The 133,414-nt window shown below is 40.0% G+C and overlaps 3 protein-coding genes across 7 annotated transcripts in view; 2 read left to right on the top strand and 1 right to left on the bottom strand.

Annotated features, from left to right (window-relative positions):
* The window catches only part of LOC307029986 (myocyte-specific enhancer factor 2A-like), a 64,989-nt gene extending 34,008 nt beyond the window's left edge, over positions 1-30,981 (top strand). For 3 of the 4 annotated variants that reach the window (XM_079666205.1, XM_079666206.1, XM_079666207.1), the window contains 9 exons: positions 3,705-3,892; positions 8,787-8,990; positions 19,325-19,459; positions 24,543-24,783; positions 25,225-25,257; positions 26,071-26,210; positions 27,619-27,730; positions 27,887-27,989; positions 29,202-30,981. In XM_079666205.1, coding sequence (XP_079522331.1) covers positions 3,839-3,892; positions 8,787-8,990; positions 19,325-19,459; positions 24,543-24,783; positions 25,225-25,257; positions 26,071-26,210; positions 27,619-27,730; positions 27,887-27,989; positions 29,202-29,523 — 1,344 coding nt within the window. In that variant the 5' untranslated portion in view covers positions 3,705-3,838 and the 3' untranslated portion in view covers positions 29,524-30,981. The remainder of the gene's footprint in view (positions 1-3,704; positions 3,893-8,786; positions 8,991-19,324; positions 19,460-24,542; positions 24,784-25,224; positions 25,258-26,070; positions 26,211-27,618; positions 27,731-27,886; positions 27,990-29,201) is intronic. The other variant, XM_079666208.1, reaches the window with a different exon arrangement.
* Positions 30,982-41,546: 10,565 nt separating this feature from the next.
* mctp2b (multiple C2 domains, transmembrane 2b) lies at positions 41,547-106,765 on the top strand. Of its 2 annotated transcripts, XM_079663977.1 has the most exons (23): positions 41,547-41,715; positions 66,352-66,912; positions 70,502-70,546; positions 72,322-72,439; positions 76,282-76,424; positions 76,534-76,610; positions 77,472-77,586; positions 77,739-77,771; positions 80,334-80,504; positions 84,377-84,507; positions 85,863-86,049; positions 87,206-87,299; positions 87,788-87,890; positions 88,033-88,135; positions 88,327-88,428; positions 88,526-88,600; positions 90,610-90,729; positions 93,902-94,015; positions 100,805-100,846; positions 102,477-102,586; positions 102,806-102,915; positions 103,315-103,412; positions 105,387-106,765. In XM_079663977.1, exons 2-23 carry the CDS (start codon positions 66,400-66,402, stop codon positions 105,432-105,434), a joined length of 2,652 nt encoding a protein of 883 aa, XP_079520103.1. In that variant the 5' UTR covers positions 41,547-41,715; positions 66,352-66,399; the 3' UTR covers positions 105,435-106,765. The 2 variants fall into 2 exon arrangements, with proteins under 2 accessions (XP_079520103.1, XP_079520104.1); XM_079663978.1 differs by lacking the exon at positions 77,739-77,771.
* An 11,601-nt stretch (positions 106,766-118,366) lies between these two features.
* Positions 118,367-119,062, bottom strand: LOC307027899 (high choriolytic enzyme 1-like; the record flags this gene model as incomplete). Its single annotated transcript, XM_079662593.1, has 1 exon — positions 118,367-119,062. The coding sequence occupies one exon, from the start codon at positions 119,060-119,062 to the stop codon at positions 118,367-118,369; it is 696 nt and encodes a 231-aa protein (XP_079518719.1).
* Between the last annotated feature and the right edge of the window lie 14,352 nt (positions 119,063-133,414).

Below are 133,414 nucleotides of genomic sequence, written 5' to 3'. Positions count from 1 at the left end.
ATCCAATCACAGAGCTTGAAGATTAATCACGGGGTTTGTCAACGGGACTGTAGTCCCAAACGATAGCTGGGGATTGTGGGTAGTGTAGTGTCTTCGGCTATCCTAAACTCAGATTTTTTTACCGGATGTAATATCGCATTAACACCATATCCCAACGTGCATTGCGGCAAACACATCCAATCAGCGAGCTGAGGATCTTTCCTACGTCTGTTTCCGGTATTGTTCCTTTAATGAGAGTTCACGTTTATGCTACATTGAAGGGTGGAATTGACTACACATCTTCAGAAACATAATTTGCTTCAGATATAACTCATAGCAAATAGAGTATAAAAATATAAGTAATAAAAAGATAAAACACTGGCATGTAATTTACGTTAGAATAAATAGAATGATTTTGAATAATAGATGAGGGTAAAATCTACGTCACTTTACAGCCCCGCCCACTTTTGGGGAAACCAACGCTGTCATTTGAACGGCGATCAAGCCTGAAGCCACAGAGATCTGCTTTTACTGTCCTTTCTTCTTAGAGGAAGTACAGAAACACGTACTCTGGATCTGTTTTAATGTTTGAGGTGACACAGCAGCTTTTGGCATGTTAAAACTATTATTTCTGCCTCAGAGTAACAGCTGGCGAAATTACAGCCTCGCCTAATGATTTTAATTTAACCATATATCGAGCCCGATTCTCGATTTCAAATGTGTGCTCTAAAATGATATTTATAAATGATTATTATAAGCAAGACAATAAATGGCAAAGATATGTAGAAAATAAACGTATTTAAGATACGTTCATAACACACGTAACGTGTGAGAAAATATGTTTCTAGAAGATATGTAGAAAATAAACGTATTTGAGATACGTTCATAACTAACGTAACGTGGGACAAAATACGTTTCTAGCTAAACGTAATTGAGAATGCAGTTTAGTTCTGTGGGAACGTAATTGTTAGACATGGTTGCATATGATCGTAGAGGAAAATTAGAAATTTGATTTTGGGATTTAAAATTGTCGGATAATCCGTAGTAGCTGTCTTTTTTAACACTGGCATTGGACGCAGTAGTGTCTGTCCCAGTTTCAGTTTTTCAATCCTGGCAGACAAGAGATTAGTTAAAAGAAGTTTAGGTAACACTTTATATTAAGGTACACAAATTCACCATGAACTAGTTGTTAATTAACATGCATATTAGCAGTATATTGGTTCTTTATTAGTCATTATAAAACACTTGTTAATGCTTCATTCTACATGACCATATTCTATAAGTAATAAGCCATTAGTTGAGAGTTTTCCCTCAATAACCCTCTAATTAGTGCTTATTCATTGCAAGTAAGGAAGTTGTTGTACATGAGTTTTGGTCTTAATCTGCTCTGCTCAATATGGGACTAATAAGGCAGTAGTACCACAAGAATAGTAATTCTCCCATAATAAAATTTAACAAATATGATCTATTCCTATTTATTTCATAAGACATGAAACTATAAGTGTTAATTGTGTCTGAATAACCAACCCAGTCTCACGGCATTTCGTGTTATAGTCACCAAATTAATTTAATCTATTGATTCGTGTTCACCAACACGATTTTCGCATTTTTTTTTGTGTCACACAGAACAGAGGAAAAACTCTCAACTAATGGCTTATTACTTTTAGAATATGGTCATGTAGAATAAGGCATTAATAGTGTTTTATAATAATTACCGAAGTTTAATAACTGTAATTCAAAATTGTCTCTAACCAATTACTGCTGAAGCCAGTGCATTGTGTCTTATGCAGATCAACACATGACAAATATAAACCAATTATTACATTCCTGTGTATGTTACAGAAGTCCTAGAAACCCCTCTGCTTTTCAAGTATTCTTCTAGAGCCCTTTGGAGTAACGTAACAGTGCTACAAAAATATTACTGAATCCGTACCTGTAACTGTAACAACGTGCTAAAATAAAAGTCTCTTTTTTCATGGAACAGCAGCACAGGTGAGATGAGATAAGACCTTTTTTTATTTATTTTTTACGTTTGTGTATTGCCATCAAATCATCTTGATTGTCAAAAAAGATCGTGAACGCTGTGATCAGCCGTTTTAGCGCAGTTCTCCAGCGAAGGGGGGGGGGAGTCTCCCTCCGCAGCCGGTTGTCGTAGTTTTGGCACAATTCCGTTGTACAAACCGACGTTAACAGCAGCTCTGTCTGTGCACACGGAGACCAACTCTGTCGTCCGGTGATCTAACCGCCTTCTGGAAAAGCTTCACAAGTGACGGTACGCATTTCAGATTGTTGCCGCGCATGCGTACCTGCGTACCTGTTATGTGCACCCCTGGTTATAGGAGAGCGTGCATCTCATTGTAAACCAATTGCCATTATATAAAACCTAGCTCCTAAATGTTTGAGGACAGAAATATATGAAATTCAATAGTGACTGAAAAAGCAATCACTAAAATGTAGAAGACCACAATACCATAAAACCACTAGATGTTAAATGCATTTCAAATCAACATAGGATTTTCTATTTCATCTTATTCCTTCTCATTTATCCATTGTATGGGGCATTGATTAAGGAGACTCGCACTTCATTTGTATTAGATTTGAGCAAAGATGTCATTTGAATCAGTAAGTAATCACAAGTACATTTCCACTGGCGAATGACAAATGTATTTCTCCCAGCCCTATGAACTGGGTGTGCAGTGTGGGGTGATGGTGGCTCAGCTCTGGGATTCACAGGCTGCAGTAATCCAGAGAGGGTTAGGATAAAGCCTGGCTTCGCCTCACTCTCTGCCTCCTCCCAGATCAGATGAGATTAGAAGAAGAGCGAAGGAACTCTGGGGGAGGGCAGGGCTCAGAAAGGAGGGCTGAGGCTGAGGAGAAGAAGGGAGACAGGGAGGCAGGTGGCCACTCCTGCAGGAGGAGAGCAGGGGTGAGTTCACTCAAGACCTCTGGGCTGAATTGTCACGTTGGTGCAAGTGAAGGACTGCAGCGGTGAAAGGGAGTTTGGTGCCAGCTAAACAAGGTGTGTGATGAAGATTTATCAGTTACTTGAGTCCTTCTTGGTGTGTGTATTGTTCATCCATTGGTCATAGATTAAATTCCAAAGCAAAAGTCTTCTGAGATAAATGACTTTGGGAAAGATGTTGGAGGACGAAATAGCTTTCTCGTTGTGACAGAAATGCTGGTTTAGTCACCGGTACCATTGTCTTTGTCCTGGTTAGGAGTTTGAAGGTGCGAGTGATCATGTCCTTGTCACTAGACTAGCTAGTTCCTCTGGATGGTAGTGGGTCTTCGTGCACCTCTGGTGATACTCATTGATGTTCATCCTTCCAGGAACCCACATTATGAAAGGAAAGCCTGAAGACTCATTGCAAGAATGATCATTGTGGTTGTGCCAAGTTGACACATACAGACTGTGTTAGAGGTGGTTGGTTGAATGGTAAAATTTGTATAGAATTGTTCAAAACTAGAGTGAGTGAGTAAATACTGTATAGATGTATTTCTTAATCCGTCATATAAGGTACATATTATCTGATGCCAAGACCATCCCAGTGTTCAATGATGGTCTGCCAACTTGGATTTTTTGATTTTGCCTTCTGTCTTGGTGCAAGGAATCTATGACGTTTTGTAAAGTAATGCTCTTGTAAACATTCAATCTTTGTTTTATGCAATACATTAAATGTATATTTACTGATTGTTGACCCTGTCTTTATCTTGGTACTTTTCAGTAAGCCATGCCAAACTGATACTGGAGTAACCCAGCTGCCAGTGGAACTATGTGTTGAGGACTGCCTGTTGAAGTCTTAACTACCTGGAGCCCTCTGATATTCTTCTTTGGCTGTTTGAGGAATTCGTTTTGACAATGGGGAGGAGGAAGATCCAGATTGCCCGGATCGTGGATGAAAGGAACAGACAGGTCAGTGTCCTCTGCCTTTGTTGTCTCATTTCAAATCTTTAACCATTTAATTGTATACTTATTCGAAGCCCTTTACTGTACAGCATAACTTGAGAAGTACTGTTGAATTGCTATACCATTGTAATGGCTAAAGAGGGAGTCATTTGAGGTTGCTTTATTTTTTAACCTCCAAAAACGTAATTTTTTCCTTATTTTTATGTTTAAGTTATTAATAGGGACACATTTTATTGAAATTGCTCAAGTATTTAACGAGAGCAAGACAGCTGGTCAACCCTTTATTTACACACAGATGCACATCCAATAAAAGTGCTTGTCTTTAAATCTGACATTCTCTGATGAGTATCATAAGTGAATGGGGCCCAACAGAAATATGGGCTTCTGCAGTACTTGACTCATTTCAAAAAGTGTTGTCCTCATTTGTAACTTAGACACAAAAACATGGAAACAAGGTAAACAAATAAGCATTTTAAGGAGGGCGGTCACCAAATAAAAGTGCATCCTCTATAGAAGAATGTTGCCTTTTTTGTTTTTGGCAACAAAAACCTGAGGGTAACAGACGTTGTTTACACATAAACATCTATAATCTGTAGGCTCCTTCTTTTGGAGACTACTCTGTCTAACATAAAATCTTCTGTATCACAACAAACATCCATACTGAAACACAGGGTATATTTATGCTTTGGTAAACATTATGTAGAAGTAGCTTTGGTTTGCTTTCATGGGATGTGATGTGTTGATGTGCTGCTCTGAATCATGCCAAAATCCCACTCTCCAAAAAATGGAGCTACATTTTAAAATATCCAAACGTTTACATATTAAATTAAGCCCCATTGAGTTTATATTGAAGTAACACATTTTAAATGCATGTGAAAGTATTGACAGCTTCATTAACATTTCTCAAAGGGATCCCTCAAGGTACGTTCTTTGGGTCCCATTCGGTTTCAATCGAAAGAGCAATCAAAGATCCCTGTAAGGAGTTTCTGCTTATGGAGAGTGCAGCGGTCACAGCTGGTGGCGAGGGCAGTAATTTGGGGTTAGCTGGGTCCGGACAGCACCCTGTCATTAGCAGGGTGGGTCAGGGTTAGGGACACACAGTGGCCTTCTCTCCTCACCGTCTCCTCGCGCAGCCACACTGCTGCCCACTGGAATCTCTTTCTGTCTGTCTCCTCTATATATATCACCCCCAACAGCACAACACATACCGGCCTGTCTGGAGGCAAAGCGCAGGCTCTGGAAATAGGGATGTGGCTGGAAAATAAATATCTGGGATGATGTGTATATTTGATGTTTGGATGTCTTGGCAAGAGCCTTTTTAGATAGACACTGCTTTAGCTGTCGAGTGTGCATCGCTGGAGACTTCTATATATTTAGCTTCTTCTACTCTATTTTTGGGAAGTTGGCTTATGTGTCTCGTTTTATCTTGCAAGAGCATCAAGGGCTTCAAGCTGGTTTTCCTCTTTTTTTTCAAACGATCACACCATTACACAACATGCTGAATAGATAATGATAACAGTAAGAAGATGAACCAGCGATACACCAACCATCAGCAGTTATACGTAGATCCTAAAAGAGGAACAAAGTACTTCTTTGTTATCTCTTTTCATAGAAATCTGTTTGCAAGTCATGCTCAAGTAATAACCATTATCATCTAACATTGTTTAACATCAGGAAAAAAATACAACTTGAACTGCCTTTGGAATCATCAGAGAACTTTAGCGTCCATTTGACAACATTATCTAATCTAATTTACTTTAATGAGATGCAGCATTTATTCAGTCATTACTAATGATGCAAATGCTTCTGGCATTGGTGCAAATGTTCAGCTTGTTGAACATGAGCTTGGTTGGCCATCTGATGAAGTCAGAACATTAAACTGCACAGGAGACTAATATGACATTATATCACCCAATAGGGAAAATGTTTAAAGAAAATATACTTTTACGACCCAATAGAAGACTACATCACTTATCAGCGGCACATTCCTTTCTGTATGTGGCTTCCTCTGCTATAAAATATAAAAAAGCCACAGTGCTTTCATGCATATAATGGTACTCCCCTCAGTTCCCTGATTAAAAGCCTCCAAGTTAGACTGGAAGTGGAGAGCTATAAGTCACCAGGTTCCCCACATTTAACCCAATCTACTGACTCATTAAGGTTTCAGTTTCCACTCTGTCAAGGTCGAATTAATTCTTACAAGTAGGGCAGCGCTCAGGAGTTACAGCAGGTTGACAGGATATTTGTGGACGAGGGAATTCCCAGTGAAGGTGAGGAGGTGCAATGGAAATTGATACGATGTAAAATGCAATATAGAGAAATGTGTCTCTGGTTTTTAAAGGATGTGAGAGGAGGAGAACAGTGTTGGAGAGGTTTAGTAGTTATTCTAAACATATTCAATATCTCTGCTTGAAACGCCACTGCAAATGTCAGTTTGAAGAGATCCCATTGTCTTCTGTGGAGGGTTTTCCAAATGAAGCCTAACCTAACCCTAGCCCTAAACATTTTTAGTAAATCCTACATTTTAATGAAAGGATCCTTTTTTATTAAGTACACTCCCTTTAATGAATATCATTATTCAGTGTCGCCTCACTTTTGTGTGCAGCAATCAGGATGGCATTGTTTTTTTACCATTGTGAAAGTGTTGTTTTTGAAAGGCTGAAGCCCACACATTTGGTTTGACAAAAAATATATATTTTTGCATGTCACTTGGACTTCGAATGCTGTAGAGCAATCGTTGAATGTTTTGAACAAATGAAAGCCCTCAATCCTACAGCCACCACTGAATCTAATTCTACAAAATGATCTGCAATTGTACAGGAATACTGGGTTAAAACAGATTAAATTATCAAACAGGAAACTGAAACGCCACCTGAAACCTTTGGGGATATTGAAAGTTTAAGGCAGGGGTGTCAAACTCAATTTCATCGCTGGCCACATTAACATTATGGTTGCATTCAAAGGGCCGGTTGTAACTTTAAGACTATATAAAAATACATATATAAATATTTAATATATATAAAATAACGTATTATATTACATTATTGCCTCTGCATTGGATTATTTTCGGATAGGGTAATAACTTCCTAATTAACTACGTCTGAAAGAAGAAGTCTAGGGCAAATAATTGCAAGTCTTTTCAGGGAGAATGTCACAAAATGATTTAAAAAGAAAAGCCAAATTCTGGAAAAAAAAGTAACATTTTGAAAAGAACGCAAATTCTGAGAAAAAAGTAAAATTTGAGATGCATTGTGGGACATGTAGTTTATGGACAACGTGCTTCTGTAAATCAGCATGTAACCATATAATAAACATATTATATTCTTTGCAAGCTCTTGTGGGGCCACATGAAATGAAGTCGCGGGCCCCGGGCCTTGCGCTTGACACCCCTGGTTTAAGGGTACCCTTGAAGCTTTTTATCAATTAACTGTAGTTAGAGTTTAAGTCTGATTAGAACCCAAATGACTGTGCTCTGATCCATTTGTCAGTGCTAAAGTTTCATTGTATTTGACTGTTTGTATTTATATTTCTTGCTGGTAATATTAAAGAAGCAGGACTCTTCTTCATCAACAGTTTCAAGTGCCTGAACTATTTAAGGCTGTAGTAAAGCTGCTCAACAACTAAGGTCAGCTGTGTTGTGAATGGCCAAAATCCAGGAGCAGCAATGACCAATACACCTGATACTTTGCATGGTTGGAGATGTTGAGGTGTGGAGGCAGCTTCTAGATATGTGATGACATGTTGTCATACTCACAGAGGCCATGATGGAAGGAAGACAAACACAGATAAACACAGTTGACTCAATGCAGGCAGTGAGCTGATATGTTCGACAGACGTCACTGAACACGACATGTGACTACATCAACAGAGCTTGGGAGAAAAGAGCTAGGTGATATTTGGAAGATTAGACAAACTAAAATGTTAAAAACCATACTTAAATAGTTGCAATTTCATTTGACTAAATTAGATAAAACTAAAACGGCCACACTTATAGACTAATATGAATCTTTACTGAAAATCAGGTTGAAGTTTTCTGCGTCTAATTGCAAAATAAAATGACAGTGGACATTGCAAAAGGATAAAATAAAAATAATAGTGTTAAAATTAACACTATAAAAAAGAGATTAAATGATTATCAAAACAATCCTTTATGCCTAACTGAGGAGTTGGACTTAAGTAAATATGATAAGATAAAGGCTGAACACTTAATCATTACAGAATGGGACACATGACTCAGTTGCTGTCCCCACCCACTCAATCAGTGGCATTCCAGTAAAAGCCAGATTTGAGGTTATTGCCACCCTTTTTTAGTCAACTCCTCCTCCTCCTCCTCCTCCTCCTCCTCCTCCTCCTCCTGTGACAAAGAGACATTTTGACTCACTTTTATCTCTCTACAATACAAGGTTATGTCATTTACTGACTTTGTATTTTGGCGTCTTCTGCTAATAGTGTGTTAGCTCATTATCAGTTTGTCTTGGTTAGAGCAGCTTTCGAATGTGGGGAATGTTTACTGTGATTGAGGGTATGCATTGACACTTGTGACAAAAAATTACTTATAAATACATATGAAATGGAAAAAATAACCATGAGAATAAGATATCAAGTTAATATCTTTGATTATAGATTGGAAAAATATGTGACGTATACAAACCAAAATATAATAAATTACAATCTGGTTAGATATGATAATTAAGGTTCTTAAGAGGGTTGATGTATCTATTTTCTCTTAACTTATTTATTTATTTATTTTTAACCTTAACCTAACACAGAGTTCCTTAAGATAAAATACAAATGCATTTAAAGAAGACAAAACGTTTATCAAAAAAATGGGATTGAGTGTGTGTGGAGAGTGGATTTTGGATAAACAAAATAGGTTGATCCTTGATTTGTATCCTTCCAGGTGACTTTCATGAAGAGGAAGTTTGGTCTGATGAAGAAGGCCTATGAGCTGAGCGTTCTGTGTGACTGCGAAATCGCCCTCATTATCTTCAACAGCTCCAACAAGCTGTTCCAGTATGCCAGCACCGACATGGACAAGGTCCTGCTGAAATACACCGAGTACAACGAGCCCCACGAGAGCAGAACCAACTGCGACATTGTAGAGGTGAGCGCCAGTGGCCTTTAGTTCAAAAGGTTTTCTCCATCTCATGTCATAATGCCAGTGCTCGTGTTGCCATTGGAGAGCGTGGACCTGAAAAAAGCCCCCCCCCCCCTTTACAGTGCTATTTATGTTAAGTCCGTGTTTGGAGAGAAAATGTGAACTTTCCATTTCCACTTCGCTGTGATCTATTTAACCCTTTATGCTGTTACAGTCAGTTAAAGAAGTGTTTTGAGTGCCAGATCAGTTCCTAATCCCAAATATTCATCACATGTTCTGCATTAATACTCAAGAAATTGAAAGATATTTGACTGATTTATAATTGGGGAATTGAGACCCCAGACCCCCAGAGGAGAAAAAGAGAAGAGAAAACAGTACTTTTGTTTGCATTTTCTTAATTCAAGGAAACACATTCATGCTTAATTATATTCGAAACAAAACACTCCAAGAGTAGCTTTAACATTGAAGAAGCAGAAGAGACAAAACAGGAATGTCTCTGGAACAACTGAAGCCATGAAGTCATTTCATGCCGACTTACATGGTACCGAACATAAGGACCTCATGAGACAATGAAGACTTAATGTAGTAATACGGATTGAATCCCTGTGGGACAATTTAGTCCTTATATTGTATAAAGGCAATTACAAACTAGAAAGGCACTGGGAGAGCACAGACCTCCACCAAGGGAAAGATAATGCTTGTATCCGCCCCGGGACTTTTGATCTGTTCCCTTGGCCTTTGCTTAAACCTTCGAAAACATTGAAAAACAAGCCGAAACTTCAATGGAGGTCAGTAGAACATACCAAATGTTAAAAATAGAATACATATTAATACAAATTGGCAAATCCTTTTTTATATATATATATATATAGTTGTATTTTTCCATAACGACATGATGAACATGTAAAAAGCATACAGTGAACAGGAAACATTTTGTCGTTAAAATCCTATGGATTACACATACTGGCAATGTTGGTTTCATATTGTAAGAATTATTCACAAGATGGAAACATTACCTACACGTAACCAAGGGTAGCGTAAAGAAAAAGGTCGTTTTGTGTATTGTGTGCATGTTTACACTTTTGAAACGTTTGAGTCTGTTAAAGAGGATTTTTTTGCCACAAGTTGTAAAGGAGTAAAAGGGAATGTATATCAACTGTCAGAATGTAGGATTTGTTCTCTTTAAAGGCCGAGCATGGCCGACCTGAGTGGGTGAAAAGAAAGGAGAAACCACTATAATGGCGGAACACCTGCCTTGCCAGATTGTCATTGCGTCTTGATTTATTTACTCAGGAATTGACGCACAGTAAGATTTTGCGCTCAATCAATAATGAAGACTGAGATTATTCCACAATGAATTTGCTGGAAATATTTAATATGCTAATTATTTGTGAGACTTGTAACGTACACAAGTCGTAAACTGGTCTACTGGCTGCATACTAGATGTTTTTAAGGATAAGATAAGACCCAGCTGCTCGACCGCTCGGTGGGGCCCTCCTGTTGCATCATGGTCCCTGAGCAGCGCTGTCACAGCACATACTCGTTGCGGCTGCCATTAAAAGTGAATGGCCATCGTGACTCACGTTCTGGCTGTTTATGTAAGCTTCTAATGCGTGTTTGCCTTGCTGAGGGCATGCATTTACTGTGAAAACACACACACACACACACACACACACACACACACACACACACACACACACACACACACACACACACACACACACACACACACACACACACACACACACACACACACACACACACACACACACAACTACCCGCTGTAGAGGAAACTAAACTTCCCAAACAGACTGTGCTTATTAAATAAGTGCTAACACCTTCGTGAAAAGCGGGGAGTTTAAGGAGAGTTCAAGCTTTCCAACTGCTCTCCGTCTTCACTTTGTGTCTTTCTACGTTGCCAGGCATACACATTTTACACTCAGTAAATGAAACATTGATTTTCAAGGAAAATAAGACAGTTATAGAACCACAAATAAAGTAAAATAAGCAATAACAAAATGAAAAAATACTGTCAAAAGTTAAAAACTCTTAAAAGTAAAAGTCCTTCATGGCCAATATTAAATTACGGGATTGTGATTATCTATGGATTAATTTGTTCATCACAGCTGGTCATGGTTGAGATATAGCACATTTGAATGAATGTGTATACTGCTAATGGATATCTTAATCTATAATTAAATGTTTATTGATTTATTTTTTGTTTAATGTATTATATCAATATATAGTAACATATATGTCTGTCAAATAAATGTAGTGGAGTAAAACTAACAAAAAACTAACACTACAATATTGACTTCCAAAATGTAGAAGTATAAAGATTCCAGGTTTTTAAGATACAAATCCTGTGGTAGCATAATGTAGAAACACTCAAAATGGTACCTACTGTAGGCAGAGCATTTGAGTAAATGTACTTCATAACATTTCACCACTGAGTAGAGGTTGTTATAATGCATGATTAATATTGCCCATAATGATTCTAAACAGCATGATAATGTTTGTTCTGCTGCTGTAAACCACAAACATACACCTGTGTGAGCCAGTAGCCGGGCATGTTTTTCCTGCTTTGAGTCCTTATTTGCCTTTTCCTGTGTCTGTCACGCAGATAGCCGGCTAGTTAAAACAATGCTTGGAAACTGAGAGGTTGGTGTTTTACATATTGGTCAGTCCATTTGCAACATGAAGCAAGACATTTGCCTATGTGTAAAGGTAATACCTCACTGGCTGCTACAGACTTCTCGTGTTGCGACGAAAGCTTGTTTGGATTCATTGTTGTGTGTTGGAACGTGATGTTTGCTGATGATTATCTCTTTGCCACAAACAGCTTGCAAGTTTCATTTTCACACACAAAGAGCATACTCCAGAGCTCTTTACTTTGTTTGGTATTGTCTTTTAAAGTCTAATTCAAATGTGTTATCTCCTCACTTAGTTAGAAAGCAGCGATTAGCAGGGTTTTTCATTCATTTTCAAAGGAGAAAGAAATCATTGTTGGGAGTATCTATGGAATAAATGGATGCATGTATTTAATGAAACATCTTTCTTAGCTGTTGACTCTGCTGTTGTGATGGGTTACTTACTTTGTTTGGCTTGATTGTTGCTAGAATACTTTTTTTAACACGCCCACCTTAGTCAGCCAATCACCATTATGGTGCCACAGATCTAAGAAATGAATTTACAATAAGGCCCACGCTTTGCACCATGAATTCCCCCTTATTTTGCCTGTCTCAAGGTCCGATTCGATACAAATAAAAACTGCGCTAATTATATTAAATTAGATATTTTCATTTTTTGCAGAGGTAGAAGAAATAAATACTGTTTATAAAACACACTTATTTTTCTTTTTTCATAGAGCTTTTTATGCCTCTTTTAGAGATGTTTTGGCTTTCTTCAACAAAGCGCATAGCGACAAATCTTGTGACTTTACTCATCAATAGTAAACGGTAAAGAGCCTGCTTTTATGTATTGCTTCTCTAGTCTTTGAGTCTCAAAACGCTTTGACAACGGAAGTCAGCATTAAAACCCATTCATACACTGCTCATCATGAACCTGATGATCGAACAATCAACTGCATTGTTTGTATGGAAAATCGTCAGGCGGATAAGCAAACGCTCTCCTTTGTTTTCGTTCTGAATTATGACTTTTGAAGTGTTTTTTTTACACAGTGTTTCCAAAAGTGGGTGTTTTCCACTTTCTGGGTCTTTTCTATTGTCATGATATCTCAGTTCAACCCATTATGATAAAGGTTCAATGATTTTTGGGTAGATATGGATGCTTTTTGATGAGATGATAGCAGAAATATATGAGGATGGATGTGTAATGATTTATAGTCAAAGCTGAATTGTAATACTTTACTTTAAGCAATAACATTCAAACCTATCTCCATACAGAGGAAATAAAAGTCAACCTAATATGAAGTTGGATGCCAAGAAGACTCTTTTTCGGTTAAATTATGAGGGTCTGCCAGCTAAAACAACTACAAAGCCAGTCCACTGGTCAGCTAATCTCACTGACAGATTACTTGTGTCATAATAATGAGACAGGTTTGTGTGTAGCAGAGTTGAGTTTCAGCAACAACAGAACGGCCGTCCAAGGTATGCAATGATGTATGCACCCCAGATAAATGAGAACCATCACAGAAAGTGAAAAAACTACAACCCACTAAAACCTGACACTTTGGCATACAGCAGAGCAAGACTCTTCATGAAAAAAATCAATCTTCAGAAAGTGCTTGGAAGTGTCGAATCCCATCTCCAAACAATACTTGGCCTTCTCTAGTCGTAGCCTAAAGGGCAACCACCCAACTGGAAAGACTTTGTTAGGGGGAAAGAGGGGGGTTTCTTTTTATCTTTGATGCAGCCCCAACAGCAACAAGACATCACCATCACATGTTAAGATGCTTAACGTTGCAGCTCGTGCCTCGGCAAAGATCCACATGCCTCTGGAGATCCACAAAAGCCCACTTTGACATTTGAGATGATAAGGAGACACACACTCTCACAGTGTCTAAGATAGCCGTCAGTGCTCAGACATGATGTAGTGGTTTAAACCAGCATCTGTGGAGCCACATATAGTTCAGCGAGGTGTTGGACCAAATCCCACTAGACCCTTCTCTCATTGGACTTCCCTGTGTCCTTCTGTGCCCTCATGCTGTCCATTCTCCAAAGAAAACAACCTTTCCCATAAGAGTTGTCCCGCCCCCATGTTTTAAGATGAACTGTAAAGCTACCTGAGCATGGTGTAAAACATTAAAAGAGTTATCACATTATTAGAAACAGCTGTCCCTTTCCCTCCCTTTTGTAGTGAAGAGGTCAGGCAGAGTTCACACCTGAGTCAGAGAGAATGAATGTAGAGTAACAAACTCCTGATGCTGAGCAAACACAGAACTTTCCATTTGTTGTGATTTGGCTCATTTCGCCTCACGTCATTAATAAATGATTGCCAAGTCATTATGCGTTAAATATATAATTGTTGGAATGTGTCAACTTACAGCGCATTCCAGCATCCCATTTACATCCCATTTACAATGTTCTTTCAGATATTTACAATGTTGTGATTGCAATCCCACAGCCAGATTTTGATCAGTTTCTGGTCTTAATAATTCCTGTCTCTGTAAATATGTCAGTTTTAGCAGAATCTCTACAAAGGTTTATTTTCACAGGACAGACATTGGTGAATATGTAATCGCACTACAGGCTTTCCTATTTAGACAAGCACATTCCAGTGTTAGCAGACTTTAATGTGAGGATCAATGCAGGCTATGTACTTCCCTGCAATGAGCTGGGAACTGACATTACAAACGGTAGTGCTTTAATGTAGCAGGAGCAGGTCCAGTAAACCACTGGAGGGAATACATATGCAATGTTATACAGTACAACCTAACTATCTCTGCCAAGGAGGTGATGTTTTCAGTTTGTTTTTATTTGTCTGAAGGATTATGGGAGAACCAATTGTCAGGAAACTTGGTGGAAGCGTTTAGCATTGGCAAACGAAGAACCCATTACATTTTGGAGTGGATTCAAATGACTAGGGTTAGGGTTAACTTTCCGATTGCTCTTCTGGTTTTCCTCTGTGTTTATTTTGTGTTCGTCTGCAGGAAAAGCTACGGATCTGATTGTAATAATACTTTGTGCCAAGGAAGAACTACAACTATTCCAGAGCAAAAACATAGAACAAGGCTGATACATCCATATCGTTTTGACATAACAGAAAAATTGCACATAAACTTTCTCTCAAAATGCTTTTCTAGTTGATACATTGGAACACTCAACTTGTCTGTCTCTATTGATTTACCATTGGCATTTGATGTCTGCAAAGAATCCAGAAAGAGTATTATATCTTTGTGAAATAGTCATTGCTGATCGAGTTTTGGCACTTCTGCAAGAGTTTAGAAACCAGTTGAGCATTACTTTTCCATACAAATACAGGAGTCGATTTTTTCTTAACCATATGTATCAGTGCAATAGTATCTATGTTGTACAGATTTAGTTTAAAGCAAGGTAAAAAAAAATCTTTGGCACCTGTCATTTTGACTACGCAAACAAATTGCTGCCACTGCTACACGCCAACTCACATAATGTACACTCCCATGATTAGACAACATGCCATAATTGTCAGAAAAAGGATCCACCAAACAAACGGTTCTCCTAAGTTGACCAAGCCAAACATTACGTGTGCCCCAATTCAAACCAGCCAGCTTGATGTTTACTAGTGTGGAAATCAGCAGTTGTTGAACTGAGCAGGCCTTGAGCGTGAGACTTCTGTGGTCGTCAGTTGTTAAAATGTAGTTTAAGGCCTGTGGTGAAAATAGACATGCAAGTGTATGTTTAAAGCTCCTAACAACTACCAGTGTCTGGGAATGCAGAGGACATATGGTGGACAGACAGACAGTCAGCTGGCTGGTGTGTCGGTCTGTCCTTTTCACGCTAAGACGTGTAATGTAACAAGGAGCAGAGATGAGATCAGAGGAGTGATGTCATCTCTCGGGCTTGCATGTTGCCCGTATGATTTTATTCTTTTACAGTGACGGCTGTATCGAAGTCAAGGTGCTGTAAATTACCAAACATCAATTCACTTGTCTATGTTCTGAACCAAGGTGGTGAGGGATGACAACCCTAAAATGGCAAGGGCTCTCTTGACTGAAAGCTAATGTGCTAAAGTTTTTTTTACAGCAGAAACATTTCCGCATATTGACACCACTTTGTTGAAGTGTAAATGCAATCGGCAGAATCAATAGCCATCAATTGGCTATAAAAGAACTACATGGTTGTTGCATGACTTCACTTCACAATCACTAAGCAAAAGGCAGACTTGTAATGGACTCGAGAAGATGACGTTTAGTGGTCTCATCTAGTCTAGCAATCGCCATTGTTATGATACTTAAAGGCTCCAGACATTTACGAGTGGGGTATTTACTGAAGATTTGATGTTGTAGAAACTAAATGTCATAATCATTTATTTCACACATTTGACCAAAAACACGTTAAAATGGCTGACTTTGAGACAAGGGAACTGCCAAAATGCTAACTCATTTCTGGGTTTTAGGACTCGTTCCTGCACCCCTCCACCACCTAATCTTTCTAAAACCCCTAAACAAAGTCAAGTCCAAGAAGTCAGTGTGATCAAATAGTGGTTATGGTAAATGTATGTTGTAGTATATTACAACAGGATAAAAAGTGACTGTGGCTGTTTCACATCAAAGCCAGTGTGGTTTCAAGTTCCAGATGGCCTTATATACTGAGAGGTTTCAGTTACATATGCCATTTTACAAAAGTCTTTGCATATATCTGGTGGTTTGTGTGTCCATGGCTTATCTCTGACCATCCTGAACCAACCTGCCTCGTATTATTTGTGCACATTATTGTGTGTTGCGGTGATTCACATTGTGTTATTGACTGCTGACTTCTCACTTTTCGTCACAGGCAGGTCAGCAAGTGTTTAACCATGCTGTAATAGCAAAATACATTTCCGGTAAGCCTTACCTTGTCTGTCAGGCAACACTTAAACAAACCTTTGTCGTAGCTCAAACTGACATCGATAAAAAAGAATTGGAAAGCATCTGCAGATAAATTTCATACCCAATTACGATCCACTAAAGTAAGGCATAATACAAGATGAATAAATGTTCTGGTAAATTCAACATCATCTGATTTTAAGATCCGGTGCTTCTCACATTGTTTTCGCCTCTCTGCAGCGCTGTGGATATTTGTCCCAGCTGTGCTGCTGACAGTCAGTCGATCCTCTACAGATTTGGTTCTGCTAATGAATCTCATCTGCTAATGAGACGCATCACCAACCAGCGTGTTTGCCTCTTATTTCCCTGTCTCTCCACCCTACTACACCACTATAAACAGCCAACCAAACCCACAGTTGTTTCAGGCTGTTTGTAAAAAAGATCTGCTTACTCCGGTGTTAAAGAGGCGGCTAGATGAGCAGGTCTGTGATGTGGAGCAGCGTCTCTAGGGGAACACTTCTGTTATCACTCCTCAGACCAGCTTTGTGTCTGCTTCAGAGCTCATCAAGGCAAACAAACTGTTAGACACTCCAGGGAAGAAGAATATATGCTCTGTATACGCAGATTGTATTTGGCATTTTTAAAGAAGACACCAATTGTATATTGAATTTGTAAGTTTAGGCTATTATTATTATTATTATTATTATTATTATTGTCATGATGTCCTGAGATCAGTAACTCACAGAGAAAAATCAATAAGGTCTTCAGTGTCTTGCGTAGGAGCATTTATCCATTTGACCTTATTCAAATCATTCTTATTGAGTGTCACATCCTCTGTAGATCAACGTCTCTATTTTAGTGTGATTGTGCAGAAAGTAGAGAGGAGATTAGTTCCTCATTGCAGAAATGGTAAGAAGATCTACACAAAAAAAGGTTCCCTAATATTATACACACACACACACACACACACACACACACACACACACACACACACACACACACACACACATACACACACCATGTATACATTACTTCAGGGGACATTACATTGACTTACATGCATTTCCTGGAGACTTATCCTAACCTTAACCATAAACTACACATGCCTAACCCTAACAAAGTCTTCACCCTAAAATTAATGATTCCCCTTATGGGGACCTCCATTTTTTCCCCATAAGGGAAGCCAGTCCCCACACGTGACTGTGTAAACAGATTTAGGTCCCCACAAGGACAGTAATGCTAGGCCACACACGCACACACACACACACACACACACACACACACACACACACACACACACACACACACACACACACACACACACATATTATAGACCCTTTATATTTTCAGAAATAGGATAGTCAGTCCTTCACTGAATAAGTTAAAATAGTAAATACTCCATTACACGTAAAAGTCCTCAATTAAACATATTACTAAGGTAGAAGTACAGTATACAAGGGTTACAGTACAAATATTATCAGCAAAATGTCATTCAAATATCAAAGGTACACTGTAGGCAGAAAGCCTCTTTCAAGGTAGTATAGTGTTAAAGAATTCATGTCATGTGATATCATTTTTTATGTTGAAGTTTGTCATTTTTGAGGCAATTATAGCTTGTTTAAGCTTAAACACTGTTTATCAATCAATCAATTATTAAATCAATCAAAATACTTTATTAATCCCAGGGGAAAATAATATTTTGCCACAGTTGCACCATATACGAATGAAATAAATCATATTAATAAAGATAAGTTGAAGTGAAAATGTGAAGGAAAAGTCCTTGTAGCCACAGAGTCTTTGGACATATGAACAACTATGCTTTTAGATAAATGCTAAAGTCAGTATGCTAACATGCTCACAGCTACTTTTTTATATGAGTTGATAGTTAATTCAAGTTGCTAGTATGAAATGTTTAAATGTGATTCCAAGGTGATTAAAGCATTAGAGGCTTCTTTCCCAAAGGGTGAAAAGGTTCCTTCTTCTGGACTGTGTTTAGAATCACAGTAAATAAACTTCATTTGAAGACATTCAGAAATACTAACTTGGCCTCAGTGTTTGGGAAGTAAACTTGACCGTAATCTCGAGAGGTTTAGATCTGGTTTCTAATTGTGTCAGTGGTTGGTTGTCCTTCCTGCTCTTTAACCACATGTTAGATAGGAGCAACCTGAACCGTACATCCTGTGTTCTGCAGTTTCTCTGCTTTAGACTTAAACACATGTTTTTGTTTTGTGATGCTGAATAACAAAATAAATGTTAAGTATAAACTGATCAGCTTGTCTATTTGATTACATTTATCTGTTTGAGTTCTGTGAAAGAGAAACACTTAACCCGTGGTTTGTAATGCTGTTTAAATTATCTTGTATTTGAAACATCTTTGTCTGTAATGCAGGACTTTTCCACCAGGAAGAATTCAACTAAATATGTAAATAATTCTTAACAAACTGGATTTGGATTCATGAAGCTTTCTCTGCTCTCAGTAGTCAGCTCACCACTCTCTCTGTGGAAAATGTGGCTTTAAATGAATGTATTACATGGCTTAGTTGAATACTCTATTCTGATTCAAGAAATTCAATTCAGAACACGTGACACGTTGTTAATCCAGAACAGACAGACCGCTGTCAAGCACTTATTGAACGTTGTTAAGGACGATCACATCTGCACAAAGAAGTCCATTCGATTTAAATGGGTCGGGATCCTGATCTGCCTGTCGAGTGTTCTTTTATCCATAATGACCGCCTCGCTGCACATTATCCCTTACGTCAACTACGGCCACTGTAAGCTGAGCCAAAGGACTATTGATGTTAGCGCTATTTCTCATTAAAACCATACAATAATTATGAATACATTTTTGTTTTGTCTATCCCACCTCCAGGCCCTGAACAAGAAGGAGCACAGAGGCTGCGACAGCCCTGACGCTGACGCCACTTACGTCCTTACGCCCCATACTGAGGAGAAGTACAAAAAGATTAATGAAGAGTTTGACAACATGATGAAGTGTCATAAACTTGTAAGTTGCGCTGTGATTTATTGTGTTCATCCAGTACCACCTTGCTAAATAAAATATGTTAAAGGGATCATTTTGGATTTGTTTAAGTGATGTTGTATGAGTAAATGATGATCTATGTTCCCTCAGTAAGGAGAATAATCTCACAATCACTCAAACAAGCTAATGTATCGTGTTGGGGGGTTTTATACAATCACCAAGTTCCTAGGCCTCTTAGACTTCAAGGATATCTTTGTTCTTAAAGGTTTAGCGACAGTCTATTCAAAGCGTAGCACCATGTCAGGTGATTTCCATTCAAATTATATCTCGCCCCGTCCATCTCTTATGCTGGGTTCAGACCGGACGCGATGCGATGTTTGGGGTTGGCGCGATTACATGTAAAGGCCCTGACACACCAGGCCGAAATCGTCCGTTTTCGTTAGTCGGACGACGAAGCGAGCCCTGTCGCCCAAACTCAATTTGGTGTGTCCCGCACCGTCGACCGTGACACGCCTTATTTGGCCGGATTCAACATGTTGGATCGGCCGTGCGTCGGCCACAGGCAGTCGGACAAAGAAATCACTCTGATTGGCTGTTCAGCTAGCGAATCAGTGCATGAGAAGCAAAACGGTTGCTTGAGAATGTCTTCCACAAGCAACACTCAATGGCTGATGGCTCCAGTACCGCACGAAACGTGTTTTCGATGGACGATAGTGAAAATGGAACGCACACTCTATTTGTTGTTTGTTTATATCACGTAGTCTGTTCTTCTTCTCTGTCTTCCGGTTGTTGCCTCTTTTGAATGACGAATACACACTACCGCCGCCTGCCGGTAAGGAGAGTTATTGCCACTCACGCATGCGCAGTTCGTACGTGCTCGGCTGAAGTCTTTGCGGTGTGTTCCAGTGCGACACATGGCCAAGACGCAGGAGAACACGCCGACGCAACAGTCGGCGTCTGCATCGGAGAGTTCTCTGGTGACTGCTTGGTGTGTCAGGGCCTTTAAGTCAATGCAGAGACAGGACAGACTCGAATTCGCTCCAACGGCGAGTATGAAGCGGTGGACGCGGCGCGAATCACTCGATTGAACTGTGCCGCGACAAACGCGAGAGTTCAATTTTTTCAACTAAGCCTGCCGTTACTGACGTTCAACCAGAAAACATCAGCCATTAGCTGTTAGCAGTTAGCACTCAGAGCTCACAGCTCCTCATATCTGTTCAGAAACTGTGCAAAAGTTAAACAAGTACAAACCACAGACTGTCTGTGTCATGGTGAATACAGTCACTGGTTTATTTATGTCTGTAGGCCGTTGTTATGCGTGTGGAGTGAGCATATACAACGTTAGCTTAGCCTGGTCGACCCAATCTCCATTCAGACAAAGGTTTTTCGCCTGCTGTCTTGTCTGCAGACTTGTCAAGCATTAATTCATGATTTTTACTAACCGGTATCAGTATGTTGTTACGTCGGCATCATTTAGAAACGTGCATTACAATTTAATCACGGTAAAATATGTTCATTTTGTTGTAGTTGTAGCTCCCGAGCCAGCGCGTCTAAACACAGCTGGCAGCCGCGGTGAAATTCGAGCGATTAGAGCGAAGCGAATATTCGCATCGCGTCCGGTGTGAGCGCAGCATTATGCTGCGTTCAGACCGGACGCGATTCAATGTTTTGGGGCGGTGCGATTACATGTAAAGTCAATGCAGAGACTCGGACAGACGCAAATTCGCTCCGACGGCGAGCATGAAGCGGTGGACGCGGCGCGAATCACGCGATTGAACTGTGCCGCGTCAAACGCGAGAGTTCAATTTGTTCAACTCGAGCATCAAATACACGTGACGCGTTCTTGCGGAAGCCAATCAGCGAAGGATCTCAGCCTGCCGTCACTGACGTTCAACCACAAAACATCAGCCATTAGCTGTTAGCAGTTAGCACAAAGAGATCACAGCTCCTCATATCTATTCAGAAACTGTACAAAAGTTAAACAAGTACAAACCAAAGACTGTCTGTGTCATGGCGAATACAGTCGCTGGTTTATTTATGTCTGTAGGCCGTTGTTATGAGTGTGGACGGAGCATATACAACGTTAGCTTAGCCTGGTCGACCCAATCTCCATTCAGAAAACAAGCATTTTAAAAGGTTTTTCGCCTGCCGTCTTGTCTGCAGACTTGTCAAGCATTAATTCATGGTTTTTACTAACCGGTATCAGTATGTTGTTACGTCGGCATCATTTAGAAACGTGTATTACAATTTAATCACGGTAAAATATGTTCATTTTGTTGTAGTTGTAGCTCCCGAGCCAGCGCGTCTTGTTTGAATGATGCGAGTAAACACAGCTGGCAGCCGCGGTGAATTTCGAGCGATTAGAGCGATGCGATAGGAGCGTGTATTCGCATCGCGTCCTGTGTGAACGCAGCATTACTTCATCATTTGTGATACTGCAGTAACTAACTAAAAACGGTTACACAATTACATAATAATGCGATTCTACATAGTCAAAAACTTGAGATCCACGCTTGGACTTCCAGCATCGTAGTCAAACTCTTTTGCGTACTGAAAGCTGCGCTATGACACTATCACCTATCGTAGATCATAACAGAAACATAACCTTAGCATAGTCCATCTATATATATATATATATATATATCCCTTTAAGAGATTGTACCCCATTCCAACTGGCACTAAAATCGTATTGGTTTTTCCGTTTTACATTATATTACAATTAGCTGACACTTTTATCAAAAGCAACTTACACACACGTACGTACCGTAGACAAGACTGTGGGAGCTGTCTGAAGAGGCCCTATCGTGCTTTTTTGGTGTTTTCCCTTTCCTGAAGTATTTTATATAGGTTTTTGTGCATGTAAAGGTTACAATCCCAAAGTTCCCTCCAAAGTGGAGTTTTTCTACCACTGCCCCCCCTGCCTGAAACACCTCCATTGGACTCCTTGGTTTACTTCCGTATCATAGTGACATCACTATGTAACAATGGCGCTTCCATTGGCTAATGCCCCAACACATTGTACATTATATGCTAATCACAACACCGCCGGCCAGCTAACCAATCAGAGCATACTGGGCTCTGGTTTCAGACAGAGGGTGAAAAGAGGTGCTGCAGCACAGGCAGTATGAGAAAATAACTAAAAAGAGCTTTTTGAACATTAAAGCATTGAGACACGTAGCAGTAGAGACACAACATACACATATGAACCTGGGAATGAGCATAATAGGGCCATGTTAAGTATCTTTCCCAAAGACAATTAGTTGATTGCAGGGCTGGGGTTCAAAACACTGACCCTCCAATTGGCCCATTAGTCCCCTGATCCACAGCCACTTATTCTGTGTGTCTACAGACCAGATTAGTCAGTTCAATCATCTGATGATGATATTGTTGATCCCTTCAGTTTGGTTGCTTATAATACAAACACAAGACATACAGGACTGTCTCAGAAAATTAGAATATTGTGATAAAGTTCTTTATTTTCTGTAATGCAATTAAAAAAACAAAAATGTCATACATTCTGGATTCATTACAAATCAACTGAAATATTGCAAGCCTTTTATTATTTTAATATTGCTGATTATGGCATACAGCTTAAGAAAACTCAAAAATCCTATCTCAAAAAATTAGAATAGTTCCTCAGACCAAGTAAAAAAAAAAGATTTATAACAGCAAAACACAATCAAACATTTGAAAATGTCCATTAATGCACTCAGTACTTGGTTGGGAATCCTTTTGCACGGATTACTGCATCAATGCGGCGTGGCATGGAGGCAATCAGCCTGTGGCATTGCTGAGGTGTTATGGATGCCCAGGATGCTTCAATAGCGGCCTTTAGCTCATTAGCATTGTTGGGTCTGGTGTCTTTCAGCTTCTTCTTCACAATACCCCACATATTCTCTATGGGGTTCAGGTCAGGGGAATTTGCAGGCCAATCGAGGACAGTAATGCCATGGTCAGTACACCAGTTACTGGTGGTTTTGGCACTGTGGGCAGGTGCCAGATCATGCTGGAAAATGAATTCCTCATCTCCATAGAGCTTTTCAGCAGACGGAAGCATGTAGTGCTCTAAAATCTCTTGGTACACAGCTGCATTTACTCTGGGCTTGATGAAACACAGTGGACCAACACCAGCAGCTGACATGGCTCCCCAAACCATCGCTGACTGTGGGAACTTCACGCTGGATTTCAAGCAACTTGGATTTTGCTCCTCTCCAGCCTTTCTCCAGACTCTGGCGCCTTGACTTCCAAATGAAATACAAAACTTGCTTTCGTCTGAAAAGAGGACTTTGGACCACTGTGCAACTGTCCAGTGCTTCTTTTCCTTAGCCCAAGTCAGACGCCTCTTCCGTTGTCTTGAGTTCAGAAGTGGCTTGACCATGGGAATACGGCTATTGTAGCCCATTTCCCGGACACGTCTGTGAACAGTGACTTTTGATACCTGTACTCCAGCTTCAGTCCACTGTCTTTGAAGCTCCCCCAAATTCTGGAAGCGACTCTTCTTCACAATGCTGTTAAGGCTGCGGTCATCTCTCTTGGTTGTGCAGCGTTTCCTGCCACATTTCCCCCTTCCAACAGACTTTTTGTGGATGTGCTTTGAAACTGCACTCTGTGAACAGCTTGCTCTTTGAGAAATTTCTTTTTGTGTCTTACCCTCCTGATGGAGGGTGTCAATGACGGTCCTCTGGACAGCAGTCAGATCAGCAGTCTTCCCCATACTTGTGATTTAGTTTACTGAACCAAGCTGAGTGTTTTTCAAGGCTCAGGAAACCCTTGCAGGTGTTTCGAGTTAATTAGACGATTCAAGTGATTCGTTGAACACCCTACTAGTATACTTTTTCATGATATTCTAATATTTAGAGATAGGATATTTGAGTTTTCTTAAGCTGTATGCCATAATCAGCAATATTAAAATAATAAAAGGCTTGCAATATTTCAGTTGATTTGTAATGAATCCAGAATGTATGACATTTTTGTTTTTTAATTGCATTACAGAAAATAAAGAACTTTATCACAATATTCTAATTTTCTGAGACAGTCCTGTATAAACAAGTATTGTGTTTTTGTATTGATTATGTTGACATGTCTCTGTTGGTCACTTCCTCTCCAGACCACCAACCTTCCACAGCAGAACTTCCTGCATGGCAGTATGGTGTACAGCCCTGGTGCAGGAGGAGGAGGAGGAGGAGGAGGAGGAGGAGGAGGAGGAGGAGGAGGAGGAGGAGCGACCTCCCAGGCTCTCGCTGCAGCCACAGCAGCTCTGGCTGACAGTGGGATCCTCTCCTCACCTCACACACACCTCCACAGAAACATTAACCCCTCACAGAGACCTCCCAGCACTGGAAACACAGGTGTGTGTGTGTGTGTGTGTGTGTGTGTGTGTGTGTGTGTGTGTGTGTGTGTGTGTGTGTGTGTGTGTGTGTGTGTGTGTGTGTGTGTGTGTGTGTGTGTGTGTGTGTGTGTGTGTGTGTGTGTGTGTGTGTGTGTGTGTGTGTGTGTGTGTGTGTGTGTGTGTGTGTGTGTGTGTGTGTGTGTCAATGGAAACAATACAAAGTTATGCATATTACATTTTACTTTTCATCTGGATGGGATGTAAAATGATGGGAATACCAACAACTATGGGGAAAAAAACAGCGGGCAAAACGTATTAGTTCCCAGAGAAGGGGGGGGGGAATGACACATGAATGATCACTGATGAGCACATCCGATAGAAAAAAATCACCACCCTGCTCTAGAAGATTAAACTGAATCTTAAAGAGGCTAATGTCTACATGCATTGATGTGCTCCTCAGGTGATATGGCTCTACAAAATGGATCTGGGTCTGGTATGTATCCAAACACACACAATGACAAAACTTTTCCCATAAGCCTCACAGTCACCTACACGAGTACATATAGCTGTAGCTCAACTCATTTTACACCAAGGAAGTACTTAACATATACATTTTCTACTACTACCTCAAAGGATTTCATCCCGAAAGTTTAGTTAATTATTCTTTACATTTGAAGTCTCCCTGTAAAAGACTCAACATCTTTGTCATCTCCTCTCCCACTCTCTCAACATAACCTCGCCACTTTGTTTACCCAGCATCCTTCGTGATCAGACTTTACCTGCTGTAGAGTGCTACAGTTGTGACGTATTTGTGTGGGCCAACCCAGAAGTGAGAATCTCAAGGGAACTAAAATCAATAGGATTTGTCATTATTGCAGGAAATAAGTTCTGTGGCAAGCAAATACTATTTTTCTTCCTGGTTTATGTCATCTGTGTTCCTCTATAATGTTGTGGTCGTCAGCCCTGGTCACAAACTGTCCTCTCTGCAAGCTGTCCCGCCTGTGGTGTACTGCTCTCCCTCCCAGAACAGCATGTCTCATAAGAACACTGCCATTATGTAATGTCAAGAGCAAGGCAATATCAATTATTCAATATTATCTACTGTATAATATATAGCTGTACTTTCTCCATTCAGAGCATAGTGGAAGACAGGTTTATTTAATGGATCCAACACGTGGGACTGTAACCTCCCCCTGGTTTTTAAAACAACATTTAGGTGCATTGTGCTTTTATACTAAGGCTCTAAAAATCTAATCAATATCCTTACCATCACTTCCTAAATGTCTTTCTCCATTTCTGTGTTCAGTAAACGGTTTTGTGGGCTCCCCTGGTGGAGGCAGCTTGGGGAAGATCCTACAACCCAAATCTCCTCCTCTTCCACACAATAGCCGCAAAACGGACCTCCGAATGGTCGTCCCTCAGTCCAAAGGAATGATGCACACACTCGTAAGTCGGACAAATATGCCTTTTTGAAGCGGTTTGATAAAAAAATAAAAAACTGCATTATTTTGTTAGTGGTCACTAGGGGACAGCCATAAAACCAAACTGACAGATGGACACCGCCCCCTTTAAAGGGACCTATTATGCTCATTTTCAGGTTCATATTTGTATTTTCTGCCTCTACTGTGACATGTCTCCATGCTTTAATGTTCAAAAAGCTCTTTATTTTGTGTGTGTGTGTGTGTGTGTGTGTGTGTGTGTGTGTGTGTGTGTGTGTGTGTGTGTGTGTGTGTGTGTGTGTGTGTGTGTGTGTGTGTGTGTGTGTGTGTGTGTGTGTGTGTGTGTGTGTGTGTGTGTGTGTGTGTGTGTGTGTGTGTGTGTGTGTGTGTGTGTGTGTGTGTGTGTGTGTGTGTGTGTGACCTCATTCAGAGTGAAGTCATTGCAGACATTATCAGTTCGGAGCGGCTACAGCCCACAGAGAAACAACAGTAACTTGTAATGACTGTTAGAAATGTGTAGTAAAAGTTTAAAGAGCAGCTTTAACAGCGGGGTTTAAAGTGTGCCAAACCAATGTATCTTAATTTCTGACTGTGAGTAATCAGGAATGAATTGCCCACTAGTATTTAGTGTGTTTTTAATGAATTGTTAGAGCACTCCATCAAGTGAATTCACACAGAGGTTGAAGCAGGACCTGATTACATTCCCTAATGAGACCGCTACCAGTTCCAATGCAAAATGCTTTGTCACGTAAAATAGCTCAAATGTTAATAATTAACTATTAATTGCTTTATTGATATTTTCAACCTCCATTTGACTCCTTTGAAGACAAAGGTGAACAAATATATATGAACATTATTAGCACAGAACAACGCATGGATGACAAAAACAGTGAATACAGGAAATCAAAATGTTGTTTATATTGATAACAAAATATGTTTTTTTTAATTAAAAATAAATAAACAAATACATAATAATTATCAATGTTATTATTATTATTGTACATGTTAATATTTTAGATTTCTGACTTTTTGGGTCATCTCTATAAACATGGTGTACTATTATTATTATTATTATTTAATAGGACTAAGTAATTAAGGGGATCAAATGGCATTTTATCAAAGAAACTAGGCCCTGTATTTGTTGTAATAATGACTAGCCTTGATGGATTAGCAAAGTTTAAAAATGAGGTGAAGAAACTGGCAGGTTGGTAAATGTCCAGTTTGACTTTTAGTAATTAAAAACATTCAGCATCCATTGACAACCCTGTGTTCTGTCCAACGTATGAACATACAGTTTTACTGACACCATGGGGTTGAAATGGGGCATCGCAAGCCGTGTCCAGCTGCATCCTTTGAACCACTACACAGGATAAATGCAATAAATGAATAAACATTTGGGTTTTCTGTATTTCCAGGGTACCCAGAGGCTGAGTGGCAGTCTGTCCACCCCGGTGGTCTCCATCTCCACACCCAGTCTGTCCCACCAGAGTCTGGTCTACTCCAGCATCGGCTCTCCGTACAACAACGGTACCTGATGATGATTATTGTATTAGTGCTGTATTGCATTAACAGCACAAATACAATGTCTGATACTAAGACTGATACTGAAGCTGTATTAATTAAGATTGACTGGATGTACCGCTGTGTGTGCTATCTATCTTACATGAGGTCTCTCTCTGTCAGATTACTCTCTGAACAGTCCCGAGCTGTCGGGCTACTCCCCCACTGCAGGACTCTCTTTGGGCTCCTTGACGGCGTGGCAGCAGCACCAGCTGAGCTCACTGGGGTAAGAAATCTCTCTCTATTAGATCAGTTGGCATAGTTTATTTACACTAAGACATAAACAGTGTACTGAACAGGCACATGTACAGGAGGTGACAAAGATGTGAACTGGCTCAGGAATGGAGAGAGAGGACCACTAAATGATCTAATCGTTGTAATGAAGCTATTAATACTCACTTTAAAGACGTATGGTCACGCCAGATGACGAATCCTGAAGGTATTGAATCGAGCAAGGATGTGTTTTCATTCTTATGAGTTCAACTTTCAAAAGGTACAAATGTATTTGTTAGACTGAATGAAATCCAGTGTTAAACGCTCTACATGCAAATGAATGTAATCCTGAAATTGTATTATTATTATACATTAAAATATTAGATTATTCTTTGCTAAAAAATAAAATGTTCAAAGCATTTTATTTATTTATTGTTTGTGGTAGATGAAGAGATTAGGGGTAATATAACCAATGTCTATATACTTAATATATAACAATATTTTGTATTGTCATAATAGAAAATACTTTATACGCTCATTTTATAAGACATTAGTACTTTCAACTCAATATATTTAGTAAGAGTACATATATTTATACATTTACTAATATAATAATCTGAATAATTCTTCTGTTTCTTCAACACAGATGTCACCTTCACATGTAAATGTTAAATAAGACCAATCAGTTTTATATTCCAGATTTTGTATTAGTTTGCCAAGAAAAATGTATGCGGCGGGTGGGGATTCTCATTCTTATTTTTTTTATATAAATAGCAACATATTTACCTCTTTTATTGCAGTGAAATGGAATGGGTTATGTGTAAATTACCCCAGATTTGTAGTTAAAGGGAGATTTTGGCTTCTTGACGTGCTTTTGATGCACTTGACCATACTGTACTGTGTACACACAACTGTGGTTGTGTGATTAGGACAGTTGATTTTGGTTAACATGCCCCTTATTTGGAGAGCCAGACAGAGTAACAGCACAAAAGTTAACCATGTACTGCTGTTGATGGGGGAAGCTACAAATTGTATTGTTGCCCCTTTAAAATTCATTATCGGTTCAAGTGTCGGCTATATTTCCCTTCTGTCAAACTGCCACAGGACAACAGTGTGAGCCAACCTTTCCTGTTCACAGGCCTTTAGTCAGTTTCTCCACTAGGTGTCGCCATCACTCCACAGCCATAGCCTTCAAACATCCTCTTCCTCTCTCCCTCCCATACAGGTCTGGGAGCTCCAGTCTCTCCATCAACACCGACCACGACATCAACATCAAAGCTGAACCGACCTCCCCGCCCCGCAACCACCTCAGCCAATCAGGGTACATGACCCAGGCTCACGGCCCTCCTCATCCTCACGCCTCCAGCAGAGCAGAGATGGGGAGGTCTCCCGCAGACAGCATCAGCTCCTCCTGCAGCTCCCACGAGGGCGGAGGCAGCGACCGGGAGGAGCAGCTGAGGCGGGACTTCCTCCCTGTGAGCCACTCAGAGGGCATGGAGGGTCCAGCGACGGTCAAACGAATGCGAATGGACAGCTGGGTGACATAAAGCCTGCAGTCACATGATGTCACAACAGCAGGGCGAACACAGGAAGGACACTGTTATGCAAATGTATTTTATTGATGTGTTCTGTTGTGTTATTAAGTTTTCATTTATTTTGTGGTCAGATTTTCAGTCAGACTGCATATTCTGGATCCGTCCAAATTCTCTCATGAACTTTCAGAGAATCTCAAAAGGAAAACTTCACCAACCAAATGGTCATATGTACATCAAATCCTCACTCCGTGTTACTTTGGATTCTTGAAGAACAATGCGTTTCCCTCGCATGCCTCAACATCGAATCAATAATATAAGAAAAAATAATAACCAACATCTAATTATTTTTTACATTTTATGCATTAACAATCACAGGCTTGTAATGCTTTGCAAGTTGTTAGTAAATAGTCATTTTAAGAATCAGAATCAGTAAATTGTATTTATCCCGGGGGAAAATTGACAATATTAGAATGATATAAAATAAAATAGAATAAAATATTTACTTTAACGTAAGGCGTTAAGGTAAGAATGTGCAATAAAAAAATACAATAAAATACATATATTTATTTAAATTGGAGAAGTAAAATGTCTAATAAACATTGAATTAAAGAAGAAAAAAAATTGTATAGACATAAAATGTTCACATTGTACTACAATATATGTATTACAATATTGACACAATTGTATTAGTATTCATAATTTATCAATGCGGAACAACACACAGGTTTAGCTGCTATTAGTGTCCTACTATTGGCTGAAAGTGTATACAGTATGGAGAGTAAGGAGAATACAGTGTGTGAAATTGTTTGAAATGTTTGATAGCGCGGCTCCTATTTGAATCAATTGATGATGAATTTTTTCCAATTTTTGGATGGAGAAAGGCATACGAGAAAAAAAAATTCACTTCAAGAAATCACGCTAACACGGGGTAAATCCTTGATTTAGAAATTATAATTTGGGGGTTAATTATTCCCTCTAAACATATCATGGCATCCTCTAAAAATATAAATAATTGAAGCATCACAAGCTGATTATGTGGGTCCAATTGCAGAACAATCTGTCTATTTCGTATCCAGCGGTATACAATACTGTACACAAAAAAATCCAAAAAGGAGAGATTTATTGTTGATTTTGGTGGTAAAGCAGTGAAATGCTTCCGGATGCCTCCCACTGGGTGTCACCAGATTCATTTCTGATCTTCTCAGGGTTTGAAACATTGAACGAGTCCAACATGAAAGCAATACCACCTCCTATTTTTTTTACAAATAATACTTATTTATATCAGCCAAAGCAGTATGCTGTTTTTATGTTGTTTGTGTGAGTTTTTATATTGTGCTCAGAATAAGATAATACTTCAATCAGATTTCAAACTGAAAGCCATGGACACTTGTTCTGTATGTACTTCCAAAAAAGGTTGTAATTGTTTTGTATATACTATCTTTAATATATATCACTTTTGGTGTAACTCTATTTTGTTCATCTGTCTATTTTTTCTTCCTAGGACTTATAAGACCTCCATCACATTTGACAGAAGTATGTTTTTGTGGAGGATTTCCACATTCTATTTTTAAGAAGCCCTATTGTGCTTTTGGGGTGGTCCATTACCTGTAATGTGTTATATAGCTTTTTGTGCTTGTAAATGGTCTGCAAAGGCTAAAATCCCAAAGTTCCCTCCAGAGGGAGTTTCTCTCTCATATTCTAATCTGGACGTATCTGAAGGAAGAAAGACCGAAGACTCTGAGGCAGGGAGATTTCCTGCATCAAATTACCAAAACCTCTTGTAGCGTGCACAATTTGAGAAACTACTTCTATTGGCTAGTACTCCAACACATTGTACGTGATATGCTGAGGGGCAGGACATCTCTAAATGGTTGACCAATCACAACAGAGCCTGCCAGCTAACCAATAAGAGCAGACTTGGCTCTGGTTTCAGACAGAGGGTGAAAAGAGGTGGTGCAGCACAGGCAGTATGAGAAAAATAAAGAGCTTTTTTAGACATTAAAGCAGTAAACCAGTCACAGTAGAGGCTCAAAATATGAACCTGAAAATGAGCATAATAGGGCCCCTTTAAACAATTGTGTTGAATCAACAATGTAAACAAATGAAGTATTTCAGAAATTGTTCCACAAAAGACACAATGTATAAAATCCAAAGAGGCCAATAGAAAATAACTAAATGTTCAGATTATGTCCATTAACCAATGCAGAGGCTTATATCAGACAAGAAGAACATCTACTTTATTGTTCAAAAGAGGAATTGACAAGAGGTGTTGACCACTGACAACCACAGAAACACAACAGTAGGTCATCTGGGTTTGTACATGAAGTAACTTCCTTCAGTGTATTTAAAAACGCAATGAAGGAACTAATCTGATGCAATTTGTGCAAATGTTCATACAGTGATGAACATATAGTTTAAATGTATAACTGCTGAGGGATAAATTACATTTCCTGAGGTTCTAGGTGATGGGAATTGTACGTGTGATTGAGAAGTTAAGGATTAAGGCAGAGAAACTGCAACATCTGAGTTAGTAGGAGGCAGCACATGTGGTGAAGAGTGCAAAAGCTGCAAGAAACCACAGAATGAGGGTGGATGGGAAGCATATCAGTCACATGCAAAGGTGACCCTATTTTGAAAATATGGCAACAAAAAAATCCCAGCTGTGAAGGTTGGTGCTTGGTTAATTGTAATAGAAGGATAAGACAAAAAAGAAGGGGGAAATCATAAAAAAGTCAATTTTGCTGTTGAGAATACAGGAAGGACTATTCATAGCATCAGTATGAATTAGATTGGATTGTTAAAAGTACAATAGCCTGCTTGCACAGAGAGGAACTATGTCCATCACTGAGGATGTACTGTAAGTCATAATGTCTGTGGAACAGGATTATAGTATGTGAAAAGAAAAACATGATGGCCTCGCAGTACTCTGACATGGAGAATTGAAGGGTGGAGGATTACAAATGCCAAGGTTAATGGGAATCATGAGGCCAAACAGCTGTTTGTGAAAAGGATTAGTTTTACGTGAGCCACAAAAGACTGCTCTGGAATAAATCTGAAACAATGTTTGGAATGATCAAGTGGACTTACTGTATATGATTCAGCTTTCCATGGAAATATCTCAGGGTTTATGTAACCTGACAGAATACAGTTGCATTATTACAGTTTTTCAACTTTTACATTTTTAATTTAAAGTTTCTATAGTTTGAATATACAAAATACAGTACACTACTACCATTATGTTATATTAATATTTGATATTTGATTCTTAAGGAACAGGCTGTTAAACTGCCAACACGGCCTGGGTATCTTTTAGCATATTAGCTTCAAATATAAACATATTGTTTACAATAATAATTTCAGGTATTTTATATATACACCTTTATATATACTGCTGATAGGTATCTTAACGTATTATATGTCGATATGTTTATACATTACTTGCTTTATGTTTTGGGTTAGTTAGCTAATAATCTCAGTCTGTAAAAAAGTCAATTACAATTATATTAGCTTCGAAAAAGTAGTCGAGTGGAAGGAATATAAAGTAGCACAACATTAATACACTCAGGTCAAGTTTAAGTAGCCCTAGGTCTACCTTAACATTAAAGTATTGCTTAAGTTAATGTAATTTATTAACCCAGTCCTTATAGTCAGGTTCGCTATATACTTTTGTGGGATTTTTGTGGGGATTTGCAATATTATACAATTTTGGAAAGGATATTGTATAAGGATTCAGAAAATCCATGTTTCCATTTGCCCAGGTGTTTATATGGTTTATTATAGGTTTTGTAATATCTTGACTTTGAAATAAGCTAGAACATTGATTTGAGCTGCTAAACCCACATTTTCAGGATCAAGGAATCCAATCCAACAATAATTAGGTAGAACTCACTAAATTCCATGTTAACATAACTTGTATTGAGGACACCACATGTTAAAAGTTTTTTTTTTCGCGACACTGTGTCTCAGGGGATCTTAATATTTAAGAACCTATTAATGTGTTATACCAGATTAACGGAAATAATCTCAGCTAACTGACGATACAAACCATTTTTACCAAAACAAAACACAAGTCTCATAAGAAGCATCTAAATGACCCCTTAGCGAAAAATACTAACGGACATTGGCACAGAACTCAAGATAAAAGTACCCTTATTACTTATCGTAGCTGCACATACAAGATATCCGATTAAAGCTGAGGTTCCACAGATTATTTAGGTATATAGTATCATCACTGAGTGATCCGAACTCGCGACAGGGGAAGCAAACACAGACATCACAACACGTACCTTTACGGAGCTTCTCGGGAGATCGTCTCACCGTAGCTGTCAATCTGATCAAAAGACGTGTTCAATGGCATTAAAACGAGAAGAACGCGGCTGAATCGGTTAATCCATAGGTTTTTAACGTCTCTGTATAAAAAAATTATTTCTTTTATAATCCATAATTCCATTTTTATGTAAAAATCGCAGAGCAAAAGCATCTAAATCTAAACATCTATATTTATTCTGACTTTTCTACATCCAACTCACAGGTTTATCATTACTTTGAGAAAAAAGATTATTAATTTAACCCTTTTAGAAGGGAAGATATGGTCATTTGTTCTGGGAATGTCATTTTCGAACCTGAAACCTGAAAAACAGGCTCGAGGTTTAACAGGTTAACAGATAATTGCCATTAACTGATTAAACTGAGTTTAAAAATGTGCACTTCAGTATCATCATGACATGCACATTTTGTGACCACAGAAAAGAAGCAACCTTCTTCATTAGACATCTAAATGTATACACATCTATGCATCATCATCACTATCATCATCAACACTTTCATCCATCACAGCATGGAAATCATCGTCGTTCTGGCACTGGCTACTGCACTGACACATATCAGTACAGGCTAAGTCATTAGCTCTGCAGGAACATCTTCCAGAAGGACAGTTAGATCTGCATTGGACCATCTCAATGATGGCCTTTGGGGCTGGGAGGACCTCTGTGGTTGTTGGTTTCATGCCATCCGAGTCTCTGAAGTACCCATTGTGCAAGGGGTCCAGCTGCGGATCCTGCAGAGCAATGGCTGCCTGTGCCCATACCCTGGTTTGGACATGGACCCTCAAGATATGCTGCTTCAGAGCTCCAAGTGTTGGAGGGAGCTTGTCACTCTCTGCCCTGCGTTTGCAGAAGAGATACCATAGTTCAGGGATTGTCTTTATGTTGATACCCTCGGGTGAGTAGGCTGCGCATACAAAGGAAGACAGTGTGGACAGCATTCCTTCCGTCACTTTTGCTTCATCGAAAAGCATATGCAGAGCATTGATAATATCTTCATCTGCTTTTAAATAGATCTGCAGCCAGGTTGCCTTGCCTATACGGGAGAACCTGCCTGTGTTGTCGGCCCCAGTGAATGCATGGAAAGCTGGCAATGCCTTTGCTCTTTCTTTACCTAGAGCTCGCCACAGTGGTTCAATCTGCACAACACCAGAGGCCATCGAAATCGATGTGTTCTTCAGCAAGAGATCATAGCTTGCTGTGACTAGCACTAGAATGTCTGTATCTGGTGAAAAGAACATCAACTGTGCATCAGCTGGGTTTTGGTGTGATGCCAACACAGCCTGGTGGATCAGCAGCGTGTCTGCTTCTTCGTGGTTATTTTCTTCAAAGAGCAGGTGTTTGTTGCTCCTAGTTTTCCCAGAAGCTTACGTGATGATCAGCTTGGAGGATCCCCTGTTGTATTCTAGTATTTTGGCTGCAAGATAGTCAGTCAGATCGGCCTTCGTCTGGTCATGAGAGAGGAACCTCCTCAATGGGATGTGTTTGATGTTGGTGTCATCTCTGACTTGGTACTGGATAGCTTTTCCTTGTCTTCATTTATCTCTGGTTGCACTCATTAGAGAATCTGTCCTGTATGTGTCGAACACAAGGATGATTTCATCATAATCTCTTGTTAGTGACATCAGTCTGTCATTGAAGCAGCCACTCAGATCCTTGACTGTCAATACAGTGGCTGGTTTTTTGCTCAGCCTCTGCACAAGCACCATGCCGTCCACCAGTTCTATCTTTCGACTTGGCTGATCAGTAGATGTGGTGTCTGTGAATCCTGTATCCATTGCATCTTGGTGGGTAGTACTTCCAGCTTGAGGCAGCTGATGGTCTTCATGGGGCACATCTTCTCTTGTCAGCTTCTCAAGGAGATTGATTAACTTGGACTTGGCATGGCAGGATTGTTCCATTTTAGTGAACAGTGCCCTTGGTGTTAGAGTACATTCATAGTTTCCTTCGGCCTCTTTCTGGTTGATGTTTCAGTTTGACCTGGCAAGTACCATCAGCCTTGCAAACAGGTCCTTGGTCTCCTTCAGATCCACAGTATTGTCACTGAGTTTCACTGTAATCTTCTTCTTTATTGTTCACTTTCTTCACAGGGGCCCAGAGGCTGACATCTCCATTTATACAACATCTGGCCAGTGACATCAGCATTCGAGATCTGTGGTACGTACTCATCTGGGATGTAGACAAGTGTGATTACATTGTACAGCTTGTCACCTTCAGTTGTAAAGGGGTTTCCATGACTGAGTATTGCTGCCTTGACCTTGTCGATTGTACCATGTGCCCTCTTGACTGCACTTGGCCCAAGCTCATGGTGCTCTGTGGTTCTGTCAGCTTCCATGTCAAATTGACTCTTGAACTCTTTCGACAGACGTGAAAGTTCTGGTGTGACCATGAAAAATCTCTGTCTGGCATTGGCATTGTTAGAGATACCAATAATCCCGGAGTGAATCTTCATCAGCTTGTTCAGATGTTCGCATGTGTAGTCTGCCCCAACAGACACAAAGGGAATGACACTCTTGGTGACAGATATATTACCTGCGTGTACTTCCTCCCAGGTCTGAGGGTGATTGATCCTCAAGTCATGCATGTCTGCGATGTCTCTTGGCCAGAGTCTCTTAAACTTAATGCGATCCATGGCAAAGAACAGCTTGCTCAGTGCTTCTCCAGCCTGCAGATGGAGTTCAAGTTCAGCATTCCGAGTTGCTGCTACGAAGAACAGGATTGTTTCCACCCGATGTAGGTAGCTCATCATGGCCTTGAACATCGGGATTTTTGGTTCCTTCCATTCTTGGAATGCTGTGATGACTTCAGCAGTGGCTTCCAGGAGGGTCCTGTTGACTTGCTTCAAAGATTCAGCCTTGATGTCTTTACCCTCCGAGCAGGCAGCTTCTACTCCCTCTGTTGCCTTCAGGCCCACATATTTCAGTTCTGGGTTGTCCTTGAAGAACTCCTCCAGAGCCATTTCATAGAGTGCTACATACGAGTAGATGTGGGCATGGAGAGCTCGCTTGTAGTGCGTGCATTTCAGGATTTACCTTGTTGTGGCAGGACCATACACATCTCAATCAATCAATCAATCAATGTTTATTTATATAGCCCAATATCACAAATGTTACATTTGTCTCAGTGGACTTCACAGTTTGTACAGAATATCAGTATGACAATACGACACCCTCTGTCCTTAGACCCTCACATCGTACAAGGAAAAACTTCCAGAGAAAACCCACAGTTTAAAGGGAAAAATGGGAGAAACCTCAGGGAGAGCAACAGAGGAGGGATCCCTCTCCCAGGACGGACAGACATGCAATAGATGCCGTGTATAAATTGAATACATTTGCAACATAGGTAGTCCAAATGTTTGGAAATGCATGTGTGTATAATAGGAAGATGAATCCACGAGTATATCCATCCAGGACTTATGATCCAGGACCACAGCCACGACTCAAGATCCAGGACTCGCAATCCATGACACAGGACCGCAGGATCATCCATGACTCCGGATCCCGGCGTATATAGACACCAAAAAGAAAGAAATTTGGGGAAGCTGGGTTAATCGGAACATGAGAGTACACAGGTATAGACAGAGAGAAGGAAGAAGTAAGATGTCCCCCGACAAACTAAGCCTATATCAGCAAAACTAGGGGCTGAATCTAATCAGCCCTAACTATAAGCTTTATCAAAAAGGAAGGTCTTAAGCGCACTCTTAAAAACGGATAGGGTGTCTGCCGTCCGAACACAAACTGGAAGCTGATTCCACAAAAGTGGAGCTTGATAAGAAAAGGCTCTGGCTCCCATTGTATTTTTAGAGACTCTAGGAACAACCAACAACCCTGCATTCTTGGAACGCAATGCCCTAGTAGGACAATAGGGTATAATGAGTTCTTTAAGGTAAGATGGCGCCTGCCCATTAAGGGCTTTGTAGGCGAGAAGAAGAATTTTAAATTCTATCCTGTGTTCTATAGGGAGCCAGTCTAAGGAAGCCAGAACAGGAGTAATGTGGTCCCTTTTCCTAACTCTGGTTAGTACACGAGCTGCAGCATTTTGAATCAGCTGAAGCGACTTGACTGACTTCTTGGTACACCCTGATAATAAGGAGTTACAATAATCCAGCCTTGAAGTAACAAATGCATGGACTAGTTTCTCTGCATCGTTTTGAGGCAAGATATGCCTGATTTTTGCAATGTTACGTAGATGGAAGTAGGCGGTCCTTGAAATTGATTTTATGTGGGTGTTAAAGGATAAATCCTGATCAAATATAACACCAAGATTCCTTACAGTCTCACTGGAGGCCAAATTAATGCCATCCATAGTTAATATATCTTTAGATAATTTGTTTCGTAGATTCTTCGGGCCAAGTACAATAACTTCAGTTTTGGTCGTGTTTAACATCAAAAAATGTAAGGTCATCCACGTTTTTAAGTCCTTGAGGCAGTCTTGAATTTTATTTAGATGATTAATTTCATCAGGCTTGATTGATAAATATAGTTGAGTATCATCCGCATAACAATGAAAGTTTACAGAATGATTCCTTATAATATTGCCTAACGGAAGCATATATAGGGTGAACAAAATAGGTCCAAGCACTGAGCCCTGTGGCACTCCATGGCTAACTTTGGTTTGCATGGAAGATTCATCGTTGACACGTACAAACTGAGAGCGTTCAGATGGATAGGACCTAAACCAGCCTAAAGCAGTTCCCTGTATGCCAACTAAGTGCTCTAGTCTTTGCAATAGGATATCATGGTCGATAGTATCAAATGCAGCACTAAGATCGAGCAAGACAAGAATAGAGACAAGTCCCTTGTCAGAGGCTATTAGAATGTCATTTGTGACTTTAACCAGAGCTGTCTCTGTGCTATGTTGTGTTCTAAAGCCAGACTGAAAATCTTCAAATAAATCATAGTTTTTTAAGTAATCACACAGCTGTTTTGCGACTGCTTTCTCAAGAATCTTTGAGAGGAACGGAAGATTAGAAATAGGTCTATAGTTGGCTAAAACCTCTGGATCGAGGTTGTGCTTTTTAAGAAGCGGTTTTATCACTGCTACTTTGAATGATTGTGGAACATAGCCTGATAATAAAGACATATTCATAATATTTAATAAAGAAGTGCTAATTAATGGAAAAACTTATTTTAACAGCTTAGTTGGAATCGGGTCTAAGATACACGTTGATGGTTTAGAAGAGAGAATCATTGAATTTAATTGTTCAAGGTTTATGGCTGAAAAGCATTCTAGTTTACTATCTAGTGTAATATTAGAAATTATGTTTCCGGGAGCTGTTGATAACACTATACTGGTCAAAGGCAAGAGGTCATTGATTTTGTTTCTAAGAGTAACAATTTTATCGTTAAAAAAGCACATAAAATCATTACTACTGAGTGCTATGGGAATAGAAGGCTCAGTCGAGCTGTGGCTCTCTGTCAGCCTGGCTACAGTGCTGAAAAGAAATCTTGCATTATTCTTATTCTCATCTATTAATGAAGAGTAGTATGCTGCTCTCGCTTTACGCAGTGCTTTCTTATATTCATTGAGAGTAATATGCCAAATTAAACGAGATTCTTCAAGTTTAGTGGAACGCCATATCCTTTCAAGTTGTCTCGATCATCTGCTTCCATCCAGGCATCACCTATACCTGAGTTCTCCATGGAGGCACCAAGAGCTCTGAGGGCAGCCATGACGACATGCAGCTCACCCAGTCTTGGAAAAACCATCTGTTTCAGGTCAGGTCTGGTATCTAGGAGCTGCACCACCTTCTCATAGAGGGCCATGTCAAAGGTAATGACTCTGGGGTGATCTTCCCCAACTGCCAACTTCCTCAGCTGATTTGCTTGCATGATCACAGTCAACAGAGTTGACCATTGGATTCATTGACCCTGAAAATGTAGGTTTCAAAGTTAAAATCAATGTTCCAGCTTATTTAGAAGCCGAGATATTACAAAACCTACATTTTACGGCAGCCATTTTGGAAATTCCAATATGGCCGCCATATAGACATTTGAGCAAATGGAAACATGGATTTTCTGAATCCTTATACAATACCTTTTCCAAAAATGTATAGTTTAGCAAATCCCCACAAAAATCCCACGAAAGTTAAAATCAAGTTATAATGAACCTGACTATTAGCATTGGTCCTTAGCATTGGCGTTATAGATGTTCGCCTAGGGCGCCAGATCTGGGGGGGCGCTGCGCTGGTAGCTCTGGGAGGGAAAAAAACATTTTTGACCGTTGGTGTTCATCTTAATTTTCGGCCTTGATGTAACAACATTCATAGTTAAGTAAATGTAACACCTTTTCACCCCGGTTACACTTTTCATTTGCCCTGTACGATGGGCGCTGTAAGTGATGAAAGTGGGGGATGTTGGCTTATCTGGCGCCCGCAGCTCACAGCCAAAGTGCGAGTGAGCGTTGGAGCAGGCAAGAGAGAGAGAGAGGGCGCACCGCCCGGTACCGGCGTTGTTGTTATTAGCATCTGGTGCTAGCTGCCCTAACGGATATAAGAAGAATATGTTTCTACAATAATGTGGATGGAGAGCTCTCTCCTGTCAGACTGAGAGGCTGATAACTACAGCTCAGTGAGGTAAAGGACTCTGAGTGTTAGATAGTTCACTTTTGTCTAAGTTATCTCGGTGGGTCTCAAACGTTTTGATCACAATTTATGTAAACAAATATTTCCAAGGCACTCCTTTATGATTATTGGGATAAATAAAAACAGGTTTGAAATAATTTCAATGTAGGCCTATACTATAGGACAGTAAACCAAAAATATCGTTTAAAACTGGAGAGATGAAAAAATATGCATTAATAAATAAATGTTAATTAGGTAAAATAAGATATGAACATATGAACAACAAAAATAAAATAAGTTACATTTATTTGTTATTGGATATGGTAGGTAGGTTATTGGTTATGCTCACATACTTATTTGATTATTAAAATGTAAACCGATCTTTTTCATAAGGGTGTTTAAAGTTATACCCCCTAGTAATTCTGCTCAAAGTGCACCAGTTTGAAGCATTTTACTTGAACCTGTTAAACCCCCTCCCTGTTTTTCAGGTCTCAGGCTTGAAAATGACATTTCCAGAACAAATTACCATATCTTCCCTTCCAAAAGGGGAAAATTAATAATCTTTTTTCTCAAAGTAATGATAAACCTGTGAGTTGGATGTAGAAAAGTCAGAATCAATATAGATGTTTTTTATTTTACATGGATATAAAACATTCATAGTTTATTAAATATTAAGAAGCCTTCAGACGCTGTTTCCTGCAGATGATGCATTTTTCCGCCCGGGGGCGGGTTGATGGGGTTCAACAGCTTAAAATGTTAAAACATTTCTTCCCGGGGGGGCATACCCCCGGACCCCCATAGAGGGTGTGATGTCCACCCCCCAATTCAAACATGTTCATACAATACTGAATACTTTTGAAGCCTTTTTGATGTACATTACCTAGGCCTATGTCAATACGTTTCAGTTTTTGTAGTGTACTTGTCTTTTGTAGAGATTTTTCATTTATTCTTTATATTTCTTTTGTGTATTCCTTGGATACTCTATTGATATTTATCTTTTCTACTGTACGATTCTCTGGAGGGGGGGGGGGCAGTTAAAATCTCGCCTAGGGCAGCCAATTGTCTAGAGCCGGCCCTGTATTAACCTACATTTCAACACTGCCTCTTTTTGCACGAGCTCGTGGGCAGGGCTTTTATTTTGAAAGTCTTTGTGTAAATAGGTTGCGCGAGCCTTCTGAAGCTCACACACCGGGAGGAGGAAGTCCGCTCGACCAGGGTTACGGTCGCTGTTGTGAGAGGGCGCTTCGCTTTTCTGACCCCAATGTTTGGCAGTGAGGTGAATGAGAAACACTCGTCTGAGGTTTTGAACGGCGTAAAAAGGTAAGTGTTTACTGTTGACTGTCTTTTCTCGGGGAAAAGGGAGAAGTTGTGTTCGCTAGACTACCTGTTGGGGTCTGTGAGGGATGGTCAGGTGGACCTCATTCATGCCCGGAAGCATGTCGTCTGGCGGGCAGGTGAGCAGTCTCAGCGGCCTCCCTTCCAACTTTTCTTTGTTACCTGGCAATCCTCCATGTATACTTTTTAAATCTGTATGTAAAGAAGAGTCACTCTTCAGGGACTCATTTTTTTGCAATTCAAAACTTATCTTGTCCAACAAAATTTTTAAAAAGTGTTCATGTCCACATGAGTCGGTCGGCATTGATATCAAACAAACACACCTCGTTTCACACCTCCACCTCTGGAAGCTGGGACAGAAGTTGCCACTGTAAAGTTTGTGAACGTGTTGTGTAATGTCTGCTACATGCCTAATGAAAGAGCAACTCCCTTTGACTCACTTTTATTTTTTAGATGCAATATTGCTAATATTTCCCGACACGCAGTATCGTATTATGTGCGTGTTCTTTTTTTTAAATGGAGTTAGGTCTGGTGATGCACGTCACATTTAAGCTGTTTTATTGCAGTGAGTTGCTTTTTCAGGTACCGTCTACAAAGTACACATTTTTGGAGAAATAACCTTCTGTTATAGTTAGTGTAAGTTTAATAGTACACGTTCACTTACTCTGGATACAGTTGAAACGTTTTGGGGGATCTTATTACTTTAAAACGGTATTTCCCCACACAAATTGCAGCATGTTGCAAACCCACAGGTATTGTTTATGTGGCTACAGCCTGCACACGCTTGAACACTAAACTGGCATCCAACAGTTTGAAGACCACTGCAACTGTAGATATGTAGCATAATTGATGCATGCATTACTTTTTATATGATTTTGTTCTCCTCTAAGCCTTAGTCTTGCATCAAACTGAAGAAACCGCAACTGTGAAATAGTTTCAGGAAATAGCTTCTTGTTCTGACAAGACAGGGCTGTGGGGTAACTCGTCCCACTGACTGAAGAAAAACAACATAAGCCATAAAACGTTTTTATGACTGTTTTTATGATCTGTTTATTTTCACATGATTATTTAGCATTTTAGTCTTGGAAGGGTGCTTTTTATTATCCATCTATTTTCTGCAGACAAATCATTTCTTGTTCATCATTACTAAAATACGAAGACTTTTAGTAATTACTAAAATATCATTACTAAAATACGAAGAATCCGGTCAGAGATGAAATAAGTATTCAGATGCTAGACCACAGTCTAAAAATACTCTATTGTACGGTAAAGTCCAATAATTTACTTAAGGTAACACAAATAAAAGTACGCATTGTAAGAATTGCTTTTTCAAAACTGTTGTTTATTATACTATATTATATGTTTCCGTTTCTTTATTTTTTAAATAATTGAATTTGTCAATGTGGGGCACATATGTACTGGAAGACCTGGAACATAAATATATATCCACAGATCATGTTATTCATGTAAAAAGTTACTAGTAACTGTAGATCATTCTCATATGATTAAGTTTGTCCTTTGCAGGCCACCGTAGCTGGTGCGTCACCCGGTGACGTGTTAAGATAATAGGCATTCAGTTGTTGGTCGGCATGCAACGTACATGTTCACTGTTCATGCTGTGGTCATAAATAAAGCCACCACTTGCCTATGCATTGTGTATTCCTTGTACATACACACGTGCATGTATTAAGAAGTATCGACAACTTCTACATGGTGTCAGAAGACGGCACGAGCCTCTCCTCTCGTCTGGATAATTTGTTTTCCACGGACCGTGCTAACGCTAACTAGCTGGCTGAAGCTAGCCCCAGCTACAATGGCGGATGGATTTCGCCGTCCGGAACCTGTTATGTTTGAAGGAAACGTCGCGGAGAGCTGGCGGATCTTTGAGAGGGAATATGAAATCTTCATCGCCGCAGCGCACCCAGACAAGGCTGCCAGGACTAAGGCTTACATCCTCCTCAATCTTGCTGGACCAGAAGCCATTGAACGTGAACGATCCTTTGTGTATGCAGCTGAAGTGCGCGCGCCAGGCCCCGACAGTGCAGTGATCTCCCCAGCTGAATCAAGGGAGGACCCGGACTGTTTGATACGGAAATTCAGAGAAATATGCAACCCTCGACATAACAAAATAATGGAAAGGCACAGGTTTCATTCAAGAAATCAGAAGCAAGGTGAGAGCATTGAGTCATTCATCAGTGATCTGAAGATAAAAGCTAAAAGTTGCCATTGTGGAGACTTAGCTGAGGAACTAATCTGTGACAGAATAGTATGTGGCATAATCAATGACTCTTTAAGAAAAACTCTGTTGAGAGACAGTGAACTGACACTTGCTAAAGCTGTTTCAGTCTGCCGTATACACAAAATGACAGAGGAAAGCAGCAGGACGTTAGCCGTTCAAGCTACCAGTGTTGATGCAGTGAGACCTGTTTCTAGCAGAAGATATCAGCCAAAGCCACAGTCACTCGCTCACTCCCAGAGCATCTCTAACTGTAATAATTGCGGAGGCAGCCATGCAGCTATGCGAGAAAAGTGTCCAGCTTTCGGGCAAAAGTGCCATAACTGTGAAAAAGTGAATCACTACAAAAAATGCTGCAAGTCTAAACCACGCAGCTACAGTCATTCAAATAGAAATAATTTTAACCAGTCTGTACATGAAGTAACAGTGAAAGAGCCCACAACACACAGAGAAGACACGTTCTACGTGGATGGCGTAGATATCGAAAGACATGTTGATAGTGTTAATCCTCAAGCTAAAGACAAAGAAGAATGATTTGTTACAATTCACATTAATGGCATACCAACTGAAATGAAAGTTGACACAGGAGCTAAATGCAATGTGTTGTCTCAAGAAACGTTCACACAAGTGACCAATGGCGAGCAACTTGTGAAGCAAGAGACTGCTATAAACCTTGTTGCTTATGGAGGAAGCAGGATTGAGACCAAAGGCCTGGCCACAATGCCTTGCTGCTTAAAGGAGCAGCACCATTCGTTGCCTTTCTTCATAGTGAACAAAGATGTGCAGCCACTACTGGGATTTCGGGCATGCGTGGACATGGGAATTGTCACATTGAGCAAAGATGTCCACCAGATCACTACGGAAAGCAACACGGATTTCACCACACAGACACTCATGCAGTACAAAGACCTGTTTGATGATGAACTTGGAGAACTACCAATCACTTACTCCATGACAGTTGATCCTAGTGTACAACCTGTGGTTAGACCTGCCCACCGCATTCCTATTGCAATGCAAGACAGAGTTAAAGCTGAACTTAACCGCATGCAAAACATAGGTGTCATTATACCAGCTACTGAGCCCACAGACTGGGTCTCATCTATGGTGGCAGCACACAAAAAAGACAAGCAGGAAATAAGACTGTGTATCAATCCACAAGACCTCAACACAGCGCTGAAAAGACCACATCACCCTATCGGAACGTAGAAGAAGTTGCAGCACAGATGTCAGGAGCAAAAGTGTTTTCTGTGCTAGATGCTAAAAGCTCCTTCTGGCAGATACGTCTCGACAAGAAATCCTCCATGTTGACAACCTTCAGTACTCCATTTGGGCGGTACAGATTCCTAAGGATGCCCTTCGGCATTAGCTCTGCTAGTGAGGTATTTCAACGCTCGATGGAACAGCTATTTGCAGGTTACCCATGTTCTGTCATCGTTGACGACATCATCATTGGTGGCCGCGGAGTTGCAGAGCATGATGCCAACCTCAAGAAGGTGCTGGAACGAGTGAGAGAAGTCAACCTAAAGCTGAATCCAGCCAAGTGCAAGTTTCGCCTGGATCATGTAGGATATGTAAGTCACATTTTCACAAGTGAAGGCCTAAAGGCAGACCCTTCTAAGACAGATGCAATCACTAACATGCCAGTCCCCACAGACGTTGTCTCACTACAGCGTTTCCTCGGTATGGTTAACTACCTCGGCAAGTTCATCCCGAACTTCAGCGACATCGCAGCACCACTGAGAAAACTCATCCACAAGGACACTGCATGGTGTTGGTTCCAGCAGCATCAGGATGCATTTGACCTTCTTAGATCATGCTTATCAAGTCCACCTGTCCTGTCATACTATGATGTCAGAAGACCAGTCACGCTCACCTGTGATGCGTCATGCTACGGACTTGGAGCAGCGTGCATGCAAGATGGCAGGCCAGTAGCGTTTGCATCACGCACCCTCACTGACACAGAGACAAGGTATGCACAAATTGAAAAAGAACTGCTAGCTGTCGTGTTTGCCTGTACAAAATTCAAATACTATGTGTATGGAAAGCCTGTAGTGGTGGAGACTGACCACCAACCTTTAGTGACTATCTTAAAGAAGCCCATCCACACAGCCCCTGCCCGTCTGCAGAGAATGTTGCTCCGGCTGCAGAGCTACGACATCAGTTTGGTGTACAAAAAGGGCAAGTATATGTATGTAGCAGACACACTTTCACGTGCCCCAACCACACAAACATCTCAAAGCCCTGCTGAAAATGATGCTTATGAAGTTATGTCTGTGAGCTACATCTCCACAGCCCGCTTGGAAGAACTCAGAAAGCACACAGCAGAGGACGAAGATCTGCAAGCCCTCAGTGCAATCATTAATAGAGGATGGCCCATCCGACAGAATCAGCTCCAACCTGCTGTCCGTCTCTTCTTTCCCTACAGAGATGAAATGAAAGTAGAAGAGGGAATTGTCATGAAAGGCCACAAAACTGTCATTCCTCAGTCCCTGCACAGAGAGTACATCAAAATAGTGCACAGAGGGCACCCCGGCATTGAAGCAACCACACGCAGAGCAAGAAGCATCATTTTTTGGCCAGAAATGTCTAGAGACATCACTGAGGAGTTGCTTTCATGTCTGGTGTGCAACAGCACCAGATCCCATCAGCAAAAGGAGCCCCTCCAGCTTCATCCTGTGCCAGATCTCCCATGGTCCACATTGGCAACAGACATCTTCGAGTGGCATGGAAAACGGTATCAGGTGCTGGTTGACTCATACTCTGGCTGGTTTGAAATCAACCTTCTCCGGGATGTGACCTCATCAACTGTGATAACTAAATTGAAGAGACATTTCTCCGTTTTCGGCACACCACACACACTCATCTCTGATAATGCTGGACAGTACGCCAGTCAGCATTTCAAGGACTTTGCAAAACAGTGGGACTTTGTTCACATCACCAGCAGTCCTGAATACCCACAGTCAAACGGACTAGCAGGGAGAGAAGTTCGCAGTGCAAAACAGCGGATGGAACGTTCACACAGAGATGGCACAGATGTCTTCCTCAACCTGGTAAATCTCAGAAATATTCTCCGTGATCTGACGTTAGGCTCTCCTGCTGAACGCCTGATGTCGCGACAAACACGTGCAGCCATCCCTGTGAGCACCAAACTGTTACAGCCAAACCCAAAAGATGCACAACTAATCAGAACACAACTCCTCAACAAGCGGCTCATCCTAAAGCGCCACTATGACATCTCAAGTTCTCCTCTAAAAACCCTGGCAGAGGGACAAGTGATCAGGATGCAGACCCCAAAAGGATACGATCGGCTTGGCGTTGTCAAGGACGTGAGCGAGAAACCACGCTCTTACATAATCCAAGCCAACGGGACTTCATACAGACTGAATCGTCGTCACATCATTCCTGTTCTCGAGTCGTTGCCCCAGGAACAGCAGCCTCAAGATTTCGACCCTCAAAACACCGACCCCTCTATGATGGACTGTGTACCCCACACACCACAAACACCTGAGAGAAACAGCAGGCTGGCTCAGAACAGTTCCCCTTCACTACCAAGACACACATCACATTTCCCTTGCAACAACATTGACACACCATACATAACACGATCAGGTCGCACATGCAAACCAAACCCTAAATATGTGCAGTAACACTGTTGGACAATCTTGTTAAAGTAATATGTTTAGTCATTTCCTTTTCCTGTTACCTGGTAAGGTATTTAGTAATGGTTTATTGTTTGTCACCAAATGCTAAAGGAATGTTCAATATCCTCTGCCTTAAATGTTATTTACTTTCAGATAGAAACATCAGCTAAAGAGAAGGGATGTAGATCATTCTCATATGATTAAGTTTGTCCTTTGCAGGCCACCGTAGCTGGTGCGCCACCCGGTGACGTGTTAAGATAATAGGCATTCAGTTGTTGGTCGGCATGCAACGTACATGTTCACTGTTCATGCTGTGGTCATAAATAAAGCCACCACTTGCCTATGCATTGTGTATTCCTTGTACATACACACGTGCATGTATTAAGAAGTATCGACAACTTCTACAGTAACCACTATCAAAAGGACAAGAATTTCATGCGAAATATAGTGGAATAGAAGTTCAGGTACCTCAAAATTAAACTCAATTACATTAACTGACTCATGTACTTTGTTACTTTCCAATGGATCCAGGCTGCAAAACTGTTGTCATAATTTGAAAATGCTACCATCAGGTATTTGTATGTCTGGTATTTTGGAAAACCTGTGTCTTTTTGTTTATTCAAAATGGGCTGATGTCATTGGGGAATGAAAGAAGAAATACAGTCATCTGTATCTGGCATAGTTTACCTGCTGTACTGTACATGTGTCAGCCTGCAGCCAACCTGTAATAAGCTCTCAACTTTTTCCAGCCCTAGCCTACTTATTTGTGGCAGTACCATCCCAAATGTATTTTTTTCCAGTACGTGTTTCAGTGTACACGTGCAGGATTCATTATTACACAGCTCTAACACTACTTTGCTGTTTAGGCTCATGCACAATACAATTGTCTTTCCTGTGAGATATGTATCATTGTAGGCACTTTTATCACATGCGCATTTGTCATCAGTATTAGTCCTATAAGTGACTTGTGAATTATGATGTGATGAATGTCGTACTGTATTATTTTATTTAGACCATACATTGCAGACAAAAAAAATATTCTCCTTTTAATCAAACAGTCCAATTAAAGATTCTGGGCTAAAGAAAAACATTAAAAAAATGTTGTGCAACAAAAAACAGAACAATAATAAAAACAGGGGAAATACACCCAACACATACTTGGAAATCAATTAAACTTGACATGAATGTAAATAATAACATCTTGCATTTACTGTGACAGTAATTATTGTTATTTGTTGTTGTAACATTTCAGAATCCTTTACCATATTCACCTTTATGTCTTCCGTTAAATATCGTTTGTTGTAAATAATACCATAGTTTACCTGGTATTTTGTGTCACTTTGCTTTTTTTTCATGCAATTTTTACTTTTTTGTTTTGCAGCCTGCTTATTCAAAGTTGTACATGCACTGTTGGTTTCTTTCTTTATTCTGGCCATCTCACTGAATTTCTACTTGCGTAAAAGAGGCATATCGGTCACTCAAATGTGTGAGGTTAGCGAGAGGGGGGTTTCTGGACGAGGTTGTGTGTAGAAAGGAAGGATGCTCCAGCTCGGTCCCCTTGAACTGTCTGGCCCTGCTTCGCAGCCTTCACATGGCCAAGGCTGGCAGTAAGGATGTTCTCTGAGATGGACTTAAATTGCCAAGTAAAACAGGATCATATTTTCAAACAAGATTTGATGGGATTGTAGATCTCTACATTCAGAAATTGTATTGTAGCAGATTTGAAACGCTATAAAGAGGCCATTGATTGTAGGAAATATGAAATACCATCCCTCTAACATCGCATGATTACATTGTATTGCTGAACAATGATTCTTGAGTTAATCAATTCAATCCTCTGAAATGGGTGCCTTTCACTGGATTAACAGCAGACAAAAAGATCCATTTCACACATTAAATATCCCCACGCACTCTATTAATCAATGATTATCTTTCCTTCTTGACACATTTATCTCAGAACTATTTATCGCACCTGTAGACAATGCTGGAGGAGAAACACTAGAGGCTTTTAAAGGGCTGTTATATCCTTCTTGTAACATTTGATTGCAGATATATCCACACCTTTTTATATGGAAAATGATTACTTGAGGACTATGCAGCATCTTGGTGTACTAAAATGAAATGTTGCAAATACTGATCAGCAGTTAAAATGAATGTTATGAAACCACTCAGCTGTGTCCTCCTTGATGTATCAGTTAGAAGACTATACTGTTTCACAGGAGTGGACTGTTAATGTTTAATCTTTAGTCATGTTACAGTCAAATCCAGGATCCAATGTTGCTAAAGGAAACTGTAGTAGCACTGTACACGGGGTTATTGTGGTCATTTTGTCTGTTGAGGTTAATGTGGCTATTTAGAGACTTTATTAATGTGGTGGGTCTTTGTTGAAAGACCGAGCAGTGTTTCCATGAGCAGACCTGTTTGTGTCATAAAGGTCTGGATCTGGCTAGCTCTTGCATTTGTTTTTAAAGGAAGTGATAGGAAGATGTGACCAATATTTTAAATTGTTTCCCTTTTTAAACAAAGCTGTTTGCAGGCTAATACATAAACGTTGCTACTGTAGAGCCACCAACGTAAATGCAGTGTATAGATGTAAAACCTAGACTTGTATTTCATTATTAAAATGCACACTTTTCACCAAGGAGCTCAATTTGATTTTTTTCTAATCCCTCACATGACCAGCCAAAGTTGTTATTTGAACGTGCTGACTGTCCCTTTTTAAGATGTGTTTTGTTATTTTTCTCTGTTCTGATCCTGTCCAATCGACATTGATGAGGTTGGCTGGAACTGACTGAAGCAGGCTGACAGATAGTAAATGCTTCCAAAATAATTAAAGCCTTTTTCAAATATTTGTTGTTTTCGGAATGTTAACATGATCATTGAGGGGTCATGGAGCCATTGACATTTGACCTCATTTCTGTTTCTCGGTTGATGAAGTTATTGATTGTATAGAATCTAATTTGATTGTAAGATGCTCTGACATGAGTGTTGAGAAGTGAAACAGCTAAGCCTATATAATGAGGACAAATATGTTGGTATTTTAGACACTCACGCTGGTTAACTGGTTTGTCTAGTGTAGGTTATTAACAATGGTGGATAAATCACATTCCAGTTTCAAACAGGAACCACAGACTGGTGCTCCCTTCAGGGCTCCTTTTCTTCAATGAAAGGTAACTGTGGAAATGGGCGGTACTTAATATGCAAGTGAGTCATGCTTTCAGTTTAACATTTATTTAGAGAATCTGGAATGATACAGTAAATGGTATGGAAAAAGCTTGAACAATAATTGTGATTGCCGTATAAAGGTGTCTTAATCTAATGAAAGGGTTCAACAGGACATGACTCTGGATTCAATTGAATACAAGAGGATGTTGATTATAGCAGCTTGTGCTTTAAGGTCCTTACAAACCAAGTCGATTTTCGGTGTCGATAGATGTCGGGCCGTCGATGAGCATTGTGTCGCCCTACTCAGATTGGTGTGTCTTGGTGTGTACTGCACCGTTGTGTCTTTTCGGCCGTGCCGACACCTTCCGCCGCCGATTCGACATGTTGAATCGGGAGGCTGTCGGCCAAAGAAATCACTCTGATTGGCTGTTCATCTAGCGAATCAGCGCATGAGAAGCGAAACAGAAGTGAGGGACCCAAACAAACTATTAAGAAGGCAAATCTGAGATTTTATTTAACTCCAGCTCTCGACACAGGTTCGGGAAATCCCCATGAGCTTCTCGCTATAGAGTGAAAATGGAACGCACACGCTATTTGTTGTTTGTTTATATCACGCAGTCTGTTCTTCTTCTCTCGGTTATCACGCAGTCTGTCTTCCGGTTGTTGCCTCTTGTCGTGCAACTTGGCCGTCGGCTGAATTCTTTGCGGTGTGTTCCAGTGCGAAACATGGCCAAGAGACGTGAGGTGACGTTCCGTCGGGACATGCTCTTTGGTGTTCTTTGGTGTCAGTTTGGTGTGTAAGGACCTTTTTAGAGGCAATGAAGGTGTTGATGTTAGAGGGGGGGGGGGACTTTGGGATTTTAGCCTTTGCAGACTATTTACATGCACACAAACCTGTATAACACACTACAGGAAAGAGAAACCCCAATAACCATAAGGCCCCTTTTTTAAAAAAGACTATGTGGCCGGTTGGCTTTATTTTACTGTAAACACCTCCCTAACTTGTTGTTAAATCAATAGGTCGAGGAGGAAATAGGAGAAATTCATAAAAAAAGATTGCAAACCATGATCTTGGGAAATGTAAAAAAAGTGTTATCAAGTTAAATCCAGTACACACCTCAAACTGATAGATGTCTATGCCTGCTGCCGACAAGCTGCAGTTTTTATAACATGGATTGGGTTACCCAATGTTGTAATCCCATTGGATTGAATACATTTATGTAACCGTCCACTAGTTCCAGATAAATCTGTTTTGCAGTTAGGAAAAAGAGGGATTTTAAAATGCTCCAAAAATATTTTTGCGGCAAATTTAACATTTAACTAATGACTGTTAAAACAGGGACAGAGTGGGAACATATCTGGCTTTAAACATGTAGTTAACTCCAACTAAAACATTACATAAGGATTTCAAACCAACACTTCTTTTAAAACCATAGTGGACCTTTAGATCATGACACAATTGTGTACTTTAGATAGTCCTTCCAGTCAACTGGTACTTCAGGAGATCATCAGTCAGTTGCTCTTTCCACTATCTAATACTCATACTTGGGTCCTGCCTCCATTGGTTTCTGAATCTAGATTATCAGAGTATTAGATTACTAATTCTCTCCAAACTGGATGGGTGGTTGTAGACTTAACCCTTGAAAAACCCTTTTATCCCTCCTCTAGCTATAGCTCAAATCTATTTGGGGACAAATATGTTGGTGAAAACATAGTTAGCCTTCTGTTGTGGGTCATGTTGTATTTGCGATTACATGTCATGTTTTATAAAGATTTTAATCTCATTTATATCCAAGCTGTGTTTTCAACTTCACTTTTTACTTCACTTCTATCTCTGCAGGCTTTGTAAACATTGATTATTGTCTTGTTCCTCGCTCTTTGACCCAACTATATGGATTAAAATAAGGAATGTATTTATTTGTATCAACACTTTCATGGACAACATAATTGGGGCGTAGGAAGATATCAATATATTTATTTTTGATGATACTTTATAGATTGACTTCTAATAAATGGTGACATGCAAATATGTGTTTATTGTAAGTACTCTGATAAATTGCATATAAAGTACTATTTACCAGTATTCGACAATGATATTTAAAAAAAATGTATATTTTTAGAAATCAAAGCTTTATATCTCCTTATTTACAGTATTGTCATATATCGCTATATACAGAAGGCGGCTGGTGGACTTTTTTCTAGGTAGGGCTGTGCCACATGCAATCAATTTCAGAAAACATCCCAGTATGACTTAATGCAAAAAGAAACAGGAGTTTTCCGTGTTAATTTACCAGTCTTAAATTGTAATGGCTCCATAAACAATTTAAGCATTTGAGACTGAGGACTATAGAAGAAGATTGAAGATTCAACTTATTGTCATTACGTAGTTCAGGTACTATGTAACAAAACGGTTTCTCTGCATTTCACCCATCCTATTGTTAGGAGCAGTGGGCTGCCATTATGAATGGCGCCCGGGTACTATGTACAACAACTAAAAGTAGAGAAGCACCTCTCAGATTCAGCTGTTGTCATGGGTATGGTGATGAGGATCCTGAGAAGACTGACAGTCTCTGTGAAAGTGCTCTGAAGGTTGTTCTCCATGAAAAACTGGTACAGCTTTGAACTCGCTGTTATTATAAATGAGGGACAGTTCCGTTTTGAGCTTGGCCTTATTCAATATGGGGTACGCCTGCACTGTCGTTTCAAGTGCTGCATCAGGGAACTTCACACTGTTGTTGGAACAACTCTCCATGCTGATGAGGTGCTGGGTGAAGGAGAACCGCTCCTTGGCGTGCATCAGGATGGTATCACATACCTGTAAAAGATATATCATTATCTAAAATTGAAATAAAGCTGTGAAAGTGATGCTGAACACATATTTCCAAGTTAAGTATATGACGACTAAGGTTTTAACACCATTATTCCTAATTGTACTTCACAGCATGTTTCCTTCTCCTAATCTTTAACTCTATTGCTTTCCACAACAAAACAAGGTTTACAGTGGCATTTCAATAAATAAACCACATATTTTCTGTTACATGTGAGGATGCCTTATCCCTTTTGTGACTGCTCTGACATAAACCTGGAATCTACAAAATAATAAACAAAAATATGAATGCCAATATATAAATTGCAGACTGCCTGCTGCATCATTCGACCATTGTGGCAATATGCTATCCTGTGCGCAGTGTCGGTTTAGGTTTTAATTTGGCTACATACCACAAGCATACCACAAGGACTATATATATATATATAGGTTACATTTTTTGCCCGATATATATATATATATCTATATATAGTGTATATATATATCTATATATATATATATACACACACACACACACACAGTGGGGCAAAAAAGTATTTAGTCAGCCACCAATTGTGCAAGTTCTCCCACTTAAAAAGATGAGGCCTGTAACTTTCATCCTAGGTATACCTCAACTATGAGAGACAGAATGAAGAACCACACACACATTGTCTGATTTTTAAAGAATTTATTTGCAAATTATGGTGGAAAATAAGTATTTGGTCAATAACAAAAGTTCATCTCAATACTTTGTTATATACCCTTTGTTGGCAATGACACAGGAGAGCAGTGATGTTTTGGCACTGACGCTGGGCAACACGGACTTTCAACTCCCTCCAAAGATTTTCTATGGGGTCGAAATCTGGTGACTGGCTAGGCCACTCCAGGACCTTGAAATGCTTCTTACGAAGCTACTCCTTCGTTGCCCGGGCGGTGTGTTTGGGATCATTTTCATGCTGAAAAACCCAGCCACGTTTTATCTTCAATGCCCTTGCTGATGGAAGGAGGTTGTCACTCAAAATCTCACGATACATGGCCCCATTCATTCTTTCCTTTACACGGATCAGTCGTCCTGGTCCCTTTGCAGAAAAACAGCCCCAAAGCATGATGTTTCCACCCCCATGTTTCACAGTAGGTATGGTGTTCTTTGGATGCAACTCAGCATTCTTTCTCCTCCAAACACGTCTAGTTGAGTTTTTACCAAAAAGTTCTATTTTGGTTTCATCTGACCATATGACATTCTCCCAATCCTCTTCTGGATCATCTAAATGCTCTCTAGCAAACTTCAGACGGGCCTGAACATGTACTGGCTTAAGCAGGGGGACACGTCTGGCACTGCAGGATTTGAGTCCCTGGCGGCGTAGTGTGTTACTGATGGTAGCCTTTGTTACTTTGGTCCCAGCTCTCTGCAGGTCATTGACTAGGTCCCCCCGTGTGGTTCTGGGATTTTTGCTCACCGTTCTTGTGATCATTTTGACCCCACGGGGTGAGATCTTGCGTGGAGCCCCAGATCGAGGGAGATTATCAGTGGTCTTGTATGTCTTCCATTTTCTAATAATTGCTCCCACAGTTGATTTCTTCACACCAAGCTGCTTACCTATTGCAGATTCATTCTTCCCAGCCTGGTGCAGGTCTACAATTTTGTTTCTGGTGTCCTTTGACAGCTCTTTGGTCTTGGCCGTAGTGGAGTTTGGAGTGTGACTGTTTGAGGTTGTGGACAGGTGTCTTTTATACTGATAACGAGTTCAAACGGGTGCCATTAATACAGTTAACGAGTGGAGGCCAGAGGAGGCTCTTAAAGAAGATGTTACAGGTCTGTGAGAGCCAGAAATCTTGTTTGTTTGTAGGTGACCAAATACTTATTTTCCACCATAATTTGCAAATAAATTCTTTAAAAATCAGACAATGTGATTTTCTGGATTTCTTTTTCTCATTTTGTCTCTCATAGTTGAGGTATACCTAGGATGAAAATTACAGGCCTATCTCATCTTTTTAAGTGGGAGGACTTTCACAATTGGTGGCTGACTAAATACTTGTTTTCCCCACTGTATATAGGGCAAAACACTGACTGTAGCCAGCCTCTGTTGTTCTGCTGCTCCCAGCATCCTCCGTCTCTTGATGGGCTCCTGCGGCTGGTCAGATGCACTGTCCACACTCAGAGGAAATGGTGGCCCTGGTCCAAAACATAAAGTTTAGGTTGCTAACTTGCCATGAAACTCATTAATGTGCAATTATATTCATTGTGTGCAATATACTCATTGTTGTTTACAGTATATGTATATCATTAATTATAAACTATTTCTTTTTTACGGTTGTCAGTTTAAAAACTAAAGATATTTATATAACATTCATGAGCCAGATGCGATGTGATTTTGTTCTGCTGTGCACTTGTCCTGTGTATAATATGAACAACTAGGCCTAAATTAACCTTGAATCAATAACAACTAGGCCTCCTCTAGAAATGGAGCTGGTGGACACCTGAATAAGCCTGTTATTACAAACTTTGTTTATGAACTACTTTACCTGCATTATTATCCAAATCTGAGTGTCTTCTCTTTCCTTTTTAAATACTAAAACAAATATAATTGTGATGTGCTACATGATATTCATTCACTTTGATGACATGGCACATTTAGACAGTTGGAAGTGAGGAGCTGATGTTTTTTAAACGTTTTCTCTGCCAAAATTATTTACCTGAGAGTCGATGTAGCGTAGCAGAAGCACCAGCTGGCAGTTGGTGGAGACGTTCTTCATCTCGTCGGCTTGAATGGCGATAAAATCAGCGCTGTTTACCTCCTCCAGAATTTAATCCCTCCGCACTGACAACATGCAGTCCAACAGCTCGTTTGGTACCGTCTTTGAAGTGCCTTTTTAAATATGGTGGCGGTCTTTAGTTGCTCCTCCAGCACAGTGTCCAGGGAGGAAACACCAATCCCCTGAAAAGGCCAGGGTTGACTGAAGAGTCAGTCTCGTAATGCCCACGCAAAGCCAACTCAAACGCCCCCAAAAAAACTTCACACAATTGATTATTTTGCATATAATATGCCTGTTTTTGTCCACCTCGTCATTGTATTTCCTGACTGCAATCCTGTGGCTCTCGTCCAGCTGTGTAGCAATGTCAACTCTGCCTAGCGTGGCTAGCTTCATAGCATTGTCCATGTGGGCTCTGGTGTTCTCATGCTTCCTCACTTTCTCAGACAGCCAGGTGTTCATATCCCTTACTCCAGTTGTTGTCCATGCTGCATCTGTCCCTGTTCTTTTAAAAACCAAGCAAGGAAAGCAAAATAAGACATTAGCATGACTGCATCCAGCTAGCCAGCTAGCCTTTCTCACTATCCTGCTGTTTGATGACAATATCAGGTTGATATGGGCCCAGCTCTTTCACCTGAAGTTTGTCCGCCAAACTTCTTCTCTCAAACGACTCTTGGATGAGAGATTTCACCGAGTTAGGGTTGATTCTTGGGGTCGTGCTCACGCTCGCCATTGTCTTTGTTGTTAAAATGGCGCCCGCAGAGACTGGTCCTGGTTACATCAGTTATTTGGGGCGATACAAGAATCGCCCCTCCGGAAAAAGTTTTGAAGAAGCTGATTGGCTACATTTTATGACACTCGTTAATATCTTGAATCAACAATTGGCTAACCTGCTACAGAGACCCATCTCCGTGGGGTGATTTCTCCCCAGCACAGTATTTCAGTCATACTTATACAGTGTATCGGCAAAGCAATTTAAATAAAGTTAAAAAAAAATCGTATTTTAATCGCAATTACGATTATAGCTTGCAACGATTACGAACATAATGTAATCGAAATAAAACGATTCTTTTTTTATTTTTATTATTACTTTATTAAAACAATTTTTTTATTGGTTTTTCAGTTGAATTATACTTAAAGTTCAGGGTAATCAACTGTTAAAATCATACTGTTCAAATGTTTTTTCTCCAATAAATTCATGTTTTCAAAGTAAATGGATAATCGTTTTTAATAATCGTGATATCAATTATTGACCCAAATAATCGAGATTATGATTTTTGCCATAATCGAGCAGCCCTAGATGGCGGTGCCCTATCGCCCCCTATGGGCCAGCCGCCATTGGCTCTATATAGAATCGGAACTCCAGCTCATAAAGTATTGTCATATGCTAATTGATAACATGCTAATAGCCCTATAATATAACTGATTGCCTTGAGCTAACAATGAAATGTTACTTTAACTTCCACCCAGATTTGTTGAGCAAAATCACACAAGTAATATATTTTCTAGATCTGTGTACAAAAGTGAAATGCAGGTATTGTTGGACTGGAGATGTTTTGATACTACTTTGACTTTGAATTATGACACAGGCCCATCTGCATTGAAGGGTCAGCATAATTTACAGCAAAAGTGCAAACATAATCAAACCAAATCATCCTCCAGACTCAGGTGTAAGAAAGTTATTTCTAATGCGAGGTAGTGCGAGTCAAAAACATCAGAACTGTTCTGAAACAATAACATATTCTCCCATTTAACTTGAATGATGGGAATAAAGAACCTGTCCAAGTTGTCTGATTCCTTAATAGTGCATCCAATTTGTTCCCATGTGCAGTATTGTAACGTCATATTGATGTGGTATCTTGTACCAGTTTATATGGGACCAGATCCACCCTGTAGATCTAAAGAAACACTTAAAAAATGCTTTTGATAATTAAGGATTTATAATGGTTTACACTGAACACGGTTTAAAAAAAGAAAAAAGAGGAAGGTTTGCAGCTGCACCCAAATATTTCTCAGGAGTCCATAAGTAAATCAACTTTTAAGAGGAATTGATAATAGATTCAGTATTGTTAAATGTTATCAATTTCCATTCCTATTCATGTTTGCCTTACAGTTCCTGCATATTTCCAGTTAATGTTACTATTATGAGAACTGCACCTACAATACAACACATGTTTAGCTAGTGGTTTAGGGCGTTATGAATGTGTTGACTGATGTGTCATTTCCTTTTTATTTATTGTAGGCAGGTCCCTGTTTGTGTAGTGTGTGTTTTGTAATTACTACAAGTGAGCATATCAATGAGTCAAAGTTAAAAAATAAAATGTATGTATTAATACATGTGATAAAACGATTATGATAAATTGATATTATTCATTACATGACTTTACTTAGTACATTAAAGATTAGTATATTTCTAGTAGACCTGTGCCTTTCTTAAACTCAAAGTATCTATAGTGAAAAATGTTTTTGATAAGGAAATCCATGGTATGGATTAGATGTATAATTAGTTATCATTTGCAATGTGCTCTAGCGTCATGCTGTAATCTGCTTTCTGGACCTTGTTGCATGTTTTATTTGTTTAACTCCAGCAGGAATTCAGTTGTGAGCTTTTGTTTTTATAAGGGCAAATACAAAAGCATAAAGAGATAAAGTTGCCGTCTTAAGTCTTCCGTAATTCGACCCAGAAGATTTGTTTTATGATCATCTTGGGGAAATTCCAGAATATTATTGATGTTAGTTAGATAAAGATGATTTCCTCCCTTCCCGTCTTCCTTTTAGTTCTATTGATTTGGTTCCAAAATCTGACAATAGTTTTAATATTTGAAAACATGAAACTAGTGCCCCTCCTCCACTGACTGCTTGCTGTAGCTTCACATTGAAGGACTGATATGGACAAGATCCTTCTCATCTAGCTTTGGTGAAATAACTTGTATTTCTGCACTGTCCCTGCCAAAGTAAATGATAAAATAATCAAAGTGTGCATTCATATGAAATAACGCCAGTTACTTTGGGCCAACAGAAGGATGTGTGAGTCTGAATGACAGTTTCCCAGCCAGTTGTGATAAAGTAAGAACTTTTGGCAGACACTGAATTTCCACTCTTGGATGACTCTTGTTTTGCCGAGTTAGGGTTGAGTCTTGGGGTAGTGCTCACGCTCGCCATTGTCTTTGTTGGCGCCCGCAGACATTGGTCCTGGTTATATCAGTTGCTTACTGCTTTTCTGTTTTTGTTTTGTTTTTTGTTTTTGTTTGTGTTTTTGTTCTTGTTTTGTTTGTCGACCTGACTCATAATGTAAAGCGTCTTTGGGTCTAGAAAAGCGCTATATAAATCCCATTTATTATTATTATTATTACTTGGGGCGATACAAGAATCGCCCCTCCGGAAGAAATTTTGAGGATGCTGATTGGCTACACTTTATGACATTTTATGACTCTTGGATGAGAGATATCACCGAGTTAGGGTTGAGTCTTGGGGTAGCGCTCACGCTCGCCATTGTCTTTCTTGTTAAAATGGCGTCGGCAGAGACTGGTCCTGGTTATATCAGTTGCTTACTTGGGGCGATAAAAGAATCGCCCCTCAGGAAGAAGTTTTGAGGAAGCTGATTGGCTACATTTTATGACACTCGTTAATATCTTGAATCAACAATTGGCTAACGGAGACCCTCTTCCGTGGGGCAATTTCTCCATCGCCCCAGCACAGTACTTCATTCATATTTATACAGTGTATAGGAAAAGCAATTTAAATAAAGATTAAAAAAATAGAAAAAGCATTTCCTTGTGTTAGTGTGGTTTAGGGAGGGTGGTGCCCTATCGCCCCCTATGGGCCATCCGCCACTGGCTCTATATAGAATCGGAACTCCAGCTCGTAACGTATTGTCATATGCTAACTTGCTAATAGCCCTACAATATAACTGATTACCTGGAGATAACAAGGAAACGTCACTTTAACTTCCACCCAGATTTGTTGAGCAAAATCAAAAGAGTAATAACTTTTCTAGATCTGTGTACAAAAGTGAAATGCAGGTATTGTAAGACTGGAGATGTTTTGATACTACTTTGACTTTGAGTTATGACACAGGCCCATCTGCATTGAAGGGATAAAGTTACCATCTTAAATCTTCCGTAATTCGACCCAGAAGATTTGTTTTATGATCATCTTGGGGAAATTCCAGAAGACTATTGATGTTAGATTAAGATTATTTCCTCCCTCCCCGTCTTCCTTCTTCCTTTTAGTTCTATTGATTTGGTTCCAAAAGCTGACAATAGTTTAAATATTTGAAAACATGAAACTAGTGCCCCTCCTCCACTGACTGCTTGCTGTAGCTTCACAATGAAGGACTGATATGGACAAGATCCTTCTCATCTGGCTTTGGTGAAATAACTTGTATTTCTGCACTGTCCCTGCCAAAGTAAACGATAAAATAATCAGAAAGTGTGCATTCATATGAAATAACGCCAGTTACTTTGGGCCAACAGAAGGATGTGTGAGTCTGAATGACAGTTTCCCAGCCAGTTGTGATAAAGTGAGAACTTTTGGCAGACATTGAATTTCCACTCATCGCTTCAAATATGAAAGTGACTCCTCTCTGTCTGTGATATGGCAGAGATCCATAAAGCACCAGCTAGCTTTGACTGCTCCACTGTCAACAACGGCACCGAGGTAAAGCCTAGAAATCCTGTATTTGAAGAACACCGTTGCACAAACATGTTTCAAACAGTGAATCAAGCTAAAATAGTGTGGGATCCTCGGTGCAAGCCAAAGAGACTATTCAGTGGACATTTACATTTCCGCAGCATCTGCAATAAACATGAACAGCTAGAACATCTCCTCCTTGAGTCCAATATTGACTGTTTGGGAATATCTGAATCTTGGCTAAAACAGTCGTCACCATCCGCTCTTGTATCTATGTCAGGATATAATGTATTTAGGAAGGACAGACTGAAGGGAAAAGGAGGGGGTGTGTTGCTTTATGTGAGAAATACCTTTACTTGTAGGGAGATTCCAGCTAATATTGAGTTTGATTGTGTTAGTGTGGAAATCACACTATCTGAGGAAATGTCCCTCACCATGATTTGCCTATATCGACAACCCACCGCTAAGGTGGATTCCTATGAGCAGGTAAAACTCCTGCTGAATAGCTGTGAATCCAACAAAGAGCTAATTATTCTAGGAGACTTTAATGTCAACTGGAATGACAAACAAAATAGAAAGAGCTTAAAACGGATCATGGATAAACACAATTTAATACAACTAAGGGATCAACCGACTAGAATAACCAAAACCTCCAAGACTATGATAGATTTATTATTTACAAACAAAGCTGACAGAATAGTTAAAACCTACAACTTCCTGAATGTCTTTCCGACGATAATCTTGTTCTTTTTGCCAGGAAACTCATGAAAAGGTTCATGGCCACACCTAAAATCCCTGCCTTGGTTTCTCGCTTCATCCCCAAAAACCTGCAACAACGTTTTATGGATGCAGTGAAAATGATTGATTGGGGAGACACTCTGTCCTCTGAAAGTATTGGAGAAAACAGTAATCTGTTTATATCTAAAATTAACGATGGAATGTCTTCCTTCTCTAGGAAAGGGTGTCTTAGGGACAGGAAGGAACATCATCTTCCCTGGCTAAATCTACAGTGCAGGAATCTCATGAAATCTAGAGATCAACTATTAAGGCAGAGCTTGAAATCCAGACTATCCACTGATAGACATAAATTCACTCATGCTCGTAACAAGGTAACACAAACAATAAGACAGGCCAAAGCGAACTTCTTCATCAATATAATTGAAGGTGCGAAAGGTAACAGTAAAAATGTTTGGCAAATCCTAAATAAACTACTAGGTAAACATACACTGAATAAAAATATAAACGCAACACTTTTGTTTTTGCTCCCATTTTTCATGAGATGAACTCAAAGATCTAAAACATTTTCTACATACACAAAATAACAATTTCTCTCAAATATTGTTCATAAATCTGAAAAAATCTGTGATAGTGAGCATTTCTCCTTTGCCGAGAAAATCCATCCCACCTCACAGGTGTGGCATCAAGATGCTGATTAGACAGCATGATTATTTCACAGGTGTGCCTTAGGGTGGCCACAATAAAAGGCCACCCTTAAACATGCATTTTTGCTTTATTGGGGGGGGTCTGGGGGGGTCCGAAAACCAGTCAATATCTGGTGTGAGGGTTAGGGTTAAGGTTAGGGTAATGTTGTGAATCGAGTGGCCCATGGTGGTGGTGGGGTTATGGTATGGGCAGGCGTATGTTATGGACGACGAACACAGGCCACTCGATTCACAACATTACCCTAATCCTAACCCTCACACCAGATACTGACTGGTTTTCGGACCCCCCCAGACCCTCCCAATAAAGCAAAAATGCATGTTTAAGGGTGGCCTTTTATTGTGGCCACCCTAAGGCACACCTGTGAAATAATCATGCTGTCTAATCAGCATCTTGATATGCCCAACCTGTGAGGTGGGATGGATTTTCTCGGCAAAGGAGAAGTGCTCACTATCACAGATTTTTTCAGATTTGTGAACAATATTTGAGAGAAATTGTTATTTTGTGTATATAGAAAATGTTTTAGATCTTTGAGTTCATCTCATGAAAAATGGGAGCAAAAACAAAAGTGTTGCGTTTATATTTTTGTTCAGTGTAAGAAACAGGAAAATAATGTTCTAGAATTAAAAATCAAAGATGCCCTGATTTTGCCCCCGGGTGGGGGCAAAACGCAACATCTTGCAAGAAACAGTGTCTTAATATTTAACAAACTATGAATGTGTCATACCCACTTAACGGGAAGAAACTCAGCTATCAGACAATATTAGTTTGTTTTTATCCAAACAAAACAAAAGGGTAATAACAAAGTCTATGAATTAGCCCTGAGCGAAAAAATGCTAACGCACTTAGCACAGAACTCAAGGTAAAATACCTTTACTTACTTACGGATCTGCACAAACAAGATATCGATTAGCAAGCTGAGATTCCACAGATTCCAGACATATAAGTATCATCACTGAGCGATCAGAACTCGCGGCCAAACGACAAGAAACAACAACAAAGAAATGTGCTTTACGGAGCCAAAACGTCTTACCTTAGCTGTTGTTCAGATCAAAAGTTGTGTTCAATTAAAACGAGAAAAACACTGCTGAAGGTTAATCCAGAGGTTAATCCATCATCATATTTATGGCAATAAACATAGTTTTCTATAGAGTGTAACATACAGTAGCTTTCGGTTTGGGCAAACTGCGTGTGCATCACTCTCAATCCTCAATGGTAATGTTTAGATGGATTTAGGAACCCCCCCCTCGATTCTATAGGCTCTAACGGTTCAAAAGAGGTGTCAATCACCAAAATCGACCAATGGGTTTGTTGGAGTCGGGAGGCCTGTTAATTTATTCCGGCAATTACTCAGACCTACTAATTACCCTAACAGAAGCTAGTGAGTCTATGTAAGTTTACTGCCAGGCTCGGATCCACCTGGATCAGCTAGGTCTCACCTCTACTAACTCCTGAAGAACCAGGTTCAATTAACTATTGTTTCAATTACTACGCACTAAATCCGTATAAGCGATCCCGAAGGATTCTGGTATCAGTAATGAGGTGTGGCCCTGCCTAAGTGTGAGTGTGGCAGTGTGCAATCTTACCTTTAAGCAGGAGAGGAGAGCACAGATTTATTTTTAAGTTATCCCGATCCAAAAAGGTGGGATGATTTTGTTTGAAGAAAATGGTCCACACTTTTACAGGGTTTTTACCTTCTGTCGTTACAATGTGACAATCATACGAAATATATCATGCTGTGGTCCTTTTCTAATATAAAACCTCAATTCACAGTTTTACATTTCTTACATTAAATCCTAACTTCAACTGGCCCACTTCAGTTGTGACATTACATTCTAACTTCAACTGGCCCACTTCAGTTGTGACATTTAAATTCTAACCTCAACTGGCCCACTTCAGTTGTAACATTTAAATTCTAAATTCAACTGGCCCACTTCAGTTGTGACATTTAAATTCTAACTTCAACTGGCCCACTTCAGTTGTGACATTTCAATTCTAACTTCATCTGGCCCACTTCAGTTGTGACATTTCAATTCTAAATTCAACTGGCCCACCTCAGTTGTGACATTTCAATTCTAAATTCAACTGGCCCACCTCAGTTGTGACATTTCAATTCTAAATTCAACTGGCCCACTTCAGTTGTAACATTTAAATTCTAAATTCAACTGGCCCACTTCAGTTGTGACATTTCAATTCTAACTTCATCTGGCCCACTTCAGTTGTGACATTTCAATTCTAAATTCAACTGGCCCACCTCAGTTGTGACATTTCAATTCTAAATTCAACTGGCCCACTTCAGTTGTGACATTTAAATTCTAACTTCAACTGGCCCACCTCAGTTGTGACATTTCAATTCTAAATTCAACTGGCCCACTTCAGTTGTGACATTTCAATTCTAAATTCAACTGGCCCACTTCAGTTGTGACATTTAAATTCTAACTTCAACTGGCCCACTTCAGTTGTGACATTTAAATTCTAACTTCAACTGGCCCACCTCAGTTGTGACATTTCAATTCTAAATTCAACTGGCCCACTTCAGTTGTGACATTTCAATTCTAATCTCAACTGGCACACCTCAGTTGTGACATTAAACTATAATAGGCCTTAAACTCAATTGACCAAACCCCTTGTGTTTGTAAATACTGTGATTATAGAACAACATGAAATATAATGCATTTTCATTGTGGGTTATACAAGATTATATTTGATTATTATTTGATAATATTTGATTATATTAACTTTTCGTTTTAATTATTCAACTTAATATGGAGACCTCAACAGGTTCCAGAGATATGGCAAATATACCCAAAGGACCCCAGAGGTGGGTTTTGTTTTTTCTAAATCTCTCTAAAAAGGTCAAATTTACACAGGGTACTTATTATATGTTTTAGTTTGGATTCCTAAAGCTTTTAGTCTACTATCCCATCATTCAAGGGTGTTTTTCACTATAAGTAATGGGGGTTTTTTGGACGGAAATTATAATTTGTTCAATCTGAATTTAATTTAAAATAAAAACATCTATATTGATTCTGACTTTTCTACATCCAACTCACAGGTTTATCATTGCTTTGAGAAAAAGATTATCAATTTACCTTTTTAGAAGGGAAGATATAGTCATTTGTTCTGGGCATGTCATTTTCAAGCCTGAAACCTGAAAAACATGCTTGGGGCTTAACAACCTGAAACCCATAGAACAGCTGTACAAAATAGCTATCAAGGTGTTTGACAGAAAGCCACATTCATACCACCACTGTACCATCCTTGAAAAACACAATTTCAAGTCTTTTAAAAGTATGTGTTTTTATTTATAAATGTTTACATGGACTGGCCCCCCCTCCCTTAGGGGAGTTCATCCACAAAAAACACACCTGACGCTGCACTAGGCCAGAAACCAGAGGAGACTGTGAAGTCCACCGTAGACGGACCACTTTTGGACAAAATGTCCTCTCCATTAAAGGCAGCTCATTGTGGAATAGCCTCCCAACTGAGATACGGGATTGTCCCACTCTCAATAGCTTTAAAGGTCAACTCAAAGAATGGTTGAGAAACAAACAGACGTGCAATCACCGCTAAATGCACTTTAACACAGGGGTATCTCCTCTTGCACTTGTAGCTCTTGTATCTCCTCTTGCACATGTAGCTCTTGTATCTCCTCTTGCACATGTAGCTCTTGTATCTTCTCTTGCACTTTATATGTCGTAGCTGCTACATTGTACTGCTATGTGGTAAATGCTTTTATGCTGCTCATGCTCTTTCTGCATATCATATTTATTTTTGCTATGTAAATGTCAGGTTCTTAAATGTTGAATGTAAGGGACTATGGAGGGAAATTAGCTCAAAGCTAAAATCCGGCATTATAACGTTTTTAAAGCATTATTTGTTTTAAATGTTCATCAATATGCATTGTCCCTCTTCAAATAAATGTTTAAATGAAATGATTTGTTCTTTAGATGTAGGTGATGTCCAGATCTTAGACACAGACGCATCTCCCTCCCATCATGGACTCCAAGAAGCCGGGGATGCTTCGGCATCTCCGCCAGAAGATGATGCCGCACCTCCGACGAGCGAAGCCGAACCAAAGCAAGCATGTCCTTCAGCTGGATAACACCCTGGACCACCGGATGAGCGCCTCCGTACCCGACATGAGGGACATGAGGCAGGAGTACGCTCACCTCTCCTCCGTCCCACAGCTTCAGCAGTACAACTCTCCCAGCTTCAGCAACCCCTCCACTCCACTCGTCCAGTCAGGCAGAGGCCAAGGAGAAGGTGGGGGTGGCCTGCTGATTGGAGTGTACGACGGTGAAGCTGGGAGGAGTGTCCCTGCAGACTGCACCGACTGGGCCTCCTCTCATGAGTCATTCAACAGCCTTTGTGGGGAGGAGAATAGCTCTCCAGAGGCTAAACACATAGCACCTGGGGTCATGGAGCCTGAGGAGCTGGGCCTGCCCGAGATGATGACCGTGTACAGCCCGGAGCCTCCGCCACTGGAGGTGTCCCTGGACAGCTCACAGGTACACATTCACACACTCACACACCAAACAACCTCCAAACACCCTCCAAACACAAGCTCATTTAGCATTCAGCAAGTTATTTGGTTACAAAAGATTGCTCTTACTTTGGATGTCTTTTTAATATTCAAGGCTTCTGTTGAAACATTTCCAGTTAGCTTGACAGAAAAAAAGTTTGATGTTGGTTTATTTTTGTATTTGTTTATTATAATCATTAACAGATAGCATGGCAGTAGTACAGATAGTATAGTATTACTTTGGTTTCTTTTTTCATATTTATGGCTTTTGTAGAATCATTAGCAGTTAGCATGACTGCAGTAAACATCATATAGTATTGCTTGGTTTCATCTGATATTAAAGGCTTTTGCTGAATCATTAGCAGTTTGGGTGAGAGTAGTAGAGCTTGTGTATTGTGGTTTTTTGTTTCCTTGTGCCTCAAAGATAAAAAGATAGCACATTTATCATGAATTGGCTAGTGGAGTTTACTTTGGCTGGTGAGAGGTGTCAGGTGTATTTGCACAGGACTATGAATCCTGGATCAGCTAGATAAAGTTGACATTTGACCTGTGTCTATATTCATTTGTCTGCAGCAGCACTGTGCAAACTCTGACAGTATTTGTTTTATCTGCGTCTCACAACATACTGTAGGTGCCAACCTGGCATGCTCATATTACATTATGCACTTATACCTGATCATTCATTTTATGCTGTGCTCTTAAAGGAAGAAAACACAATGCCTCATTGGGAATTTGAGGAGCTTCTTTATAAGGGGGAGGGTTGTTCAAGATGTGCTGATGTACAACTATTCATTTATAAACAATGTTATCTTGTTAGTTGTCAGTATCAACAGGTATCATAACAAAAAGTTTCTTTTCCTAAAGATTGTCAATCGTCCAAGGCTCCCACATTGTCCTGAAACACTCCAAAAGTTGCAAAGTTTGGAAAATGTTTTAGTTTAAATATACTCCTTGTCATGCTTTTCCATTTATTACCCGTCCCCTTGTGTGTTAAGTAGGCTTTTAATGCTTGTAAACGGTCTGCAGAGTCACAAACCCTCAAAGTACACCCTGTAGCGAGTAAAACTCTAACACAGAAAAGACCTGTCTTTGCTGCTCCAGAACGCCTCATTGGAGATTTCTCTTTTTCTATTGTTTGTTTCCTGGGTTCTGTGACGTGTGAACACCCACATCAACAACAAATGACCGGATTGGCCCAAATGGACCAATCCGCGGAGCATCTCACACACCAGGATCCCTTGGCTAACTAACAGGGAGTCCCCATTGACTTGCATAGAGCTCCCTGAACGCTGCTAATAGACGAGTTGGGATAGCGGAGAAATGCTCTCCGCAGACCCATTCTCACAGCGTTATAAACCTTTTTCTTACTCAATATCAAGCCACACTTATTGTTTTTACTTCGGCTGTGAGTGTTTGTGTATGCTCAGGATGAGTGTCGCTTGTATCGCCGACCCGGAAACCTGTCCGCTCCTCGCAGCAGCTCCTAGCAGCCGCGAGCAGCAAAGAGCCTCACAACGAGCCTCACAACGAGCCTCGCAACGTCCCGACCAATCAGAGCACACTGGGCTCACAGGAAGGGGGGGCAGGAGCTCCAACGAGCCGTTTAGGACAGAGAGTGAAGTGAATACACATACTTTACAGAGATGCTCTATGAGAAACCAATGTGAGTTTGGAAAATTGCACAATATAAATCGATTTTAGTAGACCTCAACAATGGAAATATGATCAGTAGAAATGGCCATGACATGGGACCTTTAAAAATGCTTGATTTTTAACATAATCTCGCATAACATTAACAGAACGCAACGCAAAAAAAACAAACATGATATTGTGTTCACTCGTTGTATTTGATTTCTCTGTTCATCCCTTGCTATAGAAATTAGCAAGCAGTAAATAACCATGATTGAGACTTGGTTTAAAAAAATAGATTTTCCTATTCAAATCCATCCTCATATAAATGATCCAATATCAATTCATAAAATCCAGAGATTGATCTCTTCAAATTGTATCCTGTTTCTGTTCTTGTGTCAAGCGTTATTGGTATTGTAACTAAAATGACTATGATCAAACCAATTAAGATTTGTTTATGTTTAATTGAATTGTGACCTTATAAATCCGAATCAAATGGCTTCAGGAAATCTGTGGGGACACCCAGCCCTACAGTATGTATACTGCTGTGGTTACAATTCTGTAAACCTTATTTATTCATTATTCACATTTATAATAATTTAGATGTGATGACGAATGCTTTGTGAGTTCTTGAATTGAACTTGTAAGCGGCTGTGTTATTAAAGATTACATTTTCTGTGACGTTGCATTTTAACATAAGAGCAGACCAACAAAACTAACAGAGGTAGTTATTATTGTATTATCGTTTTTTGTTTCTTTTTTTTTTTATAAATAAAAAAAAGAAGCATTACAAAATGTACTTCAAGTAATGTTACAGAGAAACAAGACTCAAAATGTGTGTATATATTTGATATCATACCCAGTTGTAAAGGGGGCTGACATTGTTAATAACCTTTTTTGTGTGTTGATGAGAAAATGTTAATATTGGACTTCACATTCTGTTTAAACAGTCGATTATGTTTTGAATAATAGTTTGGTCTATAGAATTGAGACATTTGCATCCCACTTTTTCAAAATCTTAAAATGTCTTTTTTTGTCAGTCCAAAATACTCATTTATTACCAAAAAAGCAGGATAACTCCATATTTGAGGCAACACATTATCAGGTGAATATTTGTTCCGTCCGTTGAATAGCAGCTACTTAACAGATAGAAGAGTAGAACATGCAATTTAAAGTGTTACAAATGTATGTACATTTTTTACAAGGTCGTCAGCAATACTAAGCCTATCCAATAATGTTATTGCTGTGATGTACAGTTCTTATTGAATATTCGTTTTCATTTTGAATTGTTATTTTCACTAGTTTAGAAAGGTCTGTTATTGCTATTCATGGGTTTTTGTAATCTTTGGTTCATGGGAGCCACATTTCATTGCACCGCTACTACAAGCAATACAGTAGAAGCAAGTTGATTTGAAAATACCTATGGCAGACTGTGTGGAAAGCGAGGGTTTAAAGGGTTCATATTTGCCCTGCGGCCCCAGGGAATGGTCTTTTGAACTATGCCAGAATTGTAAAGAAACAGGAAAGTCACCATTTTTTTCTTTAGGTGCATATTGTAAAAAGAAAAGTGACCAAGGAATAATCTGTACCTTGTTTTTAAACTTTCCACACCTGTTGGAAAGCAAATTAAATATGAAGCGTTAGAGTTGTAGTAGCAGTAGTGTGGTTGTTATAGTTTGAACTGAAGAACAGGGTAGAAATGACCTTTCTTCTCATTACGGAGTTCTTTGGTTTAATGCAGCTGCAGCCACTGGGATACAAGAATGTAATAAATGCTCAAGTGCATTTGTGCTGGTGGAAGAAAGCCAGAGAGAGATCACTTCCTGAACCTTTTTAACTGAACACCTGAATACAAAAGTTCCTCTTTCACCACCTGGGACTTTCCCAATCATCTTTATAGATCACATGTTGATTTATATAAAGAATGTACCCTTTTGTCTCCGTAGTATGATTATCAGGAATTCGGATCAAAGGACGATGACAACCAGAACGTAAGTGCTGCATTTCCAATGAAGATTCTGTGCTGTTGATCTTTAACATTGTATTTATTGTCCACTAACAATTCAGAAAATAACTTCATGGGTTAAAATAACTGTTTAACGTTAAGTGTCATGCAAACAGCAGCATAGTGCACCAGCTGACACACACTCATGTCAAGGTTTAATTCCAGATTATTGTGTTGTGTTCAGGGCATGATGGGACAGTAGGCCGTGTGCAGTTCAGTGTGTGTCGTCCTGGCTTTTGTGGCCGTGCGCGCTGAGCCTGGGGATTCCTGGCAACCGGGGTTTATTTTCTCTGAAAGATGCCCAGTTCGGTTCAGAGAGGCTTAATGGTGATTAAATAATCCATTGCCTGGACAGGAAGCACACAGGGCACACAGCTGCATAAAGCTTTCCCTGGAGTGTGCTTTTTAGATTGTACCAAAAGCAATGAGAAAAACACAGTCACAACAGTAGAGGTAAAAGATGTAATGTAACATGTAAAGTCCAGTATGTGGCGAACATGTGACGTCAGAATGAAAAGCATTAGGTATAATGTAAGGGGGGGAATAAACAACCGTTTTTTGGGGGGGGTTTCACTGGATCGGTTTGTGTAGGGAGGGGAACGTGGAGTTAATTTGATATTGTATAGAATAAATTATGAAATGTACAAATACATTTTTTTTCGCAAAACAGGAATAGTCCCTTTTTTGCTTATGTTTATGTAGGCATCAAATTAGTAGCCGAAGAACATAATAAGACAAATGATAATCTCTCAAAATCTTACAATATGATTCAATCAATATCAAACTCATAAATATAGTAGCATGGAAATTCCAAAGGAAAGCTGATTATTTGCATTATGACCATCATTTCTGCCAATACAAGTTTCATGAAATGTTATATTTGAATATGCAAAAACAGATACACATAGTTATTAAAACAAACACCTCATTGTGTATATTGGATGTTTTCTTTCCTCTAGTCTGAAACAAAGCAATGTGTTTGCCCTTAGTGTCTCGCCTTATGCAAATGTAAGAATTTTATTTATAAAAACATATAAGGAAATGCACTGCATTTTATTTATTTCCCCATTGGGCTGGGTATCACTCTTAAAACGTATCAAGTACCGAAAGCTAGCATCAAATGTCTGCCAACATTTTTTTTACATTCTACATATTTTCTAAAAGGAAATAGATAGATGTCAAATCAAGATTGGTTTGTGTAAAAAAAACAAAAGAAAGGAAAGAGGAAAAGTGGGACAAAAAAACTCAAACAAAAAATAAACAAAAATTGCATTGACATGCATTTGGGATATGATTTGAAAAAAAAGTTAAATGGAATAACCTTTTTTTGAAAAAATTCACATCGTTGAAAAACCTCTTAAAAGGATCAAAGTATTCAAGATCTCTATCAAACATGATTTGTTTTAGTTGTTGAAATTAATAAATGAAAAGCTGGGTATTAAAAAAGTGTTATTTTAAATTCTGTCCTCAAACTTTAGCATACTAGCTCAACAAGTCCAGCTTTAATCAGATGTACCACGTGTTAAAGTAGAATAAATAGTGTGTGTGTGTGTGTGTGTGTGTGTGTGTGTGTGTGTGTGTGTGTGTGTGTGTGTGTGTGTGTGTGTGTGTGTGTGTGTGTGTGTGTGTGTGTGTGTGTGTGTGTGTGTGTGTGTGTGTGTGTGTGTGTGTGTGTGTGTGTGTGTGTGTGTGTGTGTGTGTGTGTGTGTGTGTGTGTGTGTGTGTGTGTGTGTGTGTGTGTGTGTGTGTGTGTGTGTGTAGTCTGAGATGGGCAATGAGTCTCAGAGTGTGTCGGAGGGCATCAAGGATTCTACCCGGTCCTTCCTGCTCACCATCAACCTAAAGGAGGGACGCAACCTGGTCATCAGGGACCGCTGCGGTAAGAAGATCATCATATTACTTTTACTCTGCCAACATAACCACAAACATGTTATCTGATATCATGTGCAAAATAAGGTCAGACAGATAATCTTACAAATAAATCATTTGTATAAGGGAGATTAGGATTTCAACTAATGTCTTTGTTGGTTAGTTTCCAGAAAACACATTTTAATATAGTGTAAAAAGTCCACCCCAGTGTCTCAGTCTTAAATGATGTCTTTAGATGAATAGCTTTAGGTATAAACCAACAAAACAATACTTTTAAACATGATGTTAAAACACGGGAGAAACTTGAGAGCTTCCTTTGGACTGCAGTCTGCAGAAGGTTGGCAGCTGTTCTGAGTGGATGTTATGCACACATCACTAAATCAACAGGATCTACAGGTAAAATAAATCCTCATAACAAGGAAGCTACTCTGACGCAGTAGCAAATCTACATTATATTTCTGTCCAAAGGCACATTGAGAATAGGTTTTCTGTAAGGAAACTGTGGGACACTCCATCTGATTAAAACCACTTGTACTTGAATGTTTAGATCCTAATCTTTATTCAGGCATTCCCTTTTACAAACACCATGCTTTCCCTTCAATTCATCTTAAAAATCCCTTATACTTGAGATAATATTGCATAATTCTGCATCTCCGATATGTAGGTGCATATCCCTTCTGTGGCAATGTCTACCCTACCTTTACTTTTTGTATTTTTGGGGGTATTCTTATAGGACTTGGTGTGTGTATGTTAGTGTTTTATTTTCTGTGTCAGTGCACTTGTGTTTTTTTGTATCTTCTTTATGTATATAAAACAACGCCACACAATAGAAAATCGAAACTTTAGTAATGGTTTTGTATTTATTTCAATAAATCACTCAAACTCCTCCCCTATCTTATCAAATGTATTTGGTGAGAACGTTGTCATCCTTGCTAGTTAATCAAGTGTTTCTAGGTAGTATACACTCTTCTCATCGGTCATTCGTGTCTTTCTGCTACCTCTGACACACGGTTATGCAGTTTGTCACTCATGTCATCATTTAGCACGACCATGTGCATCTCTGTCCCAGTGACTAAGTGTTACTACTGTTATTCATTGTCTCACCTGTTCTCACGCTCGAGTTGCAACTGCTAGTTTTGTTTTACTCCTTTTTTATTTTAACATTGTCCGTGTCCTGTATCACTTCTGTAACGACACAGAGATCATTGAAGTAACATATTCCATCACATCTTTACTGATTGCACTTCCCTTTTCAGAGACTTTTAGAGAAAAGATGGTGTGTTATATTGGTATCGTGAATGGTCTGCAAAGGCTAAAGTCCTCTCCCACACATGCCCCCCCCCCCCCCCCCCCCCGCCTGAGAATGCCTCGATTGGACTCCTTTGCTTACTTCCGTAACATATTGGGTGTTTCTCAATCTTGAGTACGCTTGCTTGGTAGCACATGTCTTCCGTGTCACTTGCTTCAGAAGCGAGGCAAGAATACTTCCTGGCATTCGGAAAACAAAGAGTGGAACAGGCGAGCAGATATGCTTCATATGAGAGGCCCCGCCTTACATTTTCCGCCGCAGATTTGGGGAAATTGGTCCTTGCGCAAAGCATTGTGGGTATTTTAAGACTGTGGAGTCTACACATGTGCATCCTCGAAATTTCTCCAAACGAAGTACGCCGGGCTCGGTAGAATTCCAAGTATGCTGGGCATTGGAACAGTACTACGGCGGCACTCGATGACGTAGTATGCTTGAAATAGTGGCTCTGGGGCAGCTTTACTCGACATTGAGAAACACCCAGTGACATCACTTTGTAACACTCTTGCAAGGAGATGGCCGGCTTACCAATCAGAGCAGGCTGAGCTCTGGTTTCAGACAGAGGGTGAAAAGTATGAGAAAAAGAAAGCTTTTTGAACATTAAAGCATGGAGACATGTCCCAGGAGAGGCACAACATTTGAATATGAACCTGAAAATGAGCATCGTAGGGCCCCTTTAAGCCTAGCAGAAAAGACCTGTGTCCTCTCCTGCGTGTGTGCTTCCTTCTGTGCTGACCTCAGTCTGTGTGTTTAGCCTTGGCTTGTAAGCGCTTGTGTCTGTTTGATCAAACACAACGTTTTTGACTCCAGGGGCAACCGAGACAGCCGAGTGTCAGGTTGTCTGTGCAGGTCTTATAACAGCCGGGGCAAGATTCCACACGGCACATTAGAACCTGTCTGAACCACACCCTGCACTCATTAAAGCAGGCCTTTCACTCTGGGCATGTCTCTGGATTATCTTCTCTCTCGTGTGGCTTTGTATTTACACAAGCAGGCTGTGGGTAAAGATAATGCAGAAAAATGATAGGAGGATGAAGGCCAAGGAGGATTTGGTTTCCCCTGCATGATTGTTAAGACTATGCAGCCTTTTAAGAGCAGTGCAGGAAGAACATTTATTGTTCTCTTTGAATGGATTAGAAACAATGCAAGCAGTGCGAGTGAATGCTGACAGTTGTTTGCTGATGACAAACAATGAGTTGTGGCATAATGTAATGTAATGCTTATTTGCATGGGAGCATAATACATACAATTTATAATAAGAAAAGAAGAAGTTGTAATATTAAATAGTAGGGATGTATATATATTATATACTTTAAAACAAATGTATGATAATATAGAATAGAAATAAAATATCTACATGTATTTATACATTTTTTGAATTTATATTTACACACTTTTTCTGCAAACTCTTTATAAAGACACATACGGCATAGTAGTTAAATGGCTTACCTATTACAAACTTTGATATCCTTTTATTGGCTGTATTTCTATATCCTGTGCATTTACATGAAAGGAAAGAATAAAGAGGGGGGAAATCAATGTGCTTAAGCCTTAATGACAGCTTTTAGAGAAATAAAATATGACTTGCAGGAGAACACAATGAGAGAAAGGAGGTATGTCAAAATACAGGAACATGTAAGGAAATCTTATAAATCCAAAAAGGGAAACTACAACTGAAAACGTTATGATATTAATATCAAACAACAAAACAATAACTGCATTAAATACTTGGCCAATCAGCAGAATCTGATGGTGGGATTGGTGGTCTGCTGCCCCCAGCTGGTTGACTGATAGAACAGATAGAAGTCACACCTCAAAGGAGAAAAGATTTGAAAGAGCAGCAATGAAAGTGAGGTTTGTGAAAGCGAGGTTTAAAAAAAGTAAAACACTTTTCTTAAAATCTTATAATGAAACATGTATTCATTCTGAATCCTGTTCACATGTTGTCTTATCTTCCACTCACAGTTTTCAGCTGCTGTCACTTTTTGTAGTGGAAGCGTAGATTTGATTGGCTACTGAGTCAGAAAGCTTGTGGTGCCCCTGGTTGAAGAGGACAGAAACCACATCCTCTGTTCAGACTCATGAGAGAGTACACCATGCTCCTCCCTTTCACTGGAAACCTGTACAGTTATTGTAGAAGTTGAGAAACAAGGGTGAAATAAAACGCACGGTCATTGCATCAGTGTATTTTAGTCACAATAACAAAATGCACTTCTTTTAAAATACAGCAGAACGACAATACAATAAGTTCCTTATACAGCACTCGGGAGTATATTGGCCTATAAATTAAAACTAAACCTTTCCAAGCATGGTTAGCTTTGTGTATGGTCTGCAAAGGCTAACATCCCTAAGTTCCCTCCAGAGGGAGTTTCTCTACCAAATATTTTTGGACTATGTAAACGTGTCATAGTAGAGACACAAAATACAAATATGGAACCTGAAAATGAGCGTAATGTGGCACCTTTTAATAAAATACTATTTGTAAAGTTGAATGAACAGCTGCGTTTAATCCACCTGCTTTGGCTTGTATTTGTTCTTGTTTTCAGGTACCAGCGACCCTTATGTGAAGTTCAAATTGGATGGGAAGACATTATACAAAAGCAAAGTGGTTTATAGAGACCTGAACCCCAAATGGAATGAGAGCTTCTCCATTCCTGTGAAGGATCTGAACCAGAAACTGTACATCAAGGTAACGCACTGTCATTGTTCACATAGAGGTTAAGTTATTTACAATGCTATTTATCACTATTATCATATCTGCTCTGTATGAACACTCGCTTGCCGTTGATGTGACTCAGGTTTACGACCGTGATCTGACTACTGATGACTTCATGGGCTCCGCTACCGTCACCCTGAGTGAACTGGAGATGGACAAGTGAGTCTTTCATTTAGAGTTCGGGGGTAAATTATTCTTTTATAAATGAATACTGATTTCTTGAGAATTAAAAAGAAAATATGCTAAAAATAAGTTGGCGAACAGTACAACAATTAACTATTTGCAATTAACACATAAACAAACATTGTTGACAAGTCTTCTGTTTGAGTATACCTTTTATTCTTAAAAGATCTGACTGTTTGAAAAAAATTACTTTAAAAACCTTTCCAAGATTACCTTTAAAAATATATTCTGCCTTTCTGTATAGCATCTTGTGACTTATTGGCTCACATATATGTGCTTATAATTATGTGTTTGCAACAAGCAGTCATCGGCCAATATTTGATTTCCTAATAAAGTCTCTGTCTGCTTTAACCATTTCACTCAGTTTACATTGTTTTGGCCTCATGATATGAGAACAATTTTAAAGAAGCAAATATTAAAATAAAAACTAAAAAAATGATTATGTTTACCTTGGGTAAGAAAAGATTGGTTTTAAAGTTAAAAGTCAATGCAATGTATTTAACAATGAGCACATAAGAAGTTCCAAATCTGTGTCCTATTGTTCGCTGGTTGATCTGGCAAAAAAGGGCAAATCAAATCAACAGTTAGAAGAATGTAGAAACACCTAATCTAAATTGAACAATACAGCAACTAAGGATAAAACCACATGGTGGATATGTATGCAATTTAAAGCAAAGGAAGCTTGCTTATCAAATAAAAAGAATAGGAGATGGGCCTCCACTTGAGGCAAGCCTTTTATGTTTTTAGCTCCGCCTCTCCAGGAAGCAGGAATAACTTCTCTCTGACATCATGTTAACAAAACTTAACATGATGCTCCCTCTGGTCGATGTGTTCCAGGGCCAACGAGCTGCTCTTGTCCTTGAACGACCCCAACAGCCTGGAGGAGGACATGGGCCTCGTGTTGGTGGACATGAGTCTGTCACTCAGAGGCGGAGACAGCAAAAGAGGCCCTGTATGTACTGCATGTTCTCCAACTGAAGGGACACCTGCTGTACATTGTATTCATTGCTCATGCATTGTATAGACTGCACATGTTTGTGTCTGTGCCTGACTAACCACAGTGTCATTTTGTTTTGCTGCTAACATGCATGCTCCTGTCGCCAGCGGTGGCACCCAATGAGAAAACGAAGTGTTAGGGTAAGGCACTCTGAAGGGACCACACAAGACAGACTTTTTTTTTTTAAATCTGCATTCTTAATCAGTCTGCTAAATATGAACCAAGAAGATAATTTTAGGAATTGAATGTTAGGCTTTTAAAGTTGCTCTGAGTCTTTGCACAAGAGGGAAGCAGATCACCGTGTTCTGTGTTTCTTCTGTAGCAAATGAAACCTGACCAATACTTAAATAATTAGTCATTTAAAGTCAGTTTCCAGAAAAGAAAAAAAATTACAAAGACCAATACCAACACTAAATTGATCCTACTTACCTTGTTTTTAAAACTTGACATATTGCGCAGTCCTCTGTCCCATAGTTTTCTATTGGCATCCAAAAACAATAATACCATGAACATGGCCAAGTGACATCTATATTTCGCCTTTTTTAAAGTACGAAAAGGTATCCATTCCTAAAAAGTGGCGTCATGCAAAAGTACTAAAACCTGTAAACGGAGTGCAAGCAGAGATATTTTACAATGACAGTTGAGTCAACTTTTGTTCATGATATCCGGAGAATGTCCATAGAATCAGTCTGGCACAACGTTTAAAAAAACCATCCTACAAGCGTTGTTACTTAATATAAAAATGAATAAATTAAGTAGAAGAAGGAAGTACAACATGACTTTTACACCTCCTTCATGTCACTGTTCCCTATGGTTCCAAAACCGCGTCACTTCTTTTGTTTATTTCTTCTCTTTGAAAAAATACTTAGTGTTGCTTGAATGAAATAAAACAATACATTTGTGACACTTTTTATAAAATAGATGCACGTTTTCAGTAGAAACCAAAGGGCTTGGATTGGAATGCCACAGGGAGAGAAGGGAAGTACTGAGAAGCGTTGTTGGTTTGGGTTTTTTTAATGGTTCTTCTTTAAATAACAAAAGATATGAAGAATATTGCCAGCGCATCCATTATATGCTCTGACCACAGAGCAGCTGCTGAATGCATGCTTTCTTTTTGCTTAGCATGCTATTTGTTGTACCCTCTTTTCTTTATTATTCATGCATCTATCAATCTGTTCCGAGGCTGGAACCAGACCGTGTCTGCTCGTGGTGGGAATCTTTGGTTATTTCAACATTCGATAAAACATTTTTTTTTTTTTAAATAAAGATTTTAGAATGCATGCTTAGGGGTGATCATTTCAGGATCTACTCCAGTCAACTGTGCGCTAATATATATATAATTATTTTTTCTAATTTACAACAAATGACAAAAGTGGCCGTTACAAAACTACAATTGTTGGGCTAAGACTAGATTTCTCAATTGGATTTACCAATTTAAAAAATGTAATGTACTAAAAAATAAAACTGGGAATATGGTAGACACAACTTTGACTGTGTGTAGGATAAGTGTACACCACTTGCAATACTTCAATTATTCTTTTAGTAAAAAAGGTTTTATTCATTGATTTGGATAGATTAAATATCTTAGAAATGAAGGCTATTGATTCGAACAACATTTGTTCTTCCCCTTTTAATGTCTGCATGCTCTTAGATTGAGTTGCAGCCATATTGTTGCAGTCTTGCCGTTATTTGCATGACTGGTTCCAGTCCCCCTGCTACTCCACATGCTAATGGCACTCCGCCGGCTGCACTGAGTGTGGTCCGCTAAGTGAAATGTGATTTTTCTGCATGTGGCAGAACCGTCACTGTCAGCCTGATCTACATGACTTGAATCTGGTTAAATAGATCTCCCTACAGTGCTGTCTTCATGTAAGCTCGGCTAATTATCCAAGTACATGGCTACCTATTATATGTGGAAGAGAGACGCTACTGCAGGCCTGGCCTAATCTCTCAGTGAACTGAAGGGACAATTTAATCCTCCTTTCACTGAAGAATAGAGAAAATAGTATCTCATTCAACCGTCTCTCCCAAGTAGAATCTATTCTATGTATTGGACTGGTTTGTGTTCCTTCTTTTCCCCGGCTCTGCTTGATACATGCATCGTTATAAAAGATAAGAGGATGGTAAATAAGGAGATTAATTGGATTTGGTTTGATTTAAGTATACAGTGTATAAGCAATATTTGTTAAAAGCTAAATATTTCAAAAATATCCGGATTATTCATTGTAGTGCTGCAGAAAAACAGGTTTCACACTAAATCAAATAAATCCTTGTTTAGTGCAGATGGTCTTAAAGGGGCCACATTTATTATTATTATTTTATATACTAACCTAGTGACCTCATTGTGTAACACTCGTGCTTCTATTGGCTATCGCTCTCCTTTCAGACAGAGGGTGAAAGGGTGCTGCAGCACAGGCAGTATGAGGAAAATAAAGAGCTTTCTGAACATTAAAGCATGGAGACATGTCACAGTAGAGGCACTTCATACAAATATGAACTTGAATCATTTTAAAATCATTTTAATTTATTATGATAATAAAATGAGATTCCCTCTAATATCGTAAATCAAATTGAAACTGCAATATCAGTCAAAAGTAATCACTATTAGTTATGTTTCTCTGAATTGTGCAGCCCCATTAGATATCCTTAAGGTCATTGGTTCTGTAATCTAACCTCTCCTCTCTCTGGACCTGCCGCTGCAGTCGGGGAGCTCTGCTCAGAACCTCCGGCTGTCCGAGTCTCTGAGGAAGAGTCAGCTGTGGACCTCTGTGCTGTCCGTTACTCTGGTGGAGGGCCAGGAGATGCCGCTGGACTCCCAGGGGGGTCAGCTCTTTGTCCGCTTCAGACTGGGAGAGCAGAGATTCAAAAGCAAGGTACTTCTCATCTCCTCCACCCCCCTCGTCCTCGTCTATTGTCCTCTTAAACCCTCTCTTTTCTCTCAAATCCCCCTTCTCTCTTTTCTTCTCCTCACACTCCCTTTCCTCTGCTCCTTCTTCCTTTGGCTGCACTAGCTCAGTCTGTAGAGACTTGGCTCAGGAACAGGAGGGTCGCCAGTTCAAGTCCCATGTTAGTGAACTGGCAGCTGGAGCGATGCCAGTTCACCTCCTGGGCGCTGCCGAGGTGTCCTTGAGCAGGGCACTAAACCACCAAATGCTCCATGCCGCCTTAAACTTGGGAGCATCTTTACTCTGACACCTCTCTGTAAAAGTGCATGTCTTTGTGCATGTGTGTCCTTTGTGTTCATATTTGATCTAGACTGATCAATTCTGCTCCCTCTCAGTCTCTTTTTAAGTCTCCAATTTGCTTTCTCCAAAACTTGTTGCCAAAACAGTGAAGTCCTTGCATTTCCTGAGGCCAAGTGGAAGGATCAAATACTAAGAAATGATCACATGACTTGAAGTCACATCTGATTTCAGATGTGGGAAGTTACTAAGTACACTTATTCAAGTACTGTACTTAGGTACAATTTTGAGATATTTGTACTTTACTTGACTTTGATCTAATTTGTAAAATGAGCTGCACCTTTACCTTTGATAACAATTTAATGATCAATCATTACAAAACATATCATATATTATTCTGAAATTGACCAATCTGCACAATGACTACTTTTACTTTTGGTACTTTAACTATATTTTGATGATAGTACTTTTCTACTTTCACTTGAGGAACATTTTGAATGCAGGACTTTTATTGTAACAGAGTAACACTCTGATACTTTACTTTTACTCAAGTACAAGATCTGAGTACTTCTTCCACCTCTGTCTGATTTCAAACTCTTCCATAACAGCCTGAGTAATTTTGCAACTGTGTGTTTTTCTCCACTTTGTTGTAAATACAACTGCAGCAGCTTGACCACAGAGCGTGAACGTTGTGATCAGCTGATTTTGCGCAGTTCTCCAGTGTGTGTGCGGGGCACAGGGGAGTCTCCCACTGCAGCCAGTTGGCGGAGTTTTGGCACAATTCTGTTGTTCATACCGACGTTAACCCTGTCTGTGCACACGGCGACCAACTCTGTTGTCCGGAGCCTCTGCCTCCTGTAAAGCTTCATAGGTCCGTCGGTTATGCCCTGCTCGGCTCGGCCAGCACCCAGTTCAGTCAGTCACAGAAAGTCCGAAGATTTTTCGCAGGGAGCGAAACGGCAACGTAGCTGCTTAATGTCTTTGTTTTTTTTTTACATGTCTCGTAGTTTACTCCATTGAGTGTTGACAAGAAACACGTGTAGACGAAATATGTGTTTTGTTTTGAGGTACGCAAAGGCGCGTAGTGACACAAGTGACGTTACGCAATTCAGATTTTTGCCGCGCATGCGTACCTGCGTACCAGTTATGTGCACCCCTGCTTATGAAGTTGTTTTTGTGTCAAATCTTAATTTCCTAAGAAGCAAGTAACCAAAGCTGACCGATAATTGTAGGGAAGTAAGAAGTACACATTTCCCTCTGAAGGGAGTTGTAGTATAAAGTAGCATTCTATTACAATACCTGAGTAAAGTACCTCTAATTATACAAAGAACAGTACTTTACGAAATGTTCTTTACTGTCCACTAATTACTTTCCATCACTGATCAACTGTTACATTTTTTCTAATTTAGTGGGAATGCTGTTAACAGCATTCCAACTGTTATTCTACGGACGAAAAGTTTATTATTCCGCCGGTATTTTGGCCCTCTTCTCCTCCCGCATTGAACATCGCAGAAACTCCGTTCAAACATCAAAACGTTCAGCTTGGTCGGGAATCGATGGCTATTACTTTTCTCATTCATAACTTTCATAATTCCAGAGATACATCCCAAATGGCAAAAATCTTCAGACTTCAACAAATCTTCATGCAATTCAACTGCTAACTGTTCGTTCATACTTTCACTCAGACACCTCATTCCAACTTTAAAATGTTACACATATTTCTGACATTATTCGTGTTAAACAACTTTTAAATCTGATTCTTACTTTTAGAGATATTAAACATTGTTCAGACCTTGTTTTAGAGGTTTTCGTCACATTTTAACATTAACTAGAGTGTGTGATGTCACAGCTAGAGTGGAGGACAGCTTGAAAATCGTATTCATATTTCTTTTCAAAACTGCCATAATTCCCAAACCCTACATTCTTGAGACATAATTTTTCATGGTAAACGTAGGAAAACATATCGTAGCTTGAAAAATGACAAATAATTAAGCAAAAAATAATTAAACAAAGTGCCTCTTGAGGGCAACGTTCAACATGTCTCCATTAGAGCCCATTGTAATTTCAGGCAGATATTTCCTCACAGCAGCAGCCCTTTAGTTAAACTGCCAAAAAGGCCACATTATTAACCCGAAAGTACACAAAAATTACACTTCAGATACTCAACTTCCTTGACATGCTTCACGTTTTGAAATTTCACAGATATCTGTTACGGTTCTTCCACAAAACGTTCACATGTAAGAGGTTCATCTCTCATTCAGAACAGTGAAGCCTTTGAAGTCTAGGCACCTCTTAGCTCAACTATAAACAGCTGTGCAATGGAACACGATGATGTCATCACTCCAACTGACATGCTCAGAGCAGCAGACTTCAGATAGCAGTGTGAAAACAGTCCAGCCGTGAAGACATCTACGGGACAGTTTTGAGATTTCTTCAAATGCCGTTGCCATGGCAACACAATGCTCGCCTTGAAACACGGTTTTCTCATAACTTCAGTGAAACTGCTCCAAACGCCCCAAAACTTCACAGGTTTGGTAACGATGCAGCAATCATCGCATCTAAGCGTATTATGGGGTGTCATCAAATGCCGTTGCAATGGCGACAGATCATTCGCCATCAAGTTAGTTCAGAAGTTTGCAGTTCAAATATTCTGCTGCTTTTCCAAGCCTTTTTACTTTCTTTTCTTCTCTCATCACACATTCAAGCCCCCAGTGTTCATGTATCATTTCAATCTCAAGTCTTCACTTTCTTCTTACACATTACATTTCAGCATAGCAGTTTAGCGTCAGCTTTTCAGCATAAAGCATTCCCACTAGCAATTTCTTCAGGAATTGCATTCTCTAGTATAGTAATATATTTGGTAGAAAATTGCGAAGTGGTTATTGTCATTAAACCCTAAACATTTTTTTATTTATTTGTATTATGGTATGTTTACCAAGGTGTATTACATTATAATGTTGACTATTTTATGCAACAGAGTTTATACTAATGTATAAATTAAGCATTCACTTTTTGTACTACGAATACGGTTAGCAGAGTGTCACAGAGATGATGTATATTATTGAGCACTGGAATCAAATGAAATGGACTTCTGCTAGTGACATCAGAAGCTTTAATCAGTGCTCACCCTGTCAGCTGGATGATGTCTGAGCTGATTATTGTCTGGCTATTCTGCAACATCATCCTTTACACATCAAAGCTCCATGCTAATGAGCAGCACCACTCCGCTCTTATCTTTCGGAGTGACAGTAATTACCGTGTGCTTTGATGTGCCATGGAAATCTGATGCTGCTTTCTGAAGATGATTCAAAGCTTAAACATTCACACGCCATTCAATAGAAAAATCTGGTAAAACTGATGAACCTCTATAACTACAGGCTTTTTCTAAGTGAAAAATATAACATTTACTTTGACAGCACTTGAAATCATATCATAAAAGGAAAATTAGGAAATCAATGATTTCTGATTTGAGTTTGAATGGCTACTCGCAGGGTTTTACTACATGTGAATTAAAACAAATATATGTTTTATGTTTCTTGTTCTGAACTCTTTTTTTTATTCAGAATCACTGCAGAGTGTCCAACCCGCAGTGGAGAGAGAGGTTCACTCTGAACCAGTTTGTGGACAGTCCGGACGCCCTGGAGGTGGAGCTCTGGTCTAAAGAAGGACGGAGGAGCGAGGACTGTTTGGGAGCGTGAGTCTGCATTCAGAAGCTGCCAGTGTGTTATGCCTGCAGACAATGACCTCATCAAATTATACTTTGCATTTGAATGAAGCAATTATGGAATACTCTGCCAGAATCACCATATCATCTTAGGCACTTAGGCTATAAAGACAAATTGCCATGAATTTGACCTATTCTGAAAAAAGATAATCTACTGATTTCAGTGTTTCCCACAGAATGTGATTCTATTTGTGGGGGCACCGCACCCCCCCCCCCCCCCCCCCCGGCAAGAAAAAAGCCAAATACCCCTTAACCTCCACGCATCCACCCCCCCCTCAAATAAGAAAATACATGCGAGTTCATGGCTACTGTAGACAACGTTCTTGTTGCTCTGTGTTGCGTTGTTAATGAGTGACACACCGGAGTTGAGGATCTGTGGGGTTTATTCTCCCAAAAATATAATTTACAATTTAGGCATTTAGCAGACGCCTTATTCCAGAGCGACTTACAATGACCAATTACAGTGACATTCTGCCTGGAGTAGCTGAGGGCTACGTGCCTTACTCAAGGGCACACTAGTAGTGGTGTTCCAGGCGGGATTTGAACTCGCAACCTTCCAATCATCAGCCCACCTCACTATCCATTAGACCGCCAAAATAAAAATAAAAATAAACAAAAATAATAATAACAATAGTTTTAAAAAAGAATTATGAGATCCATTTGTGGCGGACAATATTTAATTGTGGCGGCCTGCTACAAATAAATCAATTTACGGGAAACAACATTGTGTGTGTGTGTGTGTGTGTGTGTGTGTGTGTGTGTGTGTGTGTGTGTGTGTGTGTGTGTGTGTGTGTGTGTGTGTGTGTGTGTGTGTGTGTGTGTGTGTGTGTGTGTGTGTGTGTGTGTGTGTGTGTGTGTGTGTGTGTGTGTGTGTGTGTGTGTGTGTGTGTGTGTGTGTGTGTGTGTGTGTGTGTGTGTGTGTGTGTGTGTGTGTGTTCTTCTGGTTTTCGAAGGGGCCATATTATGCTCATTGTAGGTTCATATTTGTATTGTGTGCCTTTACTGTGACATGTGTCCATGCTTTATTCTTCAAAAGTGCTTTATTTATTGAACGTTCTTTTCAGTATTTGTATAAATGATTTTCCTACAATGGCCCCAATAAGCAGCTTTACTATGAAGCCCTACGTTGTTTCAATGAACAATGGGAACGATGTCGGCAGGCGTAATGATTTAAGCACAGGTTTTACAGGGATCTATTAAAATGATGCTCTCTGCACATGTGTTGGTTTTTATGCCTGTATGTGTTTACACACTATTTTGCATGCATGTGACCACGCTTGACTGCATACCTGCAACTCCATTTGTATATATGTTTGTGTTTACAGATGTGAAGTTGACCTGTCCAGGGTACCCTTTGATCAGAGACAGCTGTTAACACACACACTGGACCAGGGCAAGGGGCGCTTAGTTTTCCTGCTCACACTGAACACATGCAGCGGCGTCTCCATCTCTGACCTTTGTGCTGCGCCTCTCGATGAACCCCACGAACAAGAGAACCAGCTGGACAACTACGTCAGTACCTGTGTCTGCATATCTGACACCTTGAATCTATTTTCTAAATATGAAAGTCATGTTTTAATACATTTATAAGGAGACTTCCTGAAAAACTATCCAAAGTTTAAGAAAATAGGGTCCCAAAAACTTCACAGAAAGTATTGTAACACATAAAACTAACTTCTAAAATTGGAGAGACTTTATGCCTAACACCAAAACGTTACAAACTAAAAATCACCTTAGGCTAACCAAATATCATCAAACTAATCTAACCTAACCGAAATGTTCTGAAACAGTACTTTTCGTTAGACTAAACATTGGTTAAAAATAGGTATTTTATAATAAACTCTAACAGCTGCATACATCTCTTTTTTTAAATAGACACAGGTGAAGACATTGTTATAGTTGTATTATCACTATCTTTCCAACACTGCTGGTTTAAGATGCTTTTTACTAGTCTTGTATTTATGTACTGGGAAATAAGTTGGGAAAAGGTTACACAGTCTGTCGTTGAGCATTTTTACGACATACAGGCATTGTGGAAGATATTGCATTCAGTCAGCCCCAGGAATCTGCAATTCAACATGTTTAGATGTAATAATCAGGTTCAAATCCGAGTCAGGTCGGGGTTATTTAAGTCTAAACTGTTCCAAGGATTCTTGCGGTACTTTCTGTGTTAAAAGGGCCAAGAGATGGCAGTATTTTCCAACAACAGACTGAAGCTTGCAAAATCACTGATTTTTTTTGTGATTGTCCCTAAAGTCATGAATGCCACAGCTTCCAAAAAACTTTTTAACGCCCTTACAACATTCATCATAATTCCTTGTCCATTTAGCACTGAAGTGGGTAATATCTGTATATACTGATACTGTGGTTTTATGGTTATTCTTATATGCAAAAACATAGTTATTAAATAGACATTTATAGTCAGAATACATTTTTTTGTACATGTAATATGTCTTTAAATTTGACAATCATTGTTATTATTATTATATAATTTGTTTTACTATACTAAACATTTTGGTTTTTGTTGCCAAGATACATTTTCCAAAATTCCTAACATTTTGAGATAAAGCAGAGCCTGACTCATGTATTGTGTGATCAATCCAAAGTTAAAGGACTGTGCACAAACTAGTGTTTTCTAGTTGTCATTCATCTCCATTTGTCCCCACAGAGTTTGAAAAGTTCCCTGAAAAACCTCCGTGATGTTGGTTTCCTTCAAATAAAAGTGATCAAGGCTGCAGATTTGATGGCTGCTGATTTAAACGGTACCACACACACACACACACACACACACACATACATACATACATACATACATACATACATACATACATACATACACACACACACACACACACACACACACACAGGATCCCATGTTTTGTATATCAACGGTTAATCTGCCTGTTACATTAATCCAATCAATTAACTGTTTGGTCAATAAAATGGTAAAACTGCAATCCCGGTTGACTCTTTCCAAAACCCAGATATATTCAGTTTAATTTGATATTAAATAACTTTTTTTTTAAACTGAACATATCCATATTTGAGAGGCATTTTTGCGTGAAGAGATACTTCAACTTTTAATCCATTATTAATAAAGTTGGTGATTGTTTTTTGTGACAATAGACGAATCGGTTGATCAACTTATCGTTGCTGCTGTAGTCACACATTTTGATTTGAGTTCTCTTTGTTTTCGCATTAAAGGGACAGAGGGAGCCCAGTTTAAAATGTGTTTCTTGTTGTTCTGCAGGCAAGAGTGATCCTTTCTGTGTGCTGGAGCTGGGGAACGACAGACTGCAGTCCCAAACAATCTACAAGAGCCTCTACCCAGAGTGGAATAAAGTCTTCACATTGTCAGTTGGACTCTCATTTTCCTGCCACATTTTCTTTGTAATACAATGCATGTAGGCTGTTTGACAACAGATTGAAAAATGGGGACGTAAAAAGTGTGCTTGTTTTTGTGGACCATCTGACCTAATTTTTCTGTCTCCGCAGCCCTGTCAAAGACATTCATGAGGTTCTGGTGGTGACTATCTTTGATGAGGATGGAGACAAGGCGCCAGACTTCCTGGGAAAAGTCGCTATACCCCTGCTCTCGGTACACACTATCTCCCCGAGAGTCCATCACCCGGACAATAGACTCATCTATTTACACCCTGTGTCTAAATGAAAGTGAAGAGGGCGATAGCACTCTCTCGCGTTGAAGACTCGCTAAAATGTAATCCAGCTTGACTGACAGTCAGGTGCAGCGACGAGTTCAGCACCTGATGCCCTTTTCTGTCCCCACAGGTCCGCAGGGGACAGCAGATCACCTACCCGCTGAAGAAGGAGGACTTAGGTGGGCTGTCGAAGGGCACCATCACTCTGGACGTGGACGTTATTTTTAACCCTGTGAGTAAAAGTTCAGCCTGCAGTGATGGCTGTGAAACATGGGCCTGATTCTGTCCGCTTGTCATCGCTTCATGTCTTTTTCTTTTCTTTTAATCAGGTCAGAGCGAGTATAAGGACCTTCCAACCAAGGGAGAGAAGATTCCTGGAGGACAATCCCAAGTTTTCCAAAAAGGTTTGAAACAGTTCTGAGGATTTACTCCATAATACAGAGGTTTGGAATAATAATTTTTGTAACATACATTTAGATTTTGAAGTTTTTACAGGTGACATTTAAGCATTAAAATGTCTAAAGACAACTACTGTAGTCCTCTTATCTCTTTTCAGAAAAGGTTCAATCCTTTAGATATCTGTAATTAGAATCACGGTAGCGCGTTTTCTTTGCTCACGTTATTGCTACGTATCCTCTTAGCGTTGTGGCGAGCATTAATTGTATCTACATTTATGATACAACTTTAGATTAAGGTGTTTTTTAACTATAAATGTTAACCTGAGTAAAGATTTAGATCATCGTACGTCTCGGTCTTAAGTTTTAAGCTAAATGAGCCAAGCAAATCTTAGCACTCTATACACCAGATGATGACTGCAATTGTGGTTAAGACAACAACTCCCATGACCCCATGCTACGGGGGTAGCATGGGGTCATGTTAGTACATTTATTATCTTTGGGTCGGGTTGGTAGGACAAAACAAAGGCATCTCAAGATGAAAGACATGAAGACATTTGAGAAAAGTTTAAATGTATCAAAAATGTTTTTGATGTCTTATCAACCAATCGATGAATCATTTATCAACAAAAAGACTGAGCAGATTAATCAATAATGGTCGCAGCCCTAAACACTCACCAAAGGTTACTAGCAGGCATCAGTAAAGAGGGCAAGGGTCAGAGGTCATTGCACTTTTGACAATATCCATGTGATGCTTGGATAATTGAAAGTTCAAAGAATAACAAAAAAAGGTGAAAGACAAGCTTTTAGAACGTTACCACGTTTATTTTCAAATGGCCCTGAACCTAAAAAATGTCAGTTGTTTCCCCTAAAAAGCTACGATGGCAACTTCGCTTCGCCTGAATTGAGCTTTAATTGACCCCAACTGTGACTGAGTTTGTGTCCAGTGTCCTACTACATTAGTTTGATATACAGTGTGCAAGACAGGGTGCCTGACTGTCTGTACTTCCCACAAAGACTCATTGTTGTCAGACAATACATAGTTCGCCAATGCCAAAATTGGCTTACGCACAGAGGACTCCGATGGTAATGTGCGGGGCTTCCTTCTGTTTTAATGGCAATAAATACAAGAGAAAGGGAATATCAATAAGATGGCTTTAACTAAAAATGTATCCTCTGCTCAGAGACTTTATTTATAGGGAAACCTTTAAATGTATTGCTTTTAATCTGTAAAGCACTTTGAATCGCCACATGCTGAAAAGTGCTATATAAATAAAATTGCCTTGCCTATTAAGCATATTTAGGCAACAGCCTATACACCAACAATGAAACACATGAGCACAGACTACAGTTTCAAAAGGCAGAATAAAATCTGAGCTGACAGAAAATTCTCCTTTTTAGTTCAATACATACAGCTAAGATCACACACTACGTATGAACATAATAGGTTAATCGAATAAAAATGAAAACCATAAAGAAAATACAGGCAGTAGGCATTAAGATTCACAGTTTAAGTATTAGATTTCTGCTCCTAAAACAAAATGTGATCTTACTACAGTTTATGGAAAAGTAAGTATTTTTATCAAATCAGCTTGCCTCAATAGTAGGCCAGCTCCTCACAACACAAATGTGGACCTCATTTTACCCAAAGAAAGATTTCTCTGATCTAGAGGCAATAATGATAAACTGGGAAATCAGCTATAGCTAGCTCAGTGTCTTGTGAAGTGTTTAAATGTGTTACCTAATATATCATTCTTAATTTTAAAATGTATTGTTCTATAGTAATTATGCAAGTAACCCTATAATGGAAGACGGTTACCTTTTTTGTATCCTTATTGCTAAATCCCGGTGCATGTAATCCCCAGCCCTAATGCCAGGCTACTGTCACTATCACACTAGCTGACTGGACGTTAGTATCAACACTAAATCAGACCTCTACTTTAGGAAACATGTCTTTTATCCATTTTGTAAACTGCTGTATTTACTTGTTTTGCATGTTCATGTCGTGTCTCTTTCAGGTTCTGGCCAGGAACGTGATGCGCGTTCAGATGCTGTTCAGGGCCATCATGTCGACTCTGCACTACATCAAAAGCTGCTTCCAATGGGAGAGCGTTCAGAGGAGCCTGATAGCCTTCCTGGTGACGTGCTTTAACTCTCTTATCAAACTATCTGCATTTCCTTCTGTTTTCCCTCCGAGCTGCGGAAAAAACACAACCGCAGCCCGGCTATCCCCTACTTGAACTCTCCCAGCGAGATTCTTAATCAATGCGGTGTTGGGCTCAGCATAAAATGGAAAGGCTCGGCCCCCTTCTCTGCGTCGGAGTGGACGCTCTCAGCGCCGTGCGTCTCATGGATGCAGAGATAAGCCTCAGCTGCAGAGAGTAGCGTCCCGGTGGAGTCGAGACAGTCTATTTTTGTTCTACTTCCCTGACAACTCATTAACCCTCCGTCCAATCTGCGCTCGGTTTGATTTAGTTCCCATTATGCAGACAGGAGTCCAATTAAAAGCCTCTTTTAGAGATAAGGCTTCTTCTCCTCCTCCCATTGTTCAATATAAGTGTTAAACAAGTGCAAAGACAGAAACACAGGCCCTTGCCTTTTAAACCCTAAAGTGGATAGGGTGCTGGTCTTTTTGACATTATTTCTCTCTCAAATCTAGTTCAATTGAAAAGCCATGAAGCAAGTTGTGCATTAACTATGCAGGAAATCAGGGTCATGTAAAGTTATTTTTGTTTTTGCCGCAGACTTCCTGTAGATGGCACTGAAGTTTAGTAAAGGCGATGGATAGTGTACGCCAGCCAAGAGTAGAGTTTGTCCAATTTGCTGTGAAAATGGGAGCTGCCGCACAGAGCTGTTATCTGAACAGTAGCTGGGGTTTGAGCCATGCTTTTTATTTTGTACTTAAGTTGAGGATCACTTGAAAAATGGGACCTTTTTGCTCACAGTGAAAATATTGTTAATACATAGTTATCTCAAATTAAACAGAATTCCCAATCCTCTTCTCTAAGTTCATTAATTAATAAAAGAGTTTATAATGATGTGTAATATTGTTGTTTTACCTGACAGATCACACACTCAAGCTCAAATCATACAAGCATGAACGAACACACACACACACACACACACACACACACACACACACACACACACACACACACACACACACACACACACACACACACACACACACACACACACACACACACACATCCTCCCACTGTTTGAAAGACAGTACCATCTGTACTTGTGTTTTCACACCACACCACCACCATTTCAAGCCTCAATGAGAATAAATAAATGCCCACTTAATACCGCCACATGAGAGAAAGGAATCAAAGCTTTACTCGGGATGACAGGATAGAACCACCTGCAACATTTGCCCATTGTCAGATATGTGTGAAGACAGTCAGTGTAGTTTACCAAGGTGTATTCGGTATACTTTAAAATGTGCAAGTTATCCTAGTGAGAAGCCTCCAACCTGGCAGTAAATATACAACTTTTATAGATCACATGCTGTTGTTTCCTAATTAGTTAATTTTATTAAGGGTGGTGTGACTTGCGGTTTGATGTGACATTTGAATATCCACCCAAACCCAGACAAAATAGTCCCCCATGGGCAACGTCATCATACACAATTTGTTAGGTTGAATTCCATATTTACATTGTTTACTATCCCTTCAGGATAAGGTAATAAACATCCATTAGCACAATAAAATAGGCGATAATCCTATTGGTACATTTTGCTGATCTAAGAGATGTGTCTTTACCAGCTCTTGTTTATATCCTAGTATGCACACACCTAACATAACGTGAGTAAATAAGCTTTGTTGTAAACATAACTACTGAGTATATAATTATTCAACTCTATTTTCAATATGAACCAGGTACAATGATGATGACAGTTTAAAGCAACAGGATCTAATGAAAACGTTTATATTAAACATGTGAATCAGCATATTTTAAAGTTGGTTTAACGCGATATATTCGATGTCCGGTCCTTACAAATATTGGAGCAAGAGCATTGATCAAATAAATACCCTTGCTTTTTTTGCTGCTAAAGCCTTCCTTTGCCTATGACCAGCAGCGTATATATTCTGGTTCACTGACTGTATGGCGCTTTTAGCATCCTCCTCGAGAATTATTCCTACTAATCATCAGGAGAATGAGAAGTTATATTGTCACTACTTTAAACAATAGTGTCAGTTATTTTTTGTTATGTTCTTGGATTACCGCCGTGCCATGCAAACCCTTCCCCGAGCATTAGCCTGGAAATCCTGCTACAATCTGAAAATGTGCTACCCTCCAGTCCGGTAGCTCTCCCGACTTTAGGGTAGCCCTTGATCTTTTTTTTCTTCTCTCCGATCTGGATCACATTTCCAGAGCCCCTTTTCGCTGTCGAAGACTGTGTAATGCCTCTCAAGCTGAAATGCGCTGCAATTATGACAATCTTTATGGGCTGGGTATACATTTCCACCAAAGCGTGACTTGGCTTTCCCCCTCACCTCCAGCTCTCCCATCATCACAAAGTCCTCTCTAATAAAACCAAACCCTTTTAGTCAGGAGTTGGTTTCATCTGTTGTCCCAGGCCCTGTTCTTGGCTTGTGATAACAGACAAGAGCATGCTTGGCTCATTGCACATTAAAGCTGATGGTGGGGGTGTTGGGGGGGCTTTGAAAATGCCATCTTTTATGTCAGTTGGTGCCTCAGAGGAGAGTGATGTCTTTACCACATGTTCACTTCTATTTTTATTAGCATATCACCAACCTGTAAACCCTTTCCCCACGCCTTGTGGCACGCTGCCATGCTGGCCGGCGCTGCCTCTCTCTGACGGGATTATTTCATCGTTTCCATTTAGCCCCGCAATCGAGGCATCACACTCTTTATCCCCTAATCCATTTTAACCTGATGTCCATCACGAGTGGCATTTTAAATTTTAATAACATATTCACACACGGACTCCCTGTGGCTCCAGTGGGCCGCGGGGTCGTCTTTAATGTACACAGGATGAGAGACGTGGATCAATTAGACTTAATGTCAATGTATATACGGGGGGTGAGGGGGGGTCGCAGTGGTCGCCCCGCACAGTGTATGCAGAACAACTGAACGTAGGAACAAGGCTTTGATATGGGTGGGGTAGCCTTCATCAGCTTGACCATTGCTAATTAAATCAATAGCAGATTGGATCAACCTTTAGCTAGCGGGGGATTCAGGAACTATGGAAAATGTCTTTGGAACTTAATGAAGAGTTTGTTTCATACTCCAGACCCCCTCTGGAGCGTGACCCCACTCATGTGTGACCTCTGCCTGCAGGTGTTTCTGGTGACGGTGTGGAACTGGGAGTTCTACATGCTGCCCCTCTTCCTGGTGCTGCTCATCGCCTGGAACTACATCCAGATCCGCTCCGGGCGGGTCGCTCAGGACGAGGTGGGCATCTGGTCCTGTTCACACTCCTCTTTATTTATTTCATGTAGAAAAAGTTAATGTAGAAAGGCAGCAATGAGGCTGTAGCAACTTCTTTAGTCTTCGTCTTTTCTTCTTCTCTTTCTTTTTCTATATCTTCTTCTCATTTGTCTTCTTCTTAGTCTTCTTCTTTGTATATGTCTTCTACATCTTAGTTTTGTTCTTCTTTGTTTTCTTTTTCTTCGTGACCTGCTGGTTCCTGTTCATATATATATATATATATATATATATATATATACAGTGGGTAAAAAAAGTATTTAGTCAGCCACCAATTGTGCAAGTTCTCCCACTTAAAAAGATGAGAGAGGCCTGTAATTTTCATCCTTGGTACACCTCAACAATGAGAGACAAAATGAGAAAAAAAAATCCAGAAAATCACTGTCTGGTCTTTAATGAATTAATTGGTAAATTCCTCGGTAAAATAAGTATTTGGTCACCTACAAACAAACAAGATTTCTGGCTCTCACAGACCTGTAACTTATTCTTTAAGAGCCTCCTCTGTCCTCCACTTGTTAACTGTATTAATGGAACCTGTTTGAACTTGTTATCAGTATAAAAGACACCTGTCCACAACCTCAAACAGTCACACTCCAAACACCACTATGGCCAAGACCAAAGAGCTGTCAAAGGACACCAGAAACAAAATTGTAGAGCTGCACCAGGATGGGAAGACTGAATCTGCAATAGGTAAGCAGCTTGGTGTGAAGAAATCAACTGTGGGAGCAATTATTAGAAAATGGAAGACATACAAGACCACTGATAATCTCCCTCGATCTGGGGCTCCACGCAAGATCTCACCCCGTGGGGTCAAAATGATCACAAGAACGGTGAGCAAAAATCCCAGAACCACACGGGGGGACCTAGTCAATGACCTGCAGAGAGCTGGGACCAAAGTAACAAAGGCTACCATCAGTAACACACTACGCCGCCAGGGACTCAAATCCTGCAGTGCCAGACGTGTACCCCTGCTTAAGCCAGTACATGTCCAGGCCCGTCTGAAGTTTGCTAGAGGGCATTTAGATGATCCAGAAGAGGATTGGGAGAATGTCATATGGTCAGATGAAACCAAAATAGAACTTTTTGGTAAAAACTCAACTAGATGTGTTTGGAGGAGAAAGAATGCTGAGTTGCATCCAAAGAACACCATACCTACAGTGTGAGAAAAAGTTTTTAGAGAGTACTTGTCCATGGACAAGTGAGTTTGGCAATTTACTTGTCCGAATAAATTTTTCACTTGTCCAGAATGGACACAAATTGGGGCCACTGGAATCTTCTTCTTCTCCATCGTATTTTACATTTTCCCACGGTTTTACGACACCGCTAACGTAAGTGAGCGGTGAGATTTTACTGCATCACACATAGGGTTGGGTATCGTTTGGATTTGAACGATTCCGGTTCTGCTTTTCGATTCCAGTCATTTTCGGTTCTCGATTCCGGTTCTTTGAGAGGGTAAAAATAAGTCCCATGAAAAACTGGGAGAAAAATATATTTATGAAAACATTAAGTCAAATCTGTATTCCTATTTACAAATCACTTCATACTGTTTAATCTATTACGGTTATTGAATACAATTATATAAAAATAATCTCTGCATTGTTTATTTAGTTTTAAGTGGTGCAGTTTGAGAATGTACAATTGGCCCAGTCTCCTCTGATGTTACACTGCAACCTGCCTGTGAGACAGAGTCCAACCACACATGTTCAACGCATAGGCCTTATAATAATAATAATAATAATAATACATTATATTTATAGCCTAAGGCCTAGCGCTTTTCTACAACTCAAAGACGCTCGCACGCTTACACATGTCCTGCAATACACATGCTGCAGCTGCCCAGCTGCTCACTGTTTGTAAAAGTAAATAAATAGTATTTTAATTTCAATAATGTACTTTCTATACCCTGCTTCATAAACAATACTGACATCCCTGTGCTCCTCCGAGTCTGGGGGTCCGGGGATGTGAGGAAAGCGCTAGGACACAGGGAGGCTGCTACACTTCATAAATGAAATGGCGGTCAATATTAACAACACAGGAGCTAAAACGCTTAATAACCTTCATTACGCGTTAAAGAAAGAACATAAGAAAGTTTGACAAAGATGAGGCTGTTAAACGGGCAGCAGATCCGCTGTGTGTAGAAAGAGAGAGAGACGTTGAGCCGCACCGTGCAGCGATCAGCTGATACGGAGCATAGAGAGAGAGAGAGCTACGGTCCGCGGGGCTCGGCCTCCTGTCCTCACAACTCTTATCAATCCCGGGACCGGACAATTGTTATTTCTTGTTCCTACTCGGAACCGAGTTTTGCTTCCCAACTCTGCCACTGTGCTACACTTCCCGCCCCGCCCCCGTCTAACTGTACAGAAAGCGGCGAGATGCATTTCCTTAGGAATCGACAAGCAGAACCGAAACTAACATTTCTAAACGAACAATGGTGGACACGTACAATTTGCGAATGAGTTCTGCCTTTTGTAAAATGAATTTATCAATAATTTTTCAATAAATCAGGGCGAAAAACGTCACTTGTCCGCCGGACAAGTCAATTGAAAGATCTACTTGTCCGATATTGTAAATAACACGTCCCGGACGGTGGGACGTGTACTTTTTCGCACACTGACCTACTGTGAAACATGGGGGTGGAAACATCATGCTTTGGGGCTGTTTTTCTGCAAAGGGACCAGGACGACTGATCCGTGTAAAGGAAAGAATGAATGGGGCCATGTATCGTGAGATTTTGAGTGACAACCTCCTTCCATCAGCAAGGGCATTGAAGATGAAACGTGGCTGGGTCTTTCAGCATGACAATGATCCCAAACACACCGCCCGGGCAATGAAGGAGTGGCTTCGTAAGAAGCATTTCAAGGTCCTGGAGTGGCCTAGCCAGTCTCCAGATCTCAACCACATAGAAAATCTTTGGAGGGAGTTGAAAGTCTGTGTTGCCCAGCGTCAGTGCCAAAACATCACTGCTGTAGAGGAGATCTGCATGGAGGAATGGGCCAAATACTTATTTTACAACATAATTTGCAAATAAATTATTTAAAAATCAGACAATGTGATTTTCTGGATTTTTTTTTTCTCATTTTGTCTCTCGTAGTTGAGGTATACCTAGGATGAAAATTACAGGCCTCTCTCATCTTTTTAAGTGGGAGAACTTGCACAATTGGTGGCTGACTAAATACTTTTTTGCCCCACTGTATGTATGTATGTGTGTGTATGTATGTATATATGTATATATATATATATATATATATATATATATATATATATATATATATATATATATATATATATATATATATTTTTTTTTTATAAAAAAAAAACAGAACGTGGTGAGTCCTGCGCAGCTTTGTAAGCCTTCTTCTGTTTCTGTCATGTTCTTCTTTGTCGTCTTCATAATCATCTATCTTCTATGTCTTTGTCTTCTCCTTTGTTTTCTTCCTCTTCTTCCTCTTCTTTTTCTATGTCTTCTTCCTATCATTTAACTGTTATTCTACGGACGAAAAGTTTATTATTCCGCCGGTATTTTGGCCCTCTTCTCCTCCCGCATTGAACATCGCAGAAACTCTGTTCAAACATCAAAACGTTCAGCTTGGTTGGGAATCGATGGCTATTACTTTTCTCGTTCATAACTTTCATAATTCCAGAGATACATCCCATAATACATCACATTTTTAACATTGAAGTCAATGGAGAAAATCTTCAGACTTCAACAAATCTTCATGCAATTCAACTGCTAACTGTTCATTCATACTTTCACTCAGACACCTCATTCCAACTTTAAAATGTTACACATCTTTCTGACATTATTCGTGTTAAACAACTTTTAAATCTGATTCTTACTTTTAGAGATATTAAACATTGTTCAGACCTTGTTTTAGAGGTTTTCTTCACATTTTAACATTAACTAGAGTGTGTGATGTCACAGCTAGAGTGGAGGACAGCTTGAAATTCGCATTCATATTTCTTTTTAAAACTGCCATAATTCCCAAACCCTACATTCTTGAGATAACGATAAAAAAATAAAATAAACGGTAACAAAGGACTATTTGTCTTAGCGGATGCATGTCAATTTAAATCAATACATACAACTATTTTTTAAATAAATAAAATCATTTTCTAAATCCACAAAAGCATTTCAATTATGGGAGTCATAACGTTCAGCCGTGAAGACATCTTCGGGATAGTTTTGAGATTTCTTCAAATGCCGTTGCCATGGCAACACAATGCTCGCCTTGAAACACGGTTTTCTCATAACTTCAGTGAAAATACTCCAAACAGCCCAGAACTTCACAGGTTTGGTAACGATGCAGCCATCAACGCATCTAAGCGTAGTATGGGGTGTCATCAAATGCCGTTGCCATGGCGATGGTCCACTCGCCATGAAACACGATGTGGTTGTAAGTCCCATCGACACGATCCAATCGTCCCCCAATCTTCACTTGTATATCACCGGTCCATGCCTCAACAGCTCTACGCCAAATCTGAGATCTCACCATATGCCGTTTCCATGGAAACGCATCCCTCGCCATAAAACATGATGTCGCTATAACTCCTATGAAAATGTTCAAAAAGTGCTCAAACTTCACATGTGTGCTAACAGTCCAGCCGTGAAGACATCTACGGGACCGTTTTGAGTTTTCTTCAAATGCCGTTGCCATGGCAACACAATGCTCACCTTGAAACACGGTTTTCTCATAACTTCAGTGAAACTGCTCCAAACGCCCCAAAACTTCACAGGTTTGGTAATGATGCAGCCATCAACGCATCTAAGCGTATTATGGGGTGTCATCATATGCCGTTGCCATGGCGACAGATCATTCGCCATCAAGTTAGTTCAGAAGTTTGCAGTTCAAATATTCTGCTGCTTTTCCAAGCCTTTTTACTTTCTTTTCTTCTCTCATCACACATTCAAGCCCCCAGTGTTCATGTATCATTTCAATCTCAAGTCTTCACTTTCTTCTTACACATTACATTTCAGCATAGCAGTTTAGAGTCAGCTTTTCAGCATAAAGCATTCCCACTAGCAATTTCTTCAGGAATTGCATTCTCTAGTTCATCTCGTTCTTCTTTGTCATCTGTGTCATCTTCTACTTTGTCTTTTCTTATTCTTCTATGTCTTTATCTTCCCCTCTACCCTCTTCGTTGTCTTTGTCTTTTTCTTCTGGACCTGTTGGCTCCTGTTCACATTTAATATCCTATGTATCTATAAGTTGTACAAAGACTCAGGTCGTTGTGAATCTGGAGCGGCTTCGTAGGACTTCTCCTTGTTTTTCTTCCTCTCCCTCTGCAGTGACCTACTGCTACCTGTTCACACTTCATTTATTGTTGAAAAACGATCACCTCAAACCCATTTTTCTCTCAAAATTAAAAAGCTGCTATGTTTCCATAGCAACCAGCTGCACCAAGCTACATAATAATAAAATAACACATAATACAGAGAAACCTCGCTGAATAGACTAATGCAACTTATCATTATAGCCTAAGCTAATTTGCAGTACACGGCTTTCTTCTTTTCCCAGTCCGCCTCTAGTTATTGTCCTGAATCCTTCCTCTTCTTCACTGTAATTGGTCTGTTGCCCTCTTCTCGTTGAGACTAAGTTTTTATGCCTCTGCTCTGTAAAAGGTCACAGCTCAGTGTTTTTCCCCCCACTGTGACCACTATCCGTTTTACAAAGAAAAAAAGACGTAACATCTTGTATGTGCTCAGTTTGTAGAAGCAGTACACACCATAGGTTATAGCAAATAACATACACACTGTGCAATTCAGACAACAATGTGCTTCATTTTACTGTTAAAGAGGCCCTCAAATGCTTTCTTGAGTTGTCCCTTTCCTGTAGTGTGATATATAGGTATTGGTGCAATGTTCTGTAAAGGCTTAAATCCCTGTGTTCCCTCAAGAGGGAGTATCTCTCATACACACTCCCCCCTGCCTGAAACACCTCCATTGGACTACTTTGATTACTTCCATAACATAGTGACATCATAATGGAACACACATGCTATTGGCTAGCTCTCCAACATATCAGATATCAGATCAGATCGGTTAAGGGGCAGGACATCTCCAAGCGGTTGACCAATCACAATAGAGCCGGTCAGTTTGAGCATTTCATTCATATACGAATAATCATATGACGGCAATAGGGGAACTTGAAGACATAAAAAAATATTCTTTACTGAGCCAGAAAAGGGATTTTTATTCAGAGAAATACCTCTAACTTTAGCTTTACGGATTTAATCCTTGAAATGTTGATAGTATCTAAGAAAATATTACATTTCAATACTTTAAAAGTATAAGTTTACAAAACAATATGCAAAAACGATATATTATATGATTTTAGAAGTCATCTTTTCTGTACGGAAATCTTAAAAAAAAAAAATCCAATACACATTCTAATGTCAGAGAATATTCAGATGTCTTTATCGTCAATTCTGGACTTCTCTATCGGAACGTCTTTTCCCCTTTTGTTAGATTACATAAAGATATTGATGTATCATGTTCTGGTATAGACGTGTGATTTATCTCACCTTCGGTTGCCGTGGTGCGTTGTGAACAAAGACCAACACGGCCTGCTGTCAGTCAGCTGTCCTGCAGAGTGTTTGTGAGGCTGACCCCAGGTCAGCCTGACCCCTGCAGTCTGTCACAGGACGACCCCACCAGCACACTGGAGTTAATGCAGAGTCCCAGCGTCAACATGAGACTAAGTCCATAATGTAGAAAAGATCCTCAGCTTTATAATACAGCTGCTGTTTCATTTTCAGGACAATATGGATGTGGGGGATGATGAAGAGGATGATGAGAAGGTATGTACCTGTGTTTCTTTTGTTTGCAGTTCTTTAAATTTAAGCATCTGTATTTTCTGATGAAAAGAACGGAAGTTTATTTTTGACAGATTCCTATGATCTATGATTTTGGGCTCTTCATTCAGTACTAAATCTTCAGATGCATTTTGATTCTTGACAACCACAAGATTTTAAAAAGACGTTTCGGGCTTAATGAAGACCTCACTGACCCGTTTCCAAATGTCACGACACATTCATATGCTAATAGAGAGGTGGGCGGGGGGGAGGTTCTGCTGCATTTGGGAAAGTCCCTGAGCTTAACATGCCATATAATACCAACAATATGGAACTAATGACAGCACTTAGACATGCTTTTTCAAAGCTCATTGGAAATCTGGTGTTCAAAGTATAACAATGCTTTTTAGTCAATGAAATATTCCTTTAGTTTATTTTAGACGTTTTGAATGGTCTGGCGTAAAGTGGTTCTCAAACTGTCTTCAGTGGGAACATGACCCTGAACTGGTTGAAGTAGTTCAGCGCAGTGAGGGGGCTGATTGATATTTGACTATTCGTCTTACAGAGACTGATGGTCACCATGAATATCCCAGGTTTGATCCCCTCCGCAGCTCCTTTCCCAGGCCCGTCCCCAGCCTCTGGGTGGCATGGAGCCAGCGACCCCTCCGTGTCTCTGAGCAGATGCGAACGGACATCACAGAGATTACATAGTGATAAAGACCATGGCTTTGGCCAGTAAACAGTCCCCCGATAACCAGCGCCCGCAGACCCCAGGCTCCCCTCTCTTCATCCTCTAACCCTCCTTCAGTCTCCCCATGTTTGATGTGGACATGTAGCTGTGTCTCTACAGATCTGTGCACTGAGAGCCAGACTTCAGGCACAGTCTCCTCCTGTTTACTCTATAGCCATCCTCCCTCCTGGGATCTGGACGAGCCTGAGAACGGTGCCTCTTCTCTTTCAAAATGTGTAGTCCAGTCCCACTCTGAAGAGCATTCAATTCACAGCCAGTGAAGCTGAGAATCTGCCTTTACATTCTGCAGACTGTTCGGTGTCTTTCTCTGAGACAAATATACTTAAAGTACCAAAAGTAATAACACTTAATATGCCAATTTTATAATCAAATATACGATATGTTGCTATGATAGTTATTGATGTATTAATGACGTGTTAATCAAGATGTAACTGTGGAACTCAATCTAATGAGTTTGTATACAGCAGGGTATCTTGTGAATCTAATCCAGGTGTAACTAAAGTCCTATTTAAGTTTTCATCATGTTTTTATTATTATTCCATATCTGTAAAGTAATTAACGAAATGAAGGTAGTGCATTAATGTAATTGGGTAGAAGTACAAAGTAGCATTTTAAATTTAAAAAAATCCCAAGTTAAGTACAAGGAGCGCAAAATTGTACTTGTATCTATACTTCAAATGTTTTACTTATATTTAATTAATGTTTTCATATATTAATGTTCCTAAAATACGTATGTGATACCACATCTTGTATACAAGGGCAGTGTAAATGGTTAATCAATATATACCCCGATAAAACAACTAAAACAGCAAATAAGAGCAGCAAACACACCCTTCCCATTATACACCGTTTATAAACTTCTGATCCTTTTTGGTTTAACTGTAGGAGTCGGAGAGAAAAGGGCTGATGGATAAAATCCACATGATCCAAGACACCATCATCACTCTTCAAACCCTGCTGGATGGGATCGCTAACTTTGGGGAGAGGATTAAAAAGTAAGAATTTACCAAACCACCATGAATCACAGCTCATTATCTGTATTTGCTTTCAGCTCAAATGTCTTGAATCACAATATGAAATGGATTAAAAGCTTCTCCTGTATAAAGTCTGCATTAGAGGGGCCACAGCCACGTGTTTTTATTACAACAAGTACTGTATTTTACAGACAAAGATGAAATTAAGTTGGAATACTTACTGATGATTTATCTTTTTAGCACTTTCAACTGGTCGGTGCCATTCCTGTCCGGCCTGGCTATCCTCATTTTTGTCACTGCAACAATCCTCACATACTACGTCCCTGTTCGATACGTGGTTCTAATATGGGGTGAGTATCAAACACAGTTTATTAAGTTGTATGTTGATCTGTCTGTTGGCCTTTATTTAAACAAAGTAAAATATGTCCTTTATCATGTTTTGATTGTCTATAAGATGTATAGCATCCCAGGAATATTTGCTGCTTATATTTTCTTGCTGTTGAGTCCCTTCCCCATTATCTCCTTAATATTAGCTGCTTATAATGTACTGAATGAGTTAAGGCAGATCTTAATGGTGTTAAAAGTATTACAGCCTAAGAAGTGAAAGTAAAAGAAGAATAAAGGCTGCAGCAGTAATATTTCTCGGACGGCGTGATCCTCATCTGCAGGTATTTGTTTGTGTGGAAACAAAGAGCGCAGCCACAAGAGACTAGCGTTAATGATACGTTGGGTGTGAATTTCTGTTTTAGGCATCAATAAATTCACCAAGAAATTACGGAACCCGTACAGCATCGACAACAATGAAGTGGTTGATTTCCTGTCGAGGGTGCCTTCAGATGTGCAGAAGGTAAGCCGGTCAGGAAGCCCAAAATCCCCGAGCCCCGCTGCGCTGTGCCTCGCGCTAAAACAACTCCCAGGCATTCTTCCCCCTTGTCTGTATAATTAGCTTCATCTGTATAATTATGTAGCCCGTATAATTTCTGTTGTGTTTTTGGTCGTGATACATCCCTGGTGGAGGTCTGCTGCTTTAGCTGCTTTGCAGGGCAAGCTGTTCCCAGGCTGCCTCCTGTATGAACTCCCCCCCCCCCCCCCCCCCCCCCCCCCCCCACCCCCCACCCCCCCAGCAGGAGCAGAATATAGATATCTCCTCCAACTCGCATACACCCACGGCTAAACATTCTACAGTCTAAACGTTCTGAGTTCAAAATGTTTTTTGTATAGAAGTATTATCAGTATGAAGATTGACTTTCCTTCTGACTCTTATATTAGAGATATTATATTATTTTATTTATTTCTAACAAATACATGTAAGAGCATTTTTATGTTGTTTGTTAACACTGATCCAATTTAAGTTAAATACTATTGACTAGTACTACAATACTGCATCATATCAGCATAGCATTCATTTGTGTGTTAATAGTAACTGTAGGTTCAAAATAAATGTATAATTAATCATATTTGAAATATAAAACAGTAGAAGTATAAAGTAGCATCAAATGGCATACAAAGCATGACAAAAAGCTGCTTGAGTAAATCACTCAATAAAATGTTCTTGTGACATTCCAACACTGGTAATCTAAATAAAATAAAAAATCACTTTTACGCTTGATTTCATTTTTCAACAGCAGTGCCAACAATAAAACCATTATGGACACACTAGTCGTGGTATGTTGAAAATTTGTCTAAGGCCAATTTAAAGTATGAGACATTTACAAAAGATCTGTTGGCATTCTCCCTTCTTGTATCCTCTTTCCTTTCTTTATTTTCTCTTTTTACCCGCTGTTGTCTCTCCTCCTCATCCTCTCTGTGTCTATCCTTTTCCCTTTAAGTCGTTTGACCCCATTTGCCTCCTCCCTGTCCTTCTTGAATGCCCTTGGGCCTCTGGGTTTCATGACGGAGACTCTCTAGCTTCTCGGCCAGCCACTGTTATTTCTGTCGATGCATGACTTTGGTCGTCCTGCTCAGTAGTGGTAGTTCTCCCTTGTAACGTGGTGCAGGAATTAGTTAGCATTTTACCCCTTTCTATTCCCTTGTTTTGAAATCAACAGTTATTTTTTTGCGTATTAGATGCCTGAAGTAACATCTGTGGTTACCTTAAGAGATGTTCAGGTTTTGTTCTAACATTGTGATGTAGTTTGTTTATAGCCTAACATTAGCTGCCTTTAGCTTAGCAGTGGTAGTTTGTTTATAGCCTAACATTAGCTGCCTTTAGCTTAGCAGTGGTAGTCTGTTTATAGCCTAACATTAGCTGCCTTTAGCTTAGCAGTGGTAGTTTGTTTATAGCCTAACATTAGCTGCCTTTAGCTTAGCAGTGGTAGTCTGTTTATAGCCTAACATTAGCTGCCTTTAGCTTAGCAGTGGTAGTTTGTTTATAGCCTAACATTAGCTGCCTTTAGCTTAGCAGTGGAAGTCTGTTTAAAGCCTGACATTAGCTTTTTGGTTCTGCTGATTGCATATATGCTTTAAAAAAAATCATAAAGTGGTGTTACTTTTTGATGTGAAGACGATCCTTCGTAAAAAAACGAGTTAGTATCATAAACGTGTGTTTCTCAGATCCTTTTTCTCCAATAGGCTATTCCAAAATCCAATGGAAAAATACCATTAGACTTTTTTATGAATTGCGCCCTTGAGATGCTAACTTCTGAATCGGCCTACAAAAATACGTCATAAGTCTGCAAAACTCTATTGAAAATGTTATCTGTTTTGCAATGAATAAAAGCTCTACAAAATGGAGAGAAATAAAGGATTATTGTTATAAAAAATAAGAACAACACTTAAGTTGCCCTGGTTTTACAGTGACTCATGTTCGTATTCCCTGCAGGTTCAGTACAGTGAGAGGAGAGGCAGCAGGAAGAAGAAACTCTTGTAGTTCCTCCTCAAAAACTGTTCCCAGACGACCTGCATGTCTCTGGGTGTGTGGTAGGTTTGAATCTAAATCAGATGTGGTGATACACGGCGCACCAAACAGACCCTTCAACCAAAGAACTCCTTTTGAGGACCCCGCAGCAGTGACGGAGGAGACATTTGTTATTTAATTTCCAAAGATTGTATGTACAGTTTTTTTCTTTTAGATAATCAGAAGCTGCTTTATTTTATATATTGCATGGCCCCAGGTTATGTTTTCCTAAAACCAGCAGAAATATCAGTTTGTATTATATAGAATGTATGTGCTGGGTGTGTAACATTTGTTCGATATTTTTATGTTATTTACACTGAAAATGTGCTGACTTCCAAAATGGAATAATCATCTAATGGTGAACAAAGTTGCTGTTGCTGAAATGAAAGTACATTTAATTATGGGTTACTTTTTATGGGTTACGAGTCATCATAAGAAATGTTCTTGGAAAATGGTTATATTTTAAAGTGCATGGTATTTGTGGTTTAAAAGAATATGATGAATTTCCGGTTTGAATGATTAAGGCTTTCTTATGTTCATATTATGCTGGCCCTGAAAGTCAATAACAAATTTCACAAAACACAACCACAATTCAGAAAACCCAACAACATTAACAGAAACAGGAAAAGGGAGGTAGTCTTTGAAATGGATTCCTTTGCTGATTTAGATGCGTTTGTCAGTCTAAGCAAAGGATGATACTTCGTATTTAGGGCAAAGACTGGCCCACATATCCCATAATGCCCAGTGGTGGCTAATTGCTTACGTTTGCTGAGGAGTTGACGCTTTTTTTTTTAATGTTACTTTTTGAGGAATCCATGTCCAATACGTACCTACATGTTTCGGTTATAGCAAATGTTGTCGTTTTTCTCCATTGCTGCGGTGTTTTTTGAAATCTCGTGTTTTCAAAAAATGTTGTCTTTGAAAATGTTGTGTTTCGACCATCAGGGCCACCGTACCATACAGCAACATTGATTAGTAGCAAATATTCTGCATCATATCCTTTTTGTTTCTTTCATTTACCTTCTTTGAAAATGGATAAATGGCTATTGTGTAAAACATTGACTGACTGATTTTACTTTAACGTGACATTATGAACTTATTTTTACATGCAAAGATGATTCCTTACATTTAGTGTTTCATTCAATCTACATAAAGGATGATTGTACTCTGTTGTATTTTACTCTTTGCTTCTGAGTGGGTTGGGGCCAGATCTGTACACACGCAACTTTATTTATTAACGACAATCACAAATGAATACTTTTGTTTCTCATTTTGGACAGCAATAAATGCAAAGTTTGGGTATATTCCTGCCTCTGTGTCTCTGCTCTCTCTTTGAATTCTCCTGCACGCTGTTTTGATCCTCTCCATGCTCCCGTGCTGCAGGATTGTGGGCATCTAACAACACCGTTTCAAAGCCCCCCTCTCTTCATTAGGCTTTCATGAAGCGAGGCGAGGCTGTGCGAGACCTCACCGGCACCCGGGCTCCCCGCTGTGTTGATGGCCCTTGGGCGTCGCCACAAGCGGGAGGACCTCAGCGACCTCATCTCAGCTGCTGCGACGAGACGCCTGCAGCCAGCCTCCTATCAAGCACAGCAGCCAGACAAAGCTCCGGTACCGGGCTACACACCGTTCAGGAGCAGGAGGAGGGTTTTAAAAAGCAGCCACAAGCAACAACAGCCGCACCAATTTAGGGATTGGAGAATTGGAATAGTTAAGATGTTTGCGTTCAGAGTAATACCCTGGGATTTATGGCTTTTAAGTCGGAGCGCGTGGGCTCCCATTCAGCAGCCTCCTAAATGAGTAAAACAAGTGGAAAACTGATCACGTGAAATACAATAGGAATCCCATAATGTTTGTGCTGTATTATTATAGTGCACATGAAAGTATTTCATAATGGACCTGATACACATCTTACACAGATCTAAAACAATTTGATGATTTCTCCAATTGTTCCCAGGACAGAGGGTGGGGAATGTGGCAGACGCTGACCTGTATAGCTCTTCATCTAGTTAATGTTGACTTAAGTATTCAATATTAATAACTCGCTGTCAAGGACACTGCAAGGACATCTCAACTTGACACTTATAGGCCCAGCATGAATATGTATAGGCAGTGAGACGCTTCAAAATTACCAAGTGAAATCACGGTTCACACGTGGGGACTAATGTGATGTGGCACATGCATTCTGATGAGCCACAAAAACAGTGGCTGATAGGTCTCAAAAGACTTGTTATAACTCAATGTCGGACCTGAGAACGTGTGTGTGTGTGTGTGTGTGTGTGTGTGTGTGTGTGTGTGTGTGTGTGTGTGTGTGTGTGTGAGAGACACCTAACCCTATTATCAGTTGTCGCCAAAAACATAGATTTGAGGGTGTATGTCCCTAATTTACTGCTTAGTTTGAAGGCCACTTTCATATAGGTAAGATGTGTCGCCAGACATTTTCTTATTTGAGGTTATATTTGCAAGTAACTTTGTGAGAAATCACTGTGTTCTCTCGCACAAAATCGTTTTGAATCTCCACTGACAATCAGATCTGTCGGCTGTTGGTAGCCTCAGGCTCTTCGGGATCAAGGGCTTTGATGTTGGCCTGCTCCGGGACACCACAGTCGCCCCACAGCCTCTGGGCAGCAACCCAGCAAGTATACACACTTCGCCCGTGATTTACCTGGACCTAGACTCCCTGAAGGATTGTTCACACTATGGAGAGTGGTGGGGGGTCCACATGGTCAAAATCAAGCTCATTATTAATATTAAACATTGTTGAACAATGGATAAAACTACAATTAGAGTAAAAAAAAGAAAATAAAGTAATAGCCTATGGAGAAATGTTTTGGAAATTGTTGATAAAAGACAAGTTAAAACTGGTTAAAACGCATCACAGTTAATGGTTAATGCTGCACATTTAACCCAGCTGTATTTCTAGCTGTCGATAAATATGAATTTGTTCCTGGATTGCAATGGCTTCTGACGTAGTTGTCAGACCCCACAGCTCTATCAGATGAACTCAGGTAGGGGCAACTTCTTGTTCGAAAACACCTGTCATGTTACAAATGTGCTCATCTCAATATAACAACTGGATGTTATTGAACCATTAATAATAAAATGTGATCACTTTACAATAGTTATTTCATTTCATTTAACACTCCATATTTAGTTTTTTGAGTTTCCAGTTGTAGGGTATTATTTTTGCAAAAGCTGGACCTTTCTTTAACATCATCAATTAGGCCTAGTTTAGCTAACATCAACCATGTGTCTATGGCTTAATGTTTCAACCAACTCCATTATTGTATCCTTCGATTTCAGTCAAATGGTAAATGGACTGTACTTTATATAGCGCTTTATCCTGTCTTTAAGACCCCTCAAAGCGCTTTACATACTACATGTCATTCACCCATTCATACAGGGCAGTGTATCTTACTCTAGGACCTAACATTGACGCATTCACACACCGTTGGCCATGCCATCTAGAGCAACTCAGGGTTAAGTATCTTGCCCAAGGATACATCAAGATGTTGACTGCAGTCAATTAGACATTACTTTTAGTTAGTTTCTATTTGGATACTTTAAACTTACTTTCAACAATACATTGCTTTGAACTAACTTGTCAACACTTGTATTCATCTATTTTTGGCAGAGGTGGGGACTCGAGTCACATTGACTCGAGTCAGACTCAAGTCGCATATTTTTGGACTTGAGACTTGCTTGACTAACATTGATAAAAGACTTGACTTGACTTTGACTTGGTATTCATGACTTGAGACTTGACTTAAGCTTGAGACAGATGACTTGAAAGGACTTGACTTTTTAAAATTAAATATTTGCGTTTGTTTTTGTGTTGAGATATTACATTTAGTTTTTTCGAAACGTGATTGGGTGATTAATAGTGCCGTGCACGCAAACCTGGCAACCCACTAGAAGGCAGGAGTGTCAGTTAACATGGCAGCAGCTAGCGTTACTCCAAAAATAGTCAAGTTTGGATTCAAGGATTATGTTGTTGATGACGCTAATAAGATGAGAACAGCGGTCTGCAGCATAAAGATTAGTGACACGACCACCACAACATCCAACTTAATTCGTCACTACAAAAAACCACATGCGTGCGTGCATGTGTTGTGTTAGCTAGAAAGCTAACGTTAAGTTTAAGCTACGTTAGACTTGGTTTCAAATCGATTAAGCATTGCAAAGAGAAGACAAAACGGTAAATGAACACTAGAACCGCCAAGGGATTCATTTTTGACTAACCCCAATACTGATGGGGTGTCGAGAGAGAGAGAGGAAAAGAGATGCCTCGTTTATTTCCCCTGTGTTATTATCAGAAGTTACTGTGAACTTTTGAATAATGTAGTTCATCTACTTTTAGTAGTTTGTTTAAATGTTTTAATTATGTTGTTTTTGTTTGTAGAAGTGCATCATTCCTTGAATTATTGTAAAATGAATCTGAACTTTTTGATCTGTTATGATGATAAATTGAAGCAATTTCTAAATGAACCCAATTAAGTGAGTTTTAAATCGTCCTACTTAGTTTATAAGGAAATTATGAAGAGGAACAATTTAAATGATTTGAAAATGATATCTATGTAGTTGCTGACGCTGTTGGCGGTTCTAGTGTTAACAGAAATTTAAATTAAATATGTGTAATGGCAAATGCCATATGATTTTCTTACCTGGAAGTCTGCCTTTTTGAACAGACTTTTTGAGTCCTAGCTATATTGTCTGCAGTTCTAGGGTTAATATGAATCTAATATGATTGTCATCGGTCTAAATTAGATTTCAAATGATTAACTGTGTATGTAATGAAGATCATAGGGTGGGTTGAATCAATTTTCATAACCACTGTCTTTTAACTGATTTTAAATGCGGAAACTGAGCTTATTCATCAGAACTTCGTATGACTTGACTTGACTTGACTTGCTTGACCTGAGCAATGACTTGACTTGACTCTCATCACGGTGACTTGGGACTTGCTTGATACTTGTAGGTCAAGACTTGAGACTTGCTTATGACTTGGACATGTAGGACTTACTCCCACCTCTGCTACTGTCCTACTAGGGCATTGCGTTCCAAGAATACAGGGTTGTTGGTTGTTCCTAGTCACTAAAAGTACAATGGGAGCCAGAGCCTTTTCTTATCAAGCTCCACATTTGTGGAATCAGATTCAAGTTTGTGTTCGGGCGGCAGACACCCTATCCGTTTTTAAGAGTGGTCTTAAGACCTTCCTTTTTGATAAAGCTTATAGTTAGGGCTGATTAGATTCAGCCCCTAGTTTTGCTGATATAGGCTTAGTTTGTCGGGGGACACCTTACTTCTTCCTTCTCTCTGTCAATACCTGTGTACTCTCATATTCCGATTAACCCAGCTTCCCCAAAAAAAATTCTTTTTGGTGTCTATATATGCCGGGATCCGGAGTCATGGATGATCCTGTTGCTGTGGTCCGGAGTCCTGGATCGCGAGCCCTGGATCTTGAGTCGTGGCTGTGCCTATCGCTGTGGTCCTGGATCATAAGTCCTGGATGGATATCCTCGTGGATTCATCTTCCTATTATACACACACATGCATTTCCAAACATTTGGTCTATGTTGTAAATGTATTATCTCTTTGATTTACACACTGCATCTATTGCACATCTGTCCGTCCTGGGAGAGGGATCACTCCTCTGTTGCTCTCCCTGAGGTTTCTCCCATTTTCCCCTTTAAACTGTGGGTTTTCTCCGGAAGTTTTTCCTTGTGCGATGTGAGGGTCTAAGGACAGAGGGTGTTGTATTGTCATACTGATATTCTGTACAAACTGTGAAGTCCACTGAGACAAATGTAACATTTGTGATATTGGGCTATATAAATAAACATTGATTGATTGATTGATTGATTGATTGATTGATTGATCACACCGGTGTGACAGTACTCTTCAAAGGGTTCACGAAATATGACTACTACTCTTACTGTTTAACATTTTGGGTTACTTCATGTTAAGGCTAATAAAAATGACAAGGCTGCTGGCTTCCGGTTTGAGCATGTAGAAGGAGGACGCAGTTGCTATCAGCTCCGCATTTTTCATAATATTTTACTAAGATAACGCCGAATTTTATTTAAACTTTGGTACAGACTACATTGATAGAGTTAAACGGAACAATATTGCACACCGTTACGATGAGCAAGGGTGGACGGATCGGTAAAACCCAGCAGCGAATGACTGATTCATTCCCGGGACTCGAGGACAAGCAGAAAATGTCGTCGACGGGGCCTACACAGTTAACGGCTGAGATGCTAGTCATTGAGCTCCAGAAATTGAGCGAAAGTCTTAAGGAAGATTTCAACGCTGCCTTGTCGGAAGCCATGGCCCCGATACTCCCAACACTTGAAGCTATAACCAACACTGTGGCGACTCACACCGCCACCATATCACAGATCGAGAGCACACTGTCTTCCAACTCAGATGACATCGTTAGCCTGCAGCAAGACGTGGCGACCTTGAAGAACCAGCTAGCCTCCGTGTCGGATGATAACTCAGCGCTACACGCTACAGTGGAGGACTTGATATCGCGCTCCAAGCGTCAGAACCTCAGAGTCGTGGGTATTCCTGAAGATATGGAAGGCGCAAACGCTAGGGAGTTTATGTCTCAGTTATTCAAGGAGGTGGCTGGAGATGTCTTACCTGACTCCGGCCCGGAGCTCGATCGCGCACATCGCAGCCTGAGACCCAGACCCAGCCAGGGCTCTCGGCCCATAATTGTCCGTTTCCATCGCTACGTTGAGAAGGAGCAGGTTTTGAAATGGGCCAAGGAACACCGGGAGATGTCCTACCGAGGGCACAGGATCAAATTCTACGAGGATTTCAGCGCCACTGTTGCTAAGAAGAGAGCCGCTTTCAATAATGTGAAGTCCCGGCTTTACAAAAAAGGAGTGCGTTTCGGCATGATTTACCCCGCCCGGCTGAGAGTCACCTTCAACGGTGTGGTCCACTTGTTTGACACTCCCGAGCTGGCTGATCGCTTCTATCAAGAACGCATTCATAAGACTTAAGCTGCCGTGTTTCCATTTCGCTACGGGTTGATTTTACTTTTTTTGATAACTCCGTTGTTGCCTACGGGTGTGTTTTTGCTGGGCTAGGCTAATTCCGTTTAGCCTGCTCACCAAGCCCGTGTTTTTCTGTTTGGACTCATCATTTTTTCCGGGTGAGTGCAGCACTGTCCTCTGCTGGTGTTTAGTCACCTGCCAGCATTTGTTCTGTTGGTCTGTAGATCGTTGCCAATTTGTCTGTTCTAAAAACAGAATCGTTCTAGTGGTGTTTAATTTAATTTGATATTGTAGGAGGGGATACCACTGCGTGGTCAACTGGTTGTTTAGCAAAGGTTTATCCTGCTACTCACTTTGCTAACCGCAATGTTGAGCTTAAGGTTTTCTTTGTTTTCATTTGTCCTCAAAGATATGTGTTTTTTCTTTTTTAGTAGAGGGTTATTTTGGGAAAAGGTTGGGTGTTTGCCTAGGGGAGGGTCTTTGTTTTTAATATCTAATGTTACTGGTGTGTATGATGCTTGTCCACTACGCTTGTTATGTTACATATGGTTGATGATTTTAATTAATGACTAACCAGAATACAGGTCAGAGAGGGTCTGTAGGCTCTGTTAGATTTATTAGCTGGAATGTCAGGGGACTGGGAGGACCAATTAAGAGGTCGAGAGTGTTTTCACACCTAAAAAGTCTCAATACTGATATTGCTTTTCTCCAGGAAACGCACCTCTGTGTGAATGACCATGCTAGGCTTCGTAAGCCTTGGGTGGGGCAGGTTTTTCATTCAAATTTCAATTCTAAAGCCAGGGGCACAGCCATCATAATACACAAAAGTGTTCAGTTTTCAGCTGAACAAACTATTTCAGATCCCGGAGGGCGTTATATTATAGTCAAAGGTGTGCTATATCAGACCCCAGTGATTTTGGTTAATGTATATGCCCCAAATTTTGATAATCCAAATTTTATGACCTCAATTTTCTCCTCTTTACCAAATATGGACACACACCGCCTCATCTTCGGGGGTGATTTGAACCTTGTAGTTGATCCACAGTTAGACAGGTCATGTCCCAAAAGATTTACCCCTTCTTGTATGGCTCGAGCACTATCCACATTTATGAACCAGGTGGGTTGTATTGACCCATGGCGGTTTCTCCACCCGACTAAAAGGGATTTTTCATACTTCTCTCTAGTTCACCGTGTTTACTCACGCATTGATTATTTTTTTGTAGATAAAGCCCTTCTGTCTTCTGTTGGACTGACTGAATACTCTGCTATTGTCATCTCTGATCATGCTCCTCTTGTTCTAGAGCTATCTCTCTCCCCTAGTCCAAGGTGTGGGCCCTGGAGATTTAATACAGGCCTGTTAGCTACCAAAACATTTTGTGAGCATATTTCAAAGCAAATAGACTTTTTTATTGATAATAATAAATCTGAATCCACCTCCCCCTCCCTTCTTTGGGAAACTTTTAAAGCAGTGATGCGAGGAGAGATTATTTCGTATAATGCTCACTCTAGAAAACAAAAGACAAAAGAACAGCAGGATTTGGTTGACGCTATTAGTAAATTAGACAGACAGTACTCGAGTTCTCCCACTCCTGAATTGTATGCTGAGAGGCGTAAGCTTCAATCCAAATTTGATTTGCTTTCCACTGGCAGGGCTGAGTATCTTCTTAGACGGACAAGGGGTACGTATTATGAATACGGTGATAAGGCTAGTCGCCTCTTAGCATCGCAGCTTAAACACCAGTCAGTTTCTCAGTTTATTACTCAGGTCTATGATTCCTCACATTCCCTCACTACGAATCCTACTGAAATAAACGATGCCTTTACCACATTTTACTCCAAGCTGTACACATCTGAACCCCCTATAGACAATACAAATATAGAGCATTTTTTTGACACTCTGGATATCTCTAATATTGATACTCTCACGCGTGATAGCTTGGACGACCCTCTGTCTCTAGAGGAGATAACTGGCAGTCTTAGGAAGATGCAAAATAACAAGGCCCCAGGCCCGGATGGTTTTCCTGTAGATTTTTATAAAAAGTTCTCGGCCCAGTTAGCTCCCCTTTTATTAGATATGTTTAATGATTACCTGAAAAATGGTACTCTACCCCCAACACTAAGACAAGCCTCAATCTCCCTTATTCTCAAAAAAGGCAAAAAAGCAGAAGATTGTAGTAGCTGGAGACCTATAAGTCTCTTGAACGCGGATGTCAAACTTCTTGCTAAGGTGCTGGCGAACCGCCTGGACCCGTGTTTACCAGGTATTGTCTCTGAAGACCAGACTGGCTTTATCAGGGGTCGTCAATTATCTTCTAACATCAGACGGTTACTTAATATTGTGCTTTCCCCTGCAGTCTCACCAGATGCTGAGATGATTGTCTCATTAGACGCAGAGAAGGCTTTTGATCGGGTGGAGTGGGACTATTTATTCTTTACACTTCATAAATTTGGTTTTGGATCTCGGTTTGTGTCATGGATTAGGCTTTTGTATACTAACCCTACTGCTAGCGTAAAAACAAATTCTCAACTGTCTAAATTCTTCCCCTTGACGAGGGGCACCCGGCAGGGCTGTCCAATTTCCCCCTTATTATTTGCCTTGGCAATAGAGCCCCTTGCCATTGCTCTGAGGTCATCTCCACTTTTCACAGGCATGCGCAGGGCTGGGTTGGATCACCGGGTCTCGCTATATGCTGATGACCTTTTACTCTATATCTCAGATCCAGTCAACTGTATTGGTGACATTCTGCAACTCCTAAATAGTTTTGGGTCATTTTCAGGCTATAAGGTAAATTTTGACAAGAGTGAGTGTTTCCCTGTAAATGAAGTAGCTACTCGCATCCCAGCTCATGCCCTACCTTTCCACCTGGCTCCTACGAGTTTCCGGTATTTGGGTGTAACTATAACTCGCAGTCTTGCTTCCCTTCATGAAACAAACTTCTCTAAGCTAGTCACAGATATAAAGGTGGATTTACAACGATGGGGTACCCTCCCTCTTTCTTTGTTTGGTAGGATTCAATCTATTAAGATGAACATTTTACCAAGATTTCTTTTTCTTTTCCAATGTCTGCCAATTTTTTTACCAAAACAGTTTTTCAATAAGCTAGATGGGATGATCTCTGTTTTTATCTGGGCTGGTAGGACTCCAAGGGCACGCAGGACTACTCTTCAGAGACGTAACAAAGATGGTGGCTTATCTCTACCGAACCTCCTATTTTATTATTGGGCAGCCAACATCCAGAAATTACGTCTTTGGCATAGTTCCTCTGATGCTGATTGGTGCCTAATGGAAGCTCTTAGTTGTCATGCAACCTCTCTGTCTGCTCTGCTTTGTGCCCCTCTTGCATCTTGCCCCTCCAAATATACCTCAAACCCAATTGTTATATCGTCTTTAAAAATTTGGAAACAATTCAGGCAGCACTTTAAACTCTCCTCTCCCTCTCCCCATAGCCCCATCCTTAATAATCCCTTGTTTACCCCACCCAAATTTGACACAACCTTTGCATTGTGGAAAAGAAAGGGCATAGTAGTTTTTTCTAACCTATACATTGACGGGACATTCGCAACTTTTGAGGATATTCGTAATAAGTTTGATCTGCCACATTCTAGTCTGTTTCGATTTCTCCAAGCACGGGACTGTGCCCGTACTCACTTTGCTTCATTCCCACTATTGACTGCTAATTCCTTGATGGATGACATCCTCTCACTTAATAAGTTAAGTGGTAGTATAACTGTACTATATGACCTCATTATATCGGCTGGGACCTCTCCACTTGCTGGGGCTGTGGGCAAGAGGGAGAGGGAACTTGGGCTTGACCTCACAGATGAATGGTGGGAAATTGCTTTTAAAAGAGTAAATTCTACGTCCTCTTGTGCCCGACTGACTCTGATTCAGTTCAAGGTTTTGCATCGAATACATTTCACCAAAGCAAAACTTTCTAAATTATTTCCAGGCTCAAGTGATATCTGTGATAGATGTTCTTCGTCAATTGCCGATCATACTCACATGTTCTACTCTTGCTCGAAATTGGCTACATTTTGGTCTGTGTTTTTCGACACTGTATCTAAGGCTCTCAATATTTCATTGTCACCCAGTCCTCACATTGCTATTTTTGGTGTACCTGAAGATTTGACCATGCTGACTAGAAACCAGAGTGATGTTATAGCTTTCGCCTCTCTTATAGCCCGTAGACGTATATTGCTTCAGTGGAAAGACCCAAACCCACCCTCCGCATCTTCCTGGTTTGAAGATTTGTTGTCTTTTCTCCATCTAGAGAAAATCAAATATACACTACGAGGCTCGTCTGATAATTTCCTTAAAAGGTGGAATCCGGTACTCACTTACATTGACTCTCTCACTTCCCTGGAATGTAACTGATAGTCCTATCAATGATATTGTATGTTGAGCTGTGTGTGTCGAGCATGAAACAATTGTATCTGTGCTAAGTCTTTTTATTTATTTATTTTTTCTTAATGACTCTTGTCCAGTTTTGGGTGGGTTATTATTTGTATTTTATTTCCTTTTGTTTTCATTATCATTCCCTTATCCTGTTCCTGATAAAAAAAAAAGAAAAAAAAAAAAAAGGGGGGGATTTCATACATGTTTGACGACTGCTACTTCATTGTTGTTTTTTCTCATGTTTCCCAATAAAAATACATATGAAAAAAAAAAAAATGACAAGGCTGTAATGCTAACTAGCGTGCTTGCTACTAGCTAGGTAGCTAACTTGATCCAGCCACTCCTGGTCCTTTCATCAGACGGAAAGCGAAAGAACGAGCAAGACCCATTGCTGGTATGATAACAACCTGGTACTAAGCACACAGGCATCTTGCTAAAGTTATCTTATGTTAGCTATCTCTTAGTGGAGGAAAACAGTTATGACATCACTTACGCGACTCTGGGATTTGTAGTCTTTCTAGTTGCGTATTTTTCATAGACTTATATTTCAACAGTTTTACGACAAACTGACGTTTTTGACATGGAATTTTTTTTTTTAGGATTGACAAACATCATCTGTGTTATTCATGGCACAATTCAAACGGGATCGAAAGATACGTTTTCTCTCTTCATTGACTTCAATACATCATTTTTCCAAAATAAGGTCCCATGGACCGGAAGTAGATGGGCGTGACTTCGCCACTCTATAGGCAAATATGGGCGTTACGTGAAGCCCGCGAAAGCTGAGTTGATTGTGATTTATAAAGGGAAACCGGCGTAGGATGTGCCGTACGCAAGTCCGACGCCGGTAAGCAGTATTTTATAAATCGGAAAATGTATGTGCGTATTTATTTGCTTTGTCCTACGTAAGCAACCTTCCCACGTGAATCCTACGCAAGGCTTTAAAAATGAGGCCCCAGATGTTACAGAGGACACAGCCTTCCCCCGCTGGATGGAGAAGGCATGATCCATCGTGCATGATGGCAACACAGTCTCACGGGATTTCTTGTTATAGTCACAAAATTAATGTATTGATTCGTGTTTACCAACATGATTTCGCATTCTTTTTTCGTGCCACACAGAACGATTTTAAAAGCAACGTAAATAATAACAGTTTAGAAGAAAAAACAGATCAAAAAAAATACAGATTTCAGTATTCTGACACAGAACGATTTTGGCTGAGCAACATTTATTTTCCTCGCGGACGGCAAAAAACTCCGATATTATACAATTTAAAATAAAAGGGTTAGGCTTAGGGTAAGATATTGAGTAAGAAAATGATTTTATGAACCCCACAGCTTCTGGTATTCCAAGACCCGACCGGACAAAAATACGTGGTGCAGGCACGCAACATACTACCAATACAAATACATTGCTTTTAAAATCGTTCTGTGTGACACGAAAAAAATGCGAAAATCGTGTTGGTTAACACGAATCAATAGATTAAATTAATTTCGTGACTATAACATGAAATGCCGTGAGACTGGGTTGATGATGGAGGTGTAGTCGTAGGGGGTGTTCAGGTTGTTGGTGTTGTGCCTTTTGAAGTTGTAGGCCATCTGCGGGTTGATGTTCTGCCAGTTGATCCTGACGTGTGAGTCGCGGTCGCTCCTGGTCTGTTCGTGCTGGAAGCCCAGAGCGTGGTTGATCTCGTGCTGGATGGTGCCGTGGTAGACGCAGTCCTGCATGTTGAGAGAGAGCACCGTTCTGCCTCCTGTTCTGCCCAGAGAGGAGTAACATCCGACCTTGTTCTCAATGCTGATGTAGTCGTACTGGTTCCGACAGGGGACGAAGCGGAGGCAGGTCTTGCTGTGGAAGGCATTCATAGCGTTGGTGATCTTCTGTCTCTCCGAGCTGGTGAATTGACTGCTCGTGGTGAAGGGGATCGTCACTAAGCCTCTGGAGCCTTTCTTCCACAGGCAGCTCTGGGACCAGCACTTCATGGCGTTTCTGGTTTTGGGAGCCAGCAGGTCTCCTTCCAGCAGGATCTCATCTGTGGCATTGTTGGAGGTCAAAATCCTGGTGGTGATGTCGACAGTCTCCTCTTCGTCTACTTCTTCTTCTTCATCTTCTTCGATTCCTTCCTCCTGGAGAGGAAGTGCCTGAGAGAGGCCGAGCAGGAGCAGCAGCAGCAGCAGGCTGGCAGAGGGAGTCATCTTCAGGGTCGGTCTGGAGGCTGTGGAGCTGCTGTGGAGAGACTCCTTGAAGCTTGATGTTTGACTCAGTTCAGTCCAGGGTCTTTATAGACCCTCCAGAAAAACACGATTCCGCGATCGCAGAATTTACCGCATAATCAGCAAAATGGCGCAGATTTTTAAAAGGCCGCATAATCCCCGCATTTTTCCACACAACGTTGAGAAAAAAAAAAAAGTTAACTCGTTTTGACGTGACGTCATCAGCTCGCGCATCACAGAATGTAAACAACACTGTATAGAGTGAACGTGTGGAGCTCACACGATAGAGAAAACACCAAGATGAAAAAATCTAATCCATCTCATTTACCGACGAACATTTCTACTAAAGACCGGGCAAAAAGTGGGGGGAAACTATTCTGCACCCCGTGCAACTGTGTGTTGGAGCATAAGAGAAAATCGACGGTGACGACCCACTTTGATTCATTCAAACATTCGAAAATGCTTTCTGCTGCTGCGGACAAGAAAGCCAAACAACTCACGTTCACCGAGGCATCAACCTCCAACACCCTTTCGAGGGCTACAAGAAACGAAGTGAGTAGCCTACAAGATTGAAGCTGGTCAGATAACGAACGAGTAAATGAAAACAGAATGAGGCGGAGAAGTGTGTGTGTGTGGGGGGGGTGTGTGTGTGTGTGTGTGTGTGTGTGTGTGTGTGAGATTAAAATAGCCCAATTGCTTTTACAATAAATAAACATTGAATTTGTTTAATTGAATAGTAAAGGGGTTTAACGTTAGTGGCAGGTTGTGTGTGAGAGAGAATAAATAAGACAGCCCAATATTTAAAAAAATTGTTATTCTTTTTTCCCGCATATTTAGCATATTTCGCAACTTTCCGCATATTTCGCAACTTCCCGCAATTTCACCGCATAAAATCACATAAAAACCCTGCATGTTTAATCGCATAATCAAGGGTTTTAGCCCGCATAATCAAGGACTTTAGCCCGCGTAATCAAGGATTTTTGCCCGCGTTTTTCTGGAGGGTCTATCTTTATACTCTCCTCTACAGGTGTGTCTGCAGGAGGATTATGGGTTGGTGTCTACACCAGAGGTTGTGCTAGACTTTTTCGCTGTCCGTAATTTTGATGGAGAGGATCGTAACATTTCCGTCAAAATCCAATATTACCCGTCGGCCTTTACACAACTCTGACGAGGGGGGGAAGAGCACACTCGTGAACCGTTAGCGCCATGTTATGTATGCCCACTGCACCTCACGGGAGCGCGCACAGCGTAAAGCCAAAACTCACAGACATTTCAATGATTTGTATGGCAATGTTAGGTTAGGAAACGGTATCATTTCCATTTTCCTTTCAGATTTTTCCGTCATTGTTAAAAAAAATCCGTCATTGACGGAAAATATTCGGTTAACGCAACCTCTGGTCTACACTGCTAGGCCTGAACAAACCTCTGAAGGGAGGATTCCACAGACAAACCTGCTCTTTAAGCAGGGATTAATCCCCCAAAGACATCTATTTTGATATTTTTTGTGTGCCACATCCTTAGCTACACTTTGCTCAGGTGGTTTTATATTTCTGTGGATTAGACATGGCTTTTAAGCCAGCTTTACCAAAGTGTATATGTTCAAATTAAATGTGTGTGACTGACCCAAATACTGTCCCTTCGTTCTTTCATGACCTGCGTAATTGAAATACCCGGTGTGATTTTTATGACAAGCTGTTAAAGTTGTAGAAAAAGCTGTGAGTCCCTCTGTGAGGATGATGGACGGCCTATTGAAACTCTTGCATATTTAGAAGATGTTAATAGGTTCCTGTGGGACATGTTGCTGCGGCCGTGCCCAAGACAGCTCTCTAGTCAGAAAAAATGAATACTAAATTGCATGAAACAGTCGGTTCTATTGTACAAAATCATCATATCATCATGACTGCCCCCCCGCCTCCCTCGGGGAACGCCAGTAACATCTGTTTAATGATGCATGCAAACTAATTATTATGCCTTTTCATTACATTTGTTTGATTCAACTTAAGCATCTTTTAATCTACCTTTCTTAATGTTATCTTCATTTAAATATTAATAGCATATAAACAGTTTTGATTTCGTTCAGCCCTGCTATGTTCTGTAACACATTTTAAAACTTAATGAGATATAGCTGTTTATTGGAACTTATATAATATATATTGATATGTCCCCTATCGCATAAAAAATATGGACTTTACTTTGTTCAATTTAACGATCGCATATAAACCGACTACACCTCCCTTGAATCCTGGCCTCATATAAAGTGTAAAGATGATTTGTGAAAAGAATGTGTGTTTTCTCTCAAACAGCCCCCCTCCTTCTCAATCTCATCAGCCACCGTGATTAAGGTTTGGCATTGGGGATTGTGCTGTCTTTTTGGAGAGATATTTCAGCTGCATTTCTGACACTCTGAAAGGAGAGGAAGATAAAGGAGGCGTCGGGGAAAAAACTCCTTCCCGTTGTGTGAGTCCTAGAGAGGGCCTTGAACCCTGCCATTCACGCCTTTCTCTCCATCAGCTGAGTCTAATTGCCAGAGAGGACAGGAGACCCCGGGCCCGATCGTTCCTTATCCTCTTTAGCGCTTTCAGGCAAGTGAAAGGCGAGCTTCTGCTTTTGATCTTTTCTCTGATTCGCTTTTTCTTCTCTGTCATCCCTACCATCCTCTCCTCAGGAGTGACACCATCTCCTTTCACTGCCTGCCCCCGTCTCCATCTGCCCAAAATAATGACCAAGGCCCAGGCATTATTAAACAGAGGTGGAGAAGGGAGGTCAGCACTGGGAGAGGGAGAGGGAGGTCTGGATGGGGACTCCGAGCTCGTCTAAGGAGGGGTGCCCCTATTCCAAATCTACTCCGTAGCCTCTCTGTGTTCCTCTAGATTCATCCCTTACAGTTTTCATGGCCTCAGCCTGGAGAAAGCCCATTCTTTTTACAGACCACAGACGTGAAGGCTCGTCCTTTCCCAGAGGCGCTGCTACAATAAAACCCAAGGCTGCTTGAGACAATGGAGCCTGTGTGATCTCTCAGCCAGACTCAGGATGAGACGATGCCTTGCTTACCAGTCCCATGGGAGGGTAGACCCAGTGGTCATTGTTGACAGATAATGGACAGCATCTTTCCACTGGCAGGCCCCCCCGCAGACTGTGTCATTTTAGGTTGCTTAATAACAAAACTCAGGCCGGACCGACTGAGGAATCCTATCAAGAGCAGCAGTTTGTTTGCAGATGAAAATCATTCCCCTCACAAATCTCAAAAGCTAACACTGGGGGGGGGGGGGGGGGGGGGGTTATTGGATGAATGCGGGCGGTGAGCAAAGACACCATTCAGCCAGCAAAATGCAATATAACTTATGAAAGGAGAGACTGGTCATATGTGTGAATGACCAGAATTAAAATTGCCTCATTCCGCAAGAACAATGCAATTACAGGCATTTGTTTATCTTAATCCAGAGTAGAGCGTACTGAACACTAATAATGAGTCCGAACACGCTTTCATACTAGATGCAGGACAATGCAAGAAGCATGAGAGACAAGACTCTGCATATCGCGTAAACAGACATTAGAAATGCAGACCTTGTGTTTGGGAAGAATCTGTTCAATATTAAACAAGGCAGGAGTCTCTCTGATGGACATGCTGTCGCAGTAAATGTAAATATACTGAATCCACTAATGTTCATTTCAGAGTAGGGATGTAATTGTTTTGTAAATCCAAATTCAAGACTTAATATTCCCAATTCAAGTTCAAAATCAAGACTGACTAATCCCATGTGAAATCCCAAGTCAATTCTCAAGGCAAAACTGACAAGTCTGAGGTCAAGACTGACCAGTCCCAAGTCAAGACCGAATTGTCCAAAGTTAGTTCTCAATTCAAGACTGATTAGTCAAGTTATTCCAAGTAAAGTCCTTATTCGAGACTGACCCATTCAAAGTCTTTCATTTTTGAGTCCTAAACAACTTATGAAGTATCAGGTTTTGCACCCTGCAATTTGTTGTAAATTAAATTATCTTCGGTGTCATTGGCTTCCAACTAGCATTCAGTAAATGTTAGTTTCTTTATCGCTCTTTTCTGCAACTTCAATGTATGCTGTCGCATCAAACAACTTGTATCTCTGCTGGGAATTAAAAGCTATAATGTCAGTTGATTCACGCAATAAAAGGAAATTCATTTATTCGTGGAACATTTTTCTGCAATTTTTCTCATTGGGCTTGGTAGAGGGTATTTTCAAGTCAAAAGGCTCAAGTCCAAGTAAAGGCCAGAGTCATTGGTGTTAAGGTCTAAGTTGGGTTGAAAGTCTTTTTTTATTTAAGAAGAATTAACCTTTATTAATCCCCCTCGGGGGAAATTCTGTTTTGTGTTGAGTCGACTCTAAGCTCACAACATTTTTGACCTATTACTTTCACATGACATGACTCGGGTCCACACCTCTGCATCATATCATGTAATTATTTACCTGTTATTATTCTATTTTAAGCACTTTCACAGCACAATGTGTAATGCTTTTGAAGCCATTGTGAGGGATACAGTGATATGGACTGTGTGTCCTATTACGTTATTATAGACTTTCAGAAGGCAGCATATCATTTGTTCAACGCATTGAATAAAGCATTTGTTTAACCTTGTAAAATAATAGCCAATAAAGGCTAAATGGCCTTTCATCCTCTGCATGAAATTAAGAGGCGTGCTTTTGGATTTTCTTACACCTCTCTACACTGAGCAGAAAATCTGCTTTGTAAACTATTTTTACATTCGTCCCTATATCGATTTCACTTTGTCACATTGGTGGTCTAAAAGTAAGCCATATTTCATTGCGGGTGAAACTCCATAAAGACATTCTCACAATTCCTTCAGTCCTTGCAACCTCATACGGCGGCAAATATATAATGCCTGCAGACCTTAGAAACAGTTATGCTTTGACTGTTATTCTATCTATATTATAATCCTATTTTCTTGTATGAAATTGGATTGAATACTCTCTAAGACCTTAATGAAAACTATTTTTCCTGAACTTCTTTATTTCATATGAATGGATTAATGTAATGGTATTGGAAATAATGTTAATTGTAGGCTACTTGGAAAAGCGCCAAAATAAATACCATGAATTATTATTGAATTATTATTACAAAGTTATTTAAAGGAGAGGTGTCATGGCCATTTCCACTGATCATAATTCCATTGTTGAGGTATACTAAAATAGAAAAATACTGTGCAATTTTCCAAACTCACATTGGTTTCGCATACAACATCTCTGTAAAGTATGTGTATTCAGCAGTATTTACTTTCTCCAATAAACGGATCGCTGCAACAAAACTTGAAACCAGAGTAAATCCAGACGACAGTAGATCAGAAATGCCTTGATTAGAAAAAGTAGAAATAGTTTTAATAGTTTTTAGTAGAAATCTCCCTTACAATAAAGGCAGTAGCCTGTGTGTCATCTCCAATAAATGGCTTCAACCATCCTTTAAACTCAGGGTTTGATTCCCACTCCTTTCTGTACTTTTGTGATTACAGTTTAGACTGTGACATGATGACCTACGTGAATGTTTAGCTTGTCACAGAGAGGCACACACACAGTGGACGAGGTGATTAAGTGACTGAGGCTGTGTGAGTCAATGCAAAGCAAAGGCAGTTATTTATTATAGTGTGACAGTGAAGAAACATTTACATTTTACATTTAAATCCAGCTCAAAACCAGGACGGCTTGGCGCATGCGCAATTCATTTACAGTCTTGGCGCGGGAGAGTGTGGCTGTCTCCTCTCTGCTCTGACTGCAGCTGAGCTGCTGCGGGAGGCAACCTGGAGGCAACTAGCGCCTGTGAGTACTATGGGAGGGCAGAGCAGGGGCAGAGGGGCTCACGGCAGCACCCGCGGCTCGTTAACTGCTGAACAATACGTGAGTCTCCAAACACCAGAAAAGTCCCTAATAACACCATTACAAGTCGTTAGATTAGTCGTTAGTCGCTTTTGACAAAAATAAGTAGCCGGAGGGTTTGGAAATCCACCGAATTTAACGACAAAGTCGCCAAGTTGGCAACACTGGCAGGTTTGCCTGCACTGAGAGTGTGTGTGGATTGGTCAATTCGGACCAATCAGCGGGGGCTTAACGTAACGGCTCCGCGGAAGTAACGTAACGGCTCCACGGATTGGCCCATTTAGTTCCGGGTACGTGCTTACGAACATAGATATAAGCACGTACCCGGAACTAAATGGACCCGTACCCAGAAGAATCAAATGACGATGACGTCATGATGACGTTTCACCAACGAGGCGTTTAGGGGAGGTATTTTATGTTTTAGAGTTTTACTCGCTACAGGGTGTACTTTGAGGGTTTTGACTCTGCACACCGTTTACATGCAGAAAAACCTTCATAACACACAAGGGGACGGTTAATAACCGGAAAAGCATGACATGTGGCCTTTAATTCATATTGCATTTTTAGGACGATAAATAGTCAGGTCTTTTTTTTTTACAAGAATTACAGATGTTAAAGTTCTGGGCTAAATAAAGCATGCTAACGTGCTAACAATAACATGCTGATGATTAGCAGGTGTAACACCCTGTTAACCATTTGACTTAGCATGCTAACAGTTACTGTAGCACCAAAGCTGATTATGGCAAAAGATGAAAAGTTTGAGGATCAGCAAACGAATAAGAATTTATCCTGAATGAGGCATGAATGTGTCATCCAAAACTGCATGATAAGCCATTGTATAGTTGTTGCGACATTTGACACAAAACCAGAAATATTAACCTCACGGTGGCTGTAAACCCACAGGAAAAAAGACAGCGGATCAGCAAAATTGGTTGGATTAATCTTTTGGGACCATATGTTTCTTGACAAAATGTTATGACATCCATCCCATCTTTGTTGCAATATTACAGTTTGACCGACAGACTGATGCTGCTACCATAGATTAAAACACACTATCTAAAATCTATTCTGTGGAATTGTTTTCCAAGGATATTTCCATTATATTGTACAGTACAACTGATAATACAAATGGATGATTGGTAGGAATGAGCAGTCAAATATCCCTGTTTAGATTCATACACATCATAGCTTTACCAGAAATACTTCATGGGATTGTCTCAGAGTTGAGAAAGAGATCAGTTTTATCTAAATTACTTTTAAGTGCTGGAGGCTGCAAAGTGTTTATTTCATCTGCCGGAGAAGAAAAACGTAGAGGTACTGTTCCTTCTGTATTTTCTATGTTTTTGTTATTCCCTTTTCTTCTTTTTTTGTATGTGTAGGATTGAGCGGCTCAGGCCACAGTGTGATGGATCCTGGAGCGTAAGACGAGGGAGGGAGGGAGGAAAAGGGCAGAGTGTTAGGTCAGGCTGATTGAGATGTCAGCACTGCTTCAGTAATCTTGTGACGCCTAAGAGAAGAAAAAAAAACAGGGGAGGGAGCGGGACGTCTGAAAGACCGGCGGCTTGGTGACAGCAGAAGTTGAGACCACCCTAACAACAGCATCAGGGTATGCTGGGAGGGGAGGGAGGGAGGCAGGGGGAGGGGGGGTGCTGCGGGAGGCGGGGTGGGAGGGGGAAGCTGATCTTCAGTTACACATTATGGCTGATAGTTAACTCTCCTCCTCGCAGCAGTGTGTTAGACCGGGAGAGAGTGGTGAGCCAGTTATCAACGCTGTGGAGGATTTAAGCCTTGTCTACCTCATTTAACATATCCAACGGGCAACAACAGTAATGTAATACATCTAATGAAAAACACCAGTGCACACACCGGTGGGGACAGGAAATCCTTTTAAATAAGCGGAAATAATGTCATAATAATAAGGCTTTCTTGTAGAGCGTTTCTGATTTGCTTACAATCTATATCTGAATAGTAATCATTAGTTGTTGAACAGCACACGTCAAACACTGTCCTTCTCTCACAGTGCCTTGTTGTGTATCCGGCTGTGAAAGAGTCCGCTTCTCGGTTCAGTGGCTGACCCAGTAATGAAATGTGATTCAGGTGGTAGATGGATATCTGCAGTGAAATATCTCTCCCCGCTCACTGGCTGCAGCCCAGACGTCGCCTTCTGCTCGCTCCTGCTGGAAAGTGTGATTCGCTATGTTTGGCCTTTTGTCTGTGCCAATTATGTTCACCATTAACTAGCTTTCTTCTGTTATTGTTCACGGTAATTTGAGCTGATGGTGGAGATGGTGCTTAGAGATTTAGTGGTTGTACTGTCGGGTGTTTGGGGGGGTGTTTAATGCCACAAAGAAAGAGAAGTTGGATAGTGTTTTACTATTGTCTCTATATTCTTAATTTAAAGCTTTGAAACAGCTTGTGGAGTAAAGAAACATTCATGTGTATGGTATTTCTCGATTAAGCATGCCAGACACTAAGTCAGTCAGTCTAAGAGTTCCATATTTATTTTGATGACTCTAACGCATAAGTAGGCCTACAGCAAAGCAGAGGACACAGTCAACAATACCTGTTCTCATGAACTTTTGGTAATTATGGCTATGAAAATAATTGCAATCTACATGATTGATAATGATAATGGGAAACTGTGAAATCAAACTCATGTGATTCTGAACAATGACTGGTGACCGGTATAAAGGGCGAAGAAGTCTGTGGGAAGGAGGCTGGGGTGAATGAGATAGTTCCAAATAATGCGGGACTCAGGACACGGTAGATAATTTCTCACGTGAAACCAGAAGTCAATCTGACTCAATCTTGGATAAATTCCGTACTTAAGTAACAACACTTATTTCAACCCAAACCACGATCTTTACCTAAACCTAACAAAGTAGTTTTGTTTCCCTAAGAACAACTGACTTGTTTGTAAAGTAACCTCCGTACTAAAGTAACACCACTTCCGTAGTTATTTAAATCTAAACCACAATCTTTTCCTGAATTCTACAAGTAATATGTTTCAGTTAACCCTTACCTTAAACCAAACCCCTACCCTACCTAACTGATTTTGTTTCTAAAGGGAAATGTTGGACTTTCTCTGATTTTTTTGTTGATAAAATAATAAACAAAATTGTCTCTTTTCGTATCGTATTGTAAGATGGTACGTTGACAAAACAGGTTTCCTGCACAGAAGTTAACCTTGTCTTAGATTGGCCAAAAAGCTGCATCGGCCAATCTAAGACATGCAGATCCTTTTCCTGCTTGATAACTCTGTAACTCGATCAAGGTGATTAACCAGTTTATTTCCTGGTCGTAGAGATGGAAGATAAAACAATTGCAGCTTTCCCAAGAGTTGTAAAATCTTGTCTCATATTATTATTAACTACTCAGAAGGGTTTTGGTGTTGGATAACCCTTCAAAGGTCATGGGTGTATTACATGGACTAGACAAAAAAAACGGGGCCCAGAGAACAATATAGGAACAAAGTCATATGATATATTCTGCTTCTATATACATTTATATAAATGTAATAAATAACAGATAGCATCAGTTAATGTGCATTCCATAAAATGGTAGTGTTAATCCCCATAAGGGAGTAGTATTCAGAAACAAATAAGAAATAATTAACACAAATAATTTCACAAATGTTGCCATAAAGATGAAGCTATAATTTTAAGCAAAAGTAATACATATACATTTAAAACATTTGGAGCTTGAAAATGAATGTGGTTCCTAAAAAAATATGTTCTTGTGAATTTATGAATTAATAATCAGAAAATATTTTAGTATTCATTTAATTACTGAGTTTGAAAACATGTTATTACAGAAAATGGCACCAACACTCGGTTGAATAAGAAATTATAAGAAAAAAACGAAGGATGTTTTCCTCTGGCTGAATAATATCCAGGGACACAATGAGTCATGTCCCCGTTCAAACCCAACAACCTCCACTGAGAGAACAGGCAGTCAAAAATAATCTAAATCTGGGGCAAAATCTTTAGGGGACCTAAATTGAGCCGTTTATGGTGCGGTGCTGTTCTGTGGCATGACTAACACCTCATACATAGGCAGCATTCCAACAATCTCCTCACCCTCTTTGTCTGAGCAGCAGAGAGGCCTGCAGGATGCCCATCAGTGGCACGACTCAGATAATGACTTATTGATAGGAAAGGATGCCGGGTGCCCCGTGCACATTAGCACAATGCCAGCTGGTCGCTGCACCGCTGCTGCACCTCCGCAGCAAGGGGCTTGAAGGTACATTAAGGTACCGGGCGCTATAGTGGACATTTCTGCTGCAACACTCCCCACACGCACATACACAGTACACCTGCGATTGTTACAATGAAGGCTCGATAATCAGCTTACCGCATATAGGTGTAAGCAGGGGTAAAGTGCTATTTTTTTATAAGTGGTGGCAGACCTAACCTCCTCTAGGGGGATCCTCACCTCCTCTAGGGGGGTCCGGGGGCATAGGAAGATTTTTTTTGTAATATTGAAGTTAAAAGCATCAATCTGGTGCACTTTGAGAGCAAAAATAAGAGATATGGATTTCAACACCCATATGAAACAGAACTGTCATGATTTTCTTTTTCTTTATGGATATTTTACAAATCACTCCCCTGTGACTGTGTAATGTAAGTTAATTTCTAGCTTCATATCGAACACTGACAGTAAGTCAACATTTTCCACAGAGCTTTCATTGAAACCACCAGGTAACACTAAAAAACATGACATTTATATTGTATGACAAAGTGTTAATTTAAAATCTCTGACTAGCTAAAGTACATGCTAACGGTTTAGCTTACCTGCGTGATTCAAAGTAATGTCAACGTAGCTGTAATTTATGCTTTGCTTACATGTTCGCATAACTCGGAAGTTTACTGATATTTACATACCTTGTTTACCTGGCGCAAGTGGTGGCTCTGGGGTTGTTGTGTGAGCCACCACTTGGCAATTGATGTCCATCTTCAAAAACTCAGAGTCCGACTGACAGTTTAAACATTGTCACAGGATAGGTACTGTCAGCCAATAAGACACGTTTATTTCCATTCAACTCTGGTGATTGCTGGTGTCTTGCCTCTGTTGCATTCACTGAACACGGGAAATTACAATCCTACCACCCTCTCTAGTGTCATGATGAGGTTCAGGTAAAGCACGGTTAATGTATTATATTATTGAGGCAGAATTGTTCGGGGCTACAGAAAAAAGCCCAGGCGGTGCGCCTGGTATTCAGTATTGCATGAACATGCTTGAATTGGGGAATGGACGTCACATCCTCTGGGGGGTCTGGGGGTATGCCCCCCCCGGAAAGAAATGTTTGACCATTTTAAAGTAAAATGATTCAATCTGGTGCACTTTGAGCAGAATTACTAGAGACTAGATCTAGGGGGTACAACTTTAAACCCATATGAAAAAGATCGGTTTACATTTTAATAACCAAATAAGTATGTGAACATAACCAATAACCTACCATAGCCAATAACAAATCAATGTAACTTATATTTTTGTTGTTGTTCATTCATATCTTATTTTACATAGTTAACATTTATTTATTTATCCATATTTTTTTATCTCTCCAGTTTTAAACAATATTTTTGGTCTACTGTCCTAAGTATAGGCCTACATTGAAATTATTTCAAACCTGTTTTTATTTATCCCAATAATTATAAAGGAGTGCCTTGGAAATATTTGTTTACATAAATTGTGATCAAAACGTTTGAGACCCACTGAGATAACTTACTTAGACTAAAGTGAACTATCTAAACACTCAGAGTCCTTTACCTCACTGAGCTGTAGTTATCAGCAGTGTTGGGCAAGTTACTTTTAAAAAGTAACTAGTTATAGTTATAGTTACTGCTCTCAAAAAGTAACTCGTAACTTTATTAGTTACTACATTATAAAAGTAACTAGTAACAAGTTACTTTACTTTACTTTAAAAATAATAACAATACAAATACAAGTTTTTGTGTTGTTCTGTGGCACAGTAAAAGACAACTCCCCACATGTACATTAGTTAGGTGTTTCAGGAGATTGGCATTGCTGTTATTCGATGTGGACAATGCTTTCTATCCTGCACACAGTTTGTATTTTACCGTAATATTTTTGCGTCCTTTATCACCACAAATTGAAAATAGTGGTTATATTTCCATGTTGCAAATGCGCTGCTGCTCTCGCTGATACTTGCATCTGCCATTGTGTGTGTGTGTGTGTGTGTGTGTGTGTGTGTGTGTGTGTGTGTGTGTGTGTGTGTGTGTGTGTGCGTGTGTGCGTGCGTGTGTGTGTGTGTGCTGGTGGTGAGTGTTGCCGTGTGTGTTAGCATTAGCATGTGTTCGTGTGTGTGTATTTTCCCCATAAGGCAAGACCCGCCCAACTCTGTCTCTGATTGGCTTACCCTGAAATGTTACCCCGCGTTAACCAATCATCACTCCTCTCTGGTTACTTTCACTTTTCCATGGTGCTGTGAGAAGACATCGCTGTATTCGCCTGTAAGTTACATCTGCAGGGAGATTCGGTTCAGTTGGATCACATAATGTAACGTAGTAACGCATCCATTTAAAACACAGTAACTATAACGGCGTTACTTAATGGGAATAGGTACTAGTAACGCTATTAGTTACTACAAAAAGTAGTTGCGTTAGTCCCAACACTGGTTATCAGCCTCTCAGTATGACCGGAGATGACTCTCCCTCCACATTATTGTAGAAACATCTTCTTATCCGTTAGAGCAGCTAGCACATGACGCTAATAACAATAGCGCCGGTACCGGGCGGTGTGCCCTCTCTCTCTCTCCCTCGCTCCTCCAACGCTCACTGGCACTTTGGCTGTGAGCTGTGGGCGCCTGATAAGCCAACATCCCCCACTTTCATCACTTACAGCGCCCATCGTACAGGGCAAATGAAAAGTGTAACCGGGGTGAAAAGGGTGTTACATTTACTTAATTATGAATGTTGTTACATCAAGAACGACAATTTGGATGAGCACCAACAGTCAAAAATGTTTTTTTCTCTCCCAGAGCTGCCAGCACAGCGCCCCCCAGATCTGGCGCCCTAGGCGAACATCTATAATGCCAATGCTAATCACAGTCTGTAATTTCTGATATCAGAGACATTAATTACTAAGACTTAAAAGCCCCATAGCCCCCGCCGGCGGGGTCTACAGGCTCTTTTTCACTAAACTGTGTCTCAGGGCTTCTTAAAATGTGATAAACTATTCATGTGTCATACTCCCTTAACGGGAAGAAACTCAGCTAACTGATGATGTGAACCATTTTTACCGAAACAAAACACAAGTCTCACAAGAAGCGTCTAAATTAGCCCTGAGCGAAAAAATGCTAACGCACTTAGCACATAACTCTAGATATAAATCGATCGATATACTTATCAGATCTGCACAAACAAGCTTAGATAACATCCTGAGATTCCACAGATTATAGAAATATAAGTATCATCACTGAGCGATTAGAACTCGCGACAGGGGAAGCAAATACAGACAACACACGACGTAGCTTTATGTCGCAAAACACGGAAATATGGTCACCTTTAGCTGTTATTCTGATCAAAAGTCGTGTTCAATGGCATTAAAACGAGAAAAACGCGGCTGGAGGTTAATCCATAGGTTAATCCAATGTGTCTGTCACTTTGAAAAAAGTATTGATAATCCATAATTCAATTTTTATGTTAAAAACTGAGTTTTCATTAGCTGCTAGTTTGCAGAGTGTATGACAGCTCCCTGTTTTGGCTACGCGTCACTCTCACTCCTTATTTGGTAACGTGTGTGTGTATGTGGAACATCCCCTCGATTTCATTGGCTCTAATGGTTAAAAAGAGATGTCAGTCATCAAAATCGACAAAGGGAGGCCAGAGATATAGTCAAATCCACCCAAATGACCCCAGAAGGGTTTTTTTGTTGCTAAATCTCTCTAAAAATGTCACATTTCACTTGTTTTGCATCAATCTTTATACAGGGTACTTATTATATGTTATAGTTTGGAATACCCTAAAGCTTTTAGTCTACTATCCCATCATTCAAGAGTGTTTTTCACTATAAGTAATGTTTTTTTTTTGGACGGACACAATAATTTAAATTTTTTTACTATGTTCAATCGGAATTTTCTTTAAAATAAAAAAACATCTATATTGATTCTGACTTTTCTACATCCAACTCACAAGTTTATCATTGCTTTGAGAAAAAATATTATTTATTGACCCCTTTTAGAAGGGAAGATATGGTCATTTGTTCTGGGAATTTCATTTTCGAGCCTGAGACCACAACAGGCTCGGGTTAAAGGCAATTTAAACCTCTTATTTTGCCACCAAAATGAAAATGATTAAAGATGCACATTAAGAAAAGCAGTGCAGATGTTCAACTGAAGCTGATATTAAAGTGTTTTTTTATATATATTGTTGTGACTTATTGGCTGGTGCTCCGCGTTGTTCAGCCAACCAAGATTAATAAACCAGCTAATTTAAATGTCATGTCAAGACAA

Source organism: Notothenia rossii (assembly GCF_949606895.1).
Source record: "Notothenia rossii genome assembly, chromosome: 2".
NCBI classification, from domain to species: Eukaryota; Metazoa; Chordata; class Actinopteri; order Perciformes; family Nototheniidae; genus Notothenia; species Notothenia rossii.
Note: the sequence above shows the minus strand (reverse complement) of the source record. Positions and strands in the feature narration are given on the sequence as shown.

What these genes read in the sequence shown, in the direction of transcription:
- mctp2b (XM_079663977.1), top strand. Translation starts at nt 66,400, where the DNA reads ATGGACTCCAAGAAGCCGGGGATGCTTCGGCATCTCCGCCAGAAGATG. An exon ending in TGGACGTTATTTTTAACCCT is followed by an intron (nt 88,429 to 88,525) that starts GTGAGTAAAAGT and finishes TCTTTTAATCAG; the next exon opens with GTCAGAGCGAGTATAAGGAC. An exon ending in ATCCCAAGTTTTCCAAAAAG is followed by an intron (nt 88,601 to 90,609) that starts GTTTGAAACAGT and finishes TGTCTCTTTCAG; the next exon opens with GTTCTGGCCAGGAACGTGAT.